Here is a 144,179-nt window from a genome sequence, read left to right on the forward strand (position 1 = left end):
CTTTGATACTCTTGATTTTCTTCAGACTAAATCCTTGTAATTTATGATACTCTGACGAGATCTCTGTCACTTGATTAAATCCACGATCTTGATTTATATCACTGAGGCATGATCAATTTCTTGAACTTCTTCCAGTGAATTAATTCCTCAAGTCTGTAGATGAACCTTATTTCTGAATCCTTTGACAGATATTACTTTAAGAGATCTCTCTGACGGTAGATCCACTATTTACTTATTACATTTTTATTTGAGTTGAGTTAAATCCTCGAATATACAAATAGGCCTATGACATATGACTTACAATAACCATTCCTAAATACTCAAAACTAAAGCTAGGGTTTGGAGTTTATACCTTCTTGAAGCTTCTTAACACAACACAAGAGCTTTGAATGCCTAAAGAACCTTGATCCTTGCTTGTATAACCTTAAACTTTCATAAAATTCAAGAAAACTAAAGTTATTTCTTTGAAAGTTACTATTCACCATCTTCTTCCTTGAATTATTGGAAGAGATTGTGAAGGAATTTGGAGCTTAAACTCATGGAATAGCTATATCTATGCATAAGGAGTACTAGATAATTATCTTACCAATTAAGGAAGCTTGGAACTTGAACTTTGAAAATCTTCTTCTTGAAAATGGGGAAAAGCCGAGAGCAAGCTTGGAAGAAAGAGATGATTTTGTGTTTTTTCTTTGATTTGTTTTTGGTTGGTTGTTTTTGTTTAGATTTTGGTTAATTACCTTAATAACCTTGAACTTTGTGTGGTTATCATTCATCCACACCTCCTTCCCTCCTATGTCATGCTTACATCACCTTATTGTGTCATCATCTCTTACTTGCCCTCTTCTCATTGGTTGGATGACCTCATCATCCCTAACCTCCTTGATTAACTTCCTAATTGTTTGCCTAATGACCGCTGATCTGTTATACGGTTCGCTTAACTTTCATTTTTCGTTTATCGTTTGAGGGATCATACCCGGGATCTTATTACTTGGGTTTCCTTAACCTTTCTCAATACATTATAATCCTTTTATGATCCTCTCTTATAATCCTTTAATTTAAATCCTTTTTATCCTGTTACCCTATACTCAATTCTTTCCGTATCTAGTGGATTTCCGGGAAAAATCAAAGTGTTCGGATTTGGATTCTGACGATCTTTACATACACTTATATCCCATATAAAGTACTAATAAGATCTCAGAAGATCAATAAAAGAACCCCTACATAGTGTGGCATGAAAAGTTTTCTCATTCAGCAAAAACACTATTCATAAGGGTTACAAAAAGTTCAAAATTTTGGGGGTTATTACATTCTCCCCTCCTTAAAAGGATTCCGTCCCGGAATCAGATAGAAAATGAATAGGGATACTCTCTTAGCATTGCACTTTCTAACTCTCGAGTAAATTTTCCCATATTGTGGTCCTACCACCAAACTCTGCCTAGTTTGATAACCCTTCTCCTAAGCACTTGTTCCTTTTCACTCTATAACCCAACCTGGTTGCTCCATAAAGGTTACGTCGGTTGCATGTCTATGCGCTCATATGCCCCTATTTATCTGGCATCCGAATTACACCTCCTTAACATTGATACGTGGAACACGTTATGACTTGCTACATGTTCGGGGGTAGGGCTAGCTCATATGCTAACTTCCCAATATGTTTTAGTATATCCAAGGGTCCGACAAATTGTGGACTTAGCTTTCCTTTCTTTCCGAACCTCATCCATCTTTTCCAAGGGAATACCTATAACAGCACTAGGTCCCCTACTTTCTATTCCTTGTCCTTTCGTGTCAAATCAACATATTTATCATGTCCATCTTGTGCTACTACCAGCCGTCCTCTGATTAGATCTATTATATCCTTGGTCCTTTGGACTACTGCGGGTCCGAGCATCTTGCGCTCTACAACTTCATCCTAACATAAGGGAGATCGACATTGTCTTCCCTCAAGGATCTCATAAGGCGACATCTCGATAATGACATATGATCTATTGTCGTAAGAAAACTCAATCCGTGTTAAGTGATCATTCCAATTTCTTTCATATCTATTGCATAGACTCTCATTATAGCTTTTAGCATTAGAGCTTTTGCTTCTCAATACCCATTCTTTTCCAGTTTGTAATTGCTACTACCTTCTGTTCCTAGTATTATACTGGTTATACTTTTGCTTGTTAGCGTTCTATAACCTTTTAATAACCATGTCAACCTTGGTATCACGTATGTGCTTCCATTCTGAATACCACCATAACTTTACTACTCCTTTTTCAGCTGTTTCCATTTTCCAAAATTTGATCAATCATATAAAAGTAAAGGAATTTGTTGAGAGATCACTATGATCATGAACACTTGTTCTATTGCATAGTTAGTACAGAAGGTGGCCAGCCTTTAGTACTTGACAAGCAATTAAACAATAGCTGGTATCCTACTCGGCTTCTATCACACAGATAGATAGTCATTCGGCAATATCTCCCCTTCTGGAAGGGTTGTTCTTCTCAGTTTATATGAAATGAAAAGAAGAGAAAAGAACGAATTGAAGAGAATTGTATATATGAAAAAAAATATACTGCCACAAAATATCTGGCTTGGAACCTACCTCTGAACTATAGAGGTTTGTAATAGGAGAACAAAACATATGTGTATATCTATCAAGTATTATCGCATCACATTTCACATGCTTAAATATTTTTGCTATTCCGTCCATCATTCTATGGACTCTTGCTCTTCCTCGAGCTTATACACAATCACCTTTGAAACTCCCTCGATATCGAAAATCGAATCTGGGATCTCATTCTAGACATCATCGTTACCAGAATTCTATGCTTGCACCGCATCCTTCCTCATATAGTAATACGACTCTCTTTTCATAAGAGGGAATAAATGTTCAATAGGTAGATACTCTACTTAATTAGTCTATCAATGATAACTTATATACTACCACGACCCGATTAGTGGTACTCAATCTCAACATCCATTCCAATACAACTCTCACAGTTGTAATCAGCTCATTACTTCGCAGAATCATTGCTGCATTACTATGGTCCACTACTGACCTACTGTCGTCATTCACGTTCCATGAAATCTTAATATCTAACCATACGGAGTCCATACATGGCGTATCAAATCCTTCTAAGGAGGTAACATAATCACCATTCATGATTCATGAAGAATACTCCTGATCCTGACATACATACATGACATGAAGCAGATAAAATTGCAGGAGAGTTTCAATCAAAGCAACGATAGCAGGTTAATACCATTCTTAATCATATGCCTTCGATAGAAGACTTAACTCAAAGGTTCGTTTAGTCCTTTTTGAAACATGGTCCAGGCTCATTCTCAAGATAGTACCTTCTAAGATAGATAGCCCGCTCATGGCGATTACACAAATTAAACCTCTACCAAACTACTATTACGGTTGGGTATTGCACAGTCATCAGAAGGAATGTCAATCTTTCAAACCATAATACAACCTTTACGACTTCAACCATTATCACTGTATTCCTCTGGCACGAGCGCCTGTAATTGTCCTCTTACACTTAAAGTGTCGGCCACGTCGTTGGCCTTTCTTGATAGTAATATTTCCTTACAATCAATGTCATCTTAACCACTTTCACTAATTTTCTACCTCATTTCCCGTCACTGCTTGTGTGAAGATGTTTTCCTTAAAATCTGACGAGTAAAAAAAAATATCACCATTTTTCCATAAGTTATTGCCTCAGTCTTTAGAGGTTAATCACTGTCACGACTGACTCTCAATCATACTTAGAACATCTTTTTATCTTAAGTCCTAATTGCCTTGAACAATTTCGACCATTACTGGTTTGATCCATACTTTCTCGTGGTTTAACACGTGCCCCACTTGGCATCATTATAATTACGTCATATTTCCTTTATCAACATTTCTATTCTTGAGAATTTTGAATATTACCTTTCTCCTTGTAAAACCTCTAAGGTTATCCTTGAATCGTTCCTCATGTATTCCCTAGATACAGGGCATATCAAGATACCATTTATTAATACCAGAATCATTGTCTATATACTTCTGAAAAAAAAATTCTCCACTGATTCTTAAAGGTTGTTATTACCTTAATCCTTTCCAATTCATACTGTCAAAACTCATACTATCCCTATTAAAGGTGAAATGCCAACCTTTATGCATTCCCCTAGGATTCGTTTTAAGTTACCGATGTTCTATCCATAATTCCGCCTTTAAAAAGGTACATGCATCCTTCCATGGATAAATCAAGTCATATATCCCTGATAAGGGTGTCGTATTCAATCATTCCCACCTCGATAGTATATGCCTAATTTCACAATAACATCTGTATTCAAAATGAGGTCAATCAATATGGCCTCCAAAAGATAACAACGGTTATCCGCTTTTCTTGCCTAATTTGGTAACGATAACAAGGATGTTCTGGAAGATATTGGTTGTGTTCAACGTGAACCTCTTCTTAATAATTCCTTATATACTTTTGTTGTTTATCTCAACAGTCACCTCAATGTTGGGATATCTTTCATACCTGGCGTCTCCCTTTCTGGGTATCGAGCCACCGATCTTACACTTCACATTCTTGAAGGTCACTTCCTTCATCCAATTTTCCTAATTTCTTACTTCCTTGTCTCCTCAGTCTATCCGCGTCTCATTATTTATCCTTCGAACTATCTCAAGGTTTCCTCGAATCCTCCCAACTTACAAGGGATAAAATATATGTATCTCTTATGCCTTCAACCATCAATTTTTAACTCATGGTGAATCACCCTCATCCTGACGATTACATACTTTTCTATTTCTATTGCTACGAGTCTTTAGGGTTTCCTCCTACCCAACTCCTTTATCATTCCTCAAACTCTATTGCCTTCATATTCCTTTCCACTTCAGTTTCTTTTTATTTTCCTTTCTCTTATCATTATTTCATGAACCAACACAATATAAGCATTGATTTCAAACATCCCGTCATTCTGGATTCGTGTCCTCAGAATGAATCTCGATAACTTTTACAACTTAGATTCATAATTCATCATACTCGTCTGCCTTTGTTCTGGCTCTAAAGCTTTTACACTATCTCCATAACCTTGGGAAGTACTTTCCTGAAAACAATTGACTGATCTTAAATCAGTTTATTATAATCTCTTGCTTCGTGCCTTCCTTGGCCTTTCACCAGCGGGTGGTCTATCTCTTAGGAGGGTAAGTGACAAAAACAGTCTTTTGTGGTTCGTCAATCATTTAGAATCTCAAATGATTCCTCTATTTCCTTTAGCCAGGCTCTTGCCTCGGCTGGGCCAGCTTGTTCCTTGAAACTCTGAGAGCTTAGCGACTTAGAGGTCCTAAAAGAATTTCCCACTACATTATTTCCCTCAAGGTGGTGGTTGGGAATAAAGTATAAGTTATGTTTAGACAGGTCCATGAATTTCCGTATAGGAGTACCGTCTCGGGTCTCCCTATCTCGCTCGACTTCTGTTTTCTCAGTCTAAATATTTCTTCCTACTCCCCATAATTGGGGTCATCTTTAAATTTAAAATCCTCATTTTCCACTTTATTATATTCTGGGTTCCTTATATCTTAATTGCGACCTCTCTGATTATCACATTCAAGGTTTGCCCCTAATCTTATTCCTTGTGGGGGCATATTACTTGGAAAAATTTTGAGAATCTCTGGATATTTGTCTTACTTACTTTGCTTAAGTCTTTCCCTCGTTCAGTCCTTGCACGATTGCAAATTATGAATTCTCAAGTTCGATAAACTTCATGACACTCTCTTAAGTGTTAATAGTGCAATTAACAATGTGATCTTATCACAAACACACTGATCTGAACTGAAATTAACGAATATATACATAACCATTTGTTCGAGGGTACAACAACTGAACATATTAAAGAGAATTACATCATTTAATCTGATCGCTTCTATCCCAAAAGTACTACCATAGATAATCATCTAGTCATTAAAACTAATCATCCATAACTTAGGCTAATCCTCCAAAAGCGGTGCTGCATGGAATTCTTGTCAGATTGCTCAGACTCTGCACACTATTATGGATCAAGAAATGCGGGCACGCACAACATCCCTAACCTGCTCCATTAATGCGGTGATGAGGTCCAAGATAGTTGCAAGTAGAGCTGGATCAATCTGACCCTCAAGATGGCCTCTAGCTGTAACACGGGTGGTAGCCTCAATCCTGTCCATGCATTGAGCTAATCCTGCCGGAAGTACCCCGCCCTCAATTCTTGGTGCAGTAAGTCGATCCAACAGATCACTCCTAACATTACGGGCCTCAGACAGGCCACCCAGGGTCATCTGATAATCAGCGATAAGAGAAGCCTGAGTGGTAGCATCTAGTAGTCCCTGGGGTGCAGGTGGCGCAGACCCAGGAGATCCAAACGGATAACCAAGCACGGTATCAGGTGAATGGTACAGGAGATAAAGGTGGCATTTCCTCAGTAGGTGCTGGGCTCTGTACCGGGGATGGAACAGGAATTGGTGGAGCCTCATGGATGTCTACAGGATCCTCTGGAAGAGGGTCTGATACTGGTATAATTGGTGTCATGGAAGGCCCCACTCCTTCTGCCCTCATTAACCTTTGTGCCCTTGGTAACTCTTCATCCTCTACTGCCACCCTCGCGGCCATTCTTGCTCTGGTAGTCGCCCTGACTACGGTCATCAATTCCTCAGCGGTCCTCTCTTCATTTTCATCAGGATCCTCCATGAGATCCTCCTCAGCCACAATCCTTTCCGGAATAACATCCTCAACCGCAACATTCTCAATATGAATCTCATCCGGTCCCTCATTAGGGTACTCTATCGGATTCACAATTTGATCTCCAACTTGTAATAAAACATCCTCATGCTGATGCTCCTGAACCTCAGGGTTCGGTGCCCCACTGCCCTATACGAGAACGAACTATGTTACTATCACGATATTTATAAGGGTTCCCGTAAGGGTATTAACTGTCAGTACTACGTTAGGTAGCCCGACTATGAACTTGGCAAGAGTTCTTATTATCTTAGTGAACTTATTATCTTAACGTCACATCATCTCTGAGGTTTATAACGCTTGGCTCTGATACCACTTCTGTAACACCCCCAAATCCGGGGTCGGGGATCCGAGTTGTCACAAGTTCCATTTCCCTTAAAAACACCCAATCTTAATTAACAATTAACTACTCTGTACTGTGACCCCACAATAAACACACACACCACAAGTTATAGTCTCAGAGATGAATACTCAAAAAAAACACAAGTTCTTATATTCCACAATTATAAACCGTTACACCTTAAAAGGATTCTGAATAAATTTACATATTCCTTGCCATTATTACAATTCATATTATACATAAGTCTGGTTCATCAATAGTTGAAACCTAGCCTATTGGTAGCTCCTACCTCAGCTACGGCGACATCAATGCTTCCAGAAGACTGCGGAACGTTTTCTAACCGCTTGCGAATCGGGAGCTTGGTCTTGTTCATCTTTTCTATCTATTGTTGTGTGATGAAAGAAGAAATCAAGGGTGAGCAGCAAGCCCACCAAAATAATATGTATAATGATTAACAATATATGAGCCTTCTCATAGTACTCATGAAAGTCTTGGTCAAAAGAAATGAACCAAGTTTGATATCTTAATGCGATGAAGTCGCAAAATATTCCGTATATATACATATATACTTTTCACAATCTTTGAAATCCTCTGACATGTATTATATACACAGAGTTCCAGTTTATAACTGTATAAAAAAATATCGTTGCAAGGTGATCTCATATATCTATCCTTGTCTCAACGTTTTTCTGAAAATCTTTGACATGCACAAGATAACCATTTACTAGATATAAGTTTAAAAGATGAAGTTACAAGATACTCCAATATACTTATATCCGAATACTACTTGAGCTACCACCGTTCAAGTTATAATCAGTTTCAAAAGTTCATCACCCAGATGAGACTACAAGATAAGACTTGAATAGATTCAATCCTTGAAATATCATTATAAATAATGAAGTTACGAGATGCTTCATTAAGTCCCGATATATAAATATATTCATATATATCTCCCATACATTTCCTGAAAACTTCTGTCATGTAAAGTATGAACAGAGTTGCAATATTCAATAAATTTGGAAAGGAAAGAATTTTGGCATAAACCCGATATCTTGTTGATCAGGGAAAGATACCAATAAGTAACCTTTTCTACTAGTAGATGGATGAATCCCCCACCGGTCATCACCCTGGTCGTATTAGGACCTTGTGCTGGACCGCCACCCGGCCTCTTACGCGTTGATGGACTGCCACCCAGCCACTTACACTATGATAGACCGTACCCCGGCCTGTCGCTTATGCCGACTCAATTAGATGGGCTTACTTCCCGAACATTGGGCAAGTAATCAATTCATTCATCAAAACAGCAACCTCGTTGCGAATATAAAATACACCACAGAGCCGGATCCCTTAGATTTTTGAGCGAGTATTCAAGTCCCCTTAAAATGGAAGATCTTGAATTTGAAAACAAGTTTTGGGATCCGCTCTACCTTTTAAAATCATTTTGAAGACTCGAAAACATTTTTAATAATGTTTGGAGTACTGCTGATTTATTAAAATAAATCAGTCCCAATATATTTAGAAAATATCTGAATACTATTATTTAAATAATATTCCCATAAAGAATAATCTTTATAAAAATAATTGAAGTAGAAGTTTTAAAACTCATACTTGAAATGGATATTAAATAACCAAAGATATACTTATACGAAAGTATAATCTTTATTTGAATAATCGAAAATAAGTTTGATTATCGAAACATTATTCTTTAATAAAATAAAGAATATTATTAAATAATAAGCGTAGTCATAATACCTCGAATGAATATTATAATTAATATTCATTAAATAAAATAAACGGAGTCATACATCCTCAAATGAATATTCAAATAATAATCATTAAATAGAATAAACAGAGTCATAAGTCCTCGAATGAATATTCAAATAATATTCATTAAATAAAATAAAGTTATCGAATAAACCTTATTCGATCAATAGTTTTGAAAACTATATCCATATATATATAAATATATATATATATATATATATAATATACTCGGGAACATCAACTCCCGGTTTAGAAATATGTTCACCTTTGGATCCCCTATACTAAGGGTACACTCAAATACCGCTTATCTCTAGCATAGTTATTATGCAACTACAAGCATTTGAACCAACAGATATATAAATCAAGAATATGAAATAGGCATGCATATATACCATATCACATGCTACAATATATCGCAAGAATTTGCTAATAACAAATATGCATTTATCGCAAGATCATGCATATACACATATACATCACAACAACAGTTATACGGGTAGAAAACTTGCCTGAGCGACTGGGGGTTACAAATGGCTCGGGACGAGTCTGGTAACCTATAAACAACATATAAGTTGGAATTAAATCAAAGTCACTTGTAAATCTATACTTTAACCAATTTAGACTCTAACGCTCGCTTTGCGCTTAATGATTCTCTTAAGTCGCTTGAGTACCCCCGGCTCCACCATTTTTAATAAATTAACCATTTTGAGTTTTAAGGCGATTCTTTTGCAAGTGTCTTACCGACTACCTATTACACCTTACATAATTGTTTCTTACCCCAATTAGTCATTTAAGATCCTTAACCAAGGTTTCAAAGTAAGACGAGGGGTAATGGTTCGGTCGCGAAACGCCGTTACTTAAAACGGTTGTTTCTCCTAAACCGTACATCGGAATCAAACGAACTACATATCAAAACGAAGCTCGTAACATGAACTATCTAATCATAGCAATGGTCAAAACCTAGCAGGGAGTTCTCGGATTCTAATGTTATGAACAAAAGCAGTCTAAAGTAAATCGGACATTACGACGGCTATGTTTACGCGATTTCCCAAATTTATATCATTCCAAAACAACCACCAATCAATCCCAATTCATTCATACAACCAACATCGATCCAAAACACACTAAAACAGTCCCAACACCTCAAGTTCTTCCAATTTATGTTATTCTCATAATGAATTTAAACTATACTTAATTCCTTTAACAAATCAACAAGATTCAACATTCATTTCACTACCACTCCAACCCAAACTCTAAACAAACAAGCTTCATACTTCACACTATATCAATCATAACCATTCCTAAATACTCAAAACTAAAGCTAGGGTTTGGAGTTTATACCTTCTTGAAGCTTCTTAACACAATACAAGAGCTTTGAATGCCTAAAGAACCTTGATCCTTGCTTGTATAACCTTAAACTTTCATAAAATTCAAGAAAACTAAAGTTATTTCTTTGAAAGTTACTATTCACCATCTTCTTCCTTGAATTATTGGAAGAGATTGTGAAGGAATTTGAAGCTTAAACTCATGGAATAGCTATATCTATGCATAAGGAGTACTAGATAATTATCTTACCAATTAAGGAAGCTTGGAACTTGAACTTTGAAAATCTTCTTCTTGAAAATGGGGAAAAGCCGAGAGCAAGCTTGGAAGAAAGAGATGATTTTGTGTTTTTGCTTTGATTTGTTTTTGGTTGGTTGTTTTTGTTTAGATTTTGGTTAATTACCTTAATAACCTTGAACTTTGTGTGATTATCATTCATCCACACCTCCTTCCCTCCTATGTCATGCTTACATCACCTTATTGTGTCATCATCTCTTACTTGCCCTCTTCTCATTGGTTGGATGACCTCATCATCCCTAACCTCCTTGATTAACTTCCTAATTGTTTGCCTAATGACCGCTGATCTGTTATACGGTTCGCTTAACTTTCATTTTTCGTTTATCGTTTAAGGGATCATACCTGGGATCTTATTACTTGGGTTTCCTTAACCTTTCTCAATACATTATGATCCTCTATTATAATCCTTTAATTTAAATCATTTTTATCCTGTTACCTTATACTCAATTCTTTCCGTATCTAGTGGATTTCCGGGAAAAATCAAAGTGTTCGGATTTGGATTCTGACGATCTTTACATACACTTATATCCCATATAAAGTACTAATAAGATCTCAGAAGATAAATAAAAGAACCCCTACATAGTGTGGCATGAAAAGTTTTCTCATTCAGCAAAAACACTATTCATAAGGGTTACAAAAAGTTCAAAATTTTGGGGGTTATTACAGGATTCATCCCTTACACAAGTCTTGGTAAAACTAAAACTTAAAAATAATAGTCTTATAGAACATAAAATCCTAAGCAAGCAAAGCTTTCAGGTGCTTTTAAACCTATTTGCCATTTGGACAAATGAATATCTTTCCCACAAGACTTATACATAATAGACTTTCAGGTTTTGAGTGTGCCAAGTTCTTGGGACTTCAAAGCCGTCCATAGTCTTCAGCTTGCAGGATCATCTCCCTTTAACACTTTTGATCTTGTATGGCCCTTCCCAATTTGGGGGGAGTTTTCCCTGCTGCCCAACACCAGAAGCTTCCACCTTCCTCATAACCAAGTCACCTTGCTTGAAGAACCTTTCTTTCACCCTTAAGTTGTATTAGAGAGAAGCTTTTTTCTGGTATTCCACTATCTTGGCATGTACCTTATCTCGTACTTCATCAATTAGGTCCAGGGCTAGCCTTTGACCTTCCTCATTTTCTTCAGCATTGTATGCTTGGATTCTGGGAGACGAGTGCGATATTTCAACAGGAACAACTACCTATGCTCCATACAACAACATAAAGGGTGTTGCTCCGGTTGTGACTCTACAAGTAGTCCGATAAGCCCAAAGTATTGGGAGTATTTCATCCACCCAATTATTCTTGGATTTCTCTATCCTCTTCTTCAACCCATCTAAAATTATACGATTTGCCACTTCCGCTTTCCCATTGGCTTGTGGATGAGCTATGGAGGTAAACTGCAACTCGATCTCATTCTCCTCGTAATACTTCATGAACTCTTCATTGTTGAACTGCGTTCCATTATCGGTGACCAGGATTCGGGGAATTCCATATCTGCACATGATATTTTTCCACAGAAATTGTGCAACCTGCTTGGTTGTGATCTTGGCTAAAGGTTTAGCTTCAGTACACTTAGTAAAATCATCTATAGCTACGATCAGGAACTTCCTTTGTGCAGTGGCCATGGGAAAAGGCCCAAGTATATCCATTCCCCACATAGTAAAAGGGATGGGAGAATTGATGGAAGTCAACATCTCAGGAGGCTGTCGAACAACTGGTGCATCTCATGACCAGCGGTCGCATCTATTAATGTATCAATCCTTGGCAACGGGAAATAGTCCTTTGGGCATGCGTCATTTAGATTAGTAAAATCCACGCACATTCTCCATTTTCCATTAGCCTTCTTCACCATTATGGGGTTTGCTAACCATTCCGGAAATTATATATCTTCAATAAAACCATCCTCCAAGAGCTTTTCCACTTCTTGCTTGATTGCCTCCTGCCTCTCGGGGGCAAAGCTCCTTTTCTTTTGCTTCACCGTCTTTCGATTTGGATCTACGTTCAACTTGTGAATGATCAGTTCCGGGTCTATTTCAGGCATATCAGCTATTGACCATGCAAATACATCACTATTCTCTTGTAAAAACCTCACCAACTTCCCTCTAAGGGGCTCCTCTAGTGATGCTCCAATGAAAATTACTTTCTCAGGATCCTCGGGAGCCAAAGGAATCGGAACCAAGTCTTTTGCTGGCTTCCCTCTTTTCTCATCATTCTCGCGAATATCCAGATCTTCAATAGGCAAAACCTGCCCCCCCTCCGACTTCATCAGCCCTAAGAGAGGCTATATAACAATTCCTTACCATCTTTTGATCTCCTCTCTCTTCTCCAATCCCGTTCCGGGTGAGAAACTTCATCACTAAATGGTAAGAAGAAGGGACTGCCTTGAAAGCATGTATACCCATTCTTCCCATGATTGCATTGTAAGTTGATCCAGCCTTTACCACTACAAAGTCCAATATCTGTGTTGCTTGTCTTGGTTCCTGACCTATAGTCAGAGGCAACTTAATTATTCCCTCTACGGGGCATTCGACTCCAGCAAAACCATATATTGGCATATCAATTGGGGTTAATTGAGATTTATTGTAACTCATCCCTATAAAGGTATCATATAGCAAGATTTCCACCGAAGCTCCATTATCTACAAGGACTCTCTTTATCGGACTGTTCCCTATTATCGGTGTTATGATCAGAGGACCGTCATGAGGAAATTTGACACCCTCTAAATCAAAATAATTGAATGTCATTGTTACTCTTGTCTTGGCCCTCTTTGGGGCTTCTATGATAATATGCATAACTTCTCTGGTATATGCTTTCCTTGAATGTTTAGATGAACCAGCAACAGTTGGTCCTCCAAAGATCGTATTTATCACTGGCCCTCGGGTTGTGGTCCTCCAAATCGTGCATTTATCACTGGTCCCTTGGGTTGGGGATTTCGCCCCTGATCATCCTGATCCCTTTTTCGATCATCAAAGTTCCTTCTTTCATTATTATTCATATCTCCTCCATCTCCATTATACTTGCTCAGCCTTCTGTTTTGAATGAGGAACTCTATTTCATCTTTCAGTTGTCTACAAACATCGGTGTCATGACCAGCATCATTTTGGAACCTGCAATATTTGCTCTTATCTAGATTGGCAGGATCAGCCTTCAAGGGCTTAGGCCAACGAACATCTCTATCTTTCTCGATTTCCATCAAGATCTGACTTCTAGGAGAGTTTAACTTAGCATATTCAGTAAACTTTTGTCTAGATCCTCCCTTCTTCGGGGTTGAATTAGTGTTTTGCTCAGTTCTAGGATACTTGTCCTTAGCAATATATTCCAGACCAGTCTTTCACTTCTTGCCACCAGCAGGCTCGTTATTCACTACCGTCTTCCTCATGTTTTCCTCAACTTTGATGTACTTCCCAACCATGTCTTAGGGCTATAACATGCATTCAGGGGGGGCGCTTGGCTAATGACATCTTAAAGAACTCATCCCTAGTTCCCTGCTGCAGTGCTGTCATAGCTACCTTGTCATCAAGGTCTGGGACCTTCAAAGCTTCCTTGGTGATACGGTTCAGATAGTCTCTCGAGGACTCTTTTGCTCCCTACACAATGCTCATGAGGGATTCTGAATTTTTCTCATGCACTCTCTCACTGATGAATTTCTTGATAAAAGTTTGACTTAGATATCTGAAGGTCCCAATAGAATTCAGAGGCAAATGGCTATACAATCTTTGAGCCATTCCCGACAGGGTTTGAGGAAAGGCCTGATACTTAATAGCATCGTTCACGAGCTGCAACAATAGTGCATTAGAGAATGTCCTAACATGATTAGCGGGATCTCCAGTGCCATCATAAGCTTTGATGGTGGGCATCTAAAATTTTCTTGAGATGTTGGCATTCATTATCTCTTTATTGAATAGTGGAGTTGGATCATCAGGATCTCCTAGAGGCAGAATATCACTTGGACCAGCTCTTGGGATAGCAACCCTTCTTTGTATTGGACCATCCAAGTCTATGATCGGAGGAGGATTTCTCCTCCTCAGAGGTAGTGGGGGTCTCGGGGTAAGGTGCGCCTCTAGATCGCGCTTCAGCCTTTGGATCTCAGCTTTGTGAGCCCTAATCCTCTCTTGTACTTCTTGGGGATTCGCCCATCGGGTGCTTCTGGAGCGCGGGTTAGCATCAGGCATTGGTTTTTTACCAGCATGCCTCCTTCTCGGAGCTACATCATCACCCGAAGATTCGGAGTCTCTCTCATTGTAAGGTCCAGAGAACTCTTGGTCCTTCAGAATAGGAGCCAAGCCGCGTATATAGAGGGGTGTCTTCCCTTTTGCTTCACTCCGATTAGCATGCCCACTTCCTCCAACCTCGGGGTATAAGGTAATCCCGTAAGGGGGGTTAGTGGTCACAATTATTGAATATTCATACCCAACGAGTCGAGGATTCATTGGTGCATGCACCTGCTGAAATTGGGAATTCGTCCCTTGAGGAGCCGGGGGATTCATCCCTTGTGGCTGAGGCTCAGCTGCCCCTATCAGGGTTCCTCCTTGGGTAGAAGCGTAGGATGAGTGTGGGGGTATCTCTACCAATGACGAAATCGTTTGGGTCATTCCAGCCGGTGTTCCCTCGGGGGTGTTGCTCCCGCTCCGTTTTCTCACCATGGTTGTTGTTATGCGTTCCCACAAACGGCGCCAAATATTATGGATAAAAACTTATGGTACATTTAATGATAGGGTTCGTGAGCTTCGAGGCTCAATCTGCTTGCTCTTGTGTTTCGTGACTCAATCTACTTTAACAAGATGTCTACGTACCTTGCTGTTCACCAAGGATCAAGTCAAAACATAGTTCTGACTGGGGGGTTGAGACCCCTTATATAGATGTTGGGAGTCCTTGAATTGGACTAGGGTTATGAGACTTGGGGAACAAGTCTCAGAATTTGGATAGACTTTGGAGTCCTATAATGAAGGAATCAGACTCCTTGTTGGTTTAGGTGCCCTCTAAGCTATCTTCCATAGAGTTATATTACTGAATGGACTCATTTAATGAGCTGTTAATCCTCCATATTTATTAATTACGAAATTAATAAATATTCAAGGCTATTGGGCCTTCTTTGTTCCATCAGACCTGATCAATGTGTTAACATTCTTGGGCCTGATCAATGTGTTAACCTTCTTGGTCTGAATGTCATACATATGGCCTTCTTTAATGGGTCTTGCAGTCATAGATGTAATTAATGTAACATTAATGACTTAATTAAAGTTTATTTTACTCCCTATCACAAGGGTTCGGTTGATGGTTGCGGAAAGGGCCAAGGATGGATTGGACCCTATAATTTATTAGGTTGGAATGGCCTGGGTACCCGATATGATGGTGGGTCTATGCGGATGGGCATAGATCCGTACTACATTCTGACTTATCAGCAGAGTATAGTACATATATTGGTTCTAGTGTCCATTCTAGTTTATTGTTGATCTCTATTAACGACATTCTTTCTTTAAAAGTTACATGATTATAAAATTGAACAAATAATTAATTCGGGAGATGAATAAGTGAATTATACATTGATTTTGATCTATGATTTAAGGCTGATAAGGGTTGATGTTTTATTCTCTTGATTATTTAAATGAATATAGATGTTTATAAAATCATTTAAATATTGTTTTCGGGAGTTTCTTTTGATAATGATTCCTTGAAACCAATTATGATATTTGTTGGGCATTTTTGGCTCACTCTTGCGTTGTTATTTTCTTATTCTGTATCACATGAGAATAAAGGTAGATAGCTCAGAGTAGGCAGCGAAATGGAGAAACCCCAGCTTCAGGAAGTTGGATATGTCAGAATGGATAAGACAAGGAAATTGGTAAAGAGGTAATATACAGGTTGAGGTGTCATACAAAATTTGGATTTTCAGATTCTTGTTTCATACCATAACATGTAATCCATCCAGAGATTGAGGTGTCATCTGTATATTTATATTAATATACAGGTTTATATTCTTTAATGATGTTTGGTGACACCCAATTCTTACCCCAGATTTGGGGCTGTCACATAAAGCCTTAAATTGTTATATACTTCTTGATTTATAATATACTTTCAAACAATCGGTCATTAGAACTATTTTTGTGAATTAAAATATTTGAAATAAAGATATTTAAAACATGTATGTCTCTGTTGATCGGATCAAGGAACTGTACTAATGGAGGCGGATCCTGAACCCAAAAACTCTAATGACGATGTGGTGTTTACGAAGACATGTGTTGCCTTTAAAAGTGTCGGGTTTAGGGGCCTATATCACAACCTTATTCCCTAGTGTCACATGAATCCACTGAATTAGCTTTAAAAAGAGCAAAGTGCACTATGCATATCTTATTGCTAGGAATATGTTGTGAATTTGATGACAAATTATACAAAATACCTTAGTAGATTTAATTTAGTGAATTTTGTAGCACTCGACGGATGATAAAATATAGTCCCGACGGATGATTCAATATAGTCCCGACGGATGATGATTTGACATCCATCAAGTGAGTAGTTTATGTAATAATAAGTATTGTAGCACATTTCTGCAAACAAATTTGTGTAGATTCTGTAGGAGCTTATGAGTCATGTTGACTACTAGTAGATATGCAGAATAGGTTAATTAATTATAAATATGAGATGTCTTGTAATTCTGCATAAGTGAAATGGAGTCAAGTGTCAAATAACTACCCGAAGGATGATCAACAAAGCTACCCGACGGATGATCAACAAAGCCACCCGACGGATGACAAGCATGTAACCTACGGATGATCAACAAAGCCACCCAATGGATGACAAGCATATACCCGACGGATGATCAAATTCAAATATCTGTTGACAGTGACAACACAGTCACATACGTCGAGTGTTTGCAAAAGGAATGTGGCAGCTGTTTAGAAGGGATTTTAGAACAAATAAGCATTACCATTTCCATGCTATTATGAAAATATTCAAAAATGCTGGAATAGAGTAGTGAAGTAGTATGGAGTTAGACTAGATATGTTTTGTTTTATTATCTTGTCTTATTGTCATGTATACTTGGTGATATGTAAACCAAGTGTAGCAAGTAGAACAATAATTGAACTAAGCACACACATTTTCATAGAAATATTTTCAAGCTGTATTCTGTAGCATTTCTGTGTAAGTTTAGTTGTTCATACTTGTAAGCAGCTGTGAGCTATTCAAGTTTCACAGGGTTCTCACTCAATATATATATATATATATATATATATATATATCTGGTGGATACTTTCAAATCCACCAGAAAGTTTTAAAAGCTTGTACTTTTATTATTTTGTGTTTTGATTCATATAAATCATTTATTCCGCATTCTTCAAATCAAACACATATATATTATCAAGTAAGAACTATTTTAAAATCTTGAAAAAGAAGTCAGAATTACATTTAACCCCCTCTATAATTTTTGTTGTATTGTTAAGTAATAACATTTATCTTCAATTCAATTTTGTTAAGTAACTTTTGTTACAAATCATTTTGCATCTGTCAATTTCAGAAACACATAAAAATCTAACCCACAACATAAGTTTCAAATAATCCCTTAGATTTGAGGAATGCTTTAAAAATGTGACATGTCGACAAATTAAACAAAAATAAACGTATAAATGAATTGAACGAAAAAATTGAATGTCAATCCATGAAAGCAGAGAAAATTTTAAGGGACAAATGAAGAATATATTAAAAATCACATACCATCTTTTTTTTATTTAAAATAGATATCGATAATGAAATGGGGCAAAAAATTGTTGCAAGAGTAGCACTTTGACTTGTCGTATGAAATTGGGGGATGTGAAGTTAACTAGATTTTAATATACTAAAATTAAGATCGTAAATTAATACAGTCAAGTCAAGTTGAGCTTGATTTTTTATTTTTTAGATAAAATGAGTCGAGTTTAGTTTTTTTATTGAATAAAAAATAATTTTTAAGATCTGTTTGTTAATAAATGAGATCAACATAATTTTGATCATAAAAATTTTAATTTAAGCTATTAAATGAGATGAATATGATTTTAATCACAAAAATTTTGATTCAAGCCAACCGCGAACCCAGTCCAACTCAAGCCTATTCGAGTTGTTTAGTATTAATTTAATAACTTTGCACTCAACTCGATCGAATTTTTGAAATAATTCACGCGATTCCCAATCCAGCAAACATATCTCACATTTTAAAATCACACCATTTAAACTAAAATCACATTCACTTTTTTTAATACCATTAGTATCAATTTGCGAACACTTTCAACTTTACTATCCACTACAATTTTTTTAGTTTTAATTTAGATTTATAAACATAACACTATTTTTATAAACAATAAGACAATTAATATAAAATTAAAAAAACTTAATCCTAAAAATTATTTCAATTTATTAAAATTAACACATATTGCATGTGAAATCATATACAGTATATAATATGTTTTGTAAACAATTTCAAATCAATTAATATCACAACATAATGTATAAGAATTTGAATTATTTCTAATTTTAGTTACGTTTTATAATATATATGTTTATTTGATTTATATATTAAAATGTGTTTGACAACATTATCAAGCTAATATTTGTATTTACGAATAATTAAAGATTGTTAGGTCCCTGAAAAAGTTGTGATGTGAATACAACCCTATACTATTTTTTGAAATTCAAATGCAAAAACAAAATAAAACGAGTAAAGAAAATAGGCGTATGTAGAGTGGTTAGAGAGCGGGTGAGTACTCTGAGAATGGAGTATTGTATAGCATTTTTATCTTATTTAGTCATTTCATTGAGTATTTTTGGGAACCCTATTTACATATTCATCATGTAAACATTTCTCTTATTTGATTTAAGTGAGTAGAAAAAGTACTAGCACCGGTATATGCTTAAATTTAATAAAAATGTTTTTTAACTTTTATAACATTTTTTTAAAAATATTATTGTATAAACCAAAACTTTTAAAAAATTTATAATATATTAACACAAATATTTTAGGTACATGTTATATTATAAAAATATATAATAACTTTATATAATTATGTCGGGAAAATAAATTGATCGTCTCTCAATTATTACTTTTTTATTATGTGGGTTCCTAAACTAAAAATCATGTATCTCAAGTCATTTAATTTTTAAATTTTTTCCGATTAAGTCCTCATGTTAAAAAGATTCAGCCATCAAAGTCTTACTCAGAAAAATACAGTCAACGGAAAATTTAAATTGAGAAAAATGTGGGAAAACCTAAAACACCTCTAAAACAATTAACATGTCTATACATATACATCAACGAAATAAAAAATGGGCTTGACTTAAGGTTTATCAATTAAAATTCAAAAATTTTGGTGAATATTACAACTCAACCACCAAAATATGAAATAATACCAGTCTTAAAATCTAAGGTTAGAATGAGGTAAAACATGATTTGGGCTTCAATTTAGCTAACATAACTTGTGATTTGGGGCACACTAACACCTTCAACCTGGTCTTCGATTTTCACTATAATCCAATAACTCAAAAAGAGGTCACGTTAGCAAAAAGTAATATCCATTACTAATTCACTAACGGAAGGATTTAAACCAAAAAAATTAAAATTAAATGATCTGAAATACCGAATATTATGAAAATTAAATTGAGGGATGATTCAATTTATATTCCCAAATATGCATTTTACAAAAAAATTATTAATTTACGAGATACTTAAATTTTTTATGGACATAACGAGATTTTAAGAGAATATGGTAAGCAAATAATTTAACAATTTAATTTCCATCTAATCCTATTGTGATGAAATTAAATTTATTTTAGTTTACTTATTTAACATATTTAAAAATTAAATGTTTTTCATAAAATACATGTGTTTACTCTTGAAAAAGAAATAAGAAACTTTTAAAGGAAATAAATTATCACTTTTAAAAATGATGTAAAATTGTGTAAAGAAAATATATTATTTACGTATCATATACATGCAACATAAATCAATCAGGTAACTTGCAAAAATAAAAGTAAAAATCATTTTGCATATGTAATTTATTATATATTCAAGTAAAGTAAAATAATTTTCTAAATTAATTTTGATAATATATTTTTAAAGTATTTAAAAGTTTTGTTTTATTAGAAGGTATTTAAGTTATAGCAGTTTTAAAGTAAAGTATTAATAGGAGACTTTGTGCCGAGCGAAAGCAAAATACAAGAGAAAATGATATATAATAGAAATTTGTGGTGTAATCGAGCCGAGCCGAGCCGATTAAAATAGTTCGGTCTTGAATTTGAATTCGAACTCGAGCTCGATCGAGTCTTTAATTTCAAGTTCGAAGTTCGGCTCATAAAAAGTTCGGTAGGCTCGAGTTTGGCTTGAAAGCTCGAATTAATTCACTAAATATTAACAAAAAATTCGAAATATGATCAGTTCAACTCGAGTTCGGCTCGAATTCGACTCGATAAAGTAAATAATATATAATAAATATTAAATATTTATATAAAAATATATTTATAATAAAAAAATTAAAAACAATAGAAACTCGATAAGGCTCGCGAACCTGACGAGCCGAATAAGTTGAAGCTCGAGCTCGGCTCGGTTAAAAATTCGAAAAGCTCGAGCTCGAGCTCGGCTCGATTATTTTCGAGTCGAATTCAAATTTTTTACGAGCCGAATTCGAACAGTTCACGAACAGTTTACCTTGTTTACACTCATATGTTACACTACATAGCGGTACGTTACGGCGATGCATTTCATACCTGGTCGTTTCTCGCATCTTTTACTTGCCGCTCCCGTGGAGGAAGGAATGCTATCATGGGCGCTCATAACTCGGTTACTTGCTAAGAATCATCTAGTTAAATTATGTATGTGCAATGTATTGTATTCTACTCTGATGAAGCACATTTATTTATTAGTCAAATTTTTGCTTCTTTATTTTCGTGTGTCCGCTTTTAGAAATGAACTCGTGTAGAATACATATCTGACTTAGAATTATTTCTAAATGTTTCCCGCGCACACTCTTCTTGTACATGACTAATAAACCTCTTACTCTCGTATAATCGGATCCATTTAACAATATTATTTCTTGATACTCAGATATCTTATCAAACTGTTGACGCGTAATACAATGATCTAATTCACAGACGCCTAACATTCCCTTACAATCAGTTGCACTAAAATATTCTAGTTTTCACACTGAATCACGACAACACTTCAAATATTTTTAATCACTTATTTCACGGTCATTGAACATATTAATGAATTTAACCGATGCTCTATTAAAGGCTTTTTCACAATATCCAATCTTTTTCTCCAATACAACAATCGATCTTCATTCCATTGTATATACCAAATTTCTTTTTGGATAGATTATTGTGATAGGACAAGTCTATAGAAATAATAATTTATTAAAAATAATATCTTCTATATTAGGGAGATTTTTTATTCTCAATGAAAAGACGAATTTGCCCATGTATCTACTATAATGAAAAAATGTTGTTGGCGAGAATTGAACCCCAATCTATTCATTAATTCTCACACTGCAATACCAATATACAACTATATCTTTTATGTTTTCAATTAAACACTTAATATATGTACGTCGCTACAGAGTTAAATTTCAGTTTTCTATTGCAATTTATGAAATAAAATTTTTAGTCACGTTTTTCATTACACATATATTGATTTAGTTAGTTATATATTTCTAAATAATTAAAGTTGTAATTAAGATAATAATTGTAACACCCCAGTCCCATATCGAGGTACCACATCGAGGAGATTCGGGGTTTCTGTTTAGTTTATAAGGTGAAGTACTACTACTATGTGCACCAACAAATCGTGATCTTTTGAGGGCCTGTGGTCGTCTTTTCGTAACCCAAGTTGGCTGCACTCGGGACAGTATGCTTCGGCTTATTTCGGACTCGTAATATGGACTTGACCCGGTTTTCGAAAAGACTCAGGATTTGACCCGGGTTGTCACATATGGTATCGAAGCCGAATCTCGAAAGTTTGATGCGTCAAGTTGCCGGAGGTGGGGACACGAAGGCTGGTGGTATTATCCCGCAATGGACAGAGATCCAGAGGCGGGGACCCGAAGCCAGCCGGTAATATCCCACAATGGTTAGAGAGGCAAAGATCTGGGACCTATGGGCTGTCTGTTCGGCCTGACGAGGACGTCAGGAGTTTAAGTGGGGAAGTTTGTAACACCCCAGCCCACATCAAGGTCCCACATCGAGGAGATTTGGGGTTTCTGTTTAGTTTATAAGGTGAAGTACTACTACTATGTGCACCAACAAATCATGATCTTTTGGGGGCCTGTGGTGGCTTGTTGTAACCCAAGTTGGCTGCACTCAGGACAGTATGCTTCGGCTTATTTCGAACTCGTAATCGGGACTTGACCTGGTTTTCGAAAAAGACTCGGGATTTGACCCGGGTTGTCACAATAATTTTGATCAATATTTAACATATAAATATAGTTATTATACGAAAAAATTATAAATAAATTAAAATATAACATATATTTAGTAAATAATATAAAACGTTTTTACATAAATGTCTTATTAAAATCTATGATAGTATATATAAGAATAAATTAACAATGTCAAATATTCGTGTTCACAATGATATAAAAAATAAATAAATTTTTGATGCGTTTATTCAATAATGTAACGCCCTCCAAACCCGGGGTATAAGTCTGGGGGTTACGAACTAATTATCAAACCTGTACAAGCTTATTAATAAATAATAAAGAAATGAAATTAAACCCCTTTAACACTAACCAAGACCTTTTTAGGTTGAAGTATGAAAACAAGAACCACTAACTACTTTTATTACAAACCTAACATTTAAAATCTCACAACTCTCTTTATTACAAACCATTGTCTAATTTATTTTTAAACTAAGTTCAGCTTTTATTCAAACACATATACTATCTATCAACACTCCACCTGCTCGGGCAACTCAAAGCTTTCTTCCGGAATTGAGATCAACACCTTGGGTATGAGAGGATCCCGAGGCTTGACCCGCTTCTTTACCACTCGTGTCCTGATGGGTTTCATATTCCTTCTTAACTGAAAACAATAAGGTGAATAACAACAAAAAAGGGTGAGACAAAAATTGCTCAGCAAGTCCACAAAATATAAAACAGTGTTAACGTATTATAATTGAATCCGTAACCCAGGTATATCTGCAAAGATATAACCTCATAAGAATAGAAAGAAGGCCATTACTGGCGAATACAAATGAACCAAACTGGACTCAAGTTCGCAGCTATACCCTGCTGATCAGCCAGGATACAGTGCAGATCTATATCTCACTATATAGATCCCGTCGGGCACCCAGGCACTACGGCCCGTTTTAAGGATCCGGTTATGTCCTGGTCCTTAGAATTAAGTAGACTTAATCCCAAAAGTAGTATTATCCAGTCCCTGGAATAGCAACCGGAACAAATCGGTATGCTTTGATATATTGTAATCACCAGAATATATCAATAATTGTGAGTAACAATTGGAATATGAATAATAAATTCAAATGAAAAGAATAATTCAAGAATCGAACTGAGATACGAATAAAGGAATTAAAATAGTGCAAATGTAATAAGAATCTGAAGAGAATATCACTATTCTGGAAAATAGAATAGGGAAGAAACTTGCCTTCTGCACGACTTACTGCAATTAAATCACTTCCGTCTATCCCCTACTTGACCTGCCTTGCTGGCTTAGCTTCTGTTAGCAAAATAGACTGATTAAGTCATCTTGTACCTCAATTTGCATCTCGAATCGACTTCATTTTGTTCCTATTATCTACCCATGCGCTTATGACTGACTCTTATATTACATATAAGCAAGTAAGACTCGATTAACGACATAATACACATAAGCACATAAGCATATAATCATTTCTATAGTTAAAATAATTTTTAGAATCAAAATCGACTCGCTGATTGCTCCGTTGATCACCTTTTGCTTCATTTCCCATTTTTCCGGAATTTTTCGGATTCGTCTCAGCACGTATTTCGACTGATAATCAAACAATTAATAAAGTCAACTAATTTCGAGAATAAATTAGGTCTTTATATTATTTTTAATGAAAAGAATTCATTTTTCTGAGTCAACAGGCTTTCGTTTCACTCGAATCGGACTAACGGTTGAATTATTATCAATTAAACACTGATAATTAAATTTATTATTCAATATAAATAATTATTACAACCTTTTAAATCCTAAAATAATTTTTAAATAATTATTTAAGAAAAATCAAAGTCAAAAATAATTTTTTTATAATTTTTGAAGTTAAAATGAAGAAGTTATGATTTATTGAAAATTATGTGACTAATTATCGAAATAATTAATCACTTTTAAAATATTTAATAAATAAGTAACTAATAAATAATTAATAAATAATTATTTAATAATTTAAAATAATTAATCCCTAATTATTAGGATTAATCACAATTTATTACAAATATTTACAACTTATCGTTATTTATTCGATTAGATCGATTATTTATAAATAAATAATCGATGTCATTAACTGGTACGTTAATTATTGAATAAATGAGTCTTTATTTGAATCATATTTCAACTCAACGATCCACTACTCGTATTTCTACGAGTTATTCGCGTTTCTCGCATAATTATCGAAACATTACTATTATTACAAGTATACGCTTTAAATTAATTATCTGTATTTAATTATTCATTACGAATAATTATTACGATATTATACGAATAATTCACTATCGTCTGAAAAATAATAATAATAGCAATAATCGAACTTATCGTTCAATTACTCGTATAATTACGAGTTAATCGTTTTATTTCCCTAATTATCGAATCGTTTCTCGTAATATTCGATTAATATAACCCTTAATTATTAATTATTAATTATTAAATAATAAATAAGTAAATAGATAAATGATTAAATAAATAATTAAATACTTAATTAAATCACTAAATTCGAATTTATAATTTAAGAAAATAATTTAGAAATTATTTACAAAATATTTCAGATTTTTAATCTGATTTTTATTTGATTTTTATAATTTACAAAAATTAAATTCTGTATTATCAAAATAAAAGTAAATAAATAAATTTTAATTCCAGAAACAGAAAGCAGATAAATGAATTGGGGGATTTTGGATCGAAACCGGGTCGAACACCGGGTTGAAACCGGGTCACCCGGGTCGTCCAAGAACAGCCCCACCGGCGTCGTTACCCGTGGATTTTCCGGTGAACGAAACCGGCGATTCGAACAACGAAACTACGAGTCCTGGCTTCGGTTTTTCTTCTACAGCTTCACTCGACAACACGCCCAACATCATTCTCCTGCTCCTTCGTCGACAACGATGTCGGAGAGTTCACGAACACGGCGGCGGCGACGTAACAATCCGGCGATGCGAAAATCAGAACCAAACTCGACGAAACCGGTGCCAAACGACGATCTTTAAGCTCGTAATCATCAAATCAACAAACAACAATCCAAAATAAAAACCCGAATTCAAAACGGGTTGAAACTCAAAAATACAATTCACTAATCCGGGAATAGAAAAATTAATTAAAAATATGTATCATCATCTACTCAACCTAGGCAATCGATTCATATCACTTTCATCAACCAAAACACAACGATTTGCAAATACCCAATTCGGCTATAAACCCTAAAAATACGAATTGAAAATTGAAGCAATAAAACTCAAAATTGATAACAGAAGTAGAAAGTAGAGATCAAGAGCTATGCAACAACTACTTACATGTCTGATTTGGAGGTCGGAATCACGATGAAATCGTTGGTTGAATCTCAAGAACACCAAACCCTAATTTCTGGAATTTGGGGATTTTTGCTGAATTTTTCTGATTTTAATTAATAAAATTAATAATAATTAGGGTATTTATAGCTGAAAAGTTAATACTCCTAAATAAAATTAAGGGGCTAATTATACATTTAATAAAAATATTTGGCCCTAATTTTCATAATTTTTGGGTATTAAAATTTAATTTTTAAATATTTTATATATGAAATATATATACCAAAAATTCCCAAAAATTGTGAATAATTCAAAAATACAAAGAAATAGTATAAATAAAAGTCCTATAATTTTATAAAAATAAAAATGTGATTTTTGTGAGGTTTTTAACACCCAATGGGGCCCGGAAAAGTCATTTTTCGTAAAACGAGAAAATTTATAAAATATCTAGATGTTCAGAATAATGAGATTGTAAAAGCCGTTTAATGAAAAATAAGGCCCATTATTTTATTTAAAATATTGGCTTTAAAATCATTGTTTGGGTCGTAAAATGTTTGATATGAAACCTATGAATATGAAATAAAACATCTGAAAAATTACCATAAAAATACAGAAATGACACGGAATATACGTAACACATAGCAACTAGGGTTTAACAGATAATCACACATAATTGACATATTAATACACATAATTTATTATAAATATGATATTATGCAACGTAAATTTCCCGGTCGTTACATTCTCCCCCCCTTAATAGGATTCTGTCCTCAGAATCTTCTATGAAAATAAATGAGGGTATTTTTCTAACATCTCACTTTCAAGTTCCCAGGTTGATTCTTCAACCATAGGATTTCTCCACAACACTCGCACTAAATATACAGACTTATTTCTCAACACTTTCTCTTGCCGATCTAAAATTCTTATCGACTGTTCTACAAAAGACAAATCAGGTTGGATTTCTATCGGCTCATATTCTATTACATGCCTAGAATCAGGATTATATCGCTTAAGCATTGACATGTGAAACACATTGTGAATATGTTGCATATGAGGCGGTAAAGCTAATTCGTATGCAAGCTTTCCTACTATCTTCCAAATTTCAAATGGTCCGACATATCGTGGTTTCAATTTACCCTTATTGCCAAATCTAGTCAATCCTTTCCATGGCGATATTTTGAGTAATACGTGTTCTCCTTCCTGATAGTCCATATCCTTCCTTGCTTGGTCTGCATATTTGCATTGCCTGTTTTATGCTACATTGCGTCGTTTTCGAATAAGTTCAATCTTTTCTTTCGTCTGCTCAATTAATTCTGGACCCAAAATCTTACGCTCTCCAACTTCATCCCAGTGTACTGGTGATCTGCATTTTCTTCCATATAGTGCTTCATACGGGGGCATTCCAATATTGGCGTGATAGCTGTTATTATAAGAAAATTCCACTAGAGGTAGCTGCTCATCCCAACTGCCTTCAAAATCGATCGCACAAACTCGTAGCATGTCTTCAATCGTTTGGATAGTTCTTTCACTTTGGCCATCGGTTTGCGGATGATAAGCGGTACTCATGTTTAATTTCGTTCCAAGGCATTCTTGAAATTGTCTCCAAAATCTTGAGTTGAAACGAGGATCTCGATCAGATACGATAGATATTGGAACTCCATGTCGCATCACAATTTCCTTGAGATATAGGTGCACTAGCTTGTCAAGCGAAAATCTTTCATTAATCGGTAGAAAATGTGCCGACTTTGTAGCGCCCTCCAAACCCAGGTCAGAAGTTTGGGGTCCACACACACACGCCTTATTTATAACCTGCTTATAGCAATAATAAAGATAACAATAATATGCAGTGACCCTATTTACCAACTACCACGGATCGCAACAGGTTAAAGTATGCACACAAGCCACACATCTACTTATATTACATACTGTTCAAATCCCAACTATTCCAAACTCAAAACTGAGTATTAAACATTATTACAAACTTTTATCGACTTAAATTATCCCAAAAGAAACCTACTAGCTTAGCTCGATCAACCTGAACCCCTAGCTCTCGCGCTGGACTAGGGATCCGCGGTACCAACTGGTTCCTTCTTAACTGGAAAAGAACAGAAACAATATCGCACAAATGAGCTAACTAGCTCAGCAAGTCACAATGACAAAACTGAGAATAATGATCATCAAGTGAACATGTTTAAGATATCAAGTGAACAATGGATTATGATTTAGAATTGGATATTATATTTTCAGGTTAAAAACCAAGGTTAGGCTGCTGATCAGTCACGCACTAACCCCGAGCAAAGCACACAGCACTGCTCTAACTACTGGATCCAAGGCACACATTGACCTAACTTGACCATTATATGGTCTGACCACGAATCTGGTCCACAATTTTATAAAAACAATCCAATTCTAACATAATAACAGAATAAGCAATAATAATTAATAACCAGAGTCATTAACAACACTGAGTGTTTAACAATGAAAGGGTTTCAATCCTTGTAAGGATCAATAAGGTAATTTCAAAGCTTGGATGCTGGGTAATGAAAGAATTGGATAACAAAGGAATCAATGTTTCAGGGTTTCAAGGATTTGGTAACCAGAGTCATTAACAATAATGAGTGTTTAACAATGAAAGGGTTTCAATCCTTGTAAGGATCAATAAGGTAATTTCAAAGCGTGGATGCTGGGTAATGAAAGAATTGGATAACAAAGGAATCAATGTTTCAGGGTTTCAAGGATTTTGTCTTTCAAAGCATAAATACAAAGATTTGATTGTGTAAGCAATCTGATTCAGTGTTTAATATTTAGTTTGTATGTATTTATGGAGTAGGATCGTATACTTGAGGTTCGTGTTTGGGTATACAACAATCAATGGTCTAGAAAGAATCAGGTTACGGCTCAAGATCAATAGCTGGAATCAAGGTTTAGGGTACAGTGCTTCAAAGCACTTGCAATATCAACAAGACTATCAAGTACTACAATATCTCGAGAAAGTTCAGAACACTTGCCTGGTATTAGCTTACTACACTGTACTCGCTTCCAATCACAATCGCCTTACTCCTCAACTACCTGTTTCCCTTTCCTACGCCTTGCCTCTTCTGCTCACATATCATAAACATCTATCAATAATCGACTCATAGAGTTCTATTCAACACATACTTCTATCTACCCTTCGTTTTACCCAAATCCGATTAACGGATTGAAAGTTATGCAAGAATCAAGTAAACACCGAATATATAGACTGATAGTCAATCAACAAGTCACATATAGCACATAATACATCACATAATCAATGATATATTATTTATAAAGCAGTTTTGGGTCATAAATAGGCTTTCTGATATTTAAAATGATTTTTAAAATATTTTTCGGAATTAAAACGGGTCGTTGGATCAATTTCGGGTTAATAAACAGGGTTCGGTAGGCCAATTCTGGCTCCGAAACAATTTTATACTAATTATCGAGCTTTGGAAATAATTTAGAATAATATTTTAAAGCTCGAAACTATTTTTCGGAATTTTCAAATCATTATTAAATAATTAAATCTAATTAAATAATTGATTAAAATCAATTAATAATTAATTAAATCAATTAATCAATTAATTTTTGAATTAATTGACCAATTAATTAATTAAAAATTAACTGAAATTAATTAACTAATTAATTTAGATTTATTTTTGAATTAAAAATAATTTTCGGAATTAAAATAATAATTTTCAGAATTTTCAGAAATTGAAAATGAATTTTTATAATAAAAATAAATAGGAAATATGATTTTTAAACATTTTATAAACAGGAATCCTATTTTTGAAAACTTTGCAAACTATAGGGACTAAACTTCACCATCTTCAAAAATACAGGGACTAAACTGCAAAATTGCAGTTTCAGTCGCCGGAAAATCGGGGGTGGCCGGAGAACTCACCTCCGGCATCCTCCCACCACCATCACCTCTAGAATTAAACTACACAACACCAGGAACCTATATCTGCAATCAAAATTCATCAATAACCCCAGACTTGGCCGGAATTTGATCAAGAAACTCGCCGGTTTCCGGCGGGTTCGACGTAAACTTCAAAAGTTCCCTTCTCTACAGACCTCGTTGATTCATGAAACTTGTACGACTAGATTACAAATTTCACATAGAATACAATACACTATACCACAACATCAATCTATTTCAGAATAAGAAACCCCCGAATTTCAATTAAGAACATTCATACGGGTTATAAACCCTAATTTTAAAATTCGAAAATCAAACTCAAATTTGAACATGTTATTGAACTCCAAATCAGACGTATAATATATCAAAATCATCAGGAAAACAAGCTCTACAACATGAAATCATCAAATCATACAAACAATCATCCGAACAAAAATTCATATTTTTAATAAATTTAATTCGAAAATAAATAAATTTCCAGAAAATAAACCTTTAATTCTGCAATGAAATAAAGCTCAGAATCTGGTAGAACACTTCAAATCCTTCGTTTTGGTTACTCAAACTTTGAAAACAGAGATCGGTAACGCCTTCGTTTTGCTGTTTGATTCTTAGAACAGTTTATGTAATTAGGGTTTTTTCTCTGAAAATTATAGAATTAACTATCTGCAAATGATTTTGATACGAAATAAAATACGGAAAAAGGCTATTTATATTTACGGAATATTAGTATCCCGTTGGATCATTCCGGATATAAAACGGTACGTTTATTTGTAAAAACTGTTCCAAACGGTATCGGTTTTCGGGATAATTATCCAATATCAGTACAATTTGTACTGCGGCCTTGGTCTCAGCGCCTGGTTACACGTATTACGAAGTGATAATTGTGATAGTTTAATAAAAAGCTCCCGTTTATCGAAAATACGGGTTTTATTGATTTACCGAAACGAATATTATATCGAAAATGTTGCGCCGGGACTCGCACAGGACAAACCGTACGCCGGATCGAAAAAGTCGAAACATGGAATATGCTCGGAATATTACAATTAGGTTAGGAAGGAGTTCTCGGAAGAGTTTCAGGTTCCAAAAACGTAACAACGGTTGACTTCGGTTGGTTCCCGTTTTTATAAAATAGATTTTATATACTCGGAAAAAGATTTTATAAATTTCATATGATCCTTATAAATCCATAAATCAACATAAAAATAATTAGGAAGATATGACAATTATCTATGTTTTATTTTGGACATATAAAAATTAAAATACTCAATTAATATTATTTTTGAATATCCAAGTACAGATAACATTTAAAAATTAACTCACAGAATAGATACTGAACTCACATAATAATTATTTAATAGCAAAATAATTACACGATATATCCCGGATATTACATCCTTCCCCCCTTAAAAGGATTATGTCCTCAGAATTTCCTAAGAAAACAAATGAGGGTACTTTTCTCTCATATCACTTTCTAACTCCCAGGTTGACTGTTCAACCTTTGGGTTTCTCTACAATACTCTTACTAACTTTACCACTTTATTTCTCAATACTTTCTTCCTCTCCTCTAGAATCTCTATCGGACTCTCTATATATGACAAATCTGCCTGAAGCTCTATTGGCTCATATTATATTACATGCCTGGAGTCTGGATTATATTTCTTGAGCATCGATACGTGAAAAACATTGTGAATGTGCTCCATATGCGGTGGTAATGCCAACTCGTAAGCTATTTTGCCAACGCGCTTTAAGATCTCAAAAGGTCCGACATATCTTGGACTCAGCTTTCCTTTCTTTCCAAACCTCGTTAGTCCTTTCCACGGTGATACTTTCAGTAATACCAAGCTTCCTTCTTCAAATTCCATGTCTTTCCTTGACTGATCTGCATATTTCCTCTGACGATCTTGTGCGGCTATCAATCTCTTCTGGATAATTTCAACAATTTCCTTTGTCTGCTGTACCAGTTCAGGTCCAAGTATCTTGCGTTCTCCTACTTCATCCCAATATATTGGAGATCTACATTTGCGTCCATAAAGGGCTTCATAGGGTGGCATCCCAATGCTGGCATGATAACTGTTGTTGTAAGCAAACTCTACCAGAGGTAAATGTTCATCCCAACTTCCTTTGAAATCAATAGCACAAACACGTAACATATCCTCGATTGTCTGGATCGTTGTTTCACTTTGGCCATCCGTCTGGGGGTGATAGGCCGTACTCATATTCAGTCTTGTTCCCAAACATTCTTGAAAACTCTTCCAAAATCTTGAATTAAACCTTGGATCTCGATCAGATATAATAGACACAGGAACTCCATGACGAACTACAATTTCCTTCAGGTACATATGGACCAACTTGTCGAGCGAAAATCTTTCATTTAAAGGCAGAAAATGAGCTGACTTGGTAAGTCTATCCACTATAACCCAAATGGCATCATGATTAGCCCTTGTCCTTGGTAATCCAACTATGAAATCCATGGAAATATGTTCCCATTTCCACTCTGGAATCTCCAATGGCTGTAACAATCCACTTGGTCTCTGATGCTCTGCTTTAACTCTCTGACAGGTATAACATTTTCTAATCCATTCCGCAATTTCCCTCTTCATGTCTGGCCACCAATAATTCTTCTTTAAATCTCTGTACATTTTGGTACTCCCTGGATGGATGGAATACCTTGAATTATGTGCCTCCTATAAAATTTCATTTTTCAGCTCCGTCACTGGTGGAATCCAAATTCCAGATGAAAACCTCAGAATACCTTGGTCATCTTTCTACGTGCATAACTCTTCCCCTACCAAGCGATTTATATCTTGATCCATTACATCATCCTGACATTTCTTTATTTTCTTAAATAATTTCGGTTGGAAAGTCATACTGTATACTTTCGCTTCCTTAGGCTTGTAAACTTTAATCTCCAATTCCAATTTCTGAAATTCCTTATATATATCTTCAGGTACTGATAACACATTCAACCTTTCCTTCCGACTCAATGCGTCTGCTACCACGTTCGCTTTACCGGGATGATAATTAATTGAGCAGTCATAGTCTTTGATCAACTCTAACCATCTCCTTTGTCTCATATTAAGTTCCTTCTGTGTGAATATGTACTTTAAGATTTTGTGATCCGGGAAAATCTCGCACTTTTCTCCATACAAATAATGTCTCCAAATCTTCAAAGCGAAAACTATGGCTGCTAGCTCCAAATTATGAGTAGGATACTTCTGTTCGTGTGCTTTCAATTGCCTTAACGCATATGCAATCACCTTTTCGTGCTGCATTAGAACTGTAATATACATGATTTTTAGATAATAATAATGATAATAATAATAATAATAATAATAATAATAATAATAATAATAATAATAATAATAATAGGTGATGAATTTGATTTAAGTTAGAATAATAACTATAAAAGAATTTATTTTGAGTTAGTAATTAGATTAGAACAAGATCTATATATAATTGGCAGACTTTTTAAACAAACATACGTAACTATAAAAGAACCCTAGAGACAAAAGGCCGGGGGAAGAGATACAAGGAGAAGCCGGGTCGAGGTGTGACGGCAAGAGAAAGAGAGTAACAGATTCTATTTTCAAATCATTAAACTTGTAAAGGTACATCTCTACAATTATGTATCTGGTATATTGTCGAAACTTTTCTATCAATATATTATAGTTTATTAAATATGTTGTGGCTCCTGATTTATGGTGTAATATACGAGTCTTGGATATCATATTTTAGTTGTTATCATTGTATATGTGAGATAGTATTGTCAGAATCATATGCTAATTTAGTAGTACAAAAGTAACTGGTCATTAATTAAAATATTCGAGTAAATCAAGATGGTCTAACTCTCGGTATTGTTGCACATACAGAAGCATTGTTAATATTGTTTTACATTCAAAAGAAGTACAAAGGTTAAGTATTAGTGTAGGTATTAAAAGTATAGACTAGGGGATGAGTTATAAAATTAGTTAGGTAAGTACGGTAATGTCAGGGGAAGAGATTATTAATTTATATGAGTGAATATGGTTAATTACTGTGTCGTATAAGGTGGAAATGAATGACCAGGTAATAATATATTTTAATTTTGTTAATAGGTTGGGGTTCGGAAAATTAGCGAATCATCTACGGATTTTATTAGTGTTGAAGTTTGTGCCTTTTGAGGTACGGATTCTGTCCCCTTTTTATGCGGCGCTCCTCTTCTTAGAAATTTAATATCTCTGCTTTGTTGAATTTCATATTTGTTCGCTCCGTTAAAATTGTTTGGATATTTTGACTCCCGAAAATTGTTTTAAAATTTGATTTGAAAAATTATAAATATCTGTTTATACAATTTTTAAAATTATTTATGACACCCTCTGTTTTGGAAATCTGAATTATTTGTCTCAAGTGATTTTAAATTTTTGCGAGAATATTTTTATTTTGAACCCTTAGTGTGATTTAGGGTATACCGAGTTAACTAGCTGTAGGGGTACTACAGCCATGTCATTGCGGCACCAGTGACATGACACTTCCGTGACAGTGTGATTGGTCACGGCGTATCCTTCTGTTAGCTCTTGGGAGGAGCTTTTGCGCATTTGATATTTGTTCAGGATACGTGGGTGCACCCAGAGTTTGATTTGTGATTTGATTTATGGTGATGTTGTATATGCCGTACACGTTATCCATTTTGTTGCACACATTAGGTACCCTATGATGTGTGTATTTGTATCTGTTCTGATCTCGGTATGAAATATCCTAGCCCTCGTTATTTCAGCCTTACTTATTTTTAAAATTGTTGTTTAATTATAAATTGTTGATTATTTATTTCTGATCTCTTGTTTTATAAATTGTATTCCAAATCCGTACTGGGCGTTTTGCTCATGCCGTATTCTTTTTCTGGAAGGTGCTTAGGGGTATCTGGGACTGTGTGAATGGAGAGCTCCCTTTATTTCGTTTTTAGGATTTAAGACTTTATCAGTATCTAGATTCAATTATTTATTTAGAGATTTCAACATTTATATTATTGGTTTAGACAGTTTGGAGATTTAATATTGTTTTGGAGATTTTAGACTGTTTAATTATTGTTAGAAATATATTAGTGCTCTATTTGTAGGTTTATGGATTTTAACTAATATCTCCCTTCTATTTAAAGAAGGGGGTGTTACAGAGATGGCATCAGAGCTAGGTTCTTTCTTGTAGAAAACCTATTTAGGTTGACCTGTGAGTTTGGGTAGACGATAGGATGGGTGTTCCATTTAATTTTGTTTCTTTCTGCTCTTTATCATTTCATTCTGCTTCATCCTTTTAAAATATGTTTGTAACTGCTTCATCATATTATTCTCGTAATCTTCATTCATTCGCTATCTTATATTGTAGATGCCTCCTAGACGTGATCCTTTTCATATTGACCCCGCTCAGCTTACTGAGATGATAGGGCAAGCAATGGCTCAGGCTGTACAGCAGGCTTTGGCAAACCAAGGAAATCAGAATGGCGAGGAAAATCAGAATAGACAAGGAAATTAGAATGGCGATGGAAACCAGAATGGACAAGGAAATCAGAATGGCAATGGGAATCAGAATCAGAATGGTCAGGGCCATCAGCTGGAGCCGTTTGTATGGTTGGAGAGGTTTGTGAAGCAGAAACTAGACTCTTTTAGTGCATCACCGACTCCTATTGATGCTGAAAATTGGATTGTTCATCTCGAAAAGATTTTTGATGCACTGGGTTGTGATGAGATTCAGAAGGTCAGGTTAGCTGTGTATAAGTTGGAGGGTGATGCTCAGAGATGGTGGAGAGGAGTGAAAGCTACTAGAGGGGAGCAGTATGCAGAGGCTTTGGAATGGCCGGGATTCAAGGAAGTATTTTATGAGCAGTACTTCTCTAATGTTGATAGGGAGGCTTATTTGAGGGAGTTTCATTCTATTATGCAGCACCAGGATGAGAGCATTACTAATTATATGGTGAGGTTTATAAGGTTGGCTGGATTTGTTGGGACAGTTGCAGGGACTGCTGCGCAACAGGCTGATAAATTTAAATGGGGGTTGAAGTCTCATCTGAGGGGTTCCATAATTTCTTTTAAATTTGATAATGTGGCAGAGGCGGCTGATGCAGCAAAGGATGTTAAGAAGGAGCGCATAGATTTCAGGACTTCCAGGTCTAACAGTGGTAGTAAGAGGACTAGGGATGATCAGGGTTTTGCACAGGGTAGACAGTGGTATGGAGGTCAGAATGGTCAACAGGGACAGTGGCGCGGACATAATCAGAATAGGGGTGGTCAGTTATTTCACGACCGGAATCAGTATGTAGGTCAGAATCAGAATCAGCAATTTCAGCGACAGAAGCAGCCTAAGCAGTGGCAGAATCGTCAGCAGGGGCAGAGCCGTTACTCAGTGTATGGGGGAAACCCCAATATGATTCTCGTGGCTCCTTGTGCTATATGTGGTGGATATCATCCAGGTAGAGCTTGTTACAGATAGACTGGAGCTTGTTTCTTGTGTGGTAGCATGTCCCATAGGGCAAAAGATTGTACAGTGCCCCGCAACACTGGTGGAGGAGGAGCTGGCGGTGGCAGTGGCGGTCAGCAGAATCCTACAGCCAGAGTGTTTGCATTGACTGCAAATCAAGCAGCAGCTAATTCAGGTACCGTTTCAGGAATACTTCTTATTGGTAGACGTGATGCTTATGTGTTATTTGATACTGGTTCGACCCATTCTGTTGTGTCTTTATCGTTTGTTCGTCATCTTGACGTTGCACCTTTATTATTATATCCTCATATTTCTATTTCTACCCCGATGGGGAATTCTGTTATTATTTCTGATGTGTATCGAGAGTGTCCGATAGCTGTTGGAGATAGAAATTATAAGGTTAACTTGCTTCCGATGGAGATGCATGACTTTGATGTTATCTTGGGTATGGATTGGTTGAGTGAACATCGTGCCACAATTGATTGTCAAGGAAAAAGGGTGATCTTTGGGGATGCAGATAAACCTGAATTTGTATACCAAGGGTCTCAGCCGAAGGGGGATGTTAAGTTAATTTTTGCTCTAAAGGCGAGTAAATTGTTGTCTAAGGGTTGTGATGGCTACCTTGCTTTCGTGAAGGATACATCGAAGGATGAACCTCGCATCGAGGATTATCCAGTTGTTAGGGAGTATGAAGATGTGTTCCCCGATGAGCTACCAGGTTTGCCACCACATAGAGAGGTGGAGTTTACTATTGAACTAGTTCCAGGTGCTGAGCCTATTTCCAAGGCACCTTACCGGATGGCACCACTTGAGTTGCTAGAATTGAAGGAGCAGTTATAAGAGTTGTTGGATAGGGGATTTATCAGGCCAAGTGTGTCTCCGTGGGGCGCTCCTGTATTATTTGTGAAGAAGAAGGATGGTTCCATGAGATTATGCATTGACTATAGGGAGTTGAATAAGGTGACTGTCAGAAACAGGTATCCTTTGCCACACATTGATGACTTGTTTGATCAGTTATATGGGGCGAAGTACTTTTCAAAGATAGATTTGAGGTCAGGTTACCACCAGTTACGAGTTAGGGATGAAGATATTCCGAAGACTGCATTCCGCACTCATTATGGTCATTATGAGTTTCTCGTGATGTTCTTTGGGTTGACGAATGCACCAGCGGTATTTATGGATTTGATGAATCGGGTCTTTCATGATTATCTGGATAAATTCGTGGTGGTCTTCATCGATGATATCTTGATATACTCTAGGAGTAGAGAGGAGCATGAGGAGCATTTACGTACTGTACTTGAAATTTTGAGGGAGAAGAAGTTGTTTGCGAAATTTTCCAAGTGTGAATTCTGGTTGGAGGAAGTGGCATTCTTGGGGCATATTGTGTCTGGTAGGGGCATTGAGTTGGATCCTGCGAAAGTCGAGGCTATTACTAATTGGCCCAGACCTAGCAATGTGACGGAGGTGAGGAGTTTCTTGGGTTTGGCAGGTTACTACAGGCATTTTGTGGAAGGTTTCTCTTCCACAGCTTTGCCATTGACTCAGCTAATGAGGAAGGGAATTAAGTTTGAGTGGAATGATGATCGTGAGAAGAGCTTTCAAGAGTTAAAGAAGAGGTTGATGTCTGCTCCAATACTTGTATTGCCATCAGGGAGTGGAGGTTTTCAGGTTTATAGTGATGCTTCTAAGAGAGGATTGGGGTGTGTGCTTATGCAGCATGGGAAAGTGATTTCTTACGCCTCTAGGCAACTTAAACCTTATGAGGTGAACTATCCTACCCATGACTTGGAGTTAGCGGCTGTGGTATTTGCTTTGAAGATCTGGAGACACTATCTTTATGGAGAGACTTGTGACATCTTTACTGATCACAAGAGTCTCAAATACATCTTTACTCAGAAGGAGCTTAACATGAGGCAGCGGAGGTGGCTTGAACTTCTTAAGGATTATGATGCAAATATTCAGTACCATCCGGGTAAGGAGAATGTAGTGGCAGACGCTCTTAGTAGGAAGAACTTGGGGAGTGTTGCATCTCTCATTACTCAGCCGCACCTTATTTCAGATTTGGAGCGCTTGGGTGTTGAGTTGTATGTTAGAGGATCAAGTGGTAGCATTGCAAATTTGAAAGTGGAACCGAATCTTGTTTCAAGGGTTAAGGAAGCTCAGAAGGATGATACAGGTTTGAAAGCTATTAGATCTGAGGTGGAAGGTGGCAAGCAAAAACACTTCCGTGTTGATGATAAGGGCGTGATATGGTTGGGTAGTAAATTGTATGTTCCTGCAGACATGACGATTCGTGAAGAAATTTTGAAGGAGGCTCATAGTTCTTCATTTTCTATTCATCCAGGTTTAACCAAGATGTATAGGGATTTGAAGAAGCACTTTTGGTGGAGTGGAATGAAGGGAGATATAGCAGAATTTGTGGGAAAATGTCTTACATGTCAACAAGTGAAGATAGACCATCAGAGGCCTAGTGGATTGTTGCAGCAACTAGATATTCCAGTTTGGAAGTGGGAAAACATTACTATGGATTTTGTGACTCATTTGCCGAGGACTTTCAAGAAGAACGATGTCATATGGGTGGTGGTTGATAGACTCACTAAGTCCGCTCACTTCTTGCCTATTAGAGAGACTACTCATGTTCACGAGTTGGCAGAGATTTTTTAGCGAGATATTGTTAGACTTCATGGTGTGCCTGTGTCGATAGTTTCTGATAGGGATACGAGATTTACATCGCGGTTTTGGAAAGGTTTCCAACAAGCTTGGGGTATAAGGCTTAATTTTAGTATAAGCTTATCATCCACAGACCGATGGACAATCGGAGAGGACGATTCAGACATTGGAAGATATGTTGAGGGCTTGTGCTTTGGAGTGGACAGGTGATTGGGATAAATATTTGTATCTTATCGAGTTTGCGTACAATAATAGCTGGCACGCGAGTATTGGTATGCCACCATTTGAAGCTTTGTATGGTAGGAGATGTAGGGCACCATCTTGTTGGGATGAGGTTGGTGAGAGAGTAATTGAAGGGCCAGAGTTGATTAGAATCACTAAAGAGAAGGTAGAGAAAGTTAAAGAAAGTTTGAAGGAAGCTCAATCTCGTCAAAAGAGTTACGCGGATCAACATCGGAAGTTTGGTGGATTTGAACCAGATGATCATGTGTTCTTAAAGGTGTCACCTTATAAGGGTGTGAAGCATTTTGGTATGAAGGGAAAGCTTATTCCGAGATATGTTGGACCTTTTGATGTTATGGAGAAAGTTGGGGAAGTATCTTATAGAGTTGTGTTGCCGCCACAGCTATCTCATGTGCATAATGTGTTTCACGTGTCTGTTTTGAGGGCTATAAATATCATCCATTACACGTAGTTCAGTATCCATTACATAAAATTAGAGAGGATCTTTCTTGTGAGGAACAAGCTAAACCTATCTTAGCTCGAGAGGAGCGAGTTTTGAGGAAGAACACCATTCCGTTTGTGAAAGTTTTGTGGAAAAATCATTCAGAGAGAGAGGCTACTTGGGAGTTAGAAGAATCTATTCGTGAGAAATATTTGCATGTGTTCAAATCAGGTACGAGTATTTAGTTTCGTTTGATTCCGGGGACGGAATCCTTTTATGGGGGTATATATGTAATATAGATGATTTTTAGATAATAATAATGATAATAATAATAATAGGTGATGAATTTGATTTAAGTTAGAATAAGAACTATAAAAGAATTTATTTTGAGTTAGTAATTAGATTAGAAAAAGGAGTTGTACAAGATCTATATATAATTGGCAGACTTTTTAAACAAACATACGTAACTATAAAAGAACCCTAGAGACAAAAAGCCGGGGGAAGAGATACATGGAGAAGCCGGGTCGAGGTGTGACGGCAAGATAAAGAGAGTAACAAATTCTATTTTCAAATCATTAAACTTGTAAAGGTACATCTCTACAATTATGTGTCTGGTATATTGTCGAAACTTTTCTATCAATATATTATAGTTTATTAAATATATTGTGGCTCCTGATTTATGGTGTAATATACGAGTCTTGGATATCATATTTTAGTTGTTATCATTGTATATGTGAGATAGTATTGTCAGAATCATATGCTAATTTAGTAGTACAAATGTAACTGGTCATTAATTAAAATATTCGAGTAAATCAAGATGGCCTAACTCTCGGTATTGTTGCACATACAGAAGCATTGTTAATATTGTTTTAAATTTAAAAGAAGTACAAAGGTTAAGTATTAGTGTGGGTATTAAAAGTATAGACTAGGGGATGAGTTATAAAATTAGTTAAGTAAGTAAGGTAATGTCAGGGGAATAGATTATTAATTTATATGAGTGAATATGGTTAATTACTGTGTCGTATAAGGTGAAAATGAATGACCAGGTAATAATATATTTCAATTTTGTTAATAGGTTGGGGTTCGGAAAATTAGCGAATCGTCTACGGATTTTATTAGTGTTGAAGTTTGTGCCTTTTGAGGTACAGATTCTGTCCCCTTTTTATTCGGCGCTCCTCTTCTTAGAAATTTAATATCTCTACTTTGTTGAATTTCATATTTTATTCGCTCCGTTAAAATTATTTGGATATTTTGACTCCCGAAAATTGTTTTAAAATTTGATTTGAAAAATTATAAATATCTGTTTATATGATTTTTAAAATTATTTATGATACCCTCTGTTTTGGAAATCTGAATTATTTGTCTCAAGTGATTTTAATTTTTTGCGAGAATATTTTTATTTTGAACCCTTAGTGTGATTTAGGGTATACCGAGTTAACCAGCTGTAGGGGTACTACAGCCATGTCATTGCGGCATCAGTGACATGACACTTCCGTGACAGTGTGATTGGTCACGGCGTATCCTTCTTTTAGCTCTTGGGAGGAGCTTTTGCGCATTTGATATTTGTTCAGGATACGTGGGTGCACCCAGAGTTTGATTTGTGATTTGATTTATGGTGACGTTGTATATGCCGTACACGTTATCCATTTTGTTGCACACATTAGGTACCCTATGATGTGTGTATTTGTATCTGTTCTGATCTCGATATGAAATATCCTAGCCCTCGTTGTTTCAGCCTTACTTATTTTTAAAATTGTTGTTTAATTATAAATTGCTGATTATTTATTTCTGATCTCTTGTTTTATAAACTGTATTCCAAATCCGTACTGGGCATTTGGCTCATGCTGTATTCTTTTTCTGGCAGGTGCTTAGGGGGATCTGGGACTGTGTGAATGGAGAGCTCCCTTTATTTCGTTTTTAGGATTTCAGACTTTATCAGTATCTAGATTCAATTATTTATTTAGAGATTTCAACATTTATATTATTGGTTTAGACAGTTTGGAGATTTAATATTGTTTTGGAGATTTTAGACTGTTTAATTATTGTTAAAAATATATTAGTGCTCTGTTTGCAGGTTTATGGATTTTAAGTAATATCTCCCTTCTATTTAAAGAAGGAGGTGTTACAAGAACACATCCTAATCCTTTGTGAGAAGCATCACTATAAATTACGAAATTCCCTTGATCATTTGGAAGTGACAAAACAGGTGTCGTGATTAATCGTCGCTTCAACTCCTGAAAACTTTCCTCGCATTTGTCGTTCCATATAAACTTCTCATTCTTTCGTGTAAGCTTTGTTAATGGTGCGGCAATTCTCGAGAAATTTTGAACAAATCGATGATAATATCCCGCCAATCCTAAGAAACTTCTTACCTCGGTGGGTGTTTTCGGTCTCTCCCAATTCGTAATTGCCTCGATCTTTGCCGGGTCCACTTTGACCCCTTCATTACTAACTATGTGCCCTAAGAACTGAACTTCCTGTAGCCAAAACTCATACTTCGAGAATTTAGCATATAACTTCTTTTTCCTTAAAATCTCCAAAGCCGTTCTCACATGTTCCGCATGATCCTCTTCCGTCTTTGAATAGATTAAAATATCGTCTATAAACACAATAACAAACTTATCCAAATACTCCTTGAAAATTCTGTTCATCAGGTCCATAAACGCTGCCGGGGCATTGGTCAACCCAAAAGACATCACTAAAAACTCGTAATGTCCATACCTTATTCTGAAAGCTGTCTTTGGTATATCTTCTGGCTTGATCTTTAGTTGATGATATCCTGATCTTAAATCAATTTTGGAGAAATACTTGGCTCCCTTCAACTGGTCGAACAGATCGTCAATTCTGGGTAATGGATACTTGTTCTTGATTGTCAGCTTGTTGAGCTCCTTATAGTCAATACACAGTCTCATGCTTCCACCTTTCTTCTTGACAAATAATACCGGGGCTCCCCACGGGGATATACTGGGTCTGATTACTCCTTTCTCTAACAACTCATGCAGTTGCTTCGCTAGCTCTTTCATCTCGACAGGCGCCATTCTATACGGGGCCTTGGATACTGGTTCTGTTTCAGGTGCTAAATCGATAGCAAATTCAATTTCTCTATCTGGAGGAAGTCCTGGTAACTCGTCAGGAAATACATCTGGAAATTCATTCACAACTGGAATATCTTCAAGTTTTGTTGGTTCTTGACTTCTGTCAATCACATATGCCATGAAATGCTCACATCCTTGTCGTAGTAACTTCTTGGCTTGAATCATCGTTAAGAACTTCTTTATTTGTTTTTGGCCCTTGAACGTTACTATCCTTTCGTCTGGCGTTTTCACCATTACCTTCTTATTTCGATAATCTATATGGGCATCGTGCCTAGATAACCAATCCATCCCTAATATAACGTCAAATTCTCCTAACTTAAATGGTATCAAATCTACACAAAACTTACTACCAGAAATCTCAATCTCACAATTCCCACAAACTTGATTAACAGATACACGTTCTTGATTTGCTAATTCCACAGTCATTATTTCATTTAAACACTCAATTGGACAATTTAACTTACTAACAAAATCTTGTGAAACAAACGATCGAGTTGCTCCCGAATCTATTAATACTTTGGCACATAAAGAATTCATATTAAGCGTACCTGCCACGACATCCATATCTTAGATCGTATCCTTCACCGACATGTCAAAAACTCTAGCCCTTGGAGTCTCATTCACTGCTGAGGTAGATCCCATAATCCTTAATGCATTACTGACTGGGGCTGATGTCTTGCAATCCCTGGCCATATGTCCTGGCTTTCCACATTTAAAGCACGTAAATCCAATGGCTGGAACCTTTACTGCTGGATTCCAGATAGGCTGATCCTTACTTGCTGGTTCTCTTGCTGGCTGATTTCGGCACTCCCTCGAATAGTGCCTTTTCTGGTTGCATTTGAAACATACCACATTCAACTTATTACAAACTCCTCCATGCTTCTTTCCACATACTTGACAATCTGGAAAAGTTAGTCTCAACTGATTTGGCTGATTTGTATTAACTGGACGGTTGCTCTGGCCTCCGTCTCCTACATTCTGTTTCCTGAAATTAAAATTTCTCCCTGGCTGAAACTTGCCCTTCTTAAATTTTTGAAACTTCCCTGGTTGTGACTGACCCTCACTTCCCTCAACTTTCCTTTTCTTGCTTTCTTTCTCCTTCTGGAACATCTCACTCTCTATCTCTGCGATCATAGCCTTTTGTACTACTCCTGCATAGGTATCCAATTCAAAAATGGTTACCTTCCCTCTGATCCAGGGTTTCAAACCTTGTTGAAATCTTTTAGCCTTCTTCCTGTCAGTATCCACATACGACGGTACGTACCTTGACAATTCCTCAAACTTACCCTCATAATCTGTTACCGACATGTTCCCTTGCTTTAATTCTAAAAACTTCAGCTCCATTTGATCCTGAACAAACTGAGGAAAATATTTTTCTAAAAACAATTCCTTAAACCTTTCCCAAGTAATAACATCTGCGCCTTCCAATCTCTTCACCATTTCCCACCAATAGGTGGCCTCATTCTTCAGATTGTAACTAGCAAACTCAACCTTCTGTTCTTCCTTTACTTTTACTAAGGCAAATGCCTTCTCTATTTCCTTTAACCAAACATTTGCTTCAATTGGCTCTAAGGAACCCTTGAATTTTGGTGGGTTTACTGCTTGAAAAGTTTAAAAGTTACCTGGGGGTTGGTCTGTCTTTGTTGTTGTTGTGCCAGGTGAACTGTTTGTTGGGCCAAGATTTGAAGAATCTGGGCTATTGCTAGGTCTATGGGTCCTGGGTTCACATTTGGGTTTGTATCATCTTGGTTGTTGTTGTTGTTGGTTTCTTCATTCTGGGTGTTGGTGCAGGTATTTCTTCTGGGAGGCATTGTCTGTAAAGAATCAATCAACTTATTTAGCTTTTGAATCAATCTTTTGCATAAAAGAACAGTTTTGCAAAACAGAAATATATCTTTTTGAAAACAGTTGTAACTAAGTAAATTGCATGCTTCTTTACAGAATATAAACAATTATGGAAAGCAGGATACATGGTATCACAGGGTATAACTGGTGCAATGAATAAGGTAAGCTATAACAGGTGCAATAAAGTAGATGACAGTACTGGAAAGGAAAAAGGTACTGATATATAGATCAAAAGTTTTAGGTAGTACAAGCGTAATGACGCTTCGGAAGTAAAAGCAAAAGGGTACAACAACCTACTCACTAGTCATCATAGCTAGTCTATAAAGACAACTCAAAAGTCTACTGATACACACTACACACTACTGTACATACTACATAACCATAACAATACTGCTCAACATCTCCATCTCTGAATCTCTGGCTCATGGCAAATCTGGACCTCCTATCTCCTCAAGCTCCTCTAGAACCCACTTAGCCCACTCCACTAGGAAATCAGGGGTGATGTCCTCATGTGTAGCCTCAGCAATCCTCACAGCAGCTGCTCTACAAAACGCCTGGAGCCTCTCCCTAAGTCGCCTCTCACCACTCCCCATCTCTCTGGTACGCATGATATGCAATAACTCCTGGATCTGACCCTGTAGGAATCGCTGCTCCATAAGGCAAGCCTTAAACTGATGATATGGGATAGGATAGGAAGAGAACTGGAAAGGTACTCCTGTGACTGAATGACTAGTAAAGCCTGAATCAGCAGGTGGGGGTCCTCTGACAAGTGGCCTCATGCTTGGAGGTGGAATAGCCTGCAATGGTACGGGCTGCAACATAGGTGGAGGTAGTATAGCCAACACTGGTGGAACAACAGGACGTGGATCCGAAGACGGCACTCCAACTAAAGGCTCTGAGTGATCAGCTGATACGGGAATAAAAGAGTCGACCATCGCTGCTATCTGAAATCATATCGTAATATAAGAATCTCGAACCATAATGCGAATTACACTAATACCTGATATACCGAAGCACTCAACCTCTCGACGTTCTATCTTTCTATTCCTTACTTCTAATCCTAACCCTCTACCCATTCCCGTCAACCTAGGCTTGTGTCAGTGACTTATAACCTGTAGCTCTGATACCAAACCTGTGGCGCCCTCCAAACCCGGGTCAGAAGTTTGGGATCAGCACACACACATGCCTTATTTATAACCTGCTTATAGCAATAATAAAGATAACAATAATATGCAGTGACCCTATTTACCAACTACCACGGATCGCAACAGGTTAAAGTATGCACACAAGTCACACATCTACTTATATTACATACTGTTCAAATCCCAACTATTCCAAACTCAAAACAGAGTATTAAACATTATTACAAACTTTTACAGACTTAAATTATCCCAAAAGAAACCTACTAGCTTAGCTCGATCAACCTGAACCCCTAGCTCTCGCGCTGGACTGGGGATCCGCGGTACCAACTGGTTCCTTCTTAACTGGAAAAGAACAGAAACAATATCGCATAAATGACCTAACTAGCTGAGCAAGTCACAATGGCAAAACTGAGAATAATGATCATCAAGTGAACATGTTTATGATATCAAGTGAACAATGGGTTATGATTTAGAATTGAATATTATATTTTCAGGTTAAAAACCAAGGTTAGGCTGCTGATCAGTCACGCACTAACCCCGAGCAAAGCACACAGCACTGCTCTATATACTGGATCTAAGGCACACATTGACCTAACTTGACCATTATATGGTCTGACCACGAATCAGGTCCACAATTTTATAAAAACAATCCAATTCTAACATAATAACAGAATAAGCAATAATAATTAATAACCAGAGTCATTAACAACAATGAGTGTTTAACAATGAAAGGGTTTCAATCCTTGTAAGGATCAATAAGGTAATTTCAAAGCTTGGATGCTGGGTAATGAAAGAATTGGATAACAAAGGAATCAATGTTTCAGGGTTTCAAGGATTTGATCTTTCAAAGCATAAAATACAAAGATTTGATTGTGTAAGCAATCTGGTTCAGTGTTTAATATTTAGTTTGTATGTATTTGTGGAGTAGGATCGTATACTTGAGGTTCGTGTTTGCGTATACAACAATCAATAGTCTAGAAAGAATCAGGTTACGGCTCAAGATCAAAAACCTGGAATCAAGGTTTAGGGTACAGTGCTTCAAAGCACTTACAATATCAACAAGACTATCAAGTACTACAATATCTCGAGAAAGTTCAGAACAGTTGCCTGGTATTAGCTTACTACAGTGCACTCGCTTCCAATCATAATCGTCTTACTCCTCAACTACCTGTTTCCCATTCCTACGCCTTGCCTCTTCTACTCACATATCATAAACATCTATCAATAATCGACTCATAGAGTTCTATTCCACACATACTTCTATCTACCCTTCGTTTTACCCAAATCCGATTAACGGATTGAAAGTTATGCAATAATCAAGTAAACACCGAATATATAGACTGATAGTCAATCAACAAGTCACATATAGCACATAATACATCACGTAATCAATGATATATTATTTATAAAGAAGTTTCGGGTCATAAATAGGCTTTCTGATATTTAAAATGATTTTTAAAACATTTTCCGGAATTAAAACGGGTCGTTGGATCAATTTCAGGTTAATAAACAGGGTTCGGTAGGTCAATTCTGGCTCCGAAACAATTTTATACTAATTACCGAGCTTTGGAACTAATTTAGAATAATATTTTAAAGCTCGAAACTATTTTTCAGAATTTTTAAATCATTTTTAAATAATTAAATCTAATTAAATAATTGATTAAAATCAATTAATAATTAATTAAATCAATTAATCAATTAATTTTCGAATTAATTGACCAATTAATTAAATAAAAATTAACTGAAATTAATTAACTAATTAATTTAGATTTATTTTTGAATTAAAAATAATTTTCGGAATTAAAATAATAATTTTCAGAATTTTCAGAAATTAAAAATGAATTTTTATAATAAAAATAAATAGGAAATATGATTTTTAAACATTTTATAAACACGAATCCTATTTTTCAAAACTTTGCAAACTATAGGGACTAAACTTCACCATCTTCAAAAATACAGGGACTAAACTGCAATTTTGCAGTTTCAGTCGTCGGAAAATCGGGGGTGGCCGGAGAACTCACCTCCGGCATCCTCCCACCACCATCACCTCTAGAATTAAACTACACAACACCAGGAACCTATATCTGCAATCAAAATTCATCAATAACCCCAGACTTGGCCGGAATTTGATCAAGAAACTCGCCGGTTTCCGGCGGGTTCGACGTAAACTTCAAAACACAACTCCCTTCTCTACAGACCTCGTTGATTCATGAAACTTGTACGACTAGATTGCAAATTTCACAGAGAATACAATACACTATACCACAACATTAATCTATTTCAGAATAAGAAATCCCCAAATTTCAAAAAGAACATTAATACGGGTTATAAACCCTAATTTTAAAATTCGAAAATCAAACTCAAATTTGAACATGTTATTGAACTCCAAATCAGACGTATAATATATCAAAATCATCAGGAAAACAAGCTCTACAACATGAAATCATCAAATCATACAAACAATCATCCGAACAAAAATTCATATTTTTAATAAATTTAATTCGAAAATAAATAAATTTCCAGAAAATAAACCTTTGATTCTGCAGTGAAACAAAGCTCAGAATCTGGCAGAACACTTCAAATCCTTCGTTTTGGTTACTCAAGCTTTGAAAACAGAGATCGGTAACGCCTTCGTTTTGCTGTTTGATTCTTAGAACAGTTTATGTATTTAGGGTTTTTCTCTGAAAATTATAGAATTAACTATCTGCAAATGATTTTGATACGAAATAAAATACGGAAAAAGGCTATTTATATTTACGGAATATTAGTATCCCGTTGGATCATTCCGGATATAAAACGGTACGTTTATTTGTAAAAACTGATCCAAACAGTATCGGTTTTCGGGATAATTATCCAACATCAGTACAATTAGTACTGCGATCTTGGTCTCAGCGCCTGGTTACACGTATTACGAAGTGATAATTCTGATAGTTTAATAAAAAGCTCCCATTTATCGAAAATACGGGTTTTATTTATTTACCGAAATGAATATTGTATCGAAAATGTTGCGTCGGGATCCGCACAGGTTTTAATCGTACGCCGGATCGAAAAAGTCGAAACATGGAATATGCTCGGAATATTACAATTAGGTTAGGAAGGAGTTCTCGGAAGAGTTTCGGGTTCCAAAAACGTAACGACGGTTGACGTCGGTTGGTTCCCGTTTTTATAAAATAGATTTTAAATACTTGGAATTTTTTTTTATAAATTTCATATAATCCTTATAAATCCATAAATCAACATAAAAATAATAAGGAAGTTATGACAATTATCTATGTTTTATTTTGGACATAGAAAAATTAAAATACTCAATTAATATTATTTTTGAATATCCAAGTACTGATAACGTTTAACAATTAACTCACAGAATAGATACTGAACTCATATAATAATTATTTAATAGCAAAATAATTACACGATATATCCCGGATATTACAGACTTCGTGAGTCTGTCAATGATTACCCATATCGCATCATGATTTGCCCTAGTTCTCGGTAATCCTACCACAAAATCCATTGTTAGCTGTTCCCATTTCCATTCTGGAATGTCTAACGGTTGTAATAATCCGCTCGGACGTTGATGTTCCGCTTTAACTCGTTGGCATGTGTAGCATTTACTTACCCATTCTGCTATTTCCTTTTTCATGTTCGGCCACCAAAAGTTTTCCTTCAGATCGCGATACATTTTCGTGCTTCTTGGATGAATGGAATACTTTGAACTGTGCGCATCTCGCATTATTTCTTCTTTTAATTCTGCCATGTTAGGGATCCAGATTCTCAACACAAAGCATAAAATTCCTTCATTATCTTTCTGAGTTGTGATCTCTTCTCCCGTTAAGTCGTCATCTTGACTCATCACTTCATCTTGACACCGGCGAATCTTCTCTAGTAACTTCGGTTGGAAAGTCATAGTGTAGATAGCTTCTGCAGACTCATTGGGAATACGAATCTCAATTTCCAATTTGTCGAATTCCTTGGCCAATTCTTCGCATGAAGTTAACCAATTCAATCTTTCTTTCCTGCTCAACGCATCCGCTACAATATTTGCTTTTCCTGGATGATAACTGATTGTAACATCGTAATCTTTTATCAATTCCAGCCATCGACGTTATCGCATGTTCAGCTCCTTTTGCGTAAAGATATACTTCAGACTTTTATGATCCGTGTAGATTTCGCATTTTTCACCGTAGAGATAATGTCTCCAAAGCTTCAATGCAAATACGACCGCTGCTAATTCCAGATCATGCGTAGGATATTTTTTCTCATGGGGTTTAAGTTGTCTCGAAGCGTATGCAATGACGTTACCGTGTTGCATCAATACACATCCTAGCCCGTGATATGAAGCATCGCTGAAAATAACGAAATTCCCTTGCTCGTCTGGCAGTACAAGTACTGGTGCGGTCACTAACCGATTCTTCAAATCTTGGAAACTTTCTTCACATTTATCATTCCATTCAAACTTTTCACTTTTTCGAGTTAACTTGGTTAGCGGCGTTGCTATCTTCGCAAAATCTTTGACAAATCTTCGATAATACCCTGCCAATCCCAAGAAACTTCGAACTTCTTTGGGTGTCTTTGGTCTTTCCCAATTTAACACAGCTTCAATCTTCGCTGGATCAACTTGGATGCCTTCTCTACTGATGATATGCCCTAAAAATTGTACTTCCCTTAACCAGAATTCACATTTCAAAAATTTTGCGTATAGCTGCTCTTTCCTCAGAATTTCCAAAGCTATCCTTAAGTGTTCTGCATGCTCTTCTTCCGTCTTGGAGTAAATCAAGATGTCATCAATGAATACAATCACAAATTTATCCAAATATTTCTTGAATACCCTGTTCATCAAATCCATGAATGCTGCTAGTGCGTTTGTCAAAACGAATTCCATTACAAGGAATTCGTAATGTCCATATCTCGTACGAAACGCAGTCTTGGGAATATCTTTGGCTTTAATCTTTAATTGATGATAGCCTGATCGCAAATCTATCTTCGAAAACCATGCAGCTCCTTTTAGCTGATCGAACAAATCGTTGATTCCCGGTAAAGGATACTTGTTCTTAATAGTGAGCTTATTCAACTCCCGATAATCAATGCACAATCGCATGCTGCCATCCTTCTTCTTCACAAATAACACTGGTGCACCCCATGGGGATACACTAGGTCGTATGATGCCTCGGTCTAGAAGATCTTGTAGTTGTGTTGACAATTCCTTCATCTCGACTGGAGCCATGCGATACGGAGCCTTCGAAACTGGTTCTGTGCCTGGTGCTAGATCAATCGTGAACTCGATTTCTCGATCTGACGGTAATCCTGGAAGCTCGTCTGGAAAGGCGTCCGGAAATTCACATACAACTGGAATGTCTTCTATTTTAGGACTTCCCTTTTCAGTATCTACCACGTAAGCTATATACGCTTCACACCCTTCGCGTAGCAATCGTTTAGTCTACATCACGGTGAGAAATTTATTTCGCTGTTTTTCGCCCTTGAATATTACCGTTGTATTTTCCGCAGTTCGCAATTTAACTTTCTTATTCGCGCAATCTATCTGAGCCTTATGACATGCTAACCAATCCATTCCCAAAATAATATCGAATTCTCCTAGCTTAAAAGGAATTAAGTCTACAGAGAAATGATGTCCAGTTATTTCTACATCACACGCAGGACATACACGATCTACTGGAACTTGGTCGTCATTCGCTAATTTTATAATTAACGTCTCGCCCAACCATTCGATTTCGCAATGTAACTTATCAAGAAATTCTTCAGAAATAAATGAACGGGTAGCTCCAGAATCAATTAATACTTTTGAATCTACGGAATTCACCAAAAGCGTACCTGCAATTACACTTGGACTCTGCACTGCTTCTTTTATGGTCATGTTAAAAATCTTTGCTTTGGGTTGATTCGGCGGCAGTGGCGGAGGTAATGCCAATACTTTCGGAATACTGGCTGCCATTGCTGGTCCTTTATAATTCCTAGCGATATGCCCTTTTTTCTGCACTGATAGCAAGTGATTTCTGCTGTTTTTCCCGTTGGACATTCGTTAGAGTAGTGCCCTTTCTGTTTGCATTTGAAACATATCACATATGCTTTAATACATACGTCGGTATGCTTGTGTCCACAAGTTTTGCAATATGGTACTGGAACCTTAACAATTCCCTGCTGTTTGGGGGCTTGGAAACGATTACCTGCTTTTTATGTACTTTGTCCTATCCTTTTGAAATTCAAATTTGCCCGGGCTTGAAATCCCGGCTTCCTACTGGAACGGTCTTGGAAACTTCCCTGTCCTCTGTCTCGTTGAGACCTTTCACTTTCCCCTTCGATGATCAAAGCTTTCTGGACTACAACAGTATATGTAGTTAATTCAAAAACTGCAACCTGTCCACGTATCCATGGTCGTAATCCCTCTTGAAATCTCTGAACTCGCTTCTTTTCAGTGTCAACCTGTTCCGGAACAAACCTAGCTAACTCATTAAATTTGGCTTCATACTCTGTTACAAACGTACTTCCCTACTTCAGCTCTAAAAACTTTATTTGCATCTGGTTCTTCACATAGCGAGGAAAATACTTTTCTAAAAATAATTATTTAAACCTATCCCAAGCAATAACATCTTCACCCTCTAAAGCCTTTTTAGATTCCCACCAATAATTTGCCTCTCCCTTCAACAAATAACTAGTAAAATCAGTCTTCTGGTCCTCACCTATCTTCACTAATGCAAACGCTTTCTCTATTTCTTTTAAACAGGTGGTAGCTTTGATAGGATCAGTAGACCCATCAAATTCTGGAGGTTTAACTGACTGAAACTGCTTAAAAGTAACAACAGGTAATGCTGGTGGTAATTGAGGCTCAGGACGAGGTGGCTGTTATAACATTTGTTGTTGTATCTATTGTTGCTGATGTTGCATCTGCTGCTGCATCATTACCATCTGTTGTTGCATCAGATGAAACATTTGGTTCATGGTCTCATTAGTCTGACCTTCGGAATTGCTGTTAGAGGTCTCAACCCTAGTCTTTCTTTTTGGTGCCATCTTCTTCTGATAATAAAACAAGTGATATTTATTTAACAGTTTAATAAATAATTGACAACATGTAAGGAAAATAATTTATCCTGTATTAATAACATGGTTTATTTAAAGAAAATAATTATTGAATGTAAAAACTGGAAATGTAAACAGTTAAATAAAATGTTTATTCTTTTCTTTTATGTTTCTTTCTTTCCCTTTTTTTTTCTTTTTTTTCCAACAGGAATTATAATATGGAAAGCTATAAAACAATAAACTGAAAGTAAATGCTGTAAACTGTAAAGACTGAAATTTAAATAAAAGAAATTTGAAAAGTTCAGTTTATATATATGACACCAGCCTCAGGTATAAATGCTTGATACAAAAAGTCTCGCTCTGCTGGTAATCACCGCGACTACAAGTCATACTACCACTACCGTCAAAATCCTACTACAGGTTAAACTACTAGTACACACATTCACACTACTCACTAGGTTATACTATGCTGCCTCTATATACATCTATACCCTGAAGTCACTGTCTCAACTGTCCCTGTCTCAGAACCCAGGCGGAATACGCCTAAGCTCCTCTCTAAGTGCTTGGACCAAAGTCTGTGCCAAGCGGAATATCCGATAGAACTCTGCAAAAGAAGGAGGTCCATCATGGGTCAAATCATCAAGCTCCCAAGTAGCACTCATCAACACCGACTGCAGTCGCTGCCTCATGTAGTAATCTGGCTGTAGGGCCGCTAACGGTCATCTGTCCCTCTGATCAAACAGATGCATAATCTCTCGACACTGTGCCCGCCAATACTCCATATCATCCCTCATAACTCTATACTCATGGTATGGTACCATATACGGCTGAGCAACCTGACCTACTGACTCCTGGGAAGGAACCCTCGGAATACCTGCACCCTGCTGTGGTAAACCTAGCTGTAGATCCACATCATGCATTCCCATTCCCTCGACTGGAATCATCTGAACTATGTCCGGCTCTGGGGCATGCACTGGTATAGGAGGTAACAATGGTGGTGGTGGTAACTCCTGCTCAATACCCGGTATAAACTGATACTCAATAGGTAAAGGAACTATCGGCTCGAAGAACTCAAAAGGATCAAACATCTCTATGGGGTCATGAACTATCCCCGGAACTGGTGGTACCGGCTCCTGTGGCAATGGTGGTGGAGGTGGTAGAGGAGGAAACATATGCTCAGAAACTGGAGGTATGACTGGTGCTGCTGGTCCAGTGACTGTCCTCTCGGAAGATGCAGAATAACCAGAAGATGCCATCTGATAATATACCAAAGAAAAGAAAAGGTCACTAGACAATCCTAAGATTTATACTTTCCTATTCTAATCTGACCTAAATCCTAACACTATTCTTCCTAATATGACTATCCCTATCTTATGTGATCTCCCTATCCTATCTTAATCCTAATGTTCTTGTTTTCAGGGACCAAACCTATAGCTCTGATGCCAAACTGTAACGCCCTCCAAACCTGGGGTATAAATCTGGGGGTTACGAGCTAATCATCAAACCTGTACAAACTTATTAATAAATAATAAAGAAATGAAACTAAACCCCTTTAACACTAACCAGGACCTTTTTAGGTTGAAGTATGAAAACAAGAACCACTAACTACTTTTATTACAAACCAACATTTAAAATCTCACAACTCTCTTTATTACAAACCATTGTCTAATTTATTTTTAAACTAAGTTCAGCTTTTATTCAAATATATATACTATCTATCAACACTCCACCTGCTCGGGCAACTCAAAGCTTTCTTCCTGAATTGGGATCAACACCTTGGGTATGAGAGGATCCCAAGGCTTGACCCGCTTCTTTACCACTCGTGTCCTGATGGGTTTCATATTCCTTCTTAACTGAAAACAATAAGGTGAATAACAACAAAAAGGGGTGAGCGAAAAATTGCTCAACAAGTCCACAAAATATAAACAGTGTTAACGTATTATAATTGAATCCGTAACCCAGGTATATCTGCAAAGATATAACCTCATAAGAATAGAAAGAAGGCCATTACTGGCGAATATAAATGAACTAAACTGGACTCAAGTTCGCAGCTATACCCTGCTGATCAGCCAGGATACAGTGCAGATCTATATCTCACTATATAGATCCCGTCGGGCACCCAGACACTACGGCCCGTTTCAAGGATCCGGTTATGTCCCGGTCCTTAGGATTAAGTAGATTTAATCGCAAAAGTAGTATTATCCAGTCCCTAGAATAGCAACCGGAATAAATCGGCATGCTTTGATATATTGTAATCACCAGAATATATCAATAATTGTGAGTAACAATTGGAATATGAATAATAAATTTAAATGAAAAGAATAATTCAAGAATCGAACTGAGATACGAATAAAGGAATTAATATAGTACAAATGTAATAAGAATCTGAAGAGAATATCACTATTCTGGAAAATAGAATAGGGGAGAAACTTGCCTTCTGCACGACTTACTGCAATTAAATCACTTCCGTCTATCCCCTACTTGACCTGCCTTGCTGGCTTAGCTTCTGTTAGCAAAATAGACTGATTAAGTCATCTTGTACCTCAATTTGCATCTCGAATCGACTTCATTTTGTTCCTATTATCTACCCATGCGCTTATGACTGACTCTTATATTATATATAAGCAAGTAAGACTCGATTAACCACATAATACACATAAGCACATAAGCACATAATCATTTCTATAGTTAAAATAATTTTTAGAATCAAAATCGACTCGCTGATTGCTCCGTTGATCACCTTTTGCTTCATTTCCCATTTTTCCGGAATTTTTCGGACTCGTCTCAGCACGTATTTCGACTGATAATCAAGCAATTAATAAAGTCAACTAATTTTGAGAAGAAATTAGGTCTTTATATTATTTTTAATGAAAAGAATTCATTTTTCTGAGTCAACAGGCATTCGTTTCACTCGAATCGGACTAACGGTTGAATTATTATCAATTAAACACTGATAATTAAATTTATTATTCAATATAAATAATTATTACAACCTTTTAAATCCTAAAATAATTTTTAAATAATTATTTAAGAAAAATCAAAGTCAAAAATAATTTTTTTTATAATTTTTGGAGTTAAAATGAAGAAGTTATGATTTATTGAAAATTATGTGACTAATTATCGAAATAATTAATCACTTTTTAAATATTTAATAAATAAGTAACTAATAAATAATTAATAAGTAATTATTTAATAATTTAAAATAATTAATCCCCAATTATTAGGATAAATCACAATTTATTACAAATATTTACAACTTATCGTTATTTATTCGATTAGATCGATTATTTATAAATAAATAATCGATGTCATTAACTGGTACGTTAATTATTGAATAAATGAGTCTTTATTTGAATCATATTTCAACTCAACGATCCACTACTCGTATTTCTACGAGTTATTCGCGTTTCTCGCATAATTATCGAAACATTACTATTATTACAAGTATACGCTTTAAATTAATTATCTGTATTTAATTATTCATTACGAATAATTATTACGATATTATACGAATAATTCACTATCATTTGAATAATAATAATAGCAATAATCGAACTTATCGTTCAATTACTCGTATAATTACGAGTTAATCGTTTTATTTCCCTAATTATCGAATCGTTTCTCGTAATATTCGATTAATATAACCCTTAATTATAAATTGTTAACTATTAAATAATAAATAAGTAAATAGATAAATGATTAAATAAATAATTAAATACTTAATTAAATCACTAATTTCGAATTTATAATTTAAGAAAATAATTTAGGAATTATTTACAAAATATTTCAGATTTTTAATCTGATTTTTATTTGATTTTTATAATTTACAAAAATTAAATTTTGTATTATCAAAATAAAAGTAAATAAATAAATTTTAATTCCAGAAACAGAAATCAGATAAATGAATTGGGGGATTTTGGATCGAAACCGGGTCGAACACCGGGTTGAAACCGGGTCACCCGGGTCGTCCAAGAACAGCCCCACCGGCGTCGTTACCGGTGGGTTTTCCGGTGAACGAAACCGGCGATTCGAACAACGAAACTACGAGTCCTGGCTTCAGTTTTTCTTCTGCAGCTTCACTCGACAACACGCCCAACATCATCCTCCTCCTCCTTCGTCGACAACGATGTCGGAGAGTTCACGAACACGGCGGCGGCGACGTAACAATCCGGCGACGCGAAAATCAGAACCAAACTCGACGAAACCGGTGCCAAACAACTCAGAAATCGACGATCTTTAAGCTCGTAATCATCAAATCAACAAACAACAATCCAAAATAAAAACCCGAATTCAAAACGGGTTGAAACTCAAAAATACAATTCACTAATCCGGGAATAGAAAAATTAATTAAAAATATGTATCATCATCTACTCAACCCGGGCAATCGATTCATATCACTTTCATCAACCAAAACACAACGATTTGCAAATACCCAATTCGGCTATAAACCCTAAAAATACGAATTGAAAATCGAAGCAATAAAACTCAAAATTGATAACAGAATTAGAAAGTAGAGATCAAGAGCTTTGCAACGACTACTTACATTTCTGATTTGGAGGTCGGAATCACGATGAAATTGTTGGTTGAATCTCAAGAACACCAAACCCTAATTTCTGGAATTTGAGGATTTTTGCTGAATTTTTCTGATTTTAATTAATTAAATTAATAGTAATTAGGGTATTTATAGCTGAAAAATTAATACTCCTAAATAAAATTAAGGGGCTAATTATACATTTAATAAAAATATTTGGCCCTAATTTTCATAATTTTTGGGTATTAAAATTTAATTTATAAATATTTTATATATGCAATATATATACCAAAAATTCCCAAAAATTGTGAATAATTCAAAAATACTAAGAAATGGTATAAATAAAAGTCCTATAATTTTATAAAAATAAAAATGTGATTTTTGTGGGGTTTTTAACACCCAATGGGGCCCGGAAAAGTCATTTTTCGTAAAACGGGAAAATTTATAAAATATCTAGATGTTCAGAATAATGCGATTGTAAAAGCCGTTTGATGAAAAATAAGGCCCATTATTTTATTTGAAATACTGGCTTTAAAATCATTGTTTGGGTCGTAAAACGTTTGAAATGAAACTTATGAATATGAAATAAAACATCTGAAAAATTACCATAAAAATACAGAAATGACACGGAATACACGTAACACATAGCAACTAGGGTTTAACAGATAATCACACATAATTGACATATTAATACACATAATTTATTATAAATATGATATTATGCAACGTAAATTTCCCGGTCGTTACAAATAAAATTTATATGGTTAGAAAGTATATGTTATATATTTTTTTTAAAAAAATAGAATGCTAAAATTTTTAGTAATTTAACCAAATTGACAGTAAAAAATTAAATAACTTAACAATTATGTGATAAATGGAGTAGTGTTAGATATACACATAATTCAAAAATTAATTCGATTTTTTATTTAGACTGTGTATTTTGACTTTTTTCGAACATAGCATCAGAATCTATTCGATCTTAAAAAAATAGAAAATTTGACTCTTTTTCACAAATGTATCAAATTTTAGTCGAATTGAAGTGCATTTTTCAATTAGCATATTTAGATTGTTTATTTATTTGATCGATGAGAAAAATATAGTAATGAAATAAGGTGTTTGTATCAATTTACATCCACATGGATTATGTGTTCGAGACCTTTATAACACGAGGTTACTAAATAATATATATCAAAATTGTAAGATTGATTTATTATGATTTTTCGTGGATTTGGCGTGATTACCGCACGATCGGGGGAAATTATGAGCATTGTACTCAGCCAACTTTTTTCTATTTTCACTTTGTTAAAATAAAATATACAGTAATATTATAATTTAAACTATATGTATGTAATTTTTTAATACAGACACATTCTTAAAGAGAAAATTTGAAATTCTAATTTATATTGTATATTGATTCAAAATAAAGATGTTAATTTGTTTTACAATTAAAAAAATCTAGAGATTAAGTAATTTTGAAAACATACTGACTTTACCGATTTTAGATAGTATCCTAATTATAAAAAAATATAAAATGTACATATTTTTATATAATTAAAATTATATATAAATTTAAAAGTTTTTGAATGAAACACTGAATATTAGATATTGAATGCTATGAAATATAACATAGAGGGGGGGGGGTGAATGTGTTTCTTGAATTTGTCTTTATTTTAAGCTTTATGGATTATGGTCTGAACAAAGCAGTTTAAGAGATATAGATATTATGTTTAACAGAACTCACACAAACACAATATATCAAAACTCACTTAATTATATTAATTAAGTTTGTCTGGCTACAAATCTGTGTTCTTAAAAAAATAAGAACTCAGCTTCTTCCTTGAGAGAAATACAAGAAAATCTTGATATGTTTGTTACTTATGAACTAAGGACCCGTTAATGCTTTATAGAATAGCAACACGAGTTTACAAAACTTACACTAAAATGTACTAAACCAATTTCTAAAGCAACCTTGTCTATTTCTTTTTCTGGTGTTAGTAAATTTGTGCAGAATCTTGCAGGTCTATGGCGACCCTTTGTCCAGTTAATCTTGACCCTTGATCTTGTATTCTTCAAGTTGCTTTGTAGACTTTCCAATTCAGTGAATGAATTGTTTGTTGACTGATAATCTTGAACTTGTCTGTATTCTGAATTTGAGATAGTATGTCGAGATCTCTTATTGTTCTATAGAGAACTGACATGTCGATAAGTGTAATGACTTATCGATATCTTTAAATTCTCTATAGGTATATTTGACTTGTTGAGGTCTCTAGTTCTTTACATGTGAAATGACTTGTCGATATATCCGAGATCTCGACATGTAGAAATGACGTGTCGATATCTCTGACATCTCTATATACATAATTTGACTTAACGATATCTCTGAGATCTCTATATGCGAAATTGACTTGTCGATATCTCCAGTGTTCTACATCTTCATTTGACTTGTCGATTTATCTGAGATCTCTACATGCAGAAATGACTTGTCGATATCTCCAGTTCTCTACATCTTCATTTGACTTGTCGATATCTCTGAGACTTCTCTATAAGCCATTTTGGACTACTCTACAAGTCATTTTGGACTTCTCGAATAACTTCTTGATATAACTTGATCTGTGACTTGTCGATATCTTGACTTAGAACATTTTTCATAGAACAACTTTATTCAACACCTAGCTTCTACATCTTTTCTCTGAGGCATGATCATGACTTGATCTTCTTCCACAGTTTATAACTTAGCTTGAAACTGTTCACAGAAAAATCCTTCAGTCTAATATACTAACCATTTTTACAGACGCAAAAAATACAATTACATAATATAGAACTGATTATCAAACAACTTAATCATAGGGCTGTCAATGTGACTTAGTCTTGTTATTATACAGGCATGTCTTGCACAACAATCTCCCCCAATTTTGTGAGAAGATTGCGTATAACAAATTTATGCCTGATAACAAGACTAACCTCGAGCTAAAATCAAATACATAAAAATTTACAAATTGACAAATGTAAACTTGTATACATTGAGTAATTACATCAGTTCAAAATTACAGTCATCAAGTGAATTTTTCATAACCAGGTTCTTTCCTAATGAGGTCCTTGAGATTTACGAGCACTTGAAGTTATTCAATAATTTATGTCTCTCTTAAGGCTTCCACCATTCTGAGCCATTCTTCTAATGAGTAATTATTGAGGTAATTGACTCTAAATCTTAAAAATATGCCAACTGCTATGTTCAAAAAATGTCCATCTTTTGAGATTCTACTCAACCTCTTTGCATTGAGCTCATTTGATCTTTGTTCAAATATTCCAATCTCCTCGGCATACTATCTTTCCCTTTCTTTAAAGTGATATAGCTGGATGCGATTGGTCTTTTGAGTAAGGAATTTGCAGTTTGTTTGTACATGTATTTAGGCTTTGAGGTTGGAGTTTGTTGAGTGTTTGATTGACTAGGTTTAAGGGTTTGAGTTTGAGTGATTTGGGTTTTTCGGACTTTCTGTTGTCTTGTTCCTTCCTCTTCATTTTTCCTCCCCCTATTTTTGTCATCCTTCCCCTTCTTCTCTTCTTTCTATTTCTTCTTCTCCACTACTTTAATACTAGTTGCTTTGCTACACTGACTTGGATTTGATCCTGAAAGTTTTTCATCATCTCTCTTCCGCTCATCATTATCCAAGTCATCTTTAATGTTGATTTGAGTTTTAGGCAGCATAGTTTCAGCATTTGTCAAATATCTTCTTAAAATCTTGATGATTTCTTCATTTTCAATAGTCTTCATCTTCTTTGTTCTCAAGTCAGTCTCCAATATCATGATTAGAGTTAAGTTTCCTATAATACAGTATTTGGGAATCATGAATTGTTTGTATTTTTTGGTTGAAGCACAGATGTAGGCCATCCCCTTACTTGGTTGAAGATAGGCTTCAAGAAATGCAGCAATTTGTGCCTTTTTAAGCTCTCTAAGTAATTGAGTGCCCTCTAGAATCACCCTGTTGTCTTTCTCAATGATGACATCCAGCTCAAATGCTCTCTTGGATTGAAGGTTTGAGAGAGACACCTGCAAACATCTGTCTACATCACAATCATTGACATTGGCTACGATTCTCTTTTCTTTGAAGTTGCCATTAGTCACTAACACCACTCTCAAAAAGTTGATGTTTTTAACCAAAGCCCTTTTATATGTGATGTAATTGTTGTTTAGAGAGACTCTCAGTGTTGTAAGCAATTTATTGAACTCCTTGTCAAGGCAAGGTCCTTCTATAGCTAACTGGAGTCTGTGTTTACCAACATCATGAGTGGTTTGGCTTTGGCTTGTTGATTTTGGCTTGGTCACCATCTCCCCCTTAGTCTGGTTGGCAGGCATACTGAGTGAAGGTAGAGAGATCTGAGATCTTACTGATTGAGATGTTTTTGGAAGAGGCACATTTAATGCTCCCATGATAGCTCCAAAGAAATTGAGTTTTTCATTTGAAGATGCTTATGAGATTCTACTAAGGATTTAATGTCCTGTTGTTGAGATTGCACCAATGTTGTAAGAGCACTGACTTGAGCTTGGAGAGAATTAATTGAAGCTTAGAGAGAGGAGACTTGAGCTTGAAGAGACTGTATTTGCAGGTTGGTGGATGTGGATGGTATGGATTATGAACTGTGAGAGAGAGAGATTTATCAAAGGTGGCTTACACTGAATTCTGGATTCCCTCCTTCAATAGGGATGAAGGTTCATAACTTGCTTGATAAAGTTGCTCCAACTTGACCTTTGTGTCATTGTTGCTAGTGATTTGTTGTTGGACAACCTCATGTAAGGCAACAAATGATTTCCTTAGATTCTTGATGTTGATCTCTATACAAGTTAAATTGAAATTCGCCATCTTTTCTGCATACTTGTTAAATTTATTCTTGATCTCAACTTGAGATGGAAGAACTCATCAATCTTGTCCATAAACATCTTTCTTATCTTCTCTTGATGTCTAACCAAAGTCTGTTCCAGTGCCTTACAAATAAAGTGAAAAGCTTTTAGTTGTGCCTTGTAGACCTCTGTGATAACATCATACACTCCTGTGGAGTGAGGACCTTGCTATTGCTACCTAGAATAGTTATATACTCCTCCTTAAACCTAGGCAAGGCCTCATCCATGATGACACTAAAATCCTTAGATAGTCAGGCATCATTATTACCATCACGTTTAGCTTCTTCAGCTATCTTGGCTTGTTGAGTTTCAACTTCTTCCTTGTATGACATCAAGATAGCTTGATAATCCTGATTTGACATGTTTGTTGTGAGTATTTGTTGGGTAATGTTGGTCAATCCTGCTAGTTGGTTTAGAAGAAGATCATCCATTATATTAGGTTAGGTCTCAGCATCTTGTAGCCATTGAGAGATTAAGTGAAAAGGTTGAGGTGCAGTGTTTGAGGTGGATGGTTGATTTAAAGTGTATAGGTTAGATGTGTTTGAGGTACAGGGTATGGAGACAGGAACATCACATGTGACAGATGTCACTGTTGTACTCATAGTTGGAACTGTGGTTGTGATAGTGTGTTCACCAATAATGGGAACCTCCATTTGAATTGAAGGGGATTTGATCAGGTTACTGTCATGTACCATGGTTTCAAACCCTTGTACTTCTTGCAAAGAACTGGCACTTAAATGTGCTATACTTGCCTCCCCAATAGCTAGATCATTGGCAATTGTACTCTCAACTTCAATTGATAGTGCAATTTCAGCTAGGGTTTTGAGGGGAGTTGTCCCTACTAGAGGAACCTCCAATTGAATTGGAGAGGATTTAGATAGCTCCTCCTCAGAAGTACTACCCTCAAACTTGTCAATCTGTGAAGATTATTCACATATGAAGGTGCTAGAGTGTCTTGCACAGGGTATTCAGTTAAAATTAATGGAACCCTTGTGTTTGTGTTTGTGTCATCAAGGTCTGAATGTAGTGTCTGGGTGGTGATCACAGTTTCTTGAACTGTGTCACTTGATTTTGGAAAAACTTGAGATGAGGATTCAAGTTTTTCATTATAGGAAGAAGAAATTTTTGAGATCAGAATTGAATGTTGGAAACTCCTCTTGAGTAAATGAGGGAGTTTTAAATGATGTGACCTCTTTATGTGTGCCAACCAAATTCCTTTTTTTCACCAACATGAGAGTGCTCAAGTTAGGGTGCAGGCTCTTTACAGATTACATTTGGTAGAATGCTTGGTTCAATATAGACACCTTGTTGAGAAGATGCCTCTAGAGTCTGTTTATTTCCCTCTTTTATAATTGCATCCTTTTAGGAAGATGCAGAGGTGGTTTCTTGAGTGGTCAACCTAATTTTCCTTTTCTTCTTTGGTTTTTTGACAGGTTAAACTCTGTGTATGTTTGGTCTTTACCACTCTCAGTAATTATAGTTAAGGGTGCATTCTTTCTCTTTCTTTTACTCACTCCACCCTGTTAAAAGGATCAAGTGGTTGGTTCCCTAGCTTCTAATGGTAGAGAAGAAGTGGTCTCAGTTGTGGATGGCCCATGTTGGTTTTCTTGTGTTTGTACTTCCACAGGTATAGGAGCCATAACTGTACTAGGTATGGCACTTGACCTCGTGTCAGGCATGGATTAAGGATAGGTTCTAAATCATTCCAACATAAAGTTAGTGAGATTTAGGCCTACCTTTACCTCATTTTTTGTAATTTGTGACCCAAATAAAATTTTGGAAACTTGCTTACAGTTGCCTATTTAAGCTCTATCAATACCATCAAGTAAATGTATGTCTGCAACTTTATGATTTAAAGTAGACATCATCAACCTAGGAAAGAAAATTTCCTTACCTCTATTGGCCAATGGCATAGTGATTCTAGTGTTGAGTTCTTACAAAATCAATATCCCCATATTAAGGTGCTTGTAGTAAGCCATGGAGAACACCAACTTTTGGACCACACTGGATATATTGTCATACCCAGTCTTCCTGCAGGTGAAGGCTCTAACAATTGAGTCAAGCAGAAAAGACCATTCCCTCATGAGATACTTTTTGTTCAATCTGGAAAGGTTTATCTTCTCACTGTAGTTTATGAAATCCATAAATTCAGCTATTTCCTGTTGAGTTTACACCCATACCATGTTGTCTATAGGGATGCCCAATGCTTGGTTGACATCATTAGCATCAAATTCCACCTATTTTCCTTGAATTGAACAGTTTACCACCAGGGATACGGCTTGATTCTCATGCACAACAGTGTTGATCACAGCTGCGTTCCAAAACTCATTGAGCACGTCTACGTACAAGATAGGATTAACAGTCCAGGCACCTGCAAGATAGGACTCAGACAAAAACTTAACATAACTATTGAAACCATCAGGAGCTTAGTTAGCATCAGTAAAAGCTAGGTAGTTGATACCCTCCTTTGGAATAACAGCTTTTACATTGTTTGTAGCCATTGTGAGTGTATGAATTTGAATGGGTAAGAAATTTGAGAGAGAAAGAGCTTGAAATGAGATAAAATAATAAAAATTTGTAAAAGATAGGTCAACTGAGATCTCGAAAGCGTAAAAAGGGGTTATGTCCATATGTTTGGGTATTTATATAAAAAGGTAAGTGACTTGTCGAGAAGTAGGAATCAACTGTTCAGATTTATTTATTGAGAAGTCACTTGAATTGTAAATTAATATGGAGATGTCACTTTCCTGACTCTTATCGAGAACTAGATATTGACTTATCGAGATGTAAAATAAATACCCAGTTTGTCCTAATTGGACTGAATTATTCCGATTTTATTGAAAAAATGAATATAAAATTAGAATTGATTTTGTGTCAAAAGTATTTTACTAAAATATTTTATTGAATTAAATTAATTCAGTTCTAAGTTATCGAGAAGTCTAAAATTTATACTTGGAGAGAACTCTATGTATGAACATGTGTCGAGATCTCCACAATACTTATTGAGAAGTCATAATAAAACTTGTCGAGATGTCCTTCGAGAAGTCATGAAAAAGACTTTTCGAGAACTCTATTAAGAATTCTCAAAATGACTTGTCGAGAAGTCATTTAGACTTATCGAGAACTCAGTTCTCTACATACTTTTGTTTCTTTTCAGTTCTGTCTTATATTAGTTTCACATATTGAAAATGTAAATTTACATTTAGACAGTTTCCTCAAAATTTTGAAAAATTCCAAGTTGAATTTTAAATGTTGAATAATAAATATACAGAGAATTATGAAATATTTATAGATCATATTCCAGTTAATTTCCAATTAAATCAAATCAATTTAGCTGAGTTTTTGCCTTTAGGATGAAGAATTTTACATAACAATTTCACCAACAAGTCTAGTGAAAGTTGCTTCATCCAAAGGTTTAGTGAAAATGTCAGCCAATTGTTTTTCTGTTGGAACAAAAATGAGCTCAATAGTACCATTTGCAGCATGTTCTCTAATAAAATGGTACTTTACATCAATGTGCTTAGCTCTAGAATGATTAACTGGATTAGCAACAATAGATATGGCACTACTGTTATCACACATGATTCAAATTTTGTGTAACACTAGTCCATAGTCTATTAGTTGATTTCTAGTCAAAAGCACATGAGCACAATAACTTCTTGTAGCTATATATTTAGCCTTAGCTATAGAAGTTAACACATATTGTTGTTTGTTATTGTACCAAGATATAAGTCTTTGTCCAAGAAATTGACAGCTTTCACTAGTACTCTTCATGTCAACCTTGCGCCCAAGTTTGTTGTCCCCTTCAAATATCTGAAAATTCTCTTTACTACCATCAAATGTGATTCTTTGGGATTTGTTTGAAATCTAGCACACAGACATGTTGCAAATATAAATTCTGGCCTACTAGTAGTTAAATATAGCAAAGATCCAATCATTCCTCTATAACCAGATTTATCTACATTTTTTCTTTTCTTATCTTCATCCAACTTGGTAGTTGTAGACATTAGTGTAGATGCAGGTGAGTAGTCAACAATTCTAAACTTTTTTAATAAATCTTTAACATACTTGGTTTGACTAATGAAGATGCCATCACTTCTTTGAATAACTTGAAGGCCAAGGCAGTAACGCAGCTCTCCCATCATGCTCATCTCATATTCACTCTGTAAGAGTCTTAAAAACCTTTGACATAACTTTTCATTAGTGGAACCGAAAATGATATTATCCACATAGATTTGAACTAGGATAATATCATCACCATGCTTCTTGTAAAATATAGTATTATCAATTGTCCCTCTAGTAAATCCATGTTTGATCAAGAATTCTGATAGTGTGTCATACCATGCTCTAGGTTCTTGCTTTAAACCATAGAGAGCTTTTAACAATTTATAGACAAAGTCTGGAAATTCGGGATCTTCAAGCCAGGTGGCTGTTGCATATAAACTTCCTCTTCCAATTCATGATTGAGGCATGCACTTTTCACATCCATTTGATACCCCTTAAAGTTTGAATGTACAGCAAATGCAAGGAAGGTTCTTATTGCTTCAAGTCTTGCAACTGGAGTAAAAGTTTCATCATAGTCAATTTCTACTTCTTGTGAGTGGCGTTTAGCAACCAGTCTTGCTTTGTTTCTTGTCACAATTCCATTTTCATCCATCTTGTTCCTGTACACCTAGTTTGTTCCAATAATGCTTCTATTTCTTGGTGAAGGAACCAATTCTCAAAATTTATTTCTCTCAAACTGATTTAATTTTTTCTACATGGCAGTTATCCCGCTAGGATCAAGAAAGGCCTCTTCTATTTTCTTTGGCTCAATTTGAGACAAAAAAATATGCATACAAACATTCATTTGCAGTAGCACTTCTAGTTCTTACTCCAGCATTTGGGATCACCAATTATTGCATCTATAGTGTGACTTCTATCCCATTTCCTGGTATGATCGTGTTGACTAGAATTGTTCTCATTATTGGTAGGACTTGTAGAACCACCATCTTCTTCTCCCCCTGAGTCTATTCCATCAAACTCAGATGAAATTCTTTCTTGATTAGAATTTTCATTTCCATGGATCATTTGATTAGCTGTTTCTTGCTCCATTCTATTTCTTGTGTTGATCTCAACTTCATCCTCAGAATCACTGTCAATATTGAGATTTTCAAATTTCAAAGCTTCAGCTTCATTTTTATCAAGACATTTCAAGCCTGGACACTTGTCATCATTAAAAGTCACATATGTGTTTTCCATAAATTTCTTTTATTCAAGCACATAAACTCTGTAGGCAGTTCTTTCCAATGAATATCCCATAAAAATTGTTTTGAAAACCTTATAGTCAAATTTTGCCACATATTCAGAGTTGTCCTTGAGCACAAAACATTTACTTCCAAACACTTGCAGATGCTTCACAATAGGCTTCCTTTTTGATATAATTGAGTAAGGTATTTTCCATGGCTTTTGTTGATCAAATATCTGTTTTGAGTATATCATGCATATTCACAGCTTCTTCCCATACACTAGTTGGCAGATTGGCATCTTGCAGCATTGTTCTGGCAGCTTCAATTTGAGTTCTGTTTTTCCTCTCAACCACAACATTTTGTTGAGGAGTTATTGCAGCTGAAAATTCTTGAATAATGCCTTTGTCTTTGCAGAATTCACACAATGCTGCATTTCTGATTTCTGTGCCATTATCACTTCTCAATCTTTTTACACAGTTTTGCTCTTCAGCCTGCTTTTCAACTTTTTTTATGTGCTCAATAATGATGTGTGGAGTTTCATCCTTTAAATGCATAAATTCTACCCATGTATACCTTGAGTAGTCATCCACCATCACCAGTGTATATTTCTTTTTAGAAATAGACAAGACATTAACTGGTCCAAACATGTCCATGTGAATAAGTTGCAATGGTGCACTTATGGAATTCACAGTTTTGCTTTTATGACTGGACCTCTTCATTTGTCCGTTATGACAAGCCTCATAAACTTCATCTTGAGCAAATTCCAAATTTGGCATGTCCTCACTAGTTCCTTTTTAACCAAGGTATTAATTGTTTTATAATTTAGGTGAAAGAGTTTCTTGTGCCACAACTTGCTTTGCTCAATAGATGCCTTGGTATTGAAGCAGCAAATTCCATCCTTGTTTGCTGAACTTAGATCTGTAGCAAACAAGCTTCCTTTTCTTACTCCTTTTAGAGCGGTTTCCTTTTTTCAAAATTCACCGTGAATCCCTTGTCAGTAAATTGGCTGACACTTAGAAGATTAACTTCAGGTCCAGCAACCAGTGTTATATATTCTATAATAATATTTCCTGAAACCAGCTTGCCATATCCCATTGTGAATCCTTTGATGTTATCTCCAAAATCACCAATGGGCCAGCCATCTCCTCAAATTGTGATAGCAGGGCCTTATCACCTGTCATATGTCTGGAACATCCACTTTCAATGATCTATATGACTCTATTCATCTTTCCATACACACAATAAGGATTAAGTGTGTTTAAGCTACCCAAACAGTGTTGGGTACTTTTTCCTTTTCACTTAAGTAGCAGAAGTAGAATTTGATGATTCAAAAAGAACAGTGTTTATTGATTGATTTGCATTTTCCTTTTTAGTTGTATATCCAAGATTAACTTCTTTGAGATCTACTCTCAGTTTATGACATATTTTCATCACTTTTATATTGCAAGGAATGCAATCAAATTTGTCACAGAATGAGTAAGGATCTTTAGCCAATTCCTCATTGTATTTGCAAGCTCCCAACTTTGGCTCATTAATATCCTTTTTACAAAAGTGATTTAGGTGGTTTGTTAAGCCACATTTCTGACACTGCTTCCTGGGAGCATCTGCAACAAAGGCATAGTTGTTACTCTTGTTCACACCTATTTTTTCATTCCTGTTCTTTTTCTTTTTCCCAGCATTCTCAGCTTTGACCTCCTTGGTTGGTGTCTTGACAACTTGAGTGACTATTGGTTTCTTTTCAATTTTATTTTGGGAGTTGTTTCTACATCTTTCTTTTCACTGTCTTCATCTGCAAGTTCTTGCTTGATGACCAACTCAACTTCACTGAAATTAACCTCACATTCCTTGAACACATGTGCATTTACTTTTCTCAGCACACTTGGGACATCTTGATCTTCAATTTCTTTTCATTTGCCCCCTTCATTTTTCTTATTTCTATTCAAGCCATCATAGTCCAAACCAATAGCTACAGTAGAAAATGGTTTATTTTTCTCATGGTATTGTCCAACCAACTGAGATACATTCTTAAAGGACTTCAATTTAACGTCATTCTTTTTCAATTTTTCCCTCAGCACTGCTTCAATTTCACTTGCACACTTGAGCTTGTTTCTATGATATTTATTATCATGCTTGACTGTTTCAAGCTCAACAAGCTGCAGCTCCAATTCTTGTTTTTTAATCTCAAGCTTCTCATTAATCTTTGTTAGTCTACTAACTTCCTCAATAGCTGCCACCATGCGTGTATGGATGTGAAACATTTCTACACTCATCTTTTCAACAGTTTCTTTATATTGGCTTGTATTTAAATCAATTATAGTTAGATTTGGTACCTCTGATTTTGATGAGGATGATTCTCCTTGCTCTAAAGCCATGAGTGCATAATTTCAAAATTCTTCATTGTCTTCATCTTCATCAGTGTCATCCCAACTCTTGCCTTCAGCTATGTAAGCTTTTCCTTGTTATTTTCTCAATTTTCTTCCAAATCCAAGTAAACTTTATCCTTATTCACCTTCTTTGGCTTCCTACCCTCAGTTGCAAAGTGACCCAACTCATCATAGTTGAAGTACCTAATTTTTGATCTGTCAACAGATCCAGTTTTGTAGCCACCTTTTCCACCTGAGTTATACTAAGTGTTTCCTTTCCAGTTCTTGCTGTTAGAGGTTTATCCCTTGCTCTTAAAGTACTTTGGCTTTTTCACCCTTATGTTAGAAAATTTTCTGGCAAGGTAAGATATGGATTGATCCATCTCATCTAGTTCATCAAGGGTATAATATTCATCATCTTCTGGCGCCAATATGACCTATTTCTAGGGCTCCTTGTTCTTTTGCTCAACTGCATGAGTCACTGGAGTTTGAGCTTCTTGTTCATCTTCAAGCATTGTATTGTCATTGACCATCAAGGCACTATATCCATCAACCACATGTCCTTGGTTTGCCTTCAATGACTTTCTCTGCAATATATCAAGCTCATATGTTTTTAAATTCCCATATAAGACCTCCAGTGTCATTATGCTCAAGTCTCTTCCTTTTCTAATAGCAGATATCTTCTGCCAAGATGGTCAGGAAGGGTAAGAAAAAACTTTAGGTTAACCTCCTCAGCTTCATAATATTGATCATGAAGTTGGAAGTCATTAATCAGTTTGTTGAATCTTTCAAAAACTTCAGTAATTCCTTCTTTAGGACTAGCCGTAAAACCCTCATATTGAGACACCAAGATTCTCCTTTGGTTAGATCTAACTTCCTCTATCCCCTCACACAGTATCTCAATCTTTTCCCAAATTTGTTGAGCAGAATCACAGTTGATAATGTTGTTGTACATCATATTGTTAAGAGACTCAATTAATATGAGTTGTAAAAACTGTTATCCAGTGCAACCTTTTTCTTTTCAGGCTCTGTGTAGGTTGAGGGGTGTTGAGCAAGATTAAAACTGTATGTATACCTCAACAATAATGGTTTGGATAACTCAACATAGAACAAGGACTTTGAAATAATATATATTTCACTAGAATCAGTACGCATTTATATTGGGCATATACACTACGGTTTTGTTAGCTGCAGTGAAGAAGACGTCAATAGTGATCCGTATGAAGTTCATTAATATGTTCAGTCATCGGAGGAATAAGGTTGGAGTCATTCAAACTAATTATCAGGATCAGTGTGAAGACCTCAAGGATTCCTAGTGAAGTTGATTATTTTTGGCAAAAGACTTAACAACATATACACTATACGAAGGCCTGGGAGCGGAACTAGTCGTCTATGAACCAGACCCTTGCACTAGACGTTAGTGATACGTGAAAGGAAACAGAGTATTATTTTCAGAAATATTGTTAAGTGGTTTTTGTACTCGAGAGGATTGAAAATATTTTAAAGTACAAAATCGCGGAGATTAGAAGGCTTGAAGATACAAAGAACTACAACCCGAGAAGTTGTACAGAATTTATTTATTCAATGACTAATTTTTTATTAAATTAATAAATGAAAATTATTTCATTTATTTATTGAATTTTACAACAACAATTGATAAATAAATTAATAATTGTTTTTTAAATTAATAAATGAAATCCATCTCATTTATTCATTTAATTTTAACATCAATTATTCTTTTCCCAGCCAGTCGGACACCTACATGCATGCGTGAATGTTTAGTTAAATAATTAAATAAAAGAAACACAGGATCTGGAATCAAAGAAAATGGCAGGTACCCGGTGCCGATTCCCTGTTGTAACACAGGTGCGTGGCATGCCAACTATACCTTTATTCTGTTTTAATTTGCTCAACTGTGCTACACGCGCAGGGATTTCAACGGCGCGAGTCACACAACTTTGTATTGCATGGGTTATTTGAAGCTTAAAACAAAGAAGTTATATTCAAGTGGACCCACCTGTGTAGCCTTGCCTTGAATAAAAAAAACCCAAGTCTTGTTCAATTGAATCTCAAGTCGCAAGTTAGCAGGTACACAAGGAAATAGGAGTCGCAAGTTAGGTGAGAGGGTCATGCACAGAAACTAAGTAAAATATACCCTCTCCTGGCACATAGTCGCAAGTTAGATTCAACACAGATTTTTTTCTAAGGCATGTACTAGATCAAGTGGAGTCGCAGGTTATGACTTAAACAAGAAAAGGAAATGAAAGTGTGTTACTACACTCAAGGTTGCAAGTTAGGAAAATTAGAAAAAATAGTTTAAGGAAATTTCCCTTATTTTCTTACCCTCCTGCAATCGCAAGTTACAAAGATAAAGGTACAGGGATTCAAGTTGATCAATTTGCATAAGCCGTCAATTCAAAATGCTTGGACACAATTAAGCCATGTAGTCTTCTTCTCTCTTCATCCTACCACTCTATATAATCAATAGATGTAGATTGTAAATGTATCTCTCCATTTTTACAATAGTGCAGAGCTCTTGCAAAATAATCTCAGTACTTCTTGAAAGCTTGATTTGACAAGGAGAGGTCATGTCCAATTTGATTCACACCATTTAAAGTCTTACAAACTTGTAACACTCATTATTTAAAACTTCCTTGATTGTATTCAATATCATTTGATAGGAGCTCTTAATTTTTAGAGTGATAAAAATAACCCTAGATTGGCAGCCTTTATATTTGGTTCTTTTTATATTTGTTGCTTCGAATCTTTGTATTTGAAGTTGTAACCAAACCTCCAGATATTTATACTTTGAATAAAAGTATATATACCCAGAAATATTTGTGTGTGTTTATTTCGTTTACATAGTTTGATTATCCGTTGCAATTAATTTTAGAAAATGAAAAACATACATTCACCCCCTCTATATGTACCTTTTGGACCTAACAATTGGTATCAGAGCTTGTTGATCGATATACAGATCTGATATGTTAGATTAGCAAGTTTTGTTGTTGATTTTGGTTGTACGGAGTCTGGGAGTGCTTTCGGTGTGTAGATCTTATTTTGGGTTTTGTTGGTTTTGACTTGACTGGTTTGGTATTGTTGATTGACTGGGTTATCATATATTGAGACGAGTTATTGCGAATTTTTCTTAGATCTGAAAAGATGAGCTCTCGGAAGGTCAGTAGTATTAAGGTCCTTAGTTCGATAAATCGAGATACAATCTATGGAAGAAAAAAATGCTTTTATATATTCAGGCATCAAATCCAGAGTATAGGTAGCTATTGAGAGAATGAAGACATGTTCCGATGAAGGATCATTGTTAGGTCTCGAATTATCGTAGAAGGGGGGGTTGAATACGATAATCACTAAATTAAAAAATTCTTTCAAATTTTTTACGGATATAAAATTTAGTGCTTGGTTAGTGGTTTCATATTCTTGAGGTGAATAGTGTTTGGAACAATAAAACGGGGAATATAAGATATTCGGGGAAGTATATATTCGTATATAAATCCGCGAGGGGTGTTGCTACACTCCGGTAAATAAATTAATCGGCTACAATCTAAGAACAACAAAGTTCCTAGCTTCTACAAAGATCAACAGATTAAATCCTTTACAATGTTCTAGCTTTTGTTTGTCTAAGGATTTAATTACCGGGTAACGTTTATATTGCCTCTATGAATATGCAAGAGTTAAACTGGACATTATAACGTTACTCCGGTGAGAAGTTAAACGGATATACAATGAGCTTGAGTTTCTCTGTATTTTCTTTGCTTCTATTCTTCAACTCTCTTGGGAGAGAAAATGAACAGAACAATCTTGATTGTTGAATGCTTCTGCTTCTCTGTGTAGACTTTATATCAATAATGTGTGGTTGAGGAGGGAGGACTTGCTAACCTGCGATCAAGGAGTATAACCTACGACTAGTTATTTGCAACCTGCGACCAGTCCAAGTCTGGAAACTAACATGCGACTAAATATAAGTACAAGAACTTGTACTTAGTTAATTTACTTAAACAAAACAGCAACTGGAGACTTCATTTAGTAACCTGCGACTAAGTAAATCAAGTAGTACGTAGTCTGGTTCCTTTTTCTTTATTGATTCACAACCTGCGACTATATAATTGGTTGCTTGTTGTTTTTCATTTGTTTTCTTTTTTTCTTTTTTTTCTTTTTTTTCTTTTCCTTTTCTTTTTATTTTCTTTTTGTATTTTCTTTTTCTTTTTCCTTTCTTTTTCTTTTCTTTTCTTTTTCTCCTTTTTTTGTTTTCCTTTTTATTTAAGTTTAAATTGTAACTAAACTAATTTATAAAATGAACTTAAATATAACTTAGATAAATAAATTAATTTAAATTTATAAAATAAACTTATTTAAAGTTTATAAAATAAATCTTTGTAAGTTTATTAAATAAATTATATTAAAGTCAATTAAATAAATTTATTTAATTTAACAATTAAACTTTGAGCTTCGCCAGTCCCTCGAGCAGTTTAGTTGTATACTCCGCGCACCTCTTCTCGTACTATAACAGATAAACGTTCAATCTACGTACATTCCTCAACTTAACAATTCTTCTATAAATAATACCCAGATTCCTTTCACGAGCTGTTGACGCCTAGTGCAACTGGTTTGGTTCACAGACGACTAACTCTGATTCAGGTCTTCGTATTATAGCCTTGATTATATTATTAAGCTTGCAACAACTTTATCGCTTCAAGCACTGACTGTCAATAAATAACTGTACTTTTACTGGAATCCTTTCTGGTACTTTAGACAACGTATTCATTGCTACTACAACCTTGAATACTTTATTCACTGTTCTTCACCGACGCTTGAACATATAAATGAACTCATGTCAGTGAGTATAACTTCAAGACTGCAGCTGTTTTCTTCAACCTCTGTCTATACCTTATCTTCAATTTTTCAGATTCCTATGCTTCAAACACTGTCTATCTTCAATCAATGCCAATACACTGAAATCTTCTGGTAGCACTTATACACTGAATCTTCATCATTTCTGAAACCCTCAAAGTCTTTAACCTTTATTTTTCGCTGAGGCATGATCATATTAATGAACTTCTTTTAGTGACCTATAAATAGACTTCAAGCTTTTTTCTAATCTTTTGATTCTTTATATTTTCCTTGTCTTCATTTCTTCTGATTTCTTGTGTAGTCATAGTATTATTAACCTGTCATGTTCTAATGTTGTTTTCGTGTTGAGTTATTATGTATACTGTTCATACAGTTACGCAGTCTCACTAACAATCATCCGGAGTTTCCTAATATGAAAATGTCATGTACTGAAGCAGAATGAAGTGCTCGTGACAAAGAACTGATAGCTCTTGATGAAGGCATGCAGCTTATTTTGGTTGATTCAATGGATGATGATATGAGTCACCAAATTATGGTCTGTGAGAGTGCCAGGAACATGTGGGAGACCATAGAACTGCTTATGGAAGTAACTGAAGATGTTAGGAAGAATCGACTGGATATCTTGACTTCACAATATGTGGTTTTTAAGTCCTTGCCTAGAGAAAGTATCACTCAGGTCTTTGAAAGACTGAAAAAGATGTTAAATGAATTAAGTATTCATGGAAAGACTTATCCTCAAAGACAAGTCAACAGGAAGTTTATGCTAGTCCTACCTTGCCACTTGAAGAGTAAGGCTTCATTTGTTCGTAAATGAGTTGATTTTAAAACCATGACACTTGAGAAGTTGTATGGTAAACTGAAGACACATGAGATGGAGCAGGAACAAAGGAAGATCATCTATGGTGGTGGTAATTCTGAACTACTCAAGATAACTGCTCTTGTAGCCAGTGGAATCAAAGAGCTTGACATTACTGCTTTTCAGCCTAAGTCTAAAGTTGAAATGTTCTTTGAAGCTGAGATGGATGATGGAAGCCTCTCTGGTAATCCTAGTGACTACTATACCATTGAGGAGCTGCAAGGTATGGAAGATCCCACTATGGCCAACTTAGATGGGATGTTCAGTAACATCAGGTTTAGAAGGAACCAAGGCTTTAGAGGTTCTGGAAGCAGCAACCATGGTCAGAGGTCAAGTTCATCTTCTGGATCTGGTTATAAGACAGGGATGGTAGACATAAGCAAGTTTAGATGCTACAATTGTGATGAGGTTGGGCACTTTGCCACTGAATGTAGGAAATCCCAATAATCAAGGGATAAAAGCAAAGCTTATCAGAATAAGGACTCAGGTAGCTCAAGGAAGTATCCAGTGAAATCTTACATAGCTGAGGGGAAGAGTTGGGATGACACTAACGATGAAGAACAACAATATGAAAATCTTACATTGATGGAAGAATCTTCATCTAAGGTAAAATTTCCAACTATTCGTGCTTTACCTTCAGATAACTTGTGTGAGAATGAACACTGTGTCGCCTTCAGGCAGATGTCCTAGTGTATGGAAATGCTATTTATCATCTCTAACTTAAGGCATGATGCAATACAAAGGAATTCATTGAACAACATGATGTCGTGAAAAAAGTGTATAGAAACATGAGTACTACACTAAGATGTACTCTGCTTGATGTCGAAGACCTTAAAGTAGAACTAAAGAAAGTTAAAGATGAAAATGATAAGTTAGTTCTAGATAGGGTTAGCGTTAAGAATCTTAAGCAAACTAATATATATTTAGAGCTTAAGATTACTAAGCACCTTGAGACAGAGGAAGAGCTTAAAAACAAGAATGGAGAGTTAGAAAGTAAATTGCATGTTTTTACAGATTCTGCAAATATTTCTAAGAAGCTCATAGCTGATCAAGTAGTAGGTGGAAAGGTTGGGATAGGTCTAGACTACGACGAACTTATATTAGCTTCTAAGAAACGAGTAGTTGAAAATGACCTTGTAGAGAAAGTTGTTAATCCCCTTGGTACACCTCATGTTCTTAAGAAAGCTAAGAAGACTCTAGTTAAGAAAGCTATTGTTGAGCCCTTTGATGAAGATAATATTTATATTCATCACGAGATGCTTTTTGAGAATGTCGAGCTCTCAAGGAGAAAAAAGGAAAAGAAACCTATGTCTGTTGCTAGTGACTCTGACTTATCATTTGTCGGACTAGGTTTTACTTCCAAGAATAAGAAGAATAGAAGTAAAAATGGAAGTATAGGAACTAATGGACCTAGGAAGTTATGTAATAACGGTGGTTCCGTTGGTCACCTTACTCATGCTTGTAGAAAGGTTAAAGTAGATAATGTTAAGAATACTTATGTGCATAACATGCCTAAAGTTTCTAAGTGTGATAAATATGTTTGTATGCCATGTGTAGTATCTTTCATGCACACTTATCTTGATTCCACACACTCACATAATACATCTCATAATCATGATAAGCATGCTAGTAAGAACACTGGTAAATCAAAGACTGTTAGCCCTCCTAAAGCTAGGAAAGTGGCACCTGTCACCAAGCCCAATAGCAAGTCTGTTGGTGCTTCTGAAAGTGACAAGAAAATAGTCAATAATAAAGCAAAAACTGTTAAGCCTATCAATTCTATTATGAGAAATGTTATATATTCAAATGCTTCTAACTCTTCTATACCCAACTTATTTTGGGTACCAAAGAAAACTTAATCATCTTTGTTTTCAGGGCATTAAGTAGAAGAAGGTCATGTGGATTCTGGATAGTGGATATTAAAGGCATATGACTAGAGATAGAGCCCTGCTATCAAAGGTGATTGAGAAAGCTAGCCCAGTAGTTATTTTTGGAGATGACAGCAAAGGTTATACTACGGGATATGGTTGTTTAGGAAATTGGCAATGTCATCATTGAAGAAATCTCTCTGGTTGAAGGTCTTATGCATACTCTCCTCAGTATCAGTCAATTATGTGATAAAGGATGCGAAGTTTTGTTCAAGAAGGAGAAGTGTTTGATCTTTATTCAGAAGAATGAGAAACTAACTCTCAATGGAGTTAAAAAGGGTGATTTGTTCATAACTTACTGGAATTCTGCAGATAGTCAAGTTATGTGTTTCTACAGTAAAGCTTCTCCAGATGAAAGTTGGTTATGGCATAAGAAGCTCTCCCACTTGAACTTCAAGACCATGAATTCTTTGATTAAGAGGGAATTGGTTAGAGGATTGTCTGAGATGGAATTCAGTCCGGAAGGACTCTGTGAAGCATGTGAGAAAGGAAAGTTAAAGAAGGCATCACACAAGAAGAATACAATGACTAACATCTCTGAACCACTACAACTCCTTCATATTGATTTGTTTGGCCCTGTCAATGTCATGTATATGTCAAGAAAGAAATATGGCTTAGTGATTGTTGATGACTATTCCAGATACACGTGGGTGTTATTCGTACATTCAAAGGATGAAGCATCTAATATGATTATGGATCACATCAACAAGATTGAGTTAGAAGCTGGAGTGCCTGTACGAACAATCAGATCAGGTAATGGAACAGAATTCAAAAATGCAAAGCTGAATGATTGTTGTGTTGAGAAGGGCATCTCAAGATAGTTTTCAGCACCAAGGACTCCACAACAAAATAGAGTGGTCGAGAGGAAGAATCGAACATTAGTTGAAACTGCAAGGACTATGCTTAATGAAGCCAATCTTCCTACATACTTTTAGGCTGAAGCAGTTAACAATGCATGTTATACTCAAAACGGGACCCTGATTAACAAGATGTATGAGAAGACCCCTATGAGTTAAAGGCGAACAAGAAACCATCAGTAAAATACTTTTACATGTTTGGAGGAAAGTGCTTTATGCTTAAGGATGATGATCATCTTGGAAAGTTTGATGATAAAGCTGAAGAAGGTATCTTTCTGGTCTATTCTCTGGGTTCACAAGCTTACAGGGTGTATGTGATTAGTGATCAAAAGGTAAACTCTTAATATCGTCCTCATAACTCGGAGTGCCTTTTCTAAACCATCAAGTTCTTATGGACCCTTACTTAGGCCTTACACTCTACTGACCTCATACTATCTTATAACTATGGTGGTCAACCTAGGCCTCACTCATTAGTGCCCTAAAACTAAAGGTTAAGTGATTTTGCTCATTATAGTGATTTCAGGGTGACACCAATGGGTTTATGAGTACAATTGTCACACTTACACTTCAATTTTACCTCTAAAACTTCTGCACTAAACTCTTCTGACCATAAGGCAACTCTCAAACTTGGTATGGCTCAAGGGCCTAGCTTGGGCCTACCTGGACTTAAGCTTAAAGTCCAATGTTCCCCTGTTTTCTGGACAGAAAAGTATCATGTTTTGCACTAACTTATGACACATGTATCTAACTCAATTCCTATGAACTATGGCTGGAAAAACTCCTCTGATACTCCCTCTAACTATGGCTAACCAAGGCCTAGTGAGGGCCTACCCATGACATGGTCAAAACTCCTCATTTCTAAGTTGTAACAAAATTATCCCCTGCTGGACAGATTCTAAATTTTGGTGTGTGCACCTCACTAAATGGTTGGGTTTCTCTGATTTATGACTTCTAGACTCAATTATACCCCAAGTCTTAACTCACCGTGGCTTGGACCTAACAATGCCTAAGAAATGCCCATTCAAAATCAACATAAAACTCACATGCAAATCAAGAAAAATTTTCAAAATTGTATCCTAATCTTTCCACCTTAACTCCCATTTTAAAACCACGAATTAAATCTCAACCAAGGCAAATTTACTACTATAAGACTCTAAACTAAGGCCTCAACCAATAATGGAGATCATCCATGCCCTTAGTGTGTATGGATATATTATTATATACTTAAATGTGTTATGTGAACATGTGTGGCTATGTGAACTATTATGCTTACAAGGTAATTATAAGCATTTACGTATATATAGGCCTAAGTGCCCATGTGCATAATTTCGATTTATAATTAGGTTGAGTTAGTGAGTATATATTATAATGAGGATATTATTATTTTGTGTAGGCTCTCGAGACGAGGGTAAACTTACCATTAAAGTCGAGTGAAGCTCCAGTTGCTCCCACCTGCCAGTCAAGTCAAGCCTTTTTCAAGGCAAGGGTTTTTACCTACCTTTTTGTTTATACTGTAAGATAGTGTTAGCCCAGCTTTTATATATGATGTGAATATTCTAATTCACCTTGATATATATGATCTAAGTGGTTTCAAATCTATCTTTCGTATTATATGCAAATGACATGAACCCTCAAGTATCTATTGCAAGTAGTTTAACTTTGCTTGGAGATTTCTATGCATGTAATTCACGAGTCACACCATGCTAATATACCAAGTAATTGTGATCTGGAACCCTGTGCAAGTTATACTCAGTAACCTTATCTTGATACCTAAAAGTCAGCTATCCCTTAAAAGTCGTTCATGATTGCTTGATAACCCTATTCTTACTCTTAAAACATGATACAATGTTATACTTTGAACTGATGCTCACCTTCTTTATATTTCAATACCTATGTCTTATCTGGAACTATTACCTTGAACCTAGTTTGACTTAGTTTCTTCATCCTATCCGATAACCCTGCTAAATCTCATTGTCAAATTCCTTGTGAATAGAAACCTTGCAATTCCCTTGATAAAGTATAGTCTAGTTGATCATGGCCTTGAAATTTAGTGGACCTATTCCCTGTGCTTCAAAGTTGATCTAGAACCCTTGATAAAGATGCTGACTATTTAAGAAATTAACCGTCACTTGGCATCAGTTTTTAAAATAAAAAGTTAAAATTTGGATTTCCAGTCCCAAAGGGGGACAAATATTTTCTTTAGATAGTGGATCTGGACTGAGACGCAAGTCCTTTTCGCTCTTAATTTGTAGGCTTAAAAGTTGCCTAGGGATCCCATTAATGTTCTAGAACCTAGCGAGGTTCTGGATTACTTCGCGGTTGATCACCGGCTGTAATCCGTAGCGTCATAAAATGGTTTTTGATAAGGAAATGGTTTTGAATGGTTTTATTACAAAGAAAAGATGCCATCACCCTGAAAGTTTATCTCTTGATACTATATTGTTGAATCTTTCAATTCTATTGTTAATGTTTTATTCTTGTTCATGTATATTATAGCGCTTGCTGAGCATTTGGCTCACTACTTGCTTTCACCCTGATATAATAGCTAGCATATATGGTTAGATTCAAGAAGACAGCGTGTAAGACTTGTGATGCCGATTCGTATGTTCGAGCTCAGGTAGGTAGTGATTTTGTGTGTGAGGACTCGATATTGGAATCAGGTTATAATAGTTAATATGTTGGGCTGTTCCAAACCCTAAACTGTAAAGATCTTGGATTCGGATGTATTTACTTCCTTTTGTTAGCTAATATAATTACTCGTATTTTGTCTTTTGTAAATGTTTGGGGCGTGACAGGTTTTGGTATCAGAGCAGCCTTATGTACTACTTCAGCATAAGTATCAAGCTCAAACATAGCCACTCTATCTCTGATCCAAGGCTCTAATCCTTGTTGAAATCTCTTTGCTTTCTCTTCCTCAGTGTTGGTATACTTCGTCACAAACCTTGACAGCTCCGTAAACTTCTTCTCGTACTCCAATACAGACATACTTCCTTGCTTCAATTCAAGAAATTTAAGCTCCATCTGATCCTGCATATACTTCCTTGACTTAGGGTAATATTTTTCCTGGAATAACCTCTTAAACCTTTCTCAAAGAACCGGCTGATTTGTCTCCATGGCTTTCACTGAATCCCACCAATAAATGACTTCCCCTTTTATAAAATAAGTAGCATATGGCCTCTTCTGATCTTTTCCTAACTGAACCAATTCACAAGCTCTTTCCATTTCCCTAATCCATGTATTAGCTATTACCGGATCAGTGGTATCATGAAATGCAGGTGGATTCACATTCTGAAAAGCTTTGAAAGTAACAATTTGTCGAGGTGGTACTAGTGGATCAGGTGGTTGGTGTGGTTCATGATTATCTTGGTTTTCGAATTGTTGTTGAAGAGTTAATTATTATTGAGTTATTGAGTTTGTTTGCTGCTGTAAGGTTTCTAGAAGTTGAAGAATATTAGGATATGTGGTAGAAGTTATTGTTGGGTTCTTCTTTTTAGGTGGCATGATCCTGAAATAAAAGTTATATCAAAATAGGTATGAACAATACAGAAAATTTCATGGTTATGTCACAAGTCATTATATTCATTCAATCGGGTTTCAAATTAAACAATAAGGGTGATGCATATAAAAGCATACGAACAATTAAAAGCAAATAGAACGATAGTGCATAATTATCGAAATTAGGGTAAGGGTACATCAAGATTGGAATAGAGTCTGACTCTAGGGATAACATGCTTAATCAAAGGAAACAACAGGGAATTCTATAAAGTCCAACAATACAACGACATGAAAAGTAGATAATGTAAAAAACTAAGGCTCCACTCCATCAAAACGGGGTCCGGTAGTCTTCTCTTCACGAAGCGTCTTCACAATGCACCGGAGCTCATCCGCAATCATCTGGATAGTATACTGGCTGGTACGGTCTCGGTACGATGTCATCTCATCAAGCTTAGTGTTAACGTACTGAACCAAGGTCTCAAGTCTCTCAGTCATCTGCTCCTTAGGCTTTCCTTCATAGTTTCGGCTGTCCGGATACACGTTGTTCAATCGCTCTAAGATTTGATCGTACTTGCCATGAAGCCTGTCGAACTCACGCCTCAACTCAGCATACATGGAGAAAGTAATTGTGTCAGACGGTTCAGAAGATGATGAGGAATGCGTCCTTTGCTGCCAAATAATGCATAGTTATATATATATAAGAGAATTAGTAGCGAACGACTCGAATATCCTATACCTACACTTTCGTATAATATTCTATAAACCTATATACATATATAACCTATTTGGGCTATCCAGGGACTCTAAACCGTAGCTCTGATAGCAAAACCTGTCACGCCCCAAACAATTATCAAAAGACAATATACGAGTAATTATATTAGTTAACAAAAGGAAGTAAATACATCTGAATCCAAGATCTTACAGTTTAGGGTTTGGAACAGCCCAACACTATTTAGTAATACAACCTAATTTCAAGATTGAGTCCTCACACACAAAATCACTAACTACCTGAGCTCGAACATACGAATCGGCATCACAAGTCTTATACGCTGTCTGCTTGAATCTAACCATACCTGCTAGCTGAAATATCAGGGGTAAGTAAGTAGTGAGCCAAATGCTCAACAAGCGCTATAATATAATAAACAAGAATAATACATTAATAATGGAATGGAAAGATTCAATAATACAGTATCAAGAGATAAACTTTCAGGGTGATGACATCTTTTCTTGTAATAAAACCATTCCAAACCATTTCCTTATCAAAAACCATTTTATGACACTACGGATTACAGCCGGTGATCAGCCGTGAAGTAATCCCGAACCTTGCTGGGTTCTAGAACATTAATGGGATCCCTAGGCAACTTTTAAACCTTAAGAGCAGAAAGGACTTGCGTCCCAGTCCAGATCCACTATCTAAAGAAAATATTTATCCCCCTTTGGGACTGGAAATCCAAATTTTAACTTTTTATTTTAAAAACTGATGCCAAGTGACGGTTAATTTCTTAAATAGTCAGCATCTTTATCAAGGTTTCTAGATCAACTTTGAAGCACAGGGAATAGGTCCACTAAATTTCAAGGCCATGATCAACTAGACTATACTTTATTAAGGGAATTGCAAGGTTTCTATTCACAAGGAATTTGACAATGAGATTTAGCAGGGTTATCGGATAGTATGAAGGAACTAATTCAAACTAGGTTCAAGGTAATGGTTCCAGATAAGACATAGGTATTGTAATATAAAGAAGTGAGCATCAGTTCAAAGTATAACAGGGTATCATGTTTTAGGGGTAAGAATAGGGTTATCAAGCAATCATGAACGACTTTTAAGGGATAATTGACTTTTAGGTATCAAGATAAGGTTACTGAGTATAACTTGTACAGGGTTCCACATCACAATTACTTGGTATATTAGCATGGTATGACTTTTGAATTACTTGCATAGAAATCTCCAAGCAAAGTTAAACTACTTGCAATAGATACTTGAGGGTTCATGGCATTTGCATATAATACGAAAGATAGATTTGAAACCACTTGGATCATATATATCAAGGTGAATTAGAGTACTCGCATCATATATAAGAACTGGGTTATCACACACTTGCAGTGTAAACAAAAAGGTAGGTTGAAACACTTGCCTTGAGAAAGGCTTGACTTGACTGGCAGGTGGGAGCAACTGGAGCTTAACTCAACTTCAATGGCAAGTTTACCCTCGTCTCGAGATCCTACACAAAATGATAATATCCTCATTATAATATATACTCACTAACTCAATTTAATTACAATCCGAAATTACGCACATTGGCACTTAGGCCTATATACACATAAACGCTTATAATTACCTTATAAGCATAATAGTTCACATAGCCACTCATGTTCACATAGCACATTTAAGTACATAATAATATATCTATACACACTATATTGCATCACTAGGCTTGGATGATCTCCCTCTACTTACTCAAGTCACTTAGTTATGCTAAACTAGCCAAAACTCTTAATATCGACATCATAACTCGAAGTGCCTTTTCTAAATCATCAAGTTCTTATGGACCCTGACTTAGGCCTTACATTCTAATGACCTCATACTATCTTACAACTATGGTGGTCAACCTAGGCCTCACTCATAAGTGCCCTAAAACTAAAGGTTAAGTGAATTTGTTCATTATAGTTATTTTAGGGTGATACCAATGGGTTTATGAGTACAATTGACACCCTTACACTTCAAGTTTACCTATCAAAATTCTACAATAGACTCTTCAGACCATAAGGCAACTCTCAAACTTGGTGTGGCTCAAGGGCCTAGCTTGGGCCTACCTGGGCCTAAGCTTAAAGTCTAATGTTCCCCTGTTTTCTAGACAAAAAAGTGTCCTACTTTGCACTAACTTATGACACATGATTCTAACTCAATTCCTATGAACTATGGCTGGAAAAACTCCTATGACACTCCCTATTACTAGAGCTAACTAAGGCCTAGTGAGGGCCTACCCATGACATGGTCAAAACCCCTCATTTCTAAGTTGCAACAAAATTGTCCCCTGCTGGACAGATCCTAAATTTTGGTGTGTGCACCTCACTAAATGGTTGGGTTTCTCTAATTTGTGACTTCTAGACTCAATTATACACCAATTCTTAACTCCCAGTGGCTTGAGCCTAATAATGCCTAAGAAATACCCATTCAAAATCAACACAAAACTCACATGCAAATCTGGAAAATATTTCAGGATTATATCCTAGCCATTCCACCTTAACTCCCACTTTAAAACCACGAATTAAATCTCAACCAAGGCAAATTTACTACTATAAGACTCTAGACTAAGACCTCAACCAATAATGGAGATCATCCATGCCCTATAGTATCAACATGCAATATAAAACTTAACATGCAACTAAAGATGATCACTAAATCAAGTTCGACTAAACAAGAGGGTTATTAGCTCACAAATTCGACTTAAAATACTTAACTACTTCAAATGATCATGCACAATACCTTTTAAAAACTAAGATCAAGCATAATATCAAGGAAACAATTCGTTTTAAGCACATAAAGGTCAAATTTAACACCAACTAAGCATGCATCTACATTTTCGAAAAGAAGAGCATATATAACATGATTATACTTGAAAATAATGCCCTATCTCTAACATGAAAAGTAGAATTTGACTTTACAACTAAAGATCAGTAGCATGCAAAGGTTTTAAAAGAGTTTTATTCATGGAAACACTTAGTTTATGCACATAAAAAGTATATCTCATAGAGAACTCTTTAATCCACATGAATTAAGAGTTTCTCTTTGGAGATCACATAAAATCAGGACATGCAAGCATTAAACTTCATCTCCTAAGCATGGAAATTCTGGTAAAGTGTATATTATATGAATGGGTAATGGAATTACACTAGAATGGCAAGGATTTAATGAAGAAAAGTTGAAGGGAATGGGGGATTGGGCTTCGGCCGAATGAAGAAAAAGAGAGGGGGAGGAGAGAAAATTTGAGAGTAAAAATGATGAGCTTGAGTGGAGTGTGGTTTTGGGTTAACTCCTCTCTTTATGGTTCATCATGCACTAATTCAATAGTGGAATTTGGAATGTACTAAAGTGCCCTTCTCCAATAACCAATCAAAAGTGCATGCAAGGGTAGTTTAGTCTTTTGGTGGTAAGAAGAAGGTTAGTGGGGTATGAATTGTCTCTTATGCCCTTTAAATTGAATTGGAGGGTATTTGCATGCATGGGCAACTAAGTAATTCGCAATTTAAAAATCAACTAATTTATATAAAATAATTCTTATAAATATAAATGCACCTCCATAAATCACAAAATAAATATCATAAAATAGCTTATGATTTTAGAAATTTAATGATATAAAATTTGAAAATTTATTGTTAAAAGATTTTTAAAATCGATTTTTCATATTAAATGAAGCACTTTTGATTATCATTTAAAAATACTAAATGATAAGATTTTCTTTTCAAATTTTTTTATATGAACTAATACATTAAACACTTAGTTTATAGGCACTCAGTCATATAGATCATCCATATTTATAATTCCATACAATTTAAATTTTAATTATAAACACACAATTGTATATAGATAGGGTTTAGAAATATCGGTCGTAACATCCTCTCCCCCTTTAAGGATTATGTCCTCTGAATCTAGTTGAATTAGTGAGGATACCGGTTACGCATATCCGACTCTAGTTCCCACGTTGACTCTTCAACCTTGGGATTTCTCCAAAGTGTAGGATTTTATCTATCACGGAAGCATGGTAAAACAATTTTACATATATAAAATCCATATAATATGTACTGATCGTAAATAAAATCGAGGGATCGATTTTTAACCTTTAAAAGCGATCCAAGAACAACGAGCGGAGATCCTTAGCAGCTGCTCTTCAAGTGTGAAGCACTCCACCGGTATCCACCAAGAAAACGATGTAATGAACGAGGAGGAGGTGGAGAGAATTAGGGTTTTGTAAATCTTTGGGTTGAGACAAAAATAGGGTTTATAATAGTATATTTATAGGCAAAATTTCCAGCTGAAAATTTTCCCATAAAATATTATTATTATTAACCCTTTATTATTCTCACTAATAATCAAAACACCTTTTAATTATTAATCCTTTTTCTAAACACTTTAGAAATAATTCTCTCTCTTGATTTAATTTCCAAAAATTAAATTCTTAATTAATAATATTAAGAACTTTTCTTAATTAATTTATAATCAATTAAATCACATTTAATCAATTATTAAATTTGCCAATTAATTATTTATTTCATAAATAAATAATTATCAGCCATTATTAATTAATCCCTCCACCATTAAAACATTCTCTTTTATGGTGTGACCCTGTAGGTTCAATATTAAGCCGGTAGTAGAAATAAATAATAATAAAACTATTTTATCATTATTTATATAAATTCTCTAATTCATTAAATATGATTAATTAATTAATCATATTTATTCTACATCTATACTTCTCAGCATATCGCGACTATCCGGATAATACGAATTCACTGCTTAGAATACCAAGAACCTATTCAGTGAATAGTTACCGTACAATTAATTCCTTTTACCCTGCAATGTCATGATTAAATACAAGGCATGGAACTTGTGTCAAGCCTATCTTATTTAATCACTTGCTTTCCCATTCACTATGCTTAGTTCCATTTAATGTAAATTAGAAACTCATTTCTAATTTCATTCACTCTGGCCAGAGATTCCTGAACTAACATAAATGGATCAGCATTGAACATTTTCTTCCTTCACTAGAAGGGGTAGATCCTTTATTGATCATACACTATCTTCGTGTACAAATTCCTATACCCAGTAGAGCCCTTATAATTGTCCCTTGAGACTTAGAACTAAACCAAAGCATAGTTCAGTGCACACATGATGACCTCAAATCTAAGGATACTTGTACACCTATCACTATATGAATAACTGCTGACACGTGAGTGAACTCCATCAGTTGTTCAGCTCTGTGAGTCATGTTCAGTGAACTTATTCTATATTAAGCACCTACATACTAGCTATAGTGTCACCACACAAATGTTTATGAGAACAGACCTCCTTCATAATGAAGCAAGCATAGTATGTACCGATCTTTGCGGATTACTAATTACCAGTTAGTAATCCTATGACCATGAAATATTTAAGTTTAGAGTTATCATCTTTTAGGTCTCATTATTATGATCTCATCATAATCCATAAAAACCTTTACTCTAAACTATGGTATATCTTATTTAAACACTTAAATAGATAAAGCCCGCAATAAAACCAAAACAAGTCTTTTATTAATATCAATGAAATCAAAACAGATTACATAAAAGTTATTCCTAAATCCTCATACATGATTGAACTTAGGACATATCTCTTTCAATCTCCCACTTGCACTAAAGCCAATCACTCTGGTATCTAATACCCATCTTGTCTTTATGACGACCAAAGTGACTTTGAGAAAGTGGCTTTGTGAGTGGGTCTGCTACGTTGTTATGTGTGTCAACTCTCTCGACGTTGACATCTCCTCTTTCAACAATCTCCCTAATCAGATGAAAGCGCCGCAGGACATGTTTGGAACTTTTATGAGACCTAGGTTCCTTGGCTTGTGCTATTGCTGCATTGTTATCACAATACAACACAATAGGCTCTTCAAAGCTAGGAACAACTCCCAACTCAGAAACAAATTTCCTCATCCAAACGGCTTCTTTTGCAGCCTCACTTGCAGCTATATATTCTGCTTCCGCTGTGGAGTCAGCCGTTGTAGAGTGTTTGGAACTCTTCCAACTAATCGTACCACCATTCAGAGTAAACATGTACCATGACATGGATTTGCTATCACTTTCTGATTGAAAACTAGAGTCAGTATAACCCTCTATTTTTAACTCAGATTCACCACCAAAAATAAGAAAAATATCCTGAGTCCTTCGCAAGTACTTAAGGATGTTTTTCACTGCTTTCCAGTGGTCTTCACCTGGATTGGACTGATATATGCTCGTCACACTAATTGAATAAGCAACATCAGGCCTTATACACAACATCGCGTACATGATAGATCCTATTGCTGAAGCATAAGGAATCTTACTCATACGCTCTCTTTCCTCAGGTGTCTTAGGAGACATTTTCTAGGAAAGGGACACTCCATGGCTCATCGGTATGAGACCTCTTTTGGAGTTTTCCATGCTAAACCTTTTAAGCACTTTCTGGATGTATGTACCTTGGGTAAGACCTATCATTCTTCTAGATCTATCTCTATAGATCTTCATATCGAGAATGTAGGATGCTTCTCCTAAGTCCTTCATGGTGAAGTTCTTTGATAGCCATACTTTGACTGATTGCAGCATCGGTATATCATTTCCTATAAGAAGTATGTCATCTACATACAATACAAGAAATGTTACCGCGCTCCCACTAACCTTCTTGTAGACACATGGTTCATCTATGTTTTTGATAAAACCAAACTATTTGATTGTCTCATCAAAACAGATGTTCCATCTACGAGAAGCTTGCCTTAAACCATATATGGTTCGCAACAGCTTACACACTAGGTGTTCATTTCCTTTGGAAAGAAAACCCTCTGGCTGTGTCATATACACTTCCTCCTCAAGTTCCCCATTGAGGAAGGCCATTTTCACGTCCATTTTCCAGATCTCATAGTCGTAGTAAGCAGCAATCGCAAGCAAAATCTGAATTGATTTTAATAGGGCTACAGGCGAAAAAGTTTCATCAAAGTCAATCCCTAGCCTTTGTTTGAATCCTTTTGCCACGAGCCTGGCCTTATAGGTCTCCACCTGGCCATCTGCTCCAATCTTTCTTTTGTATACCCACTTGCACCCAATAGGCTTAACACCTTCAGGCACCTCAACCAAAGTCCATACTTGGTTGGTATACATAGATTCCATTTCGGATTTCATGGCACTATGCCATTTCTCTGAGTCAACACTACTCATAGCCTCATTATAGGTCATAGGGTTGTCATCATCAATGATTGACAACTCATTGTCATTCTCAATGACAAGGCCATAATACCTCTCAGGTTGGCGAGACACTCTCCCTGTCCTATGAATGGGCTGTTCCACAGAAGGTTGTTTCATCTGAACAGGTGTTTCCACTTGATCCGTAGTAGTTTGTGCTTCTTGAACTTCATCAAGTTCAATTTTGCTCCCACAGTTTCCTTCAAGGATAAACTCCTTTTCCAAGAAGGTAGCATGTCTGGAGACAAACACCCGATGATCGGTGTAAAAGTAATACCCCAAAGTCTCTTTAGGATATCCCACAAAATTACATTTTACGGATCGAGATTCCAGCTTATCTGGGTCAATTTTCTTGACATAAGCTGGACATCCCCAAATCTTAACGTGTTTAAGACTCGGTTTCCTTTATTTCCATATCTCATATGGTGTTTGAGGAACAGATTTGGAAGGCACCTTATTCAGTAAATATGCTGAGGTTTCCAATGCATAACCCCATAGGAATACTGGAAGATTCGCATAGCTCATCATGGACCAAACCATGTCTAACAAAGTTCGATTTCTCCTTTCAGATACCCCATTTAACTGTGGAGTATATGGAGGAGTCCACTGGGAGACTATACCATTTTCTTTGAGATAATCTAGAAACTCTCCATTCAAGTATTCACCACCTCGATCTGATCGAAGAGTTATAATACTGTGTTTGGTTTGTTTCTCCACTTCATGTTTATATTCTTTGAACTTTTCAAAGGCTTCAGACTTGTGTTTCATCAAATACACATATCTGAATCTAGATCTATCATCTATGAAAGTAATGAAGTACGAAAATCCACCCATGGCTTGCGTAGACATTGGTCCACATACATCTGTGTGTACCAATCCTAGCAAATCCGCAGCCCTCTCTCCATGTCCACTAAATGGAGATTTGGTCATTTTACCCAATAGACAAGACTCGCATGTAGGATATGATTCAAAATCAAAGGGGTCAAGTAACCCTTCCTTATGCAATGTCCGCAGTCTATTTTCACTAATATGACCTAGCCTACAGTGACATAAATAGGTCAGATTTTCATCATCTCGTTTTCTTTTATTAGTTTGTTCAATCTGAAGTAAATCATGCTCTACGTCACATACATACAGACCATTATTTAAAATGCCACGTCCATAAAGAACATTATCTCTAAGGATAGAACATTCATTATTCTTAATAATAAATGAAAAATCATCCAAATCCAACATAGGAATAGAAACAATATTCCTCACAATAGAAGGAACGTAATAAAAATTATTCAAAATAATAGTCTTGCCCGTAGGCATATGTAAACTAAATGATCCTACAGATATGGCCGCAACCCTTGCTCCATTGCCCATACGTAAAATCATCTCATCTTTTTCAAGAGTCCTACTTCCCTTTAGTCCTTGCAACAAATTGCAAATATGAGAACCACAGGCGGTATCTAATACCCAAGTAGAAATTTGACCTAGTGACATATTAACTTCGATCATGAACATGCCTGAATCAGAAGCGGTAGTCTTACTACCCTTCTTCTTCTTCAATTCTGCAAGGTAAACCTTGCAGTTCCTCTTTCAGTGCCCCAACTTGTTACGGTGAAAACAAACAGCTAAATTAGGACCAGTCAACTTGTGAGCATCTAGTATGCTCCGGAGTGATAGTGCAGAAGACATGATGAATATAGTAAATCTGTAAATGATAAACACATAACAACACTTAGCAAATATTCAATTTCATTTCAAAACACTATATGAATCGGGTCTTTATTTATAAGTGTCTCCCACTAGTTTATCTAATTTTTTCAACCCCTTAAGTGAAAATTAAACATTCATAATGTTAGTGGGAATAGGGATCCTACATTCCATCACACAACCTCGGTTGTGGCACGAAACGTCATGTGATGTTCAATAGGCAGACAACTCTTGTCAATTACATCTTATGTTATTCCCTAATATAAATTTAGCCTCTTGATAATTGAGTCACGGCTGTGGCACGACAAACTCAATTTTCTAAGTCAAGTTTAACCCAACATTTCGTACAATTGAATCAGTCTCCAACGGCCCACGGCTGTAGCACGTACCGACCTTTAGATTCTAATTCAATGTACGCATCTCTATGTAATAGACAAGTATTTCTTATTTCGAAATCAAAGCCCTCGGCTGTAGCACGAAACGACAATGATTTAAAAATAAGAACCACTTTCTACCATGTTGGAAGGCTATGACCGACACAAGCCCGTTGTGTCATTGGCCAATTACTACTTGATATTATTTAATTTTAGAGGGATTATATTACGTTACAATCATAATCATATTATAAAGAGATTTTTCCTTTTAAATTAAATATTTCAAATCAATAATCGATAATTAGATGATTCTCAGATCGGGTGGAGCATTGTCAAGAGGCGTCCCTTAATAAGCCTTTCTTACAGATAGAAATCTGTTGTTGACAGAATCATCCTTTCTCTCAATATTGAAAATTCATATTCAATTACGTGTTTCATAAACACAAGAATCTCATGATCGTATTCATAATATTTATATTAAGGTCATGAAACAATTTCACTATACTAGATTGTCTAAAAAATGCCTTATGTTAATTAAGTTCACCTAAATCTATCATCGCATGATAAACTAAGCATATATCACATATATAAGCATGAATAAACGTCAAGGTAGGCATGTTACATCATGTAGCATATTGGTCTAAGCATTATACATCTCTATGTATCACATGAGGCATTTAAAAGCAATTAAAACAGTCAAAAACAACTTTAAAACACTTCTGTTAGCTATAAACAGTTCGAAACAATTTCAGAAAATATCATATAATATACCATTAGATGCGTCTCGAAAAGACGAATCTAACGGCACCAAGCACGGCCCATTCTGAGCAGCCACGCGCCCTCACGCGCCCAAAGAACCAAATCCACGCACTGACACGCGCACACGCGCTGTCACGCGCACACGCGCTGTCAGGCGCGTGTCTGACATCCGCCCACGTGCCCCACGCGCCCTAAACCCTAAGCTGACGTCAGCATGACGTCATCTGATGACGTCAGCACCGGCTGACCGTTGACCCGCGTGTGTCTGACACGCGCCGCGCGTGACACACGAGCGCGTGTGCCCCACGCGCGCATGTCAGACGCGCGCTCCTCTCCCCTTTTCAGACTGTTGCCGCCACCGCCTTTTTGCACAGAAAAATGTGCCGTTTCTCTTTACTGTTGCCTCATTTTTCCCCGTGCCTCACCAAGCACATCAGTACAAAAGAATACACAGCAGATGCACATATATATATACTAACAAATTATATATATATATATATGTTTATTTAATTACGAATTTAAATAAAACAACTTCAAAAATTCAAAATAAATAATCCATACATCATAAAATTATGAAAAAAATACCCAGACGATCTACAACACTTGTAGAACCCAGATCTACAGTCAAAATTATTCCGAGAAATGATTTCTAATCAGTCATAATTAATCCATGATATAACTTGTAAAAATCATAATTAATTCATACAAGCACTTAAAATTCTGAAATTTTTACCACAGATCTATATGCATACAACCTATGGCACTGATATAATTGTAAGATTTTATCTATCATGGAAGCATGGTAAAACAATTTTACACATATAAAATCCATATAATATGCATACTGATCGTAAATAAAACCGAGGGATCGATTTCTAACCTTTAAAAGTGATCCAAGAACAACGAGCGGAGATCCTTAGCAGCTGCTCCTCAAGTGTGAAGCACTCCACCGGTATCCACCAAGAAAACGATGTAATGAAGGAGGAGGAGGTGGAGAGAATTAGGGTTTTGTAAATCTTTGGGTTGGGACAAAAATAAGGTTTATAATAGTATATTTATAGGCAAAATTTCCAGCTGAAAATTTTTCCATAAAATATTATTATTATTAACCCTTTATTATTCTCACTAATAATCAAAATACCTTTTAATTATTAATTCTTTTTCTAAACACTTTAGAAATAATTCTCTCTCTTGATTTAATTTCCAAAAATTAAATTCTTAATTAATAATATTAAGAACTTTTCTTAATTAATTTATAATCAATTAAATCTCATTTAATCAATTATTAAATTTGCCAATTAATTATTTATTTCATAAATAAATAATTATCAGCCATTATTAATTAATCCCTCCACCATTAAAACATTCTCTTTTATGGTGTGACCCTGTAGGTTCAATATTAAGCCGGTAGTAGAAATAAATGATAATAAAACTATTTTATCATTATTTATATAAATTCTCTAATTCATTAAATATGATTAATTAATTAATCATATTTATTCTACATCGTGAGGGATACTTCTCAGCATATCACGACTATCCGGATAATACGAATTCACTGCTTAGAATACCAAGAACCTATTCAGTGAATAGTTACCGTACAATTAATTCCTTCTACCCTGCAATGTCACGATTCAATACAAGGCATGGAACTTATGTCAAGCCTATCTTATTTAATCACTTGCTTTCCCATTCACTATGCTTAGTTCCATTTAATGTAAATTAGAAACTCCTTACTAATTTCATTCACTATGGCCAGAGATTCCTGAACTAACATAAGTGGATCAACATTGAACATTCTCTTCCTTCACTGGAAGGGGTAGATCCTTTATTGATCATACATTATCTTTGTGTACAAATTCCTATACCCAGTAGAGCCCTTATAATTGTCCCTTGAGACTAAGTACTAAACCAAAGCATAGTTCAGTGCACACAAGATGACTATGATGACCTCAAGTCTAAGGATACTTGTACAACTATCACTATGTGAATAACTGCTGACACGTAAGTGAACTCCATCAGTTATTCAGCTGTGTGAGTCATGTTCAGTGAACTTATTCTATAATAAGCACCTACATACTAGCTGTTATGGATTAAAACTACTATATATAATTGCTGTATTTAATACTAAGGAACGTGAGCTTCGAGGCTCGATTTGACTGCTCTTGTGTTTCGCGACTCAATCTGCCTTAACAAGATGCCTACGTACCTTGCTGATTGCCAAGGATCAAGTCAAAAAACGTAGTTCTGATTGGTGGGGGTGAGACCCCTTATATAGATATGGGAGTCCTTGATTTGGACTTGGTATAGGAGACTTGGTGGACAAGCCTCTGAATTAGGATAGACTTAGGAGTCCTAGGAAGTAGGAAGTTGATCCCTTATCCTTTTAGGTCCCCTTGAGGCTAATCTATAAGGATTTATATCCTTATCGGGACTCTTCTCAATAGCTGATTTTTCCCTTATTAATTAATTACGAAATTAATTAATAATCAGGGCTTTTGGGCCTTTTTTATTCCACCAGGCCTGATCTGGTCCATCAGGCTTAACCTTTCTGGTCTGAGTTTCATATATCTTTTTATTGGGCCTAGCAGCCCACAACTTGTACAATTAATGCAGTATTTAATTATACAATCATAATTTATTTATCCCTATCATTTGCCCCCCAACTTTTGGGAAACATTGAATAGGTTTCGCAGAAGTTAAGTCTATTTGTTCCCTTACAGGGTTTCGTTTTTCCGTAAAGTGTGGAGCGACCTACACGTTTACAATGAATTTTTCCTTTTATTTAGGAATTATTTTGATTTCCAGGAATTTTTCCCTTATTTCCGGGATTTTTCCCTAATTTCTGGATTTTTCCCTAATTTTTCTGGGATTTTCCCTATTTTTCTGGGATTTATCCTTAATTTCTGGATTTTTCCCTTAATTTCTGGATTTTTCCCTTAATTTATGGGATTTATCCTTAATTTATGGAATTTTCCCTTAATTTCTGGGATTTATCCTTAATTTCTGGATTTATTCCTTAATTTCCGGATTTTTCCCTTAATTTCTGGGATTTATCCTTAATTTCTGGAATTTTCCCTTAATTTCTGGGATTTATCCCTAATTTTATAGGATTTTCCCTTAACTTCTGGGATTTATCCGTAATTTTCTGGATTTATCCGCAATTTTCTGGATTTATCCGCAATTTTCTGGATTTATCCGTAATTTTCTGGATTTATCCGCAATTTTCTGGATTTATCCGTAATTTTCTGGATTTATCCGCAATTTTCTGGATTTATCCGTAATTTTCTGGATTTATCCGCAATTTTCTGGATTTATCCGTAATTTTCTGGATTTATCCGCAATTTTCTGGATTTATCCGTAATTTTCTGGTTTAAAATGCATACAAAATTGATTAGGATGCAGAAGAAATTGATCAGGATTCAGCCAAATCGATCAGAATTCCTGCTCGATTTCGATCAGGATCCTGATCGAATTAACTCAGGATCTTACACTCTGGTCGACAGGATTCCTGATCGATTTCGATCAGGGCTCTGATCGAATTGATCTTCAAAGTGACACCCTAGTCGACTGTTACACGTGCTTAATCGATCAGGATTCCTGATCGATTTCGATCAGGACTCTGATCGAATTAAGTGATTTTCTATCATTCTGATCGAATGGAATATCGATCAGGATTTTCTTCTGTGTCGATCAGGACTCTGATCGATCTTAGGGGATTTCTTCCCTCCTGTTCGAATAATATATCGACCAGGATTCTCTTTGGTATCGATCAGGACTCTGATCGATCTTAGGGGATTTCTTCCCTTCTGTTCGAATAATATATCGACCAGGATTCTCTTTTGTATCGATCAGGACTCTGATCGGATTTAGGGGATTTCTTCCCTTCTGTTCGAATAATATATCGACCAGGATTCTCTTTGGTATCGATCAGGACTCTGATCGATCTTAGGGGATTTATTCCCTTCTGTTCGAATAATATATCGACCAGGATTCTCTTTTGTATCGATCAGGACTCTGATCGGATTTAGGGGATTTCTTCCCTTCTGTTCGAATAATATATCGACCAGGATTCTCTTTTGTATCGATCAGGACTCTGATCGGATTTAGGGGATTTCTTCCCTTCTGTTCGAATAATATATCGATCAGGATTCTCTTTTGTATCGATCAGGACTCCGATCGATCCAGTTTAAAACTCTGGTCGATTTTTGACCATTTATTTTCCATATGAGCTTCTAGATTATTCCTGATATTTCTAGTAGACGGGCTTTTAGGTTGGGCCTGGCTAAATGGGCCTAGAAACGCCTCGTATTCCGAGCTTTTCGCCTATATAAGTGTAGTGTGAAGTGAGAATCCTCACTTCACTTCTCATTTCTCATTTTCTTCTACAAACTTCTCTAGAGTTCTCCCTTTGAGTAGGCGATTTCCGGCGAGCACACAGCCACCGTAGCTCCACCATTCTCAAGTATTTCTGGGTTTCAAGCTTTTAAACGAAGTATATCAATGGCGGACCGCGACTTGGCTCGTTTGCAGAAGATGAATGTCTCTAAGAGAGGTACAAACATTCAAATTCAATCTCCATATACTTCTCTCATTGACATGATTAACTCGAGAGGTGATGAATATCCTTCTCTATCTGAGTTAGATTCGTATAATCATGGTAACACTTTTCATGAGTTAGATGGTAGAATAGAGTCTATGAACACCCTGTACAGACTTCCACCCCACCTTAGGATCACTCCAGCCGCCCCTGGGGATAGGACTTGTAATTGGGAGGGGGATACCCTGTTCATTTATCGAGGAGCCCTGACCGCAGGTCTTAGGTTCCCATTCCACGAATTTATTCCTCGTTTATTAGCCGATGTACAAATCAACCCTTGTCAACTCCCTCCCAACGCCTGGAGGAATATTATCTGTTTTATGGTCCTTTGTCTCAGGAATAACTTCCCTCTTTCCGTAGCTGTCTTTAGGAAAGTTTTCCAATTCTATAATAGCTCCATGAGTCAACCGGGATGGGTTTTAATTCGCCAACGACCCAAAGTTCCCCATATCTTTGATAGTAACTCTATAGTCGAGAACAACCCTAAATGGAGGGATGAGTTTGTGAGGCTGACCTGGGCTGGGGGTGATTGGGCCACACTCTTCCGTAGGCCATTTTGCAAGGTATCAGATGGTAGTCCTGGTAGTATCAGATTGACTGATGAGGAGGAGGTGGCCTACCAGGCCTTAATTTCAGATGATGGGAAAACGGATACCTGGACCCTTTTAGAGGAGTTTTCCTTGAAGAAAGTTGGTCTCTCCCAGGCCAGTGATAAGGGTAAATTTATACCTGCGTAATTATTTTTCCTTCTCTTTAATCGCACTTTTTCTTTTTTTTTTCTGGATTTTAATGTTCCTTCTACTTTTCCTTTCAGCTTGCGAGGCCATCAATAATGTTAACAGGCCTAAGGAGGGGGAGTCAGGCCGTCAGAAAAGGGCCAAGCTAAACAGGGACCCTAGGAGCAAACCTGACGGTCCTTCTTTTCTTAAGCCCCACGTCCCGGTGGTCGAGCTGGGGGACGATGTGGATCCTCCACTTAAGGCACATTCCTTCAGGCCTAACTGGGGCTTCAGGAGGAGCGATACGGTGGTTGGATCCACCAAACACGCTAAAGATTGGTCTTATCACTCCGTCACTCCCCATGACTTTACTGACATTGTTACGGGGAGTGATATTGAGACTATTGAGCTTCTGGGTTCTCAAGCCCAAGCTGCGGTAATTTTCTTTCTCTCCTTCTTTGAATCCCAACTTTCTTGTGTTCCAACGAACTTGTGCTAACTCATACATATTTCTTTGCAGAGTAATACCTACTTCCAGGCGGCCCTCCATCAGGCTAGGTCCTGGAAGGGTAACTCAGATGGGTTTGAGAAAGAGATGAAGAAATGGGAGGAGAGAGCCAAGGTCCTGGAGAAGAAGCTGGACACGAAGAAAGAGGAGCTGGCTCAGGCTCATTCCGAGCTGGTGAAACTTAGGAGCGATAAGGATAAGCTCATCGATGACTACATGGATTCTGACAAGTTTAAGAATCTCATGGAGATTCATGATGAGGGTCTTTATTCCCTACAGTTTACTCAGGGATGGGACGCGGCCGTGAAGGCGGTTTCTGAGAAGTACCCGGGCTTAGTCGACCCTAAGGACTTTATAAGTCCTGAGCAGGCTGAGTCGGAGGACAGCATAGATGCCCTCTTTAACTCCCCTCAGCCAGATGATCGCATCTTGGATCCTAACACTGCTTCTCCTCCCGCTTCTCCTGCGAAGGACGCTGAAGGCGCTGATAAGGAGAAAGAGAATGAAGGCTCCCACATGGAGGAGTAGTTTTTCTATTCTGTAATTTGATCCTTAATTTATGTCTGGACTTTTGTTTGTATCAGATCTTATTACCCTCCGGGGTTATTTTATATGCTTCTTTCCTTATTCGCATTTTTCTCCTTTATCTTTCTGATACTTTAATATGCATTCAAGCTTGAACTAATTGGCCACACCAGTGTTATCACAACTCAAACATCCATAGGTTGAAATAATTTCGATTTCTTCAGTTTGAAGTCTGGTTTTTCAAAACCTTACATAGCATGGGTTCGACCCTAATCAATAATAACTAGACAATGTAAATTCTACTGGAATATAAAATCCTATGCAAGCAAAGCTTCCAGGTGCTTTTAAGCCTACTTGTCACAATGACAAGTGAGAATCGTACTTTGCCTATCTTACACGTAGTAAACCTTCAGGTTTTGTGCGTGCCAGGTCCTCGGGACTTCAAAACCATCCATAGTCTCGAGCTTGTAGGTTCCTCTACCTTGAACACTCTTGACTCTGTACGGCCCTTCCCAATTTGGGGCAAGCTTCCCTTTTTGTCCTACACCAGATGCTTCTATCTTCCTCAAGACTAGATCGCCTTGTTTAAAAAACCTTTCTTTAACCCTTAAGTTGTAGTAGAATGAAGCTTTTTTCTGATATTCTACTATCTTTGCATGTGCTTTATCTCGCACTTCATCAATTAAATCCAGGGCTAATCTCTGCCCTTCCTCATTTTCTTTCTCATCGAAAGCCTGAATCCTTGGAGAGGAATGTGATATCTCCACAGGAACTACTGCTTCCGCCCCATATGCCAACATGAAAGGAGTTGCATCTGTCGTGACTCTACAGGTAGTCCTATAAGCCCATAATATGGGAAGTATCTCATCTACCCAATTATTTCTCGACTTTTCGATCCTCTTCTTTAGTCCATCCAGGATTATCCGATTTGCTACTTCCGCTTGCCCATTGGCTTGCGGGTGAGCCACAGAGGTGAATCGTAACTCAATTTCATTTTCTTCACAATACTTCTTGAATTCCTCATTGTTGAATTGCGTTCCATTGTCAGTGACGAGGATACGGGGAATTCCATATCGGCACATAATGTTTTCCCACAGGAATTGTGCAACCTGCTTAGTTGTGATTTTGGCCAAAGGTTTGGCTTCGATCCACTTGGTGAAATAATCAATGGCTACAATCAGAAACTTCCTTTGTGCTGTGGCCATAGGAAAAGGCCCTAGAATATCCATCCCCCACATAGCAAAGGGAATAGGTGAGTTGATAGAGGTCAGCATCTCGGGGGGTTGTCTGGCGACTGGTGCATGCTTCTGACAACGATCACACTTCTTTACATATTCTTTGGCATCAGCCATCATTTCTGGCCAATAGAAGCCTAAACGAGTTATCTTATGAGCCAAGGCCCTGCCCCCCAAGTGTTGCCCGCAAATGCCTTCATGCACTTCCTCAAGAGCCAAGCGTGCCTCATCGGGCCTGAGACACCTCAAGTAAGGAACCACGAAAGATCTTTTATATAGAATCCCATCTATCAAAGAGTACCTTAGTGCTCGAACAGTTAACTTCCGTGCCTCAATTGTATCGCTTGGTAACCAACCGGTCTGAATGTGAGCCTTGATGGGATCAATCCATGACGTCCCCAAGCCTACGGGAGCCACAAGCTTAACATCTATGCTTCGTGTCTTCAAAACACGGAAGTACACACTTCCTGAACTTTCTTCAATCTCAGATGAAGCAAACTTTGATAGCGCATCTGCTTTAGCATTTTCTTCCCTTGGAATGTGTTCAACATGGCATTCATTAAATTGGGTCATCACAGCCCTTACTAGGAGAACATACTTTGCCATCGTATCATCCCTTGCTTCAAATTCTCCCTTTACCTGGGATATGATCAACTTCGAGTCTCCACGGACCTTTAAGTTTTTGACTCTAAGTGTCCCAGCTAGACCAAGGCCAGCAATCAGGGCTTCATACTCTGCCTCATTGTTTGTGGTTGGGAAGTCTAGCTTCATGGCATACTCAATTAAGAATCCATCAGGGCTTTGCAAAACCAACCCTGCTCCACTGGAATTTGTTTTTGATGCTCCATCAAAATAGAGAACCCAATATTCTTTCTCCTTGTCCCCATTGTCGACTCCCTTGTCTTGAGGTGTGGTATCTTCCTGCCCCCCGACTTCTTGGTTGGGTATGGTACATTCCACCACGAAGTCAGCTAGTGCCTGGGCTTTTATGGCCATACGTGGCTTATACTTGAGATCGAACTCTCCCAACTCTATTGCCCACTTAATTAGTCTCCCACTTGCCTTGGGACTGTGAATGATATTTCTCAGTGGCTGATTTGTTAGCACTTCAATTCGGTGAGCTTGAAAATAAGGACGCAGCTTTCTTGAAGCCATCACCAAGGCTAAAGCGAATTTCTCAATGGCTGAATAATTCAACTCAGCACCATGCAAAATTTTGCTGACATAGTATACGGGTTTCTGGACTTTCAGTTCCTCCTTAACCAACACCGCGCTCAAGGCGCTTTCTGAAACAGCCAAGTACAAGAATAAAACTTCACCCAGAACTGGCTTGGCCAACAACGGGGCCTGGCCCATATACTTCTTTAACTCTTCAAATGCCTTCTGATTTTCCTCACTCCATACAAAGTCTTTAATGTTCTTTAATGACTTGAAGAATGACAAGCACTTGTCTCCTGACTTGGAGATGAATCGTCCTAGCGCAGCAACCCTTCCTGTGAGTTTCTGAACATCCTTGACAGTTTTTGGGGGTTCCATGTCCAGGATCGCCTTTATTTTATCGGGGTTAGCCTCAATTCCCCTCTTTGAGACCATCAATCCCAAGAATTTTCCAGATCCTACTCCGAAAGCACACTTCGTGGGATTCAACATCATCTTGTGGTACTTCAGGACCTCAAAAGCTTCCCTCAAATGGGTTATATGATCAGTCTTTACTAGACTCTTGACTAGCATGTCATCAACATAGACTTCCATAGTCTTCCCAATAAGATCCTTAAAAATTTTATTCACCAACCTTTGATAGGTGGCTCCTGCATTCTTGAGACCAAACGCCATAACAAGATAACAATAAACACCAAAGTCAGTGATAAATGATACCTTTGGAATGTCATCCTTATGCATTTTGATCTGGTTGTATCCGCTAAACCCATCCATGAAACTCAGCATCTCATGTCCAGCGGTGGCATCAATCAAAGTATCAATTCTAGGCAGCGGAAAACAGTCTTTGGGGCATGCATCATTCAGATCGGTGAAGTCTATACACATCCTCCACTTTCCATTAGCCTTCTTCACCATTACAGGGTTTGCTAACCACTCCGGAAATTGAATCTCCTCAATGAAACCAGCCTCTAAGAGCTTTTCCACTTCCTGCTTTATAGCCTCTTGTCTTTCCGGGGCAAAAATTCTTTTCTTTTGTTTCACTGTCTTCCGACTTGGATCCACGTTTAGCTTGTGAGTAATTAACTCCGGGTCTATGCCTGGCATATCAGCTGCTGACCATGCAAACACATCACTATTTTCTTGCAAAAATTTCACTAACTTCCCTTTAAGGGGCTCCTCTAATGTGGCTCCAATGAAAGTCATCCTCTCAGGATTCTTGGGATCTAAAGGAACCGAAACCAATTCTTCTGCTGGCCTTCCTCTATTCTCATCATTTTCTCGAACATCCATATCTTCAATAGGGAGAACCTGCCCCCCGACTCCATCTGCCCTCAAAGAGGCCACATAACAGCTTCTAGCCATTTTTTGATCTCCTCTCTCTTCTCCAATCCCGTTTCGGGTGGGAAACTTCATGACTGAATGGTAGGAAGAGGGGACTGCCTTGAAGGCATGTATCCCTGTTCTCCCCATGATAGCATTATAAGTTGAACTAGCCTTTACCACTACGAAATCCAGCATCTGCGTTGCTTGCCTTGGCTCCGTACCTATGGTGGTTGGCAACTTGATTATCCCTTCCACAGGACATTCTATTCCAGCAAATCCATATATCGGCATGTCGGTTGGTGTTAACTGGGAGTCGTTATACCCCATCCTTAGAAAGGTGTCGTGGAGCAAGATATCCACAGAAGCACCATTATCCACAAGGACCCTCTTAACCGGGCTATTTCCCATTATTGGTGTTATGACCAGCGGGTCGTCATGGGGAAACTTCACACCCTCTAGGTCGGAATCATCAAAAGCCAATGTTACTTCTGTCCTGGCCCTCTTCGGGGCTTCTCCAACAATATGCATAACCTCTCTAGTATATGCCTTTCTGGAATTTTTGGACAATCCAGCAGCAGTTGGACCTCCAAAGATCGTGTTTATCACAGGCCCTTGAGGTCTCGGCCCTCCATAAATGGTGTTTATAACTGGTCCTCTAGGTTGGGGATTCTGCCCCTGATCATCTTGGTCCCTCCTACGATCTTCAAAGTTCTTCCTTCCATTATTATTTCTGTCTCCTCCATCTCCAGTATACTTGTTCAATCTTCCTTTTCGAATCAAAAACTCAATTTCATCTTTCAACTGCCTACACTCATCGGTGTCATGGCCAACATCTTTGTGAAACCTGCAATACTTGCCCTTATCTAGCTTGGCGGGATCAGCCTTCAAGGGCTTAGGCCAGCGAATATCTCTGTCTTTCTCAATCGCCATCAAAATCTGACTTCTGGGAGCATTCAGCTTAGCGTATTCAGTGAACTTTTGCCCAGGTCCTCCCTTCTTGGGGGTTGAATCAGGGTTTTGTTCAGTTCTAGGATATTTATCCTTAGCGATATACTCCAAATCAGTTTTTCGTTTCTTGCCTCCAGTGGGCTCATTACTTACTACAGTCTTCCTCATACTTTCTTCAACCTTGATATACTTCCCTGCCCTCTCTTGGAGCTGCAACATGCTCTCAGGGGGTCGTTTGGCCAAAGACATCTTGAAAAACTCATCCCTAGTTCCTTGTTGCAGTGCTATCATGGCTACCTTATCATCAAGGTCTGGGACTTTTAAAGCCTCCTTTGTAAAACGATTCAGGTAATCTCTTAAGGATTCCTTAGCTCCCTGCACAAGACTCATAAGAGATGCTGAACTTTTCTCATGGACTCTTCCACTGATGAATTGCTTAATAAAAGCCTGACTTAATTCTCTGAATGATCCAATAGAATTTGGGGGTAGGCGACTGTACCATCTTTGAGCCATACCCGACAGGGTTTGAGGAAAGGCCCGACATTTTATAGCATCGTTCACGGGTTGCAGCAGCAGTGCATTAGAGAATGTCCTAACATGATTAGCGGGGTCTCCCGTGCCATCATAGGCTTTGATAGTGGGCATCTTGAATTTCCTTGAGATATGGGCATTCATTATCTCTTCTGTGAAGGGTGGAGTTGGATCATCAGGATCTCCAAGGGGAAGGAGATTGCTTGGATCAGTTCTTGGGACAGCAGCCCTTCTTCTTACCGGACCATCCAGGTCTATGATAGGAGGAGGATTTCTCCCCCTAGGAGGTATGTGGGATCTGGTGGCTTGGTGAGCCTCCAAATCACGTCTCAGCCTTTGGATTTCAGCCTCATGAGCCCTGATCTTTTCCTGCACTTCTTGGGGATTCGCCCCTGGGGTGCTTTGGGGGCGTTGCCTTCCATCGGCCATTGGCTCTTTTCCAGGACGCCTCCTTCTCGGGGCCACTTCATCATCCGAAGATTCGGAGTCTCTCTCAGTGTATGGACCAGAAAATTCCCGATCCTCAGGGATAGGATCCAAACCTCGTATATAGGGGGGCGACCGCCCTCGTGCTTCGCTTCGCCCCGCATATCCACTTCCTCCAACCTCAGGGTGAAGGGGCATCCCATAAGGGGGGTTAGTAGTAACAATAGTTGAATATTCATACCCGACGGGTCGAGAATTCACAGGTATATGTATTTGTTGAACTTGAGGATTCGTACCTTGAATAATCGGGGGAGTTGTCCCTTGTGGCTGAGGATGAGTTGCCCCTGTCTGGGCTTCCCCCTGAGTAGATGCATAAGTTGAATGGGGAGGAACCTCCACGGTTGATGAAATCACCTGGGTTGTCCCTGATGGTGTTCCCTCCTCCAGAGTGCTGGTTGTTCTCCGTGTTCTCGCCATGGTTGTTGTTGCGTTATTCCCACAGACGGCGCCAAATGTTATGGATTAAAACTACTATATATAATTGCTGTATTTAATACTAAGGAACGTGAGCTTCGAGGCTCGATTTGACTGCTCTTGTGTTTCGCGACTCAATCTGCCTTAACAAGATGCCTACGTACCTTGCTGATTGCCAAGGATCAAGTCAAAAAACGTAGTTCTGATTGGTGGGGGTGAGACCCCTTATATAGATGTGGGAGTCCTTGATTTGGACTTGGTATAGGAGACTTGGTGGACAAGCCTCTGAATTAGGATAGACTTAGGAGTCCTAGGAAGTAGGAAGCTGATCCCTTATCCTTTTAGGTCCCCTTGAGGCTAATCTATAAGGATTTATATCCTTATCGGGACTCTTCTCAATAGCTGATTTTTCCCTTATTAATTAATTATGAAATTAATTAATAATCAGGGCTTTTGGGCCTTTTTTATTCCACCAGGCCTGATCTGGTCCATCAGGCTTAACCTTTCTGGTCTGAGTTTCATATATCTTTTTATTGGGCCTAGCAGCCCACAACTTGTACAATTAATGCAGTATTTAATTATACAATCATAGTTTATTTATCCCTATCACTAGCTATAGTGTCACCACACAAATGTTTATGAGAACATACATCCTTCATAATGAAGCAAACATAGTATGTACCGATCTTTGCGGATTACTAGTTACCAGTTAGTAATCCTACGACCAGGAAATATTTAAGTTTAGAGTTATCATCTTTTAGGTCTCATTATTATGATCTCATCATAATCCATAAAAATCTTTACTCTAAACTATGGTATATCTTATTTAAACACTTAAATAGATAAAGCCCGCAATAAAACCAAAACAAGTCTTTATTAATATCAATGAAATCAAAACAGATTACATAAAAGTTATTCCTAAATCCTCATACATGATTGGACTTAGGACATATCTCTTTCACAAAGTACTATTACCAACTTGACCAACATATTTCTAAGACTCTTCTCTTGTCAGTCGAGTATTTTGACAGGTTGCTCCACAAATGATAGGTTTGCCTGAATCTCTATAGGTTCATATTCTATCACATGGTTGGCATCAGGATTATACTTCTTAAGTAATAACACATGAAATACGTTATGCATATGGTGATACAGAGGCGGCAAAGCTAATTCATAGGCCACCTTCCCTACTTGACTCAAAACTTCAAAAGGACCAATATGTATAGGTGTTAACTTCCCTTTCTTGCCGAATCTAGACAATCCTTTCCTCGGTGATACTTTCAGCAATACGGCTTCACCTACTTGGAATCTGATATCCTTACGTGTCGGGTCTGCATACTTTCTTTGCCTATCTTGAGTAGAAAGTAATCTCTTCTGAATCAATTTGACTGTCTCATGCATTTATTACACCAATTCCGGGCCTAAAATCTTTCCGTCCATATAAAGCTTCATATGGTGGCATGCCAATACTGGTCTGATAGTTGTTATTATAGGAGAATTCTACCAGTGGCAGGTGGTCGTCTCAACTTCCCGCAAAATCAATAGCACAGTTATGCAATATGTCTTCAATTGTTTGAATTGTCCTCTCGCTTTGACCATCAGTCTGTGGATGATACGTCGTACTCATATTCAACTTGGTGCCAAGACTTTCTTGAAATTGCTTCCAGAATATCGAGTTAAATCATGGATCTCTGTCCGAAACTATTGATACAGGTATGCCATGTCGTAATACGATTTCACGCACATATAGATGGACCAATCTGTCCAATGAAGACCTCTCGTTAATCGAAAGAAAATGTGTCGACTTCGTAAGGCGATCAACTATAACCCATATAGCATCATGTCCAGATTTCGTTCATGGTAATCATACTATAAAGTCCATGACGATATTTTCCCACTTCTATTCTAGAATCTTTAAGGGCTGAATTAATCCACTTGGTCTTTGATGTTCTGCCTTCACTTTCTGACAAGTATAGCACCTCACAACCCATTCTGCTACTTCTTGCTTCATATTTGGCCACCAAAAGTTCTGCTTCAAGTCCCAGTACATCTTTGTACTTCCCGGATGGATTGAAAATCTTGAATTGTGAGCTTCTTGCAATATCTCATTCTTCAATTCAGTTATATGAGGAATTCAAATTCTTGAGGAAAACCTTAATATACCTTGTTCATCCATTTGAGTACAAATCACTTCTCCGATCAGTTGATTATTCTCCTGTTTCATCACTTCTTCCTGACATTTCTTTATCTTTTCCAACAATGATGGCTGAAAAGTCATAGTATGACAAATCTCCTCAGCTTTTCCGAAAACACACAATTCTAATTCAAATCTCCTGATTTCTCCAGATAATTCCTTTGATACTGCTTGCTATATTCAACCTCTCTTTCCTACTCAAAGCATCAGCTACCATATTTTCCTTTCCCGGATGATAATTTATCGAGCAAATATAGTCCTTAATTAATTCTAACCATCTCATTTCCCTCATATTTAGCTCCTTCTGAGTGAAAATATACTTTAAACTCTTGTGATCCGTGCAGATCTCACACCTTTCTCCGTAAAGGTAATGTCTTCAGATCTTAAGTGCAAATCCTATAACTGCTAATTCCAAGTCATGTGTAGGATACTTCAATTCATGTGGTTTTAACTGTCTTGACGCATACGCAATCACCTTGTTGTGTTGCATTAGCACGCAACCCAGACCCTTATATGAAGCATCACTGAAAATCACAAAGTCTCCTTGATCGTCTGGTAATACTAGTACCAGAGCTGTAACCAACCTCTGTTTCAATTCTTGAAAACTATCTTCACATTTTGCATTCCATTCAAATTTCTGATTCTTCCTAGTCAACTTAGTCAATGGCGTGGCGATTTTTGAGAAATCTTTAACAAACCTTCTATAATATCCCACCAATCCTAGAAAACTTTGCACTTCCGTAGGTGTCTTTGGTCTCTCCCAACTCATAATTGCCTCAATCTTTGCCGGATCCACTTTGACTCCTTCACTTCCAATAACATGTCCCAAAAATTGAACTTCCTTTAACCAGAACTCACACTTAGAAAACTTGGCATACAACTTCTCTTGTCGGAGTATCTCCAATGCTAAACATAGATTTTGTATATGTTCTTCTTCTAACTTTGAATATATAAGAATGTCATCAATGAATACCACTACGAACTTATCCAAATACTTTTTAAATACCCGATTCATCAGATCTATAAATGCTGCAGGAGCATTAGTCAACCCAAAAGGCATTACTAAGAATTCATAATGTCCGTATTTTGTCCTGAATGTTGTCTTCGGGATGTCATCTTCTTTGATCTTCAATTGATGATATCATGATCTGAAATCAATCTTGGAAAAGCACTTAGCTCCTTTCAGCTGATCAAATAAATCATCCATCCTTGGTAGCGGGTAACAGTTCTTAATCGTCATCTTATTCAACTCCCGATAGTATATACATAACCTCATGCTTCCATCCTTCTTCTTTACGAATAGAATAGGTGCTCCCCATGGTGACGTACTTGGCCACATCACTCCTTTGTCCAACAATTCATGTAGCTGGCTCGCCAACTCTTTCATTTCTGCTGGTGCCATTCTATAAGGTGCCTTCGAAATTGAATCTGCGCCTGGAGCAAGGTTGATCTCAAACTCAATCTGTCGATCGGGTGGTAAACCTGCTAGTTCATCTGGAAACACATCTGGAAATTTGTTGACTATGGGGATATCTTCCAAGCGGAGGCTCTCTCTTTCTGAATCCACTAAATAGGTTAGGAACAATTCGCAACCTCTCCTAAGCATTTTCTTAGCCTGGACGATTGTAAGAAACAGTCGCTCTTGCCTCTGACCCTTACATACCACTTTCTCTCCAATATATGTCTTTAAATATACTTTCTTAGATTTATAATCTATCTAGGCGTTATTCTTCCCTAACCAATCCATGCCTAAGATTATGTCAAACTCCCCTAACTTGAAAAGTATCAAGTCTGCTGAAAATTTATGCCCCAAAATATCAATCTCACACTTAGGACAGAATTGACTCACAGGAACCTTCTCTTGGTTCACAATTACCACATCTAATACCTCGTTCAGGGTCATTTTATCACATTTAAGTTTATCAATGAAAGTTTCTGATATAAAAGATATAGTAGCTCCAGAATCAATCAATACCTTAGCTTCAACATTATTCATTAAAAGTTTACCTTCTATCACCTCAGAATTCTGAACAGCGTCCTTCATCTTTAAATCAAATATCCTTGTTGTCGCTTGCAAAGTTGCGGTAGATGGTGAAGGTAATGCCAATACCTCAGCTGGCATGCTTGCACTAGTACTTGCCACATTCATCAAAGCCTTGACTGGTCCGGTTGACTTGCATTTCCTAGCTATATGTCCAGTCTTTCCACACTTATAGCATGTAACTCCCGGCTTCGGTATCTTACACTTGTTAGCCAAGTGTCCCTTCTGATTGCATCTATAGCATGTCATGTTCAACTTATTACACACTCCTGATTGTCTTTTTCCACAATGCTTGCACTCTGGTCTCTGAAATCTATTTTCTCCAACTTGTCCTTGGCTTGACTGATTGTCCCCCTTAGAATATTGTCTCTTGTTCAAATTTCCCTTCTTCTGAAAATTTCCGCCTTTATGGAATCCAATCCTTTTCACACTCCTGTCTTGTGAGCTTCCGGCTTCAGACTTCTCTCCATAAAATGGAACCTTTCTCTTCTTGTTATCCTTTTCTTTCCTTGACTATATCCCATTACTCTCAATCAGAGCAGCCTTCTATACTACTCCAGCATAAGTATCAAGCTCAAACATAGCCACTCTATCTCTGATCCAAGGCTCTAATCCTTGTTGGAATATCTTTGTTTTCTCTTCCTCAGTGTTGGTATACTTAATCACAAACCTTGACAGCTCCGTAAACTTCTTCTCGTACTCCAATACAGACATATTTCCTTGCTTCAATTCAAGAAATTTAAGCTCTATCTGATTCCGCATATACTTAGGGTAATACTTTTCCTGGAACAGCCTCTTAAACCTTTCCCAAAAAAACGGCTGATTTGTCTCCATAGCTTTCACTGAGTCCCACCAATAGATGACTTCCCCTTTCAGAAAATAAGTAGCATATGGCTTCTTCTGATCTTCTCCCAACTGAACCAATTTAAAAGCTCTTTCCATTTCCCTAATCCATGTATTAGCTATTACCGGATCAGTGGTTTCATGAAATGCAGGTGGATTCACATTCTGAAAAGCTTTGAAAGTAACAATTTGTCGAGGTGGTACTGGTGGATCAGGTGGTTGGTGTGGTTCACGGTTATCTTGGTTTTCGAATTGTTGTTGAAGAGTTAGTTGTTGTTGAGCTATAGCGTTTGTTTGCTATTATAAGGTTTCCAGAAGTCGAAGAATATTAGGATCTGTGGTAGAAGTTGTTGTTGGGATCTTTTTGTTAGGTGGCATTATCCTGAAATAAAAGTTATATCAAAAGAGGTATGAACAATACAGAAAATTTCATGGTTATGGTGTCACAAGTCATTATATTCATTCAATCTAGTTTCAAATTAAACAATAAGGGTGATGCATATAAAAGCATAAGAACGACTGAAAGCAAATAGAACAATAGTGCATAATTATCTAAATTAGGGTCAAGGTACATCAAGATTGGAATAGAGTCTAAATCTAGGGATAACATACTTAATCAAAGGAAACAACAGGGAATTCTACAAAGTCCAACAATACAACGACATGAAAAGTAGATAATGGAAATAACTAAGGCTCCACTCCATCAGAACGGGGTCCGGTAGTCTTTTCTTCACGAAGCATCTTCACAATGCACTAGTGCTCGTCCGCAATCATCTGGATAGTATACTGGCTAGTACGGTCTCGGTACGATGGCATCTCATCAAGCTTAGTGTTACGTACTGAACCAAGGTCTCATGTCTCACAGTCATCTGCTCATTAGGCTTTCCTTCATAGTTTCGGCTGTCCGGATACACGTTCTTCAATCGCTCTAACATTCGATGGTACTTGCCCTGAAGCCTGTCGAACTCACGCCTCAACTCAGCATACACGGAGAAAGTAATTATGTCAGACGGTTCAACAGATGATGAGGAATGTGCCCTTTGCTTCCAAACAATGTATAGATATATATATATATAAGAGAATTAGTAGCGAGCGACTCGAATATCCTATACCTACACTCTCGTATAATATTCTATAAACCTATATACATATATAACCTATTTGGACTTTCCAGGGACTCTAAATCGTAGCTCTGATACCAAAACCTGTCACGCCCCAAATAATTACCAAAAGATAATATACGAGTAATTATATATGTTAACAAAAGGAAGTAAATACATCTGAATCCAAGATCTTACAGTTTAGGGTTTGGAACAGCCGAACACTATTAACTAATACAACCTGATTTCAATATCGAGTCCTCACACACAAAATCACAAACTACCTGATCTCAAACATACGAATCGGCATCACAAGTCTTACGTGCTGTCTGCTTGAATCTAACAATATCTGCTAGCTGAAATATCAGGGTAAGCAAGTAGTGAGCCAAATGCTCAACAAGCGCTATAATATACATAAACAAGAATAATACATTAACAATGGAATGGAAAGATTCAACAATACAGTATCAATAGAGATACTTTCAGGGTGATGGCATCTTTTCTTGTAATAAAACCATTCAAAACCATTTCCTTATCAAAAACCATTTTTTGACGCTACGGATTACAGCCGGTGATCAGCCGTGAAGTAATCCCGAACCTCGCTGGGTTCTAGAACATTAATGGGATCCCTAGGCAACTTTTAAGCCTACAAATTAAGAGCGGAAAGGACTTGCGTCTCAGTCCAGATCCACTATCTAAAGAAAATATATGTCCCACTTTGGGACTGGAAATCCAAATTTTAACTTTTTATGTTAAAAACTGATGCCAAGTGACCGTTAATTTCTTAAACAGTGAGTATCTTTATCAAGGGTTCTAGATCAACTTTGAAGCACAGGGAATAGGTCCACTAAATTTCAAGGCCGTGATCAACTAGACTATACTTTATCAAGGGAATTGCAAGGTTTCTATTTACAAGGAATTTGAAAATGAGATTTAGCAGGGTTATCAGATAGTATGAAGGAACTAAATCAAACTAGGTTCAAGGTAATGGTTCCAGATAAGACATAGGTATTGAAATATAAATAAGGTGAGCATCAGTTCAAAGTATAACAGGGTATCATGTTTTTGGGGTAACAATTGGGTTATCAAGTAATCATGAACGACTTTTAAGGGATAGCTGACTTTTTGGTATCAATATAAGGTTAATGAGTATAACTTACATAGGGTTCCACATCACAATTACTTGGTATATTAGCATGGTATGACTTTTTATTTACTTGCATAGAAATCTCCAAGCAAAGTTAAACTACTTGCAATAGATACTTGAGGGTTCATGGAATTTGCATATAATACGAAAGATAGATTTGAAACCACTTGGATCATATATATCAAGGTGAATTAGAGTACTCACATCATATATAAGAACTGGGTTATCACACACTTGCAGTGTAAACAAAAAGGTAGGTTGAAACACTTGCCTTGAGAAAGGCTTGACTTGACTGGCAGGTGGGAGCAACTGGAGCTTCACTCAACTTTAATGGAAAGTTTACCCTCATCTCGAGATCCTACACAAAATAATAATATCTTCATTATAATTTATACTCACATATACACATAAATGCTTATAATTACCTTATAAGCATAATAGTTCACATATCCACTCATGTTCATATAGCACATTTAAGTACATAATAATATATCATTACACACTATATTGCATCACTAGGCTTGGATGATCTCCCTCCACTTACTCAAGTCACTTAGTTATGCTAAACTAGCCAAAACTCTTAATATCGACTTCATAACTTGAAATGCCTTTTCTAAACCATCAAGTTATTATGGACCCTGACTTAGGCCTTACACTCTACTGACCTCATACTATCTTACAACTATGGTGGTCAACCTAGGCCTCACTCATAAGTGCCCTAAAACTAAAGGTTAAGTGATTTTGCTCATTATAATGATTTTAGGGTGACACCAATGGGTTTATGAGTACAATTTACACCCTTAAACTTCAATTTTACCTCTTAAACTTCTACAATAGACTCTTCTGTCCATAAGGCAACTCTCAAACTTGGTTTGGCTCAAGGTCCTAGCTTGGGCCTACCTGGGCCTAAGCTTAAAGTCCAATGTTCCCCTGTTTTCTGGATAGAAAAGTGTTCTGCTTTGCACTAACTTATGACACATGATTCTAACTCAATTTCTATGAAATATGGCTGAAAAAACTCCTCTGACACTCCCTCTAACTAGGGCTAACCAAGGCCTAGTGAGGGCCTACCCATGACATGGTCAAAACTCCTCATTCCTAAGTTGCAGCAAAATTATCCCCTGCTGGACAGATTTTAAATTTTGGTGTATGCACCTCACTAAATGATTTGGTTTCTCTAATTTGTGACTTTTAGACTCAATTATACCCCAAGTCTTAACTCCCAGTGGCTTGGGCCTAACAATGCCTAAGAAATGCTCATTCAAAATCAACACAAAACTCACATGCAAATCTGAAAAAAAATTCAGCTTTCTATCCTAACCTTTCCACCTTAACTCCCACTTTAAAACCACGAATTAAATCTCAACCAAGGAAAATTTGCTACTATAAGACTCTAAACTAAGGCCTCAACCAATAATGGAGATCATCCATGCCCTATAGTACCAACATGCAAAATAAAACTTAACATGCAACTCAAGATGATCACTAAATCAAGTTCGACTAAACAAGAGGGTTATTAGCTCATAAATTTGACTTAAAATACTTAACTACTTCAAAAGATCATGCACACTACCTTTTAACAACTAAGATCAAGCATAATATCAAGGAAACAATTTGTTTTAAGCACATATAAGGCCGAATTTAACACCAACTAAGCATGCATGTATATTTTTGAAAAGAAGAGCATATATAACATGATTATATTTGAAAATAATGCCCTATCTCTAACATTCAAAGTAGAATATGACTCTACAACTAAAGATCAGTAGCATGCAAAGGTTTTAAAAGAGTTTTATTCATGGAAACACTTAGTTTATGCACATAAAAAGTATATCTCATAGAGAACTCTTTAATCCACATGAATTAAGAGTTTCTCTTTGGAGATCACATAAAATCAAGACATGCAAGTATTACACTTCATCTCCTAAGCATGGAACTTCTTGTAAAGTGTATATTATATGAATGGGTAATGGAATTACACTAGAATGGCAAGGATTTGATGAAGAAAAGTTGAAGGGAATGGGGGAAGGGGCTTCGGCAGAATGAAGAAAAAGAGAGGGAGAGGAGAGAAAATTTGAGAGTGAAAATTATGAGCTTGAGTGGAGTGTGGTTTTGAGTTAACTCCTCTCTTTAAGGTTCATCATGCACTAATTCAATAGTGGAATTTGGAATGTACTAAAGTGCACTCAGTCATACAGATCATCCACTATTGAATTAGTGCATGATGAACCATAAAGAGAGGAGTTAACCCAAAACCACACTCCACTCAAGCTCATCATTTTCACTCTCAAATTTTTTCTCCTCCCTCTCTCTTTTTCTTCATTCGGCCGAAGCCCCTTCCCCCATTCCCTTCAAATTTTCTTCATCAAATCCTTGTCATTCTAGTGTAATTCCATTACCCATTCATATAATATACAATTTATAAGAAGTTACATGCTTAGAAGATGAAGTTTAATGCTTGCATGTCTTGATTTTATGTGATCTTCAAAGAGAAACTCTTAATTCATGTGGATTAAAGAGTTCTCTATAAAATATACTTTTTATGTGCATAAACTAAGTGTTTTCATGAATAAAACTCTTTTAAAACCTTTGCATGCTACTGATCTTTAGTTGTAAAGTCATATTATACTATCCATGTTAGAGATATGGCATTATTTTCAAGTATAATCATGTTATATACGCTTTTCTTTTCAAAAATGTACATGCATGTTTAGTCTGTGTTAAATTTGACCTTATATGTGCTTAAAAATAATTCTTTTCATGATATTATGCTTGATCTTAGTTGTTAAAAGGTAGTGTGCATGATATTTTGAAGTAGTTAAGTATTTTAAGTCGAATTTATGAGCTAATAACCCTGTTGTTTAGTCGAACTTGATTTAGTGATCATCTTGAGTTGCATGTTAAGTTTTATTTTGCATGTTGGTACTATAGGGTCTAGATGATCTCCATTATTGGTTGAGTCCTTAGTTTAGAGTCTTATAGAAGTATATTTTCCTTGGGTGAGATTTAATTCATGGTTTTAAATTGGTAGTTAAGATGGAAAGGCTAGGATAGAATCCTAAATTTTTTTTCCAGATTTGCATGTGAGTTTTGTGTTGATTTTGAATGGGCATTTCTTAGGCATTGTTAGGCCCAAGCCACGGGGAGTTAAGACTTGTGGTATAATTCAGTCTAGAAGTCATAAATTAGAGAAATTTAACCATTTTGTGAGGTGCACACACTAAAATTTAGAATCTGTCCAACAGGGGACAATTTTGTTACAACTTAGAAATGAGGAGTTTTGACCATGTCATGGGTAGGCCCTCAGTAGGCCTTGGTTATAAATAGTTAGATGGAGTGTTAGAGGAGTTTTTCAAACCATAGTTCATAGGAATTGAGTTAGAATCATGTGTCATAAGTTAGTGCAAAATATGACACTTTTCTGTCCAGATAATAGGGGAACATTGGACTTTAAGCTTAGGCCCAGATAGGCCCAAGCTAGGCCCTTGAGCCACACCAAGTTTGAGAGTTTCCTCATGGTCAGAAGAGTCTATTGTAGAAGTTTGAGAGGTAAAATTGAAGTGTAAGTGTGTCCATTGTACTCATAAACCCATCGGTGTCACCCTGAAATCACTATAATGAGCAAAATCACTTAACCATTAGTTTTAGGGCACTTATGAGTGAGGCCTAGGTTGACCACCATAGTTGTAAGATATTATGAGGTCAGTAGAGTGTAAGGCCTAAGTCAGGGTCCACAAGAACTTGATGGTTTAGAAAAGGCACTTCGAGTTATGAGGACGATATTAAGAATTTTGGCTAGTTTAGTATAACTAAGTGACTTGAGTAAGTGGAGTGAGATCATCCAAGCCTAGTGATGCAATATAGTGTGTATGGATATATTATTATGTACTTAAATGTGTTATGTGAACATGAGTGGCTATGTGAACTATTATGCTTATAAGGTAATTATAAACATTTATGTGTATAGAAGCCCAAGTGCTAATGTGCGTAATTTTGGTTTATAATTAGGTTAAGTTAGTGAGTATATATTATAATGAAGATATTATTATTTTTTGTAGGCTCTCGAGACGAGGGTAAACTTTCCATTAAAGTCGAGTGAAGCTCCAGTTGCTCCCACCTGCCGGTCAAGTCAAGCCTTTCTCAGGCAAGTGTTTCAACCTACCTTTTTATTTATACTGCAAGATAGTGTTAGCCAGATTTTATATATGATGAGAGTATTCTAATTCACCTTGATATGTATAATCGAAGTGGTTTCAAATCTATCTTTTGTATTATATGCAAATGCATGAACCCTCAAGTATCCATTGCAAGTAGTTTAACGTTGCTTGGAGATTTCTATGCAAGTAATTCAAAAGTCGTACCATGCTAATATACCAAGTAATTGTGATGTGGAACCCTGTGCAAGTTATACTCAGTAACCTTATCTTGATACCTAAAATTTAGCTATCCCTTAAAAGTCAATCATGATTGCTTGATAACCCTATTCTTACTCCTAAAACATGATACCCTGTTATACTTTGAACTGATGCTCACATTCTTTACATTTCAATACCTATGTCTTTTCTGGAACCATTACCTTGAACCTAGTTTGCCTTAGTTCCTTCATACTATCTGATAACCCTGCTAAATCTCATTGTCAAATTCCTTGTGAATAGAAACCTTGTAATTCCCTTGATAAAGTATAGTCTAGTTGATCATGGCCTTGAAATTTAGTGGACCTATTCCCTGTGCTTCAAATTTGATCTAATTTATAGGCTTAAAAGTTTCCTAGGGATCCCATTAATGTACTAGAACCCAACGAGGTTCGGGATTACTTCGTGGCTGATCACCGGCTGTAATCCGTAGCATCATAAAATGGTTTTGATAAAGAAATGGTTTTTAAGTGTTTTGTTACATATAAAAGATGCCATCACCCTGAAAGTTTATCTCTTGATACTATATTGTTGAATCTTTCAATTCCAATATTAATGTTTTATTCTTGTTTATGTATATTATAGTGCTTGTTGGGTATTTGGCTCACTACTTGCTTACCCTAATGTTACAGCTAGCTGATATGGTTAGATTCAAGCAGACAACGCGTAAGACTTGTGATGTCGATTCGTATGTTCGAGCTCAGGTAGTTAGTGATTTTGTGTGTGAGGACTCGATATTGAAATCAGGTTGTATTAGTTAATAGTGTTGGGCTGTTCCAAACCCTAAACTGTAAAGATATTGGATTCAAATATATTTACTTCCTTTTGTTAACTAATATTATTACTCGTATATTGTCTTTTGTAAATGTTTGGGGCGTGACAGGTTTTGGTATCAGAGCTACAGTTTAGAGTCCCTGGACAGCCCAAATAGGTTATATATGTATATAGGTTTATAAAATATTATACGAGAGTGTAGGTATAGGATATTCGAGTCGTTCGCTACTAATTCACTTATATATATATATATGCATTGTTTGGCAGCAAAGGGTGCATTCCTCATCATCTTCTGAACCGTCTGACACAATTACTTTCTCGGTGTATGCTAAGTTGAGGCGTGAGTTCGAGAGGCTTCAGGGCAAGTACGATCGAATGTTAGAGCGATTGAAGAACGTGTATCCGGATAGCCGAAACTATGAAGGAAAGCCTAAGGAGCAGATGACTGCGAGACTTGAGACCTTGGTTCAGTACGTTAATACTAAGCTTGATGAGATTCCATCGCACCGAGACCGTACCAGCCAGTATACTATCCAGATGATTGCGGATGAACTCCAGTGCATTGTGAAGACGCTTCATGAAGAGAAGACTACCGGACCTCGTTCTGATGGAGTGGAGCCTTAGTTCTTTCCATTATCTACTTTTTATGTCGTTGTATTGTTGGACTTTGTAGAATTCCATGTTGTTTCCTTTGATTAAGCATGTTATCCCTAGATTCAGACTCGATTCCAATCTTGATGTAGCTTGACCCTAATTTCGATAATTATGCACTATCGTTCTATTTGCTTTCAGTTGTACTTATGTTTTTATATGCATCACCCTTATTGTTTAATTTGAAACCCGATTTAATGAATATAATGACTTGTGACACCATAACCATGAAATTTTCTGTATTGTTCATACCTGTTTTGATATAACTTTTATTTCAGGATCATGCCACCTAAAAAAAGAACTCAACAACAACTTCTACCACAGATTCTAATATTCTTCGACTTCTGGAAACCTTACAACAGCAAACAAACACTATAGGTCAACAACAACTAACTCTTTAACAATAATTCAAAAACCAAGATAACCGTGAACCACACCAACCACCTGATCCACCAGTACCACCTCGACAAATTGTTACTTTCAAAGCTTTTCAGAATGTAAATCCACCTGCATTTCATGATACCACTGATCCGATAATAGCTAACACATGGATTAGGGAAATGGAAAGAGCTTTTGAATTGGCTCAGTTAGGAGAAGATCAGAAGACGCAATATGCTACTTATTTTCTGAAAGGGAAGTCATCTATTGGTGGGATTCAGTGAAAGCTATGGAGACAAATCGGCCGGTTTTTTGGGAAAGGTTTAAGAGGTTATTCCAGGAAAAGTATTACCCTAAATATATGTAGAATCGGATGGAGCTTAAATTTCTTGAATTGAAGCAAGGAAGTATGTCTGTATTGGAGTACCAGAAGAAGTTTATGGAGCTGTCAAGGTTTGTGACAAAGTATACCAACATTGAGGAAGAGAAAACAAAGAGATTCTAACAAGGATTAGAGCCTTCGATTAGAGATAGAGTTTCTATGTTTGAGCTTGATACTTATGCTGGAGTAGTAAAGAAGGCTGCTCTGATTGAGAATAATGGGATACAGTCAAAGAAAGAAAAGGATAACAAGAAGAGAAAGGTTCCATTTTATGGAGAGAAGTCTGAAGCCGTAAGCTCACAAGACAGGAGTGTGAAAATGATTGGATTCCACAAAGGCGGAAATTTTCAGAAGAAGGGAAATTTGAACAAGAGACAAGATTCTAAGGGGGATAACCAGTCAAGCCAATGACAAGTTGGAGAAAATAGATTTCAGAGACCAGAGTGCAAGCATTGTGGAAAAAGACATCCAGGAGTGTGTAATAAGTTGAACATGACATGCTATAGATGCAATCAGAAGGGACACTTGGCTAACGAATGTAAGATACCGAAGTCGGGAGTTACATGCTATAAGTGTGGAAAGACTGGACATATAGCTAGGGAATGCAAGTCAACTGGACCAGTCAAGGCTTTGATGAACATAGCAAGTACTAGTGCAAGCATGCCAGCTGAGGTATGGGCATTACCTCCACCATCTACCGCAACTCCGCAAGCAATAGCAAGGACATTTGATTTGAAGATGAAGGATGCTATTCAGAATTCTGAGGTGATAACAGGTAAACTTTTAATGAATAATGTTAAAGCTAAGGTATTGATTGATTCTGGAGCTACCAGATCTTTTATATCAGAAACTTTCATTGATAAACTTAAATGTGATAAAATGACCCTGAACGAGGTAATAGATGTGGTAATTACGAACCAAGAGAAGATTTTTATGACTCAATTCTATCCTAAGTGTTAGATTGATATTTCGGGGCATAAATTTTCAGCAGACTTGGTACTTTTCAAGTTGGGGGAGTTTGACATAATCTTAGGCATGGATTGGTTAGGGAAGAATAATGCCCATATAGATTGTAAATCTAAGAAAGTATATTTAAAGACAGAGATTGGAGAAAAAGTGGTATTTAAGGGTCAGAGGCAAGAGCGACTATATATTACAATCGTCCAGGCTAAGAAATTGCTTAGGAGAGGTTACGAATCGTTCCTAGCCTATATAGTGGATTTAGAAAGAGAGAGCCTCCGCATGGAAGATATCCCCGTAGTCAATGAATTTCCAGATGTGTTTCCAGATGAATACCAGGTTTACCGCCCGATCGACAGATTGAGTTTGAGATCAACCTTGCTCTAGGCACGAAACTAGTTTCGAAGGCACCTTATAGAATGGCACTAGCAGAAATGAAAGAGTTGGCGAGCCAGCTACAGGAATTGTTGGACAAAGGAGTGATACGACCAAGTACGTCACCGTGGGGAGCACCTGTTCTATTCGTAAAGAAGAAGGATGGAAGCATGAGGTTATATATAGACTATCGGGAGTTGAATAAGATGACAATTAAGAACCGTTACCCGCTACCAAGGATAAATGATTTATTTGATCAGCTAAAAGGAGCTAAGTGCTTTTCCACGATTGATTTAAGATCAGGATACCATCAATTGAAGATCAAAGAAGACGACATCCTGAAGACAAAATTCAGAACAAGATACGGACATTATGAATTCTTAGTAATGCCTTTTGGGTTGACTAATGCTCCTGCAGCATTTATGGATCTGATGAACCGGGTATTTAAAAAGTATTTGGACAAGTTTGTAGTGGTATTCATTGATGATATTCTTATATATTCAAAGTCAGAAGAAGAACATATGCAGCATCTATGGTTAGCATTGGAGATACTCCGACAAGAGAAGTTGTATGCCAAGTTTTCTAAGTGTGAGTTCTGGTTAAAGGAAGTTCAATTTTTGGGACATGTTATTGGAAATGAAGGAGTCAAAGTGGATCCGGCAAAGATTGAGGCAATTATGAGTTGGGAGAGACCAAAGACACCTACGGAAGTGCGAAGTTTTCTAGGATTGGCGGGATATTATAGAAGGTTTGTTAAAGATTTCTTGAAAATCGCCACACCATTGACTAAGTTGACTAGGAAGAATCAGAAATTTGAATGGAATACAGAATATGAAGATAGTTTTCAAGAATTGAAACAGAGGTTGGTTATAGCTCCGGTACTAGTATTACCAGACGATCAAGGAGATTTTGTGATTTTCATTGATGCTTCATATAAGGGCCTGGTTTGCGTGCTAATATAACACAACAAGGTGATTGCGTATGCGTCAAGACGGTTAAAACCACATGAATTTAAGTATCCTACACATGACTTGGAATTAGCAGTTATAGTATTTGCACTTAAGATCTGGAGACATTACCTTTACGGAGAAAGGTGTGAGATCTGTACGGATCACAAGAGTTTGAAGTATATTTTCACTCAGAAGGAGCTCAATATGAGGCAAAGGAGATGGCTGGAATTAATTAAGGACTATGATTGCTCGATAAAATTATCATCCGGGAAAGGCAAATGTGGTAGCTGATGCTTTGAGTAGGAAAGGGAAGTTGAATATGGCAGCGGTATCAAAGGAATTATCTGGAGAAATCAGGAGATTTGAGTTAGAACTGTGTGTTTGCGGAAAAGCTGAGGAGATTTGTCGTACTATGACTTTTCAGCCATCATTGTTGGAAAAGATAAAGAAAGGTCAGGAAGAAGTGATGAAACAGGAGAATAATCAACTGACCGGAGAAGAGATTTGTACTCAAAGGGATGAACAAGGTATATTAAGGTTTTCCTCAAGAATTTGGATTCCTCATGTGACTTAATTAAAGAATGAGATATTCCAAGCAGCTCATAATTCTAGATTTTTAATCCATCCGGGAAGCACCAAGATGTACCAGGACTTGAAGCAGAACTTTTGGTGGCCAAATATGAAGCGAGAAGTAGCAGAATGGGTTGCGAGGTGCTATACTTGTCAGAAAGTGAAGGCAGAACATCAAAGACCAAGTGGATTAATTCAGCCTTTAAAGATTCCAGAATGGAAGTGGGAAAACATTGCCATGGACTTTATAGTAGGATTACCACGAATGAAATCCGGACATGACGCTATATGGGTTATAGTTGATCGCCTTACGAAGTCAGCACATTTTCTTCCGATTAACGAGAGATCTTCATTGGACAGATTGGTCCACCTGTATATGCGTGAAATCGTATTACGACATGGCGTACCTGTATCAATAGTTTCGGACAGAGATCCACGATTTAACTCGAGATTCTGGAAGAAATTTCAAGAAAGTCTTGGCACCAAGTTGAATATGAGTACGGCGTATCATCCGCAGACTGATGGTCAAAGTGAGAGGACAATTCAAAAAATTAAAGACATGTTGCATAGTTGTACGATTGATTTTGCGGGAAGTTGGTACGACAACCTGCCATTGGTAGAATTCTCCTATAACAACAGTTATCACACCAGTATTGGCATGCCACCATACGAAGCTTTATACGGACCGAAATGCAGATCTCCAACCAGCTGGGATAAAGTGGGAGAAAGAAAGATTTTAGGCCCGGAATTGGTGTAACAAATGCATAAGACAGTCAAATTGATTCAGAAGAGATTACTTGTTGCTCAAGATAGGAAAAGAAAGTATGCAGACCCAGCACGTAAGGATATCAGAATCTAAGTAGGTGAAGCCGTATTGCTGAAAGTATCATCGAGGAAATGATTGTCTCAATTTGGAAAGAAAGGGAAGTTAGCACCTAGATATATTGGTCCTTTTAAAGTTTTGAGTCAAGTAGGGAAGGTGGCCTATGAATTAGCTTTTCCGCCTCGGTATTAGCATGTGCATAACGTGTTTCATGTGTCATTACTTAAGAAGTATAATCATGATGCCAACCATGTGATAGAATATGAACCTATAGAGATTCAGGCAGACATGTCATTTGTGGAGCAACCTGTCAAAATACTCGACTGGCAAGAGAAGAGTCTTAGAAATAAGTTGGTCAAGTTGGTAAGAGTACTTTGGAGAAATTCCAAGGTTGAAGAGTCAACGTGGAAACTAGAGTCGGATATGCATAGCCGATATCCTTACTTATTCTCCTAGATTCTGAGGACAGAATCCTTAAAGGGGGAGAGGATGTTACGACCGATATTTCTAAACCCTATTTTTATATAATTGTGTGTTTATAATTAAAATTAAAATTGTGTGAAATTATAAATGTGGATGATCTATATGACTGAGTGCCTATAAACTAAGTGTTTAATGTATTAGTTTATATATAAAAAATTGTGAAAAGAAAATCTTATTATTTAGTATTTTTTAAATGATAATCAAAAGTACTTCATTTTATATGAAAAATCTATTTTAAAAATCTTTTTAAAATAAACTTTCAAATTTTATATCATTAAATTTCTATAATCATAAGCTATTTTATGATATTTATTTTATGATTTATGGAGGTGCATTTATATTTATAAAAATTATTTTATATAAATTAGTTGATTTTTAAATTACAAATTACTTAGTTGCCCATGCATGCAAATACCCTCCAATTCAATTTAAAAGGGCATAAGAGACAATTCATACCCCACTAACCTTCTTCTATCCACCAAAAGACTAAACTACCCTTGCATGCACTTTTGCTTGGTTATTGGAGAAGGCACTTTAGTACATTCCAAATTCCACTATTGAATTGGTGCATGATGAACCATAAAGAGAGGAGTTAACCCAAAACCACACTGCACTCAAGCTCATCATTTCCACTCTCAAATTTTCTCTCCTCCCCCTCTCTTTTTCTTCAATTGGCCGAAGCCCCTTCCCCCATTCCCTACAAATTTTCTTCATCAAATCCTTGCCATTCTAGTGTAATTCCATTACCCATTCATATAATATACATTTTACAAGAAGTTCCATGCTTAGGAGATGAAGTTTAATTCTTGCATGTCTTGATATTATGTGATCTCCAAAGAGAAACTCTTAATTCATGTGAATTAAAGAGTTCTCTATGAGATATACTTTTTATATGCATAAACTAAGTGTTTCCATGAATAAAACTCTTTTAAAACCTTTGTATGCTACTTATATTTAGTTGTGAAGTCATATTATACTTTCCATGTTAGAGATAGGGCATTATTTTCAAGTATAATCATGTTATATATGCTCTTATTTTCGAAAATGTACATGCATGCTTAGTTTGTGTTAAATTCGACCTTATATGTGCTTAAAATAAATTTTTTCCTCGATATTATGCTTGATCTTAGTTGTTAAAAGGTAGTGTGCATGATCTTTTGAAGTAGTTAAGTATTTTAAGTCGAATTTATGAGCTAATAACCCTCTTGTTTAGTCAAACTTGATTTAGTGATCATCTTGAGTTGCATGTTAAGTTTTATTTTGCATGTTGGTACTATAGGGCATGGATGATCTCCATTATTGGTTGAGGCCTTAGTTTAGAGTCTTATAGTAGTAAATTTTCCTTGGTTGAGATTTAATTCGTGGTTTTAAAGTGGGAGTTAAGGTGGAAATGCTAGGATAGAATCCTGAAAATTTTTCCAGATTTTCATGTGAGTTTTGTGTTGATTTGGAATGGGCATTTCTTAGGTATTGTTAGGCCCAAGCCACGGAGAGTTAATACTTGGGATATAATTGAGTCTAGAAGTCACAAATTAAAGAAACCCAACCATTTAGTGAGGCGCACACACCAAAATTTAGAATCTGTCCAGCAGGGGACAATTTTGTTGCAACTTAGAAATGAGGAGTTTTGACCATGTCATTTGTAGGCCCTCATAAGGCCTTGGTTAGCTCTAGTTAGAGGGAATGTCAGAGGAGTTTTTCCAGCCACAGTTCATAGGAATTGAGTTATAATCATGTGTCATAAGTTAATGCAAAACATGACACTTTTCTGTCCAGAAAATAGGGGAACATTGGACTTTAAGCTTAGGCCCAGGTAGGCCCAAGCTAGGCCCTTGAGCCACACCAAGTTTGAGAGTTGCCTCATGGTCAGAGGAGTCTAGTATAGAATTTTGAGAGGTAAACTTGAAGTTTAAGTGTGTCAATTGTATTCATAAACCCATTGGTGTCACCATTAAATCACTATAATGAGCAAAATTACTTAACCATTAGTTTTAGGGCACTTATGAGTGAGGCCTAGGTTGACCACCATAGTTGTAAGATAGTATGAGGTCATTAGAGTGTAAGGCCTAAGTCAGGTTCCATAAGAACTTGATTGTTTAGAAAAGGCACTTCGTGTTATGAGGACGATATTAAGAGTTTTGGCTAGTTTAGCATAACTAAGTGACTTGAATAAGTGGAGTGAGATCATCAAAGGATAAAGCATCTGATATGATTATTGATCACATTAACAAGATTGAGTTAGAAGCTGGAGTGCCTGTGCGAAAAATCAGATCAGATAATGGAATAGAATTCAGAAATGTAAAGCTGAATTATTGTTGTGTCAAGAAGGGCATCTCAAGACAGTTTTCAGCAACAAGGACTCCACAACAAAATAGAGTGGTCGAGAGGAAGAATCAAAAATTGGTTGAAACTACAAGGACAATGATTAATGAAGCCAATATTCCTACCTACTTTTGGGCTGAAGCAGTTAACACTGCATGCTATACTCAAAACAGAACCCTGATCAACAAGATGTATGAGAAGACCCCTTATGAGTTAATGGCCAACAAGAAACCATCAGTGAAATACTTTCACATTTTTGGAGGAAAGTGCTTTGTGCATAAGGGCGATGAGCATCTTGGAAAGTTTGATGCTAAAGCTGAAGAAGGTATCTTTCTTGTCTATTCTCTAGAGTCAAAAGCTTACAGGGTGTATGTGATTAGTGATTAAAAGGTTGTGGAAAGCCTTAATGTGACATTTGTTGATGCCAAGCTCCCAAGTATTCAGAAGGAAGATGATATTGATAATCTTAATGTTGAAGATCATTTTGATGGAAAAGATGAACCTGAAGTTGTTCCAGACAACAATGACAATGGCAATGATCCTGATGATCATAATTCTGATACAGACTCTGACGGTAATGGTTATGAGATGAGTAATGATAGTCACACTATCTCAGGGACTAGTCCTCAAGCTTCAGATTCTGGAAATCAAGCTAGCAACAACTCAAGGGGAGCAGAACAAGGAGAAGAACAAGGATTCGGTAGTCAGACTCAACACAATTCTGGAAATGCTGAGTCATCAAGGGCTATTCTACCAAGACATAGAGTATGGAGTAAAGATCGTCCTTGGAACTTGATACTTAGTAATCCAGATAGTGGAGTCAAGAATAGAAGAGCTACAGCAAATGAATATTTTTATTCTGGGTTTCTATCTCAAATGGAGCCAATGAAAGTAGATGAAGCTCTTGGGGATCCGAATTGGGTGATTGCTAAGCAAGAGGAACTCAAGCAGTTCGAAAGACAGAAAGTGTGGAAGCTTGTACCCAGACCTAAACACAAATCAGCGATTGGCACAAAATGTGTTTTCTGAAACAAGCTTGGTGAATATGGAGTAGTAACAAGGAACAAGGCGAGACTGGTTACTAAGGGTTATTCTCAAGAAGAAGGGATTGACTATGATGAAACCTTTGCACCAGTTGCTAGACTTGAAGCCATCAGGATATTTTTAGCACTTGCAGCATATTCAAATTTCAAGGCATATCACCAACAATCTCCCCCTATTTGATTGTTAAACCTAACAAACAAATTATATAGAGAGTATAACTCAACTAACAATTTGGAAAAATCAAAGTACCAGGACTTCTAAATAATGTTACTGGTTTTCTGGATCAAATACTGCATTTCCAGATATCTTGAGTAACTGAAATGAAAGATGATTGTACCTCTAGCACTGAACTGATCTTCAAGTAGTTTCATCTTCATTTCCTTGGTTCTTCAAATCTCTTCCAGATAATAGTTCTTAGTCTTGAAGTAATCATCAGTAGCTTCTTTTGTACAATCACATTTCCTGTTGAGAAGCGCATATCTTTCTTGCTTCTCCCCCTATGAGAATCAACTGCTTAAAGGAGATCACCTGTGATAACCAGTAAATATTTGAACTATTTTATAAGTGCGATGTATATATTCATAAATATCCTGTGATATAATGCCAATTATGTGGATTCATTATATATTGTATGATTTTTTCGTATGGCAATACGAATGTTGCTGGAATATTTTTAAGCGTATAACTTTCGTACACAAGTAAGATTTTCGTTACGCGATTAATTAAGTAGTGCAATTTGATATTATTCGAATAGTTGCGATTACGCGATTGTGTAATAATTGAGATTCTCGCAATTTAGTGATATGTGAATAAGTTGCGATTAGGCGATAAATTATGTTCTAATATTGTGGAGTAGAGTCAATTTATTTGCAATTGCTTGTGTGATTTTTAATGTGTTAATTATGTTTTACATGACTTATTTATTAGTGTGATAATATTATAAAATTCTTTTAATATAAAAAATATTGTTCGAAATTTTTGAAAATAATTTTATTAAACTTCTAAAATCTCATAGTATTTATGGTATTAATTTGGTGATTTATGGGTTTGTATTTTAATTACTAAAAATCATTCTTTTAAATTATACTTTAAATAGTTATTGAATTACAAGTGTACCCTTGCATGCAAATTCCACCCAAATAGAGATCAAGGGTAAGACCGTCCTTTCACCCTCCACTAACTCCATTTGACCAAAAAAATGACCAATAAATCCTTGCATGCAAAAGCTTGCTATTAGTGGATGAAGGATAAAATAATAAACTCAAACTCCACTACCATTTTGTGAGACAAAAACTAAGTAAAACACTCATCTCACATCATTTTCTTTTCCACCAACACATCACTCCACTCTCTCTTCTCCCTACTCCCTCTCCGCCGCACCTAAACCTCCCTCACCCCTCTCATTTTTCTTCCTCATTTCTTCATTTTCTTAACACCTTTCAACTCATCTAAGCAAGGGACATTTACACTTAGTGCTACATCTTCATTTAAGGTTAGTTTCTTAGTTGCATGTGGCTAAAGCCAAGGGTCTAATTTGATTCTTGTGAATATAGAGTTGAACCTAATTTGGATCATAAAACTTGAGGAAGAGATAGTCTTGATGAAGTATTTTGCTTCTATTTTCAAGCCATGATCTAGGCCTCAAGCATTCGGCAATGACTCCCAAAGAGCCGAATGGATTTTGTTGTTTGTGTGATAGTTTTGTTTATTTTCAAAAAGAAAGAGACTTTGCATGTGGCTTTCAAAGAACTTATGATCTTTTAAAAATGTATTTTTTAAAGTTTCTATCCTTGCATGCTATGATTTTTATGATAAAAGTAGAAATTAGTACTTGCATGTCATGATATGAGTGCTATTTTGGACAAATGTGTTATGTGATTTAAATTTGAGTTTTTGTGCAATGCATGCCATGATTTTTGCTCTGAAAAACTAGTATGCTATGTTCCTTGATAAGTCATGATCAAATTTTGTATCCATCAAGTTGATACCATGTATTTTTGGTTCGGAAATTTGCTTAAAATTTGCATAAGTAAAATCTGCTCTGCTATGCTCTCTGTTTTTGCCTCGGTAAATGGCTTATATGGCTAGCTTTATCCTCGTATATTTCCATAAAATGATATTAATAGGGTTGTGTACACTGTAGGGTAGATTTGTTGGCTTGCATGTTGGTTTTGGTGTTGAAATGGGAGTTAAGGTGGAAGGAGGTACACTAGGCCCTTTGTAGCAGAATTTTTCACCATAAGTATAGGCTGTTTTCGGTGAGTTTTAGTGAGGCCTTTCTAGGCCTGAGTTTTCTGGAGTTAGGACTTGAGTTGTACTTGAGTCCAGTGGTTTTGATTCATTAAAAAACTTGCATTTAGGTAGGTGCACACACACATTTCCGAGAGTATTTCAGAATAGGGCAGGTTTATGTAAACTTGAACTTTGGTCGATTATAACCATGTCATAGGCTAGGCCTTCATGGGGCCTTGGCTTAAATTAGAATAATAAATCCTTAGGAAGCTTAAAAAACCATTAAAATTAAAAATTGAGTGAGAAAAGTGAGTTTTATGTAAGTAAATTCAGAGCAGAGTGAATTCGAGGGAGGCTGGGCAGTGTCAACTTTGAGAAGAGGTCTAGAGAAGTCTAGGTGAGGCTTTGCCATAAAACCAATTCGGAGAGTTAGATTTAGGTCTTACAAATTCATGGGAATTTGTTAGAAGGCCCCATGTAGAAGTCAAGATTTCTGCCAAAGAGCGTGGGTTGTGCAAACTGGTGCTAGCAGGAAACCTTAATGTGAGTATTGATTTTTGTAAGCACATAGGAGTGAGGCCCCTGAGTCTCACCAACTTTAGAAGTTAGTTTAGAGTCTTAACAACCTTTAGGCAGTGGTTTGGAGTGAAGGCCCAAGGTGGAGACATCCCATTTCCTCCAAGAAACCCGAGAGCAACTTTAGAGTGGCCTTAGGAAACTTTAGAGGTATTCATTTTAATTGGGACTTTGTGGTGAAGAGTACGAGTGTTGCACATCATATTTAGGTTTATGTTAAGGTCAATAATAGTTCTTATGTGTTACTTGCTTATGTGCTTGGGTATTTAGGTGATATTATAGTATAAATAACTAGTAGTATATGCCATGCCGTTATGTGATTATGTGACTATGTGGATTACTTGAATTGTATACGATTAAGTTATGTGTATTCTTATAATCATAAGTTCTTTTGTAATAATAGTTATGATAAAGGTAATAATGATTCTAGGAGCTTATAGGTTTACGAGGTGTTAAAAGGTGAATAGTAAGGAAGTTAATATAATGTGTAGGTTCCGAAGCGAAGGGGAAGAATTGTGCCGTCAAGATCGAATGATCTTAGAACTATTGGAAGGAAAGTTACTTACCTCCTTATGCTTATAATTGTTGGAAGTATACATACTTTTTTCGTGAATGTGTAGTTGTGATAATCACCATGTCATTAACTAATTCAAATACTACCGTTAATATTCTTAATCTTGTTAGTACCTTACCTTCAAAACATTCCCTATCCATTAGACCGTGAATACTAAACTCTTTACCAAATTCCATAAAGAGAACCTCATTAGTGAACTTGAATTCTCTTGTTACAATTCCATTAAAGTGATACCAAATCTTTCCCCGGCATCCATGTTATAAATCACTAAAAATAAAATAAATGTTTTCTTCATTTAGTGGATTGGACTAGACGCAAGTCCTTTTCACACTTATTGATAAGCTCACATATAGCCTAGGGATCCCATTATATTTGAGAACCCAGCGCGGTTCGGGATTACTTCGCGGCTGATCACCGGCTGTAATCTGTAGCGTCCTAAAATGAATTTTGATGATTTGATATTTAATTGATTATAACATGTTTCCCGATGCCATGATACCATATGCCATATTTCAGTTTCTATAATTCTACCATGTCTTTGTATTAAAACTTCATGTTTCTTATTGTCATTTTCACAAGCATCTATAACCTCATGATTCATGAACCCGTGATTTTTTTGATAATGCCTTGTATAGTAGAACTGATAGTACTGCTGAGCATTTTAGCTCATTTTCTTGTATTTATCCCTGTTCTACAGCTAGCAATCATGGTCCGTACCAAGAAGACTGCCCGTAAGTAAACCGGTAGGCAGAGTGAAGACCATTTGAGGGCGCAGGTAGAATATATAAATTAGGCGAAATCCGCCAATTTGTAATTGTGGTATCAGTTAGATGGGCTGTTCCAAACTCTGAACTTGTAAAGATCTTAGGATTGTTATTATTTTGGTTGGGTTTGTAATCGTATTATTATCATCTTTTAGACTTATAAGTTTGAAATATAATTATGGTTCGCTATTGTTTCGAGTGTGTGTGGTTGTTTTAGGGTGTGACAGAGTTGGTATCTGAGCCTAAGTTTAGAGTCCCTTGACGGCCCAATTAGGACTATAGGGAGTATTAGTATATAATATAATATCGGGAGTACTAATGCACGATATTTGAGTAAACCGTATCTAATCTTGTATATATATTACTTGACATCAACGTGCGCACTCGTCATCTTCGGCCCCGCAGAGCGACATAATTCCTCTTTCTGTCTATGCTGACTTAAGGCTGCATCATGACATTCTCCAAGGAAAGTATGTCAGGCTGATGGAACATCTTGAGGAGCTCTATGCAAGTAAGCAAGTGATGGGTAACGGACCTAAGGCGAAAACCATTTCAAGGCTCGAGTCACTGATCCAAGTAGCCACATCAAGATTGGAGGAAATGCCCATGCATCACGACCAGACCAGTCAGATTACTATGCAGATGATAGTGGATGAGCTTGGCAGCGTGGTCAAGATGCTCGTGAGGACACTACCCCCTACACCGCAAGGACCCGTGAGGAGGAGTCTGAGGAGGAGGCTTAAGATGAGTTCTAGGGGACTTGACTTTTAGTTGCTTGGATTAGGCTGCTTATTTATTGACCATGTTATTTGTTTCTATTTCTGGACTTTCGTACTATTTTAGTTCGGATCTGTATTCGTATTTGTACCTTGTGATTCGTACCTTTCGACTTGAACCATGTTAAATTAAGTTATGCATTTTCCTTGATTCCTATATTTGTTCTTTGAAATTCTTGCTCATAACCATGCATCACATTTATTGTTATATTAAAAACTGTATACCATAATGAATACAAATAATACCCTAGTTTTTGCATCACTCAAACTGTATAACTCTTATTTCAGAAAATGGCACCTAGAAGAGCCCGAGGAAGACCTACAAATAACCAAGAAAATGAAGGAGAAAACCAAAACCCCAATATAGCACAACTTATGGAATTGGTACGCTAACAAACTGCTACTATAGCCCAGTAGCAACAACTTCTTCAACAAATGCATCCATCTCAACCACCCCCAGCAAACGTCACTACTTTTAAACATTCCAATCGGTAAAACCCCCAAAATTTAGAGGAACTCAAGACCCAGTAGAAGCTCATGCTTGGCTTAAGAAATTGGAGAAGGCCTTTGCCTTAATAAATGTGGGAGATAATCAGAAGGTGGAGTATGCCACTTATTTTCTTAAAGGCGAATCGAACTATTGGTGGGAGTCGGCAAAAGCTTTAGAAGCTGCTGAAGTTATTACTTGGGATAGGTTTAAGAGAATGTTTTTGGATAAGTATTTTCCTCGCTATATGCAAACACAAATGGAGATGAAGTTCTTCGAGCTGAAGCAAGACAATATGACAGTTGGAGAATACGAGAAGAAGTTTACAGAACTTTTTAGGTTTATGGGAGAGTATATTGATTCTGAAGAGAAAAGGGCCAAAAGGTTCCAACAGGGATTGAAGCCTTGGTTAAGGAGTCGTGTGGCAGCTTTTGAGTTGACTACTTATGCTGAATTGGTTCAGAAAGCGATGGTAATCGAAGGCGAGAGTGAGCAGAATCAAAAGGAGAAAGGCAACAAGAAAAGAAGATTTGAATTGGGAGAAGAAGGCTCAAGTTATAAGGGTCAGAATCAGATAACTAATCAAAGGTTTAAACCTCAGAGTGGACCCGGGAACTTCAGGAAGAAAGAATTTGGGAATAAATCACAAGAAACAAGATCTCAATCAACTAGTGGATAGAAACCCCCGCAAGGATCAGTTTCAGAATGTAAGGTTTGTAATAGGCGACATACGGGAATCTGCAACAAGGTGAATGTAGTTTGTTTCAAGTGTCATATGAAGGGCCATTATGCTCATGAATGTAAGAATCAGAAGGCCAACATCACGTGTTATAAGTGTGGGAAAGCTGAACATATGTCACGAGAATGCAAAGGAGTAGGTAACAATCAATTGCTGCAAATGACCATTGTACCCTACCCTGTGAATCAAGCAGCTCCTATGCCAGCCTCATCATTCCCAATGTCTTTCAATCAACCTCAGATAGCATCATCTTCAAATCATCCAGCTTTGACTTATCCATCTCAAGCAAGAACTTTTAACATGAACGTGAAGAATGCAATTCAAAGCTCCGATATGGTGTCAGGTATGCTTTCTGTGAATGCTGCTAGTGTTAAAGTACTGATTGGTTCGGGAGCCACCAGATCATTTATTTCGAAGTATATTGTTGATAAGTTGAATTGAGAAACTCAATTGATGCATGCGCCCTTATCCGTTATCTTAGCTAATCAAGATAGAGTATCTATAAATTATATCTGCCCTCATTGTGCAATTGAAATAGCTGGACATGTTTTTCCTGCGAACCTTATTCCTTTCCAATTAGGCAAATTTGACGTGATCTTAGGGATAGATTGGCTGATAAGTTTCAGTGCTCAAATAAACTGTAAGGATAAAAGGGTAGTATTAAGTACACCTCAAGGTAAGAAAGTGATATTCAAGGGCCAAAGGCAAACTCAGACATTCCTCACCTCGATGCAAGCAAAGAAGTTGATTTAGAAAGGATGCGAGGCGTATTTGGTGTATGTAGTTGATAAGAGTAGAAAAGTTTCTAATTCAGAAGACATTCCAGTAGTAAGGGATTTTCTAGACGTTTTTCCTGAAGAGCTTCCTGGCTTACCCCCAGACTGACAAATTGAGTTTAAAATAGATCTTGCACCCGACACCGAGCCTATTTCGAAAGCTCCATATAGGATGGCACCAACGGAGATGAAGGAATTAGCAAAGCAAATACAAGAACTACTAGACAAGGGATTTGTAAGACCAAGTGTTTCACCGTGTGGCGCGCCAGTTTTGTTTGTGAAGAAAAAGGATGGAAGCATGAGACTTTGTATAGGTTATCGAGAATTGAACAAGTTGACGATTAAGAATAGATACCCTTTGCCTAGGATTGATGATCTGTTTGACCAACTCAAAGGAGCCTCTTATTTTTCAAAGATTGATCAGCGATCGGGATACCACCAATTGAAGATTAAGTCTGAGGATATACCGAAAATGGCTTTTCGAACAAGATATGGACATTACGAATTTCTCGTTATGGCTTTTGGGTTGACGAATGCACCGACTGCTTTCATGGATTTAATGAATCGTGTATTCAAGGAGTACTTGGACAAGTTCGTCATAGTTTTCATCGATGATATTTTAGTATATTCAAAGACAAAAGCTGATTACGCGGAACATCTAAGAATAGTTTTGGAAGTATTGCAAAAGGAGAGATTGCATGCCAAGTTCTCGAAAAGTGAGTTTTGGTTAACTGAAGTAAGATTTCGAGGACATATTGTCGGAAGTGAAGGGATTAGGGTAGATCCTGAAAAGATTGAGGCTGTAATGAATTGGGAGGCACCGAAGACGCCTACAAAAGTGAGGAGTTTTATGGGACTAGCGGGATACTACAGAAGATTTGTAAAGGACTTTTTGAAGATTGTCGTACCACTAACCAAATTGAGAAGGAAGAATGAGAAGTTTGAATGGACGGAGAAGTGTGAAAGTAGTTTTCAAGAATTGAAGAAAAGATTGGTAACTACTCCGGTTTAAGCATTACTAGATGACAAGGGAGATTTTGTGATATACAATGATGCCTCTTATAAAGGACTTGGATGCGTATTGATGCAACATGGGAAGGTGATAGCGTATGCTTCAATACAACTTAAACCACATGAACAGAAGTACCCGACTCATGACTTAGAATTAGCTGTGATAGTGGTTGCTTTGAAACTATGGAGACACCACTTATATGGGGAAAAGTGTGAGATATACACGGATCACAAAATTCCGAAGTACCTCTTTACTCAGAAGGAGCTAAATATGAGACATCGCTGATGGTTAGAATTGATCAAAGACTACGATTGTTCGATACAATATCATCCGGGAAAGGCCAACGTGGTAGCAGATGCTCTGAGTAGGAAGAAAAAGCTAAGTATGATAACAATACCGAAGGAATTATCTGTTGAAGTTGAAAAATTACAATTAGAGCTTTGTGAACATGGAGGAGCGGAAGAAATGTGTTGTGCCATTACTTTTCAACCAACACTACTAGAGAGGATAAAGAAATACCAAGATGAAGTAATGACTCAAGAGAATAATCAGTTGACAGGAGAAGAGATGTGTACACAAAAAGACGAACAAGGTGTGTTGAGATTTTCGACAAGAATTTGGATCCCAAATGTGACTGAATTGAAGAACGATATTTTGCAAGAAGCACACAACTCAAGATTTTTGATTCACCCGGGAAGTACCAAAATGTACCATGATTTGAAGAAGAGTTTCTGGTGGCCGAACATTGTTATTCCCAGTGGACTAACAATGAGATTTACAGAAGGGGGGTTGAATGTAAATCTCAAAACTTTTTCAAGTTTTGAGCAGTTTGTAAGACTAAGTGTTTGGGTGATCAAATGTGTGTGAATTGCTTGGAGCTGATGCAGACAGATATATATTCAAACACAAATGTAATGAACACAAAGAACTTAAAAAAATTTCTGGTGGATTTGTTGTTCCACCAGAGATGTGTTATTTCAGAAAATCTGTGATTCAAAACTAAATCACAGCTGCTTCCTAGTACAAACTAGATGATTTTCTCTCTTGATATTTCTAAACAGCTCAGGGAAAAATTCACATCTAATTACTAGCTACTACTTGGTTTATATAACACCAAGTTTACAAGTGAAGACAAAGATAAAGTACAATAAGACAATAGTTCTCCACTTGTTTCTGTTCTATTTTTATCCAGTGTAACATGGAATTATCTGTTGACTTTCCATTCTGAACCAGACTAAAAACGGCTGCTTTTTTTGCTGTTCCTGAAATAGGCTACCACATCTTTGTCAATCCATGTGCCTCTGTCAGCTTTGTTAACTGTCACTATCAACTGCTATGAGACTGAGCATCCATTGAAGCTTTCATCCGTTGATGGGTTTATCCGTTGATGCTCTAGCAGTGCATCCGTTGAAGCTTTCATCCGTTGATGGCTTTATCCGTTGATGCTCTAGCAGTTGAAGCTTTATCCGTTGAAGCACTTATCTGTTGATGGATATTATCCGTTGAAGCGTTAGAGACATCCGTTGAAGCTTAGTTTCTTATCCGTTGAAGGTCTTCAATATCCGTTGACACTTCTTCACTTATACAAAATTACAAGGCATGAAATATTTACAATTAGCCCTCTTATTTGTACATCCATTAGTAGTCAACATGACTGATTATCTCCTAACAACATCTAAGAATTACAGCTTGAAATCAGAGAGTGAGATGTGCTACAGTACCAAACTTATTGCTAAGTAAGGCTACTCCTTCAACGGATAGCCAAGATGGTCTTATCCGTTGAGGCTACAAACACTAGATTTCTACTTAAGTGTTTTGCTGAACTTATCATCAAACTAATATACATATTCCTAACAATCTCCCCCTATTTATGTCTACTAGAACTGTAGGCATAAATTTGGGTTTAGCTTGATGATAATAAAACACTTAACAAATATATAAACTATAACAAAGCAGAAATTCAAAAGTGCTGCAAAAGTGTATATGCTGAGATAAAATTGAAGAAATACGTTGTTTCCAAGGGTGCTCCTTTAGCCTGAGCAAATTACTCTCTTTTCCTTTGATCCCTGGTTTTCTTTCCTAGCCTCCTGTCATTCTCCTCTATTTGAAGTTGAAGTTGTCTGTAGAATTCAGCTTCATCTTCTTCATTGATATCTAACTTAGATTGCATATCCTTGAGAGTTTCATTACTGGCAATCTTTAGCTGATCTTCAATTCTGAAAAATCTTCTGACTCCTTTGTTGTCTCTGAACTCCATCAACCAATGAGGTGATTTGTGAATTGTAATACCTCTCTCTTGAATGAGTAAAGTTCTAGGCAAGGCATTGGGCTCCCTCCAAGTTTTCCTTATGTTGGCAATCTTGTTGAGAATCTCAGTCCTGGCAGTTCTGGTAAAGCAAGAATCCTTATGTATGGCTGAGTAGACTCTAATCAGGGTAGAGTAGCCTTCATTCAGAATTCTGTGAAGAGGCCATGTTCTTTCCCCAACTCCTTTGTATTTGAACACTAGTCTTTCTGGTAGCTGTCTGTAGGCAGCTATTCCCCTTACATCCTCCAGCTCATCCAGATAGAGTTCAATGTCTGAAAATTCTTTTATGTCACAGATGTGAACATAATCATCTTTAGAGGTTTGAGTTTTAGGCTTAGGCTTCTGTGTGAATTTGATTGAGGCTTTAGAGGGTGTTGATTTGATTCTTCTTTTCTGCTTCTTTGATGGTGGAGAAGAGGTTAGGAAGGTGGGCAATTTGATGGTGTCCCAATCAATTGGTTCCTCCTTGGGAATGATTGTTTCACCATGAATGTTCATGAAAGGGTCAGGTACAATGGGTTCAGGAATAGAGGGTAGTGGTTTGGATATTGATTGGGTTTCTTCAGTTTTATCTACCTTCTTTCTCTTTGCATTGACCTTCTTTCTTTTCCCTTTCTGCCATTCTTCCTTACTTCTTTCCTCCATCTCAGTACCAACCATGTCCCCCATAGCTTCATCTTCACCTTTGTCTTCAATTTCTTTATGTTCTTCAGCCTGACTTAACTTTAGCTGTTTCTCAAGCTTTGCTTGTGCTCTTTTGTCAGCCTTTAGCTGTTTGGCTTCTTCCTTCAACCTTTTGGTTTCTTCCCTCTTGGCTATTGAGAATTTGGGATGTCCTTGCATCACACATATGCTCTTTCCCTCTCTGAAGATAATAGCCATGTTTCTCCTTACAGCCTCATCCATGGTCTCTTTGAGATATGCAATACTTCTTCCTAAAAGCTTGTCCTCATCAGCTTTTGGAAGAGGAAAATCCACATCTTTTAGAGGATTCTTTGTAGAGTCCTTATTGGATCTGTTGTTGGGCTTGAGAACCATAGGTTGCAGATCTTTGGAAGAAGTTTCTCCATCTTTATGCCTCCCTACTGGCTTGAGTTCCATAATAATTGATTCCACTTTTGTGCTATGCTTCACAGATTGTGATTGAGAAGTTGTAGAACCAAATATTAGTTGCATCTTTTCATCAATCTTCTTCCTTTGCTCTTTGACTTACAATTCAGCTGCTGCTATCTGAATTAGATCAATTCCATCTAGCTTTCCTTTGACTTGAATTGGTGGAGAAGTTGTGATGACAGGAACTAGCACTTGAGAAATCTGGACTGTTGTAGATGGCTCTCCTTCCCCTTTCCCTTTATTCTCCCCCTTTTTGTTATCATCAAGGGTAAGGGTCAAGCCTTGTGCTTGTGCCAGCTGCATGAGTAGATTTGTTTGAGTTTGTTGATTCTGAAGAATGGTGACCATAGAGTCTTCAATGATTTGAACCCTATCTTCCAATCTGGCCAGCCTCTTGTCAGCATCAGATGCCTTCCTCAGTCTCCCCAACAAATCTTGCATAGTACCATAGGGTATAACTGAATCCAATTTCTTAGCATTGTAGGATTTCAGATCAGCAATGTCCAGCTTGAGCTCATCCACACTTAGATTTTGCTGGTAATGCTGCAACTGCAAGAGATGTAGAGATTCCAGATGAGCTTGAAGAAGTGCCTTGGTACCAGCATCCTGAGTCTCCTGAATGGCCTGCTGAATTGTCATGACTTGTTTGACCAAAGTGACACCAAACTCTCCTGGTGTTGATGGTTTTTCCCATGCCCATGCAGGAAGATTAGGAACAGAACTTGGGCCTACTACTCCCCCTAAGTTCATGCTCTCATTCAAAGAATTAGAGTCATCATCATTAGAATTTACTCCAAATTCTTCAGATGGCTCACCAGCTTGAGAAGGCAGCCTGTTGACAGCAGCTTTGTCTCTGAGAAGAGATTCTAAAGTGTGTACAATGTGTAGTGTCTGTTCTGTCTCCACATTACCCTGTGCAGCCAATAATTGATAGGCTGAAACAGGGTGAGTAAAAGTGTCAGCATCCAAGGAAATGTTATCAATGACAGCTTTGTAATGTTGCTGAAATTGTCTTTCCTTATCTGCATCATCCACTTTCATTAACTCACTGGCAATGGCTGGATTCACCCTTATAGCTTCTGTACCTGCCTTTCTCTCAATTTCTCTCTTTTCTTGCATCAGGGGCTCCCCCTGGCTCACACACACCCTCACACCCTCACCTTCACCTTCTAAGGTGGCACTCCTCTCACTTACTTTTGCCATGCTGGAAGAAATAGCATGCATTTGGTGACTCTCAACCTCTCCTTTTGCCTGGGAGCAACCCAGCCTCTCACTCAAAAAATCACTCCCTTCCCTCAAGCCTAAAAGTGATTGTACAGTTGCCATGTCCTCTACAGTTGGAGTTGTGTCGGTTAAGTGTGTAGAGGCCATCAACGGATAGGGAGTATCCGTCGAAGTAGAAACTGATGGTATCAACGGATAACTGCTGTTAAGCTTATCCGTTGAAGAACAACCACTTGTCAACGGATGAGAGATATCCGTTGAAGAAGGAAATGATGTAGAGATAGAAAATGATATAATTGTTGAATCTGTGTGGATTAATTTTAAGTGTGGTGACACAGATTCTGCAACTACATCTGAAAGAATTGGCTGATGATCCAACAAATCATCTAAAAGATGATGATCACCAGGTTTTGAGTGGGGCTCCTCCCTGAGTTTTAATGAGGGAGAATCAGGAATTGATGTGAATATCATATCCACATCCAGAGAGGGTGTTGGAGAGTTTGAGGAATGGTGTGTTTCTATATTGAGAGAATGGGGCTGTGATTCCACATTTGCTGGAATCACATCAAGCTGAATTTGAGAAGGCACAGATACTGGTGGATGTATCTGTGCTGTGTGTGTCCCTTGTGTGGAAACTAGGGTTTTGGCCTTCTTCTTCCTTGAAAAGGCTTGAATTGGTAAATATGTAGCTTCAGTGTCCCTCCCTCTTTTGTTCTGTGTCCCTGGTTGGGGACTATTTTCAATAGTTGCATCCTTTTGGGAGGATGCAACTAGGGATGTGCTGGACTCCTTTTGAACCACTACAGTTTTTGAGAGACTGTGGCTTGGCTGGTATGGGTACCACTCACCTCTCCCACCTTATCCTGGGGGGCTTTTTGATGTTCACCCCTCCCCTCACCACTCACACCTTGTTCACTCCCTTCAGGGTTTTTGGTAGTTGTTACAACTGTTGTCTTTTGAGAAACAACAGAGGTAGGTTTCTTTGACTTGACTTTGGAAACTTTAGATTTGGTGGCTTTGGTAGGAGCCTGTTTGGACAAAGACACAGGTTCCATAGCCACACTAGAAGGCAAAGAAACATTGGGGTTGGAAATAATAGGAGTTATAGAAACATTTACCTCACTTACCTGTGGTGCATTCATGATTGGCAAGTATACCAATGGCACCTGGCTGTTGAGGTTCATTCTCAAAAGGTCTGCAAGGACCCTTTTCTCTTGTGCCCAGCATTTGAGTTTATTATTCTCATTGGATATAACCAAACCTTCAGCAACATGGTTAGCCAATAACATAAAGAATCTAGCAAAGTAGATGTTATGTGGTCTATTAGCTTTGTTGCCTAATCTGGAACCTAATTCTAGCATAACACAGTTGCTAAAATTAAAGTACCTATCAGAAACTAGCATATAGAACATATTAACAAGAGATGAAGTGATAGCATCAAAATTGCTAATCTTCCCAGAGAAAACCTTAATAAAGGCATCTCCAAGAAAACTCCATTCTTTCCTAAGGCCTTTCCTTCTAATACTACCTAAACTAGCAGAATCAAAAGCATAGCCTATGGAATCTAGCATTGCAGAGACATCTTTATCAGTATGTGGTGTCATGGCATTATTCTCAGGCAACTTAAAGCAAGATTGTATATCATCACAATTAATGCAATAGTCCTTACCTTTGAGAGAGAAGGCAATAGTCATATCTGTGGAGTTGAACTCTGCAGTTGTCCAAATCTCCTCAATCACTTCATAGTAGATGGTTGGGGCTTCCAGCATTGCATAGCTCAGTTTGCAGTTCTTGATGAAGTCCATCATCTTGTGATAATCAGAATGGGCTTCATTCTTTTCAACCAAGACTATGAAATTATTCTTTTCATAAACAAATCATGTTTGAGACATAATTTTGACTACTGGTGCCATTGTTGTGAGTAGAGGTTGCAGAGAAAAACTTGAGAATTGAGAGAGAAAGAGAATGATAATTGCAAGAAAGCGTAAAGTGAAAATAAGAATTCAATTGGGCTTTTATACTTTCTTGAATTAAAACACAAATAAAATAATTAAATGATACTTTTAAGTAAGTGATAGCCGTTCAGAAAAAAATGAAACTGTAGAAATTCTGAAAACTACCGTAAATACAAATACATACAACACTGTATATCTGTATCAACGGTTGATTAAAAGAATCAACGGCTGTGACTTACTGACGTGACACATCAACGGATAAGGTAAATAGTTATCCGTTGATGAACAACACTATTTTATCCGTTGAAGGATAGAATTACCAGAAATGTATTTGTCTTTCAACGGATAATGAATATCCGTTGATAGAACAATTTTGGCTTTCGACGGATAGGGAATATCCGTTGATAGGATAAGTTTTGATTAAAGCCAACTTTGTTCTTGCAGCAAATTCATTTCAGGCTACAAGACAGATTACATAGATGACATAGATTATGAATAGTTAAGCATACCTAACTCATTTACTGATCTTGTGAATGTTGATTCATCAAGTGGCTTGGTAAATATGTCTGCAATCTGCTTTTCACTTAGAACAAAATGAAGTTCCACTGTACCTTTCATCACATGTTCCCTAATGAAGTGGTACTTGATATCAATGTGCTTGGTTCTTGAGTGCTGCACTGGATTTTCAGTAATGGCAATGGCACTTGTGTTGTCACAAAATATTGGAATTTTGTCAACAGTTATACCATAGTCAAATAACTGGTTCCTCATCCACAGTATTTGTGCACAGCAACTACCAGCTACAATGTATTCAGCTTCAGCTGTTGATATGGAAACAGAATTCTGCTTCTTGCTGAACCATGATACAAGCTTGTTTCCTAGAAATTGACAGGTGCCTGTTGTGCTTTTCCTGTCTATTTTGCAACCTACATAATCTGCATCTGAGTAGCCAATTAGATCAAAACCAGACTCTCTAGGGTACCAAATTCCTAGATTTGGAGTCCCCTTGAGATATCTGAAAATTCTTTTAATAGCCACTAAGTGAGATTCTTTAGGGTCAGCTTGAAATCTAGCACAGAGACATGTAGAAAACATAATATCAGGTCTACTGGCAGTTAAATATAAAAGTGAGCCAACCATGCCTCTATAACTTGTAATATCCACACACTTTTCAGCCTTGTTTAATTCAAGCTTGGTGGCAGTGGCCATGGGAGTTTTTGCAGGTGAACAATCCATTAAGTCAAACTTCTTTAAAAGATCATAAATATATTTAGTTTGACTAATGAAAATTCCACCACTAACTTGTTTAACTTGTAAACCAAGAAAGTAAGTTAGCTCTCCCATCATGCTCATTTCATATTTACTTTGCATTAATTTAGCAAACTTTTTACAAAGTTTATCATCTGTAGATCCAAATATAATATCATCCACATAAATTTGTACAAGTATCTTAGAGCCATTATGTTAGGAATGTATGTGCATTAGTTTGATGATATGTTTAACAAAATACTTAAGTAGAAATTTAGTGTCTGTAGCCTCAACGGATAAGACCACTTTGACTATCCGTTGATGGTGTAGCTTTACTTAGAAATAAGTCTAGTGTTGTAGCATATTTCAGTCTCTGTATTTAAAATGTAATTCTTGGAAGTTGAGAGAAACTATGAGTCATGTTGACTACTAGATGATATGCAGATAGGAAGGCCAATTGTAAATACTTCATGCCTTGTAATTTTGTATAAGTGAAGTGGTATCAACGGATGACTTAAAGACCTTCAACGGATGAGAAGCTAAGCTTCAACGGATGTCTCTAAAGCTTCAACGGATAAAGTCATCAACGGATAACATCCTTCAACGGATGAGTGCATCAACGGATAACATTCTTCAACGGATGAGTGCATCAACGGATGAAAGCTTCAACTGATGTTCTGATGATTAGCCGTTGATAAGAGGTAGTTGTACCTACAAACAGAGGCACATGGGTTGATAGAGACAACTGAGATGTGGTAGCCGAATTTCAGGAACAACAGAAAAAGCAGCCGTTCTTCTTTAGTACAAAGATGCAATAGTCAACAAAGTACTGGAGTGAACAGGAAAAGAAGCAAGTGAAGATCTTATTTTATTACTGTATTTTATATTGTTCTTCACTTGTACACTTGGTAGTATATAAACCAAGTAGAAGCTAGTAATTAGAAAGAGAATTTTCCAGAGCTGTTTAGAAAAATATTGAGAGAAAATTCATCTAGTTTGTACTAGGATGCAGCTGTGATCAACATTGTTTAATCACAGATTTTCTAAAATACCATCTCTGGTGGAACAACAAATCCACCAGAAAAGTTTTTAAGGTCTGTTGTGTTCTTTTCATTTGTGCTTGAATATATATCTGTCTGTATTAGCTTAAAGCAATTCACACACTTGTTCTTCTTGAACACACAACTTTCATAAACTGCTCAAAACTTGAAAAAGTTTTGAGATTTACATTCAACCCCCCTTCTGTAAATCTCATTGTTAGTCCACTAGGAATAACAATTGGTATCAGAGCAGGCTCTTGACATACAAAGAGTTTAAAGATCTTGGAATCTAACAAAGATGAGTAAGAAGGATATTGGAGTAAAAATCCCAGTTCTTGACAAAGACAGTTATCACCATTGGAAGGTGAAAATGCACCTTCATCTACTCTCCCAAGATGAAGGTTATGTAAACTGCATTGAGAATGGTCCTCACATTCCCCACAAAGTAGCAACAGTTGCTACAGCCACAGTTGCTGTTGGTCAATCCATTCCAAAACCTAGAGCAGAATGGACAATGGAAGACACAGAAGAAGTCCACAAGGATAAGAAGGCTATGAACATTTTGTTTAATGGTCTTAACATGGATATGTTTGATAATGTGATAAATTGCACAACTGCCAA

General features: G+C 36.7%; 1 protein-coding gene across 1 annotated transcript; it reads left to right on the forward strand.

Moving 5' to 3' along the window:
- Positions 1–36,606: 36,606 nt before the first annotated feature.
- On the forward strand, positions 36,607–37,407 carry LOC141665760 (uncharacterized). Its single transcript, XM_074471740.1, has one exon. The coding sequence runs from the start codon at positions 36,607–36,609 to the stop codon at positions 37,405–37,407; it is 801 nt and encodes a 266-aa protein (XP_074327841.1).
- The last annotated feature ends 106,772 nt before the right edge of the window (positions 37,408–144,179 follow it).

Source organism: Apium graveolens, chromosome 6, assembly GCF_009905375.1.
Source record: "Apium graveolens cultivar Ventura chromosome 6, ASM990537v1, whole genome shotgun sequence".
Classification (NCBI taxonomy): Eukaryota; Viridiplantae; Streptophyta; class Magnoliopsida; order Apiales; family Apiaceae; genus Apium; species Apium graveolens.

What these genes read in the sequence shown, in the direction of transcription:
- LOC141665760 (XM_074471740.1), top strand. Translation starts at nt 36,607, where the DNA reads ATGTCCCATAGGGCAAAAGATTGTACAGTGCCCCGCAACACTGGTGGA.